Source organism: Sinohyriopsis cumingii, chromosome 2 (genome assembly GCF_028554795.1).
Source record: "Sinohyriopsis cumingii isolate HCF-2022 chromosome 2, ASM2855479v2, whole genome shotgun sequence".
NCBI lineage: Eukaryota > Metazoa > Mollusca > Bivalvia > Unionida > Unionidae > Sinohyriopsis > Sinohyriopsis cumingii.
This window is the reverse complement of record NC_142962.1, coordinates 3,041,185-3,169,743: the sequence shown is the minus strand read 5'-3', so window position 1 is coordinate 3,169,743 and position 128,559 is coordinate 3,041,185. Positions and strand designations below refer to the sequence as shown.

Here is a 128,559-nt window from a genome sequence, read left to right as displayed (position 1 = left end):
TGTCCTATCCCTTGATTGATTGAGTATGGTTTCGAATGAAAGCCGTTGAGCAGAACAAGGGCCCTAACATCTCCGAAAGAATTTCGAATCAATCTCCACAGTTTTCCTTTAACTCCCAGACAGAATAGATTATAAAAGAGGCCATCATGCCATACTGTATTAAAGGCTTTCGCATTGTCCAGGAATGTAGCATAAACTTTTGAGTGACCTTTTAAATAATGGTCTATTCCCTCTATTATAATAAAGGCTGCGGTGATGCCACTGCATTCGCTTCGAAATATCTGTTGTAATGGGTGAGGGAAATTGATCCTTTCACTAAAAAGAGCTAGCCTCTTCAACAATATTTTTTTCAAACACTTTCTGAAAAACTGGAACGATTGAGATATCTCTATAGTCACTCATATCTAGCCTGTCTTTTTTCCCACCTTTGAAGATAGGTATAACATTTACAGTTTTGAGTAGTCAGGATACGTTTCCAAGGAGATTATGCGATTGTACACTTTGCACAAAGTAGAACTGATCGATTGACAGGCAAAAATTAAATGCTCTTCATATATTTGTTCATGTCCACGTGATTTATTTTTCTTCAGCTCTCTTACAGCCTCTTCAATGTCATTCTGTAATATGGCTTCACACTTATCTCTATCTACTCCGTTTTCAGTATTTGAATCTACAATATTCTCCATGGTGTTTCTAATTTCAGCTGCAAATGATTCGTTAAAGAGAATATTTGCTGTTTCAGTTCCTAAAGTTTTAAAATGCTAGCGCCACGCATCACGATACAAATGAATGTCACGTATTATTTCTCCTTCCACTTTTAGTTAAGATATATCTTGTCTCTGTCTCTTCTTATGCAATCTTACTATTCTGTTGAATTTCCCTACATCCAGTTCTACAGCTTTTTCTTGCTCATCGAATTGTTCCTGTTCGTACGGTCTTTTGCCTGGCTTAGTTTGTTTCTGAACTATCTCTTCGCATTTTTATATTCTGCATACGTTTTAAATTGTATACCACGTGGCCGTTCCTTTCTTATCCATAACGCTCGTTTTCTTCTCATCTTTTTATGTAACTCAGCCACATTAATAAATTTCCAGTAAGAATTTAGGTGAGGCAGGAAGGTTTTCTTTGGAAGAATTTTGTCAACTGTATTGCATAAAACAGTCGCGACAGCAACAAGGGCGTTTAGTAAATCTGCAATGTTGTGTAAAAATAGCTCCATTGAATTTAAGTGCTCGTTGGTTTCATTTCTGTACCGCTCCTGCTGTTCTGAAGAAGCTTCTGCCAGTTGATTGTAACTGGATATCTGGAAAATGTTGAGTCCAGGAGTTCGTCTGGAACTAAGAACTCTGCTCTTGCAGTCAAATGATCAGATAGATTTAAATGATGATAATCTTCAATGTTGGCACTACGGACTAAATCTATTTTGGAGGAGGGTATCAAAATGTAGTCAGTCAAAGACGAGTGTTTGACGTCAGATGAGCGATATGTATATCCTTGTATTTTAGAAGGGGAAGTATCACATATTGACATTAGATGCCTATTATTTAAGAAAGGATCGTAGTGTGTAACCTTTACCATTTGTACTTTTCGGGATCACTTTTTTTTGGTAGCTCCGCATTAAAGTCACCACAAATAATCACACACCCTTTTTGACTATATGCTGATAAAAGACATTCCACAGTTTCCATTGATTCTTTATAATCATCCGTGGAGGAATATGTGGAACGAAACCACACGCAGAACTAAAACAATCTGATAGTGCGCAGGCTAATTTCAACTGCAATAACTCTGTCATTTCCGATGTTATTCATAGGACGAACCTCACAACAAGAACGGCTTATGTGGTCCTAATTACAGGTTCTGAAAATATAAGAATTGCACATAATCTTTTGAAGATAAAAACTTCCAAATCAATGCAAATATAAAGTAGATCCAGCACATCTGGCCCTGACTACTCCTGGAATCGCAGCCTTTTGGAAGCAGTCAAAGGTCGTATTATATTTACTTTAGTTTTCTTGCTTGTTTCAACTAACGAGAACCAGTGACAATGGCGTTTTACATTATCCTATAAATAATGTTGTGTTTTTGCACGCATCTCATCCCTCTTTGACCTTAGTCATGAGACAGTATACTTGTACGAATCGCATGAATAGCGCTATAGTGTTGTGTTACTTTGGCAAAGTCCCTTGCTTACCAACTGTTGTCTGCAGAATCTTAATGTGTGCACTCTTGTACACACACACACACACACACACACACACACACACACACATATATATATATATATATATATATATATATATATATATATATATATATATATATATATATATATATATATATATATAGCCAAACATATACCTTCAATGAACGAATCATTTTACTGCATACTGTAGTGATACATGTACAGTACACACACCAAAACAGCAAATATCATAGACAAAAGATCTGACATCGCATAATTTGCTCTCGGATCTGAGTATATGATGGTGTAGATCTGTGTGTACTGTCCACTTATAATTTCACGCGTACAGTGTAGACCATTATGTGGTCAACCAGTACATAATTATCAAACCTAGGTCTTCTGTGTCCACTTATGATTCAAAGTGTACAACATGATATCACACGGTATGGTACACACCAAATGGATGTAAATCTACTCTGCCCACTAATGATTTTAAGTGTACAGCATGAGATTATACGGTATGGTACACAATAATTAGATGTAAATCTACTCTGTCCACTAATGATTTCACGCGTACAGCATGGACCCCTATCAGACGTTTCAGTGTTTGATAATCAGATCTAGATTTACTCTGTCCGCTTCTGATTTCAATTATGCGATCTACAACCCTACCAGACGGTACTGTATTTGATAATCATATATCAATACACTTAGATATCAATATAATCAGATATCATTATAATCATATATCAGTATAATCAGATATCAATATGCTTGGATATCAACATAATCAGTTATCAGTACAATCAGATATCAGCATAATCAGATATCAATATACTCAGATATCAATATAATCGGATATCACTATAATCAGATATATAAGTACTCTGTCCCCTTTTTGATTTCAAATATATAGAGTAGACCCATATCATATGGTATGATATACAACAATTACATCTAGGTGTATGTATGTAGTTCGCAGTTGAGTGCGTATGTCTTTCTATCAGCGGCATAACTTTAAGGGTAAATCAAGGTTAAGATAATATAGTTACACAATGGTACCAAGTCAATAGAGTTCACTAATTATGTAACGTACAAATTAAGCCACCCGTTTAGGAGAAATCAGCAATTATTTTAGAAAGTTCGCTATTTATCTCATAGTGAGGGCTTTGCATTTGTAATTGGTACTTCCTGTTATTGCTCTGTTAGCGCAATAAACTTTGTTAAAGTCGACCAAAATGTGTGTGTGTGTGTGTGTGTGTGTGTGTGTGAGAGAGAGAGAGAGAGAGAGAGAGAGAGAGAGAGAGATCACATGTATTGATTAATACTTGAGTAAATCTTAACGTTTAAAATAACAAATTACTACATACGTGGTTTTATAAAATAATGAACAGACAGTAAACAATAAACGATGGTTATCATCTCCACCCACTCCACAACAAACAAACAAGCAAACAATCAAACGCCAAACAATGAACATTGGGACTGAATCCCATCTTGAATATGCAGATTCAATTAAGAATTTATTTACTTATTTTATTATAAAAATGATGATTATTCTCACTCGAAAAAACATGAATTTCTGTACAACATTGTTGAATTCCACGTTCAGATTGATATCCAGTTTTCCATGTCAAATACAATATTATGGCCTAAAGTACTCTACGTTGAACAATATATGATACTACAAAAGAAGACTAAATCTCCTTGCTTAAACATACTTTTTATACTGTTACGCCAAAGCAAACTAACCATCTGAACTTCTGCCCTGGTACATGTTGGCTTACTAAAGCTTAAACCCCTGAAACCGTAATTTGAATACACATCAATTTAACACACAATTTTAATACAACATATTATTTGTATACTCATCAATTTAACACACAATTGTAATACAACATATTATTTGTATACACGTCAATTTAACACACAATTGTAATACAACATATTATTTGTGAAATTGCCTCTTCTGATAATTTGTTAACCAAAGGAGTTTGTTTCGGTTTCGCATACCATCTTCTATTTATTTTGTAACAGAAGGTGTTATTAGTCAGGAAGGTGTTCATCCTTCCCTGCACACACTCAACAAAGAAAGGTAGCCACGAGAGACAACTCACCTCCAAGGCAGGTGGCTCACAGCAACACATTCAACAAAGAAAGATAGCCACGAGAGACAACTCCCCTCCAAGGCAGGTGGCTCACGGCAAGTTAACTGTTGGACATTTTTTTTCTGGCAAAGTTGGACCTTGTAATTTTTCTGAAAAAGTTATCACAGTTAATGTTAACATGATTTCAAAGTTAGTATAAAATTACTCAAGGCCATGTTTCAAATAAACAAGTGTACATCTTAAACCCATCGTAAGAAATTACAGAAGTACAGTTAGTAGTATATAAATAATTGAAAAGAAGAAGAAGAAGAAAAAAAAACAGTACAGAATAAATGGAGACCAAAACATGTTCAAAATGCAACACAGAAAGGTGTTTGCAGAGTTCAACAAGCACACTTAATGTAAAACATTTATCTTACACATATTTCAAATGTAATTCAAAAATGTAAGATTGTAAATTATGTTAATTATAGTGTCTCACCACTCCATTTTGCAACATTTACTGCTATTGTTACAACCATTTCTTATAAAACTTTTTTTCAGCCTTTTACGTAATGCCATTTTTTAAATGCATTTTCGTAGGATTTCAATGAAATTGCTTCCAAACTCTGTTAGATTTTACATTACTTGATGTTAAACTATTTGAACCCTTTCCAGCTGTCCTTGCAAAACAGCATGTTCTTCATGCTTTTTCTCCTTTTCTTTTCCTGATGTTGATGTTTAGCTGATCTGTAATTTTTTCACACATTTCTGAATCAACTCTCATGAACTTTAGCTTTGACTTGACAACTTGCATTTACATATCTTTTTAATTGACTTTTCTTCCAATGACCATTCGTATCTTCTTTTAATCTGCTCGTAATGCCTACCAATCAATAAAAAAAGTTGCCCCTAATTCTTGGTTATCAAACGTCTCATTTGTATGCCCTTGTTAGTCTTAATATCTTCAGGGACTTGCATTGGTTGTCGGATAGTTACCGATGTTTTAATCGGATATTCTCTTTTGATAAAGCTGTATCTGCCGTTATGTGTAATGCTGGAAACACACCACTTTCGTGTGAAATATTTACAATTTTTAAATCATAGAACTTACGTATGCCTTGGCTGCTAGGTGAAATTTTTTTTATGTTTTAAAAGTTTCTCCTGTCATGGTCTATCGTGGATTGTTATACATTGTAACCCTGTTTCGGTCTGTGTCGTAAAATATAGTGTTTTTTTTTCTTCCTTCAATTTTAGAATAATTCACATTTAACTGATCTCGTAGTTAATAAAGTTTAAGACAACACATTTTGTACCACTCGTAATATCTTTTATACGTTCTGCCGTTAGATTTTGCTGATGACTTTCAAACCCTTCTGTTGATAGGCTAGGCGGATCTAAAAGTGTCTTAATATTTTCGAATAATTTATTGTATTCAAAGTCATCTTTGGTGCAATCTTCAGGACTTTTACACTCTCTCATTTTAAAATCTTCACAAGCTTTAGCCATTTTTGCAGTTATTTAAATAGCCAAATCTGGATATATCACTATTGGAAAAAGAAATTGGTTTCACCCTAAGTGACGCTGTGCGATTATTAAAAAAAAAAAAAACTTTGATTCATTTCCACAGGTCCGGAAACTAATGAGTTTAAGCAGGAATTAAACATTGCAATTGCCAATGGGACATACACAGAGATAACCTGTTAAATCTTTACTGAAACTGAGCCGGATAAGATGGAACAGAAACGAGGTAACAACAAGTATTTTTAAATTCTAGCGCTGCAAACATATCCAGATCTTTGTCAGACTTAATGTACACCGTGACATCGTTGATTGGCAGATTTATTGCGATCAACAACTTGGCTATTTGGATATTTTACAAAAAGAACACGAGAGAGAGAGAGAGAGAGAGAGAGAGAGAGAGAGAGAGAGAGAGAGAGAAATGCGATACATGAAAGTATATATTATACGGCATCAATCAGAATGACTTCATGCACCAACTCCTATACCCCATCGACAATGTGCACATCTCCGCCCCCCCCCCCCCCCCCCATAGTCGCTGGTAACAGTAATGGCGGTCAACAGACACACCCACACGATGATCCAGAAGTTAATCGAATTTCTGTATACCTTGATTCCTGTCATGGGACAGCGATTGTTGCCCTAACCCGCGGCACCGGGTTCGAATCTCAGTAGAGAGCAAATCGAATAAATAACATAGTTAGGCCGTAAATCCACACTTTTCAAAGTATATGATGAAAAATACAATTAAAACTTAAAAGTAACGATACTATAATCTGTAATATGCCACCTCCTACGTTACTGTGAAGTAGTCTAGCAGAAGTTTTACATTTAATGCATGATTTCAACAATGAAGTCTGATTCTTCGCAATGAACGCATGATTTCAACACAAAGGAGTGAGATTCCATTTACTGAACGCATGGTTTCAACACGTAAGAGTCTGATTCCTCTGAACGAAACGTTACGCGAATTTCAAATAATAAAGATGTATTTGTTTGCTAAGTTTTATTACTCATATTTTGGTATAGGATTTGCCCCAACCCGATGATACTTATACCAAAACAATAATAAGCGCAACATTACCATGATCATGTGACCCATTGAATAGATAAGCTTGCTTATTGTCGGCAGGTATAAAGAAAATATCGACCTTGCTATTGATGTCGTATATTTTTACCTGTGGAAATTACCTGTGCACTCTTTATCGAAGCATTAAATAAATTTGTTTTTGGAACTGTGTCAGCACAAATTTCGAGGAAATATGATGAACGGACTCTCATCAACATGGATTGTACGTGTGATATTTTAATGATTTATTTCTTATGTCACTTACTTAACAGAGCAAAACCTCTTACATAGCCGCACACACACATTGCTATCCGAGTCAAACTATTCATGTATTTGTGTAAGGACTGTCGTGTTTGGAATAAGTCCAATAGAAGTATATATGTACACCGTAAATCATGTGGTAATCGACGATAAGATTCGTACGGGAACTACAAACGACCAAGTTTAGGATTTTCTAACGGAACATACCTTCCACCAGTTTCGCTTATGCCGAACGAAATTTTCCAGTTGTTTGATTTATTACTTTGTTCCTTGATAAAAAATAACATCATGTTATTTAGTGGTCATGGGACACACATTATGCTTGATTTATGTGATTCTGGTATTTATCAAAGCAGAACGATTTTGAAGGAGATACATTTTATTTTGAAGTAAAAAAGAAACCACGACGATTTTTGAATAATTTTTAAGATACTTTGGATTTCTGTTGGAAACATATAGTTTATCTTGCCAGCATGGGCAGGATGTTTGAAGACTTGTAGCATAGTTTCAGATTCGTTTGTACCTGACCTAAATAGTAAGCGAATATCAAAGGCCGGTAATTATTAAAAGCTGTGTATCCCAATTGGTTGGTTAGTGATGTCAACTGCAGCACACTGACGTCATCCTACTGAATTTCAGTGACGTTTGTCAGCTTCACATCGACCCTGTGCATGATAGGAAGAAGTATGTAGATTCCGTACTTTCACAAAGCTGAAGGATGATAGTTATCTGCGGTTTCAGAAGTACCAGCAGTGTGACGTAGTTTTCGAAGGAAGTTGCCGAGCTTTACATCTGATTTTGCGCAAAATACTTGGTGTCATAATCGCTTCTTCCACAGTGATCCTATCGACTAATAGCTGAGCACAACTTGTCAAGACCTTTAAACAAAGGTTGTAGAGTGACGTGTCATTCGAACCTTTACTGTTGAAGCGTGTAACAATCAGTTGTCTTCAACTTTGATCAGATCGACTGATTGCGTTTCACACACATACATACACTGGTTACAATAATCATAGTGACAGTAGTTGAAGACATCGCGCAAACTATCACCATGTCGTTGGCTGAAGTTGCTGCCCAAAGAAAGGCGCTAAGGAGCCTAGCTGAATACGAAACTGCTATAACTATTCAGGTGGAGAATGTTGTTCACAAATTTAGAGAGCGGGCTAAAGTTGTACATTCCGAAATAGACGGCTATGTGTCGAACGTTATCGGTGAGTTAAAGCAAAAACTTCAGGCAGAGATCCACCGAATTAGATCTGTGATGGACTCTTTGAGGTCCGAACTGAACTCACCTATGTACGAGAGTACACCGCGTAGTGATCATCTTCTAGGGAAAGACGAGGCAGATAGATCTGAAACATTCATTGAATTGCAAAAATTTGGCAGAAAGTCAAAATTTGATAAAAAGGAGGCCGTTTTCTTTGAAGGAGAAGTTAGTGTCAAAACCTTATCAAAACTGATCGGTACTTACGTTCTTGAAGATCTATCGCCTATTCCCTTGACTACAGCAAGGATTACACATGAAGCAGCCAAAAGAACGGAAACAAAAATATTGAGATCATTTCGATGCGGAGAAGAAAACGAAACGGTTCATGCTATTGGACCAGTCTCATCTGATTCTGCCTACGCTTGCTGTGGATGGGGCACGAGGAAGTTAAATCTCTTTAAAAGAGACGGCCAAAATATTCAAAGTACTACTCTAAATATTCAAGTTAATGACATCACAGCGTTCTTCGATGGCAAGAAACAATCTCTCCTGGTATCAAGTTATAAGGAAAAGAGTATCAAGATGCTGGACATGGAGACACTCAAAACATCCGACTTTGCATTCATATCTCTTTTTCCAGGAGGCATATGTTCTGACGGTCTCAAGAACATTTATGTCTGCCTAAGGGATAATTACCACCGACCAACGTCTTTTGGCTCCAGGCGAATGGTGGCCAAACTTTCCAGTCATGGTGAGATTCTTTCGGCTATTGAAAAGGATAAAGAACAGCACAATATATTCGGTTACCCATTCCGGGTGGCTGTCAATATCAACGGGGACATATGTGTCTCGGACTATGGCGATGGTACAAGGGGAGTCAACATTCTCACGAAGGAATGGAAATTAAGAGGTACCTACAAGGGTCCGGTTGGAAAGACACTAGAGAAACCATTTTTGCCGCATGGGATCTGTTGTGACAACAAGGGGCACATCTTGGTCAGTGACTGGAACAACGACTGTGTGCATGTTCTGGACTATGACGGTCAGTTCCTTCTCTTCCTCTTCAATAAGAAAGACGGAATTGAAGGCCCAAATGCGATAGCGCTTGACGGAGATGGATACTTGTGGGTTGGCGATAGTCGTGGAAAGATTCATATTTTGAAGTATTCGATTTTAAGAGATTAGACACTACTTTAATTGGGGATATGTTTAAATTTATGTTTTTAGGTGCTGACGGTTTGCAGCATTATATTGACCATCCAGTTATCACTATACATAATTCATTATATATGCATATCTTGAAAAGCAATATTAACCATGGCAAAATGCTTTCCTCAAACATTCGATCGCACCTGCCAGTTAAGAAATGCTTATGTTAGAGGTCTGTCTGACATGCGCGATCGAGGCGAGGCGATTATAAATTAAACTGGCAGCATATTTGAGTGCCGAAGATATCAGCTCTGTTCCAAAACATATTAATCTTACAAACTCCTTGTTAATGTGTGCTTGTTAAAACCTACCACAAAGGCACTATTCTGTATTTTCCCTAAAGGTAAACGTGTGCTCATCATGTCTATTTAATGTAATAGGTACTCATTCCAGGTGACACTGTATTCCATTTCGTAGGACTTGTAAAATCACACGTTCAAGGCTCGATGCCCCTGTAGGCTGCCTCAAGCGCTTCCTTGGAAATGGCACTTACCTCCTACTTTTTCAAAATGATATAGCCAAATATAGTGCTCAAAAGTGATTTTAAAAGCCAACTAGCAATCATAGCACGATATACTGGATTATATAATGATAACAAATGCAAACACCATTATCACTGTTCTGTGAATAGAGTGATCCAACCAAACTCATGGAGACTAGTATCAGCCTTGTCCTTTCACCGATTTTGCAGTGTTGTCAGAGAACGATTTTGTAACATTCATAAGATAAATCCTGACGTTTTCTACATTCGTCTTTATGGAGTTGCGAGTTTCCTTTTTCCTTCAGGATTTCATGCAAATATTTATAATGCTTTATAATATATTCTATAATCGCCCAAAAATGTAAATCTTTTGGCCCCTTATTAGTTTCATCTTTCGCAGAGAGAGAGAGAGAGAGAGAGAGAGAGAGAGAGATGTTGGCTTTATCTAAATCAAACTTTTAATTTTACATGATTGGTCAGTTGTGTTACGAGGCTGGACATGATCTCATTTACTAACGAACACCATGTTAGAATGCTAAACAGTAGATTTAGTAACTGTTTACAGTGCAAATGTATTATGTTAATGTGGCGAATGAAGAAACATGGAAATAATCTCACTCTGAAAATCTTTCATATTTATGCCCTATTTATCTGTATTTATATAGTTTTATTTTTCATTTTTCTTTTCATTGTACCAGTAATGACGTTAGGTTACGTTTAATAATTTGTTATTATTGTCACTTTGTGCAAATAAAAATATTATCTATTTCACTTTGTTTTTCGTTACATTCAAAATGTGTTAGCTGAGAATAAAAACATATCAAGCTTATTTAGGTAAAGGAAGGATTATTAGTATTGCACTTATCCATCCGTCCGTCTGCGTGGCTAAGCTTCACGCGTAGGTCACTGTGGATGGGCAATGGTGTTCCAAGAACACATGTATGGTTTTTGCAAGACCTAAATGGAAAATGAATACACTCCAAGAATATTTACACATGAAAGAAAAAGCAACGCCAACATCGCTAAGTCAGGTCTAGATCATTTAGAAGCAATTTGAATTTTCAGATAATATTTTAATTGTGGTATTCATCCATGCATGATTCGACCCAGGCTGCAAATACCGTAGACCCAGATCTGCCATGACGCAACGCAATGCGCCGGCATTTCATGTTCTTCTTTTCTTATTTATAATGGACAGAGTCGGACAGAGCGCATCCGTGTCATCTACAACATATTTAAATGAAAATGTAACAATGATGCAAACTTTTGTTAGAGAAAACAAGTTTTATAAACATCTATAAGTCAAATGAAAATGTAACAGCTGATCAAACTGGGCATGGAGACTGTGAAAATAAAGAGCGTTCTGAGGAGAATCCAGATTTAGAGATGACAGAAATTTTAGGTATAATCTATGCATCAACTACATACGGAAATTTAGTTCCAAAAGAACTCATTACAAGAATGGTTCTTAAACACCAGGCAGCTCTGTACAAAAATGTATTCCTACTTTGTTAAGTGTGTGCTTCATATTTTCCAAATGTACATGCTTGCAGCCAGTATTATCTTAAAGAGCACGTGCTATCTGGGGAGAACTGTCTATCGTTCTGATAAAGTACGGTTAGAAACAGTCCTATGTATGGATATTAATGACTTCAAATGCAAATTATGCTCCTATATTATGTATAGATGAATGTAATTCTAATTCATATCCCGTCTCACAAAGAACTTGATTACCAGAGACCTCATAATAATAAAAACATTTTCTTTTGTCTCCAGTATTTAGCAGTCCCATCCGATTATCATGGATGTTTGTCAGCATAAGCGGGCCAAAACTACTTTAATAATTAAAGCAACCTGTATCAAGAAGCAAATCGCTCGTTATCAAATACAACACTCATATTAGAGCCAATTGTAAAACCAGAAGAGACGGTACAAAAATAAGTTTGGTGCGGGCGATAAAGAAAGAGAGCAAAAGAAAAGCAATGATAACAGAAGGTTCTTAAAATGTTGAATCATCACTCTAAGACCTAAAAAGCATAGCTGAATGGGAAATCTTGTCGTTTATGTTTCCATCATAATCTGTGGAGGTAAGAGTGATTTTATTAATTTTTTTATGCACGGTATATAATGAATTTTGTTTCTAACAGATGTGATCTGCAGCTTAACCTCAGGATGACCCAAGTCAGTATCCGATTATCAACAGTATCCGACTATCAACAGTATCAACAGTATCCGATTATCAACAGTATCCGATTATCAACAGTATCCGACTATCAACAGTATCAACAGTATCCGATTATCAACAGTATCCGACTATCAACAGTATCAACAGTATCCGATTATCAACAGTATCCGATTATCAACGTTCCCTCACTGCTTGCTGCAGGGTCATCAGTTCCGGTTCAGTCGGTACCTCCAGAAATTTGTTGACCCATCCAATCCATCATGAAGAAGCTTGTGAGCGAAATGAACAAATTAAATTTGCAAGATTATTTGAATACTTATATAGATAACTTGATTACATTTGCGAACCGATACAGTGATTTTTTTTAGGGTTTTAAACGTTTTTTCACTTTTGAAGTTGAGAATATTTTCTCAAAAGGTTTGTTAGCAAGATTAAGCCAGAAATTTTTCAGGTGCACATATGAAATTTAGTAGGCATATCCGTATTTATTTGCAGACGACATGAGAAGATTTTCCGAAATGATAAAATGTTTTCATGGTTTCTTTCACACATTATTGGACTTTATTCTAACACAAACCCTTTTAGCACGATTGAGGAAAACACCCACTTCATGTAGACAAAATTGTGTTGTCATATTTATATTTATATGTAGTTCATCTGATTAGATTTTCAGGTTTTCAGCAGTTATTCAATACTTTTGCATTTTTTAGAAATTTAAACTTTGTTTTCACAAAAGTTACTGGAAAATCCCATACTGGTTACAATAGTTTTAAAACCAGTACACACCATAAAATATCAGCAGAGACAATGATTCCTTAAATACCTTAGTATTAATTTTCTTGCCAGAATCGACGCACAAGTACTTTACAACCAGATTGAAATGTCAGACCCACTGTTAACTCTTAAGATCCATCATAAGAAAGATAAATAGGAACCTTGTCTGTATATACTAATTGTCAAGGGAAAAAGGAACCTTGTCTGTATATACTAATTGTCAAGGGACAAAAGGAACCTTGTCTGTATATACTAATTGTCAAGGGACAAAAGGAACCTCGTCTGTATGTACTAATTGTCAAGGGACAAAAGGAACCTAGTCTGTATGTACTAATTGGCATTAAGGATTCCTTGAAATTGTCTTGACGTTAAACGGTGCAAACACCCCAATCGGTACACTTGGATAGAACTTTAGAATATTGAAAGTGGAAAACCCTCAACAATGAGGACAACCATCCCCTATCCATTCCAATTATCTTTTGCAAAGAACAAATAATAAAACAGTTATGACAACCATCCCCTATCCATTCCTCTCATCTAGAATCCAATGTAGAAACAAGTCAAAAATAAAATAAAAAACTGACAAATCTTCTGGTCAACACATGATAAAATAAATTACACTTAAAAAAAGGATATGACACTGACCTAGCATGTTGCAGAATAAATTGTCTTTGCTTTACAATTACTCTCCCCAAGAATCCATAAAGTGGATAAAGAAGTGTAAAACAACGAAGAAAAACAACCAAAACCCCATATGCAAATCTTCCCATGATCCCGAAATCAGGGAATGGAGCAGGTGCCTCACAGAATGAATCACCTTTTTTAACGACAAATCATCCAAAGTATAACATAATTTTAAAGGAAAAAAAAAGCAAATGCGAAAAAACGTAACCATACTTTTGAAAAAATATGGAATCTGCTGTAAGAGCTCTGAGAAAAGTAACTCTTCATTCTCGTATCTATTGATGTCGGCTCGACAAGAATTAGAGCAAGTTGTTTGGCTTAGCTATGCAAATTTCCATAATTTCCATTGCAATCGTCATACTTCGTATGATCATTTTATTGTGAGCACATATATATTATTTGGACACAACATATTAAAAAGTATCAAGGTAATTGCAGCTTTTTAATATTTGAATCATCTAACCTATCGTCCTGAACATAGAGGGAGAATGCCAATGAGGATTATAATAGTAATTTTGGTAAATGTCCACTTGGGTTTTTGATGACATTGTGTTGGAACGAAGTGTGACAGACAGTATTAACTATTAATAATGATATTTACAGATGAATTTAAGCTGTTGTGTTCATATATGTACACGTATTAAGGGCATTTCGCTTAGAGGAAACAGAAAAGTAACAGAAAAGAGTGAAAGGTATCAAGCTTTGTCAAATTCAACAAATAATTTATTTCCCTTGAATACAAAGTGAAAATGAGAAAAAGAACTTACGGTATTGCGATTTAAATCCCAAAATAATCCAAAGAATTACAGACACAGGTCCTAACAATTTAATGTCCTGAATAAAATTTAGTAGAAGTCCAGAATAAATCCAAAAACTGAAGGCGATGATGTGTCTGTGGTAGCTTGTAGAGAGTTGATATGTCAACAGTCTTTTGTTGAATCACAGTAATATAATTCCAGGTTTGAATTCACTATAAATTCCAGTGAATGTCCTTGTCTATGAATTTAGCCAGAGCACTTTTGTATTTCCAGAGAAAATAATCACTTGAATTCAATAATTTGAAGAAATAACATTTCCAGCACAAAAATGAAGTACATGACAGAACATATGATACAACCTGAAAACGATAGATCTTAAAACACTACTAAATTTTCCACTCAATTACACGATTATATAATTCTGTACTTAACCTCAGGTCACAATTAGCATTTTATAAATAAATATATGATCTAATTGAAAATAACCTTCTAGAATGATCCTGATGTTTACAAAATAGTCAAATACACTAAGTAAGGAAATTCCAAAACCCAGACCTAGACCCAAATAAACATATTTACTTTTATTAATACTAATTCTGATTTTAAACCCATACACATAGATAATAATTTAGCTTTGCATTAGTTGTTTACAGAAGAACAAAATTAAATTCAGGTCAAGCAGAAATGAACTCAATTTTGGACAAGGTCAGTGTTACATTATAGCATGTAATGAAATAAAATTATAAAAAAGACGTAACTACCAAACAATGCAAATAAAATATACATAACTGTATGTTTTGGCTTGGGTGCGTTTCAGCGTTCATTTCTTTGTTTTGACTTGAGTATGGTTTGGGTAGCTTTTGACTTGGTTACCTTTTGGCATTCATATGTACGTTTCGATCTGAGTACGTTTTGACTTCGGTAAGTTTCGGAGTAGGTTTTGTATTGTGTACTTCATGTCTTGCGTCCGTTGTGACTGTAAACCGTGTTACTCGTATAGTCACCCCGTCAAAAACACACAAATAAACTGCTTGGACCCGTAATATATGGTATAAATGACTTAAAGGCATAGTTTCAACTAGAAAGATGTTTTAATGTTGTTACGAGTCTATGCTCTTAAAATAAGTAGCAGAAAAGAGCGAAAAGCAATAAGCCTTGTACAATTCAATAAATAATATTATTTCACTAGAAAGTGAAATAAAAACAAGAACTTACGGTATTGCGATTTAAATCCCAAAATAATCCTAGAATATACTAACACGAGTCCTAATAATAAAAAAGTTCTGAATAAACTTTAGTAGAAATCCAAATTAAATCAAACGCTGAGTGTTGATGTGTATGTGATGGCTCGTAAAGTGTTGATGTGCCAACATTATTTGTTGGATCACAATAATACAATGTAAGAAGTAATCCTTATTTGAAAATTCAGTATAAATTCAAGTCTCTCTTTCCAAGAATGTTATCAGTGTACTTTTGTATTGCCATAAAATAAATAATTTAAATAATTCCAAATCAAATACTGTACCAAACAATAACTTCATTAAGCTCGGATGTCCAAGCACGAATGAATAAGTTTTCCATTGACACGATTAATATAGTCCTTTACTTGACCTCAGGTCACAGTTAGCATTTTCTATTAAAATAAACAGCATTACCTTCTAGAAAGCTCTTAATGTTTACAAAATAAAATGTTAGTTATAATTAGAAAGTCTGTTACTAAAATTAATATATATAACCTGGACAATGTCAGGTAAATTATAGGGGAATTCCAATAACATGTATTAAACCCATACACACAGAGAATATTTTAACTATTGTATTAGTTGTTTACAGAATTTTTAAAAAAAATCAATAATGTCCAAGAAAGATATTTTTTCTGACAGAATTTGAGCATTATCCACAATTTAAACTTTTATTTTGTGTAGCAATACATACACGCTGATTATAATGAACTTCAACCAAATAAAAGATTATAAATATAAATATGTACATACTTGAAAAAGTTTTAAAAGAAATAAATTTTAAATTTTAATTTGACAGTTCTAACGTTTTAGCCAAAGAATAAACCTTTCAAAAAGTCTTGTGTCTATCTTTAGTAATAAACCTGGAATTTCCGTTTAACTTTTTGGCCATGTCACTGTTAGGAGTAAGATCACATTTGTTTTTCTATATTGTCCCTTCTTTTGTTTGTGAGTACTGAACTTTCCAATGTGTCGAAAGTCTAATATATCATATATTAATCTCAAATATCTTCAAAGATGAATCAATATGAGTAAACAATTTCCTTTAAATCAATACCAAGAATGACTAAATCTAACTCATTTAGCATCACCAAAATGAGAGATGCAGAACTACTCTAAACATAGATTGGGAGTACAGTCGTGAGTACTCACCCGGAGCTAATAATTCTTACCCAAGTCCGTGTAATTCATTGCCATTGAGAAGTATATTCTGAACTACTTTTTTTCATATGGCGACTGATGGAGACAAAAATTACAAGCGGAACAATTTCACCACTTCCATACAGCACAAGTTTTTGTGTGTTTTTTGTATGTCCTTGGCATAATCTCGTCTGGCTGCTGCTCGTAACTTTTCCTCCAATGTGTTGCGGCTGTTTCAAATTGGCTGTAACCCATAACTGTCCTCAATGCACTTTTAGGCTTTGTGTCATCCCGTTGTTTGCAGATGACCCCAAAGTTTGAACTTTTCAACCTGCCTGACCTAGCTTCCTGCCAGCTACTTCTGTTTGCTTTTCCTTCAGTAGTTTTCAATAATTACAGTTTCTACTTCACAACATTTTAACATTTGAAAGTAAGTTTGAAATTGTTCGCCACATTCCTTCAAGTTTACCCTATCTGAGTACAAAACATTTATATTATGCAAAACTGTCATGTCCTGCTTTTTGTCTAAGCCGTTATCACCACAGCTTAAAATAATTGCAGCACGTAGAGCAACTTTCTTAAGCCTCTCATTAAATATGCTCAGATTTATTGATTCTACCTTATCCAAATTTTCAATTTTGCGCTTTGGTGTTTCATAAATGCTATCAGGTAAGTCACCATATTTTAGTTTCTTAAACACAATATTTTGAGATTTCTTAGGACAGAGTTTCCTTTTTCGGGGTTGGTTCCATTTGCATTTTGTTCAATACAAGATAATTGTACAAATCTTCTGTTCTGAACAATGGCAAATGAGTCAAATCACTATCCCATAAGCCGTTTAAAGTCCATGGCTCCGGAATCTTTTCTCCGAGGGGCGTACAAAATATTTCTGCATGACGTTTGTTGTCATTCTCATTGTCATCTATTTGTATTTCATGTAGCGTACGCGTGCCTAAATTGACAAGTCCTTGAGCATGCTTGATCAATTCAGATTTATTCCCTGACACGTGTGAACCTCTATCTCTTAAATAAACCTTCAATTCACGAACTGATAGCTTGTCAAAAGAGCACGGGTCAGCGATTCCTTTGTTAGAAGTCATTTCATCTGATTTTTTGCTCACCGCAAATAGATTTAACAAATAACGATAACTCGGGTAAGGGAGGTAACAACCCTTCTTAAACAAGACTAAAGTCGTAACGTATGTAGCGCTCTCCGCGAGAGGCGAATCACATAACCCATACAACTGGATGTGTATTCCTACGCCTAGTTCAGAGGTTATTTCACGACCGAGTGATATTCTAATCGCAAAATTCTGTGTCGATAACACTCGTCAGTTGTAAAGTCAATTGCTGCCGAAACATATTTACTTCACTATATGTTCATGGCATATGACATCAACGAAATAACAAAAGCGAATCGACTCAGTGCACGCAACCGTCACGCAGCGAATGTTTTCACAAAGTGAGATGGCAGATGTGACATAGCACTGAATTCATGAATAATAGTCAGGTTGACTAAAGTGTAAACCAACCAGTTCTTTCACCATGGATGATTCTTAAATATAATATGAAAATAAATCATTTTGTTCGCCCATGGAACATTGGTATCGTTTTGTGGCAATGATTATAAAAAATTTATCAAGAGTTATTTTCCTTTCAGTATGACCAACCAGTTATATAAACAGAAACTCATTTCCAGGGTTCGGCTTCATCTGACATTGGTTAAATCAAGGACACTTTACAATAGCTGAGGTGTGGACAATGTATAAGATGTTAATACAACTGATGAATTGCTTTCTAAATTTTGAGTGCGCAAATTTTGCTAAGTCAAAAAGGATATTGATTTCTATATTGTCCTCTGATAATTTGCAAAGAGGGGCAATTCTTGTTAAAAATGATGCATACAGCAAATGATCTATTTACATGTCCAATCAAACATGATAAATCAAAATAAAAACAGCATCGATAGCACACGGGACGAAAACTAGTCTACGACTGCGAAAGGGAGGTAACTATGAGTAGTCCAGTTTTCTGCTTGCATTTCTCATTAATGGCACACGTGATTGGAAACACTGATGTGGCTAACACAACTGCTTAACGGCGACGTTCTACTTCTATAACCTCATTCAAGATGCCTTTGGTTTTCGAAAGTGATTCTGGTTGAGAAGGCAATCTTCACACTAGCCTTACTGTAAGTCCGTTTGAAATTCTTTTCCACGCCGACTTACCCCTACCCCTCTCTCTCTCCCTCTCCCTCTCTCTCTCTCTCTCCCTCTCTCTCTTCTCTCTCTCTCTCTCTCTCTCTCTCTCTCTCTCTCTCTCTCTCTCTCATTTTACACCAGAATCAACCTCCAGTGCCCAATGAATCGTAATTTTCGCACTAAAGGTACAATGCTTCATTATAGCAGAACACTGTTGCTATGGATCTGAACAGGTGTTTGATTTGTACTCGTACAGGTGACAGGAATGTTTAAACCATTCAAGCGACCAGTTTGTTATCGGCATAGTTTTGTTCTTTTGTATTCCTTATTTGGGGTATTTGTAGAAATGGATCAGCGAAATTAAATAGGTACAAATATTCAAACTTCGACAGGTAAATCCACGAATTTAAAGACCCTCGAAAATGTAATTTCTTTATAAAACCATAGAAACAGAGATGAAGGAAAGTAAATAAAATCACATTATGTAATACGAAAGAAAAGAAAAAAGATTTCTCCTATCAGAAAAAGGTGGCAAGTTACATATTTAACAATCAGTTTTCCAACTGTTTCCAATATGTGCGAAGATTATGTGTAATACCTGCTTAGACAAAAAATAAAAAAATAAAAAATAAATCAATGAACTATTCACCGAGCAAAAACAAATGAACGTGTGACTACTTTGGCATTCACGGGATCTTTCTTGTATCTTGTCCGCACCTGTATGAATACTCATGTATGAATACGGCTGGATGAATACACCTGTATGGATACCCCTGTTTAAATACTCCTGAAGGATGGGTGTTGTTAACATTAAATTATAGTGAGTAAATAAATATTGTAATCGTTTGTTAAATAAATAATTTTGCAAAAATATTCACATCAAATATACAATGCAACATTTGAAAAACATTTAATAGAAACAACGTTATGCCTATGATGTATTTAATTTACTGATTACGGAAAGCTAAATGACACATACATTTTAGTATTCTACTCATTTTCTACATATTTTGGCGAGTATACTATTAACTCAGAAGGTAACAAATAACGATTCAGAATCGAACTCTAATTCCTTTTAAATATATTGAAATTATTAATTAGAAGAAGAAGAAAAGAAAAAAGAAAAAAAAACAACCTAGAATGAACATGGTATTTATCTAGTACCATTAAAAGCAGGGCCGTCCTTATGCCGATTGAACTGATTTGGCCCGATCGGGCCCCGGGCTTACAGGGGCCCTACGCGTTAGTAATTTTTAAAAATATATCTAATGAGAGAAAGTAATTTTTAAGCGATGGAAGAAAATGTTAAAAAGTTTATTACCACATAACGTGCTAACAGGGGGCAACGCGCGTAAATCCGGAGGGCCCCTCAAAATGATCCAAATCTGGCCCCCCGTTTGCAAAGGCCATTCCTGATTAAAACGGTGAGAGTTGTAAGTAAAGAAGTAACCTTTTCACTGTGATTTCTTGCTTCAGTACATAGTACCGTAAGTGGTGTCTATTGATAGGTATGAACATAACAAATTAGCTTACATGTCAGTGTACACTCACAGGTAAAAATAGATTACTGACCCACTGACTCGTGCAGGTGTGAGAATAAGGCCGTTGCTTGTGGTAGTATTTTCCAAATAAAGCGTTACGACAAACACTTTATTCCTTATATGGTGCAAATTCTTCATATGTAAGACCTTTTCTGTACAGATTGTGTGAAACATCGTCGAGTTGCAAATGTTGTGGATAAATATGTCAGTCTGCAATCTCAGGTAATCAGATTGATAAATCGTCAAGAGGAAAGCAGATAAATAAAGACGGGAAAGATAACTCTGCATTTGTACATGAATGTAACTAAAGTTTTCTGGTAATTTTCTTTCGCGGAAGATCACATAAATATGTCTTATTATTAAGCAGTCAATAAGAAAGCGTGTCATTGTACATTAGATATATTCATATTTGTAAACAAAGTTTTACGTCGTATAATTATCGAAGTTGACATTCTATAATTGCTATGCTCTACGTCTGTCCGTTGTTATTGATACTATTCTAATTATAATTAATTAATTAAATGGCAACGTATAATCGAAATATAGGAGTACGAACATGTATTATGTCTCAGTGGTCTTAAAATAAGTAATAAAAAGAGTGATATGCAACAAGCGTTGTAAAATTCAACAAATAATTTATTTCCCTAGAATATAAAGTGAAAATATAAAAACAAACGTATTGACAATTAAATTCCAAATCATCCTAGAATTGCAAACAAAAGTTCTAAGGAATAATGTTTTAAATAAACTTTAGTGGATTCCAAAAAACTTCCAACGCTGAAGGTGTTGCTGTGCCTGTAGTTGCCACTAATCATTAATGTACTAATCGTCTGAATTGTAATGATGCTCCAACACTCTTTTGATGAATCACAATAATACAATCCAAGACGTCCTTATTTGAATTCACAATAATTCCAAGTTAATGTCTGTACAAGAATAGTATTATAGACGAGCATTTGTATTTCCAGTGAATAAATATGTTGAATAAATAAATTCCAACCGAAAAGAAATACTGGACACAACAATAAGACTGATTCTTCTTCAGGATCTTACAGCTCGAATAAATAATTTTCCCAGCAAATACGATTTTTAAACCCTCCACTTGACCTAGGTCACTTTTAGCATTTTCTAAAAAACCCAGAACCTGTTACTTAACAGATGGTGTTGGTGTTGTGTGGTTTAACGCCATTTTTCAGCACACGATAGGCTATACATGGCGGCCAGTATTAATGGTGGAGGAAGAACCCGGGAAAACCCAGGAAAGAACCACCGACCCACCAGAAGCGACTGGCAAGCTTTCTCGCATACCCATATTGGCCGAATCCGAGACTCGAACCCACGCAGACAGAGGTGAGATGGCAGTCATCCGTAACGGGACCACCACGTAATAAATACTTGTATTCTAGAAGACTGTTACTAAAATTATAATAAAGAACATGGTAAACCCAATGTCAGTGACTCAGACCAAGATTAATGTTTGCTTCTATGGATAATGATCCTAATATTAAATCCACACTCACAGAGAAAAAAATAGCTTTGTATTATTTGTTTACAGAATAAAAGTGTCAACGACTCTGGTCAGGTAAACAATGAACTTGATTTTGGACAAGGTCAGCTACAAAATGCAATTTTACATAACCCATAGCATAGAACGAAAAAACCTAACCAACAATACAAATTAAATATACATAACAACATGTAGCTACTTTTTGACCTTTAAATAGCATCAATGGATCAACATTTTTAATTTACCATTTCATTTCTATAAATCATTCGTCATTTGCTTAATTTGTTGCTATAATAAAACTCTTTTATTCTTTCTGTTTTTCAGATTTTTCTTTCATACATATAAAGGAAGGGATAAATGTCTTTCAACAAGGACGATATTTCTGCTGTTGTCATTGACAATGGTTCGGGCATATGCAAAGCGGGTTTTGCCGGAGACGACGCTCCACGTGCCGTTTTTCAGGCCATAACTGGTCGGCCAAGATATGACGTAAGGATTAGAGAAGTATCTAATTCTTCATCCTCTATCTGAATATAATGTTTTAAATATTATATTTTTAATTTGGAACAACCGCATTTATTATTTATCATCCTACTATTATCACAAGACTTTCTGAAGTTTGAAAATAGTGACGAGAAAAAGGAACTTGGACAGAAAATGTTAAGAGAAATTTTTTTCTCTTAAACGTATATATATATTTTGTAATTACTCAATGAGCCAAAATATTGTACAATATTTTTTTATCTTACGGACTAAAACGACTTTCTGAACATAATAACATATATAGATTCATACAGCGTCGAATAAATATGCGTAGATCCGGGCGGACGATTTGTTTCATTACTTGTAGCTCCTGAACAGGCACCATCACAATTTCAAATCTAAAACAAACTATATATATTTAATTTTTATATGAAAAAATAGACATCAAATATAGCAAAATGTACACAAGATATCATTCCGTCATACAGGTTGTTGCTGCAAGAATTGGATACATAGACGTTTATGTTGGGGACGAGGCCCAGGAAAAGAGCGAAATCTTGTCGTTAAAATATCCTATTGAGCGTGGGATTATCACTGACTGGGGCGATATGGAGAGAATCTGGCACCATACTTTCTATGATGAACTCAGAGTGGCTCCCGAGGAGCACCCTCTCCTGTTGACAGAGGCTCCTCTCAACCCAAAAGCCAACAGAGAAAAGATGACACAAGTCAGTTTTGATTCACCGCCATTTTGACACATGAAGAGTATTTATTGCACATATTTAAATTAGATACCATGAATATTAATTGTAAGCAATCATCCATATCTAGAACGAAAGATTTTTTATATAGATTTGTTCTGTTCATGACATCATTATGATTGTGAACAATACAAAGTACATATGAATACTAAGTCATTTATTCGAAAAGAAAATCAACATCCAGCATCCATCAATGGATGTTCTTTTCTTATAAAATGTGATTTGCTTATGTGTCATTTTACTAACTGTATATTTATAATTTGAATTATCAGCAATGTAACGCTACAAAAGTACAAAATATACAAGTATGAATGATTCATGATTAAACCCTTAAGGATGCATTTTTGTTTGAAACCTTTGTTGAGAATATGAAAAATTTAACACAAAAGGCCATTCATCAGTGAGATATTTTAAAAATGTTATTTACAGGTCATGTTCGAGAAGTTTAACACGCCAGCATTCTATGTGGCCATCCCGGCAGTGTTATCTCTGTATGCATCAGGCCGTGGCGCAGGAATTGTCTTTGACTCTGGAGATGGAGTGTCTCACGTGGTTTCTATATCTGAAGGTGAGAAATATTATCAGTTCTATTCAATGTAATTCTTATTTGGGATATTGATATTCTTCAAACTTGAAATTTATTTTACATCAGTTTGCAAACAGTGATATAAACTTATGGACTTCCTTCGGCTTAAACGTAGGCGTTTTTGGTCTTTGAGGCAGAGGAAGGCTAATAACCCGGTGGAATCCACAGATCTGTAATAACAATTATATACCTCTGCTTCTATTGAAACCGGATATGAATTGGGAGTATGTGTCCATATATACAAAGCGATAGAATTCGTGTGATGCTTATAATAAATTGATCTACCAATTCTCTGAGGAAACAATATTTTCAGCCCATGTCAACAAACCAGAAATCACGATTTACGTTTAGATTAGATTTTGACGAGTGCAAGCTACCAATTAAAGAATTTTATATAACTTTTGTAGAACTTACAGATTGCTGTAAAATAGCACAAATTTGTCTACCAATGAATCATTACCAATTGCAACCCTTTTAACCAATAACAGGTGACGAAAACGATCCAGTCTGATTGATCGTTAATTGAAATATGAGGTAGATGATGGAAATAATCATTGCATCATCCGTACAGAAGATATTGTCGTGAGCCACGCCCCTTTATCACCTATGGCTGCCTGTGCTGAGATTTCCTCGTTACTCATGAATATGCATGAACCTGCTTAATAAATCAGTCGAGCGTGAGTAAACATTTCATGCCATTGCTGTTCGAATGAGCCAATCAGTATTTCTCGATCAAATACGTATATTTATAGTTCGATTAAACGGAAACTTTTGTTTATGTGTATAATTTTGTTTCATTATGTTGTTAATGACGCATGTTTGTTTATGTCTACTCATGAAAATCGAGGATGGCTCATCACAAGCAGTTACATGTGTTCAAGGAGCGTAACGGATTGTTAGCGGTGGCCTGCAACGATATACAAAATAGCACGTATAGTATATCAGTTTCTTTTATTTAATGAGCTCTTTATCTGGTCAGTTGATTTCACTGGTTACAAGGAGCAATTCGTCGCCACATGGCAGGTATTTGAAACACGTTTAGGTTAATTACACATGCCAATGGTCATACGGGTAACGTGTGTGTGTGTGATTTTGATTTTTAACGTAGGTATAACAATTTTTCAGTTATATCGTTACGTTGTTTGCAGTGTGGCAGTTTATAGTGATGTTTAGCGCCGGGGCATCGTGTCGCAGACATGTAGCATGATGTCCCATCCAGTCACATTATCCTGAAACCAGGCCAACCAGTCCTAGCACTAACCTCTTAATGCGGAGCGCCTAGCGAGGCAGCTGTTAGTACCATTTTTTAATAAGTCTTTGGTATGACTCGGACGGGGTTTGAACCCGCGACCTCCCGCATCTGAGGCGGACGCTCTAACCACTAGGCCACCGGAGCGGTATACGGGTAACGAAGATGGCGAGAGTCATGACAAGTGGTGTTTTGATACTGAATTCTCACATTAAATGGCGAACAGAACAAATCATTGTGAATGAAATAATAATACAGACTTATTATGGCCAATGTTTTGTTGTGTGTTTTTTTTTAAAAAAAGAAATATTTTTATTTGCTATTCCAGATGATGCCCATCCTCACGCCATTGAGAGAATCAACCTCGCTGGTACAGATTTGACAGTCTATCTTAAGAGTATTCTGCATGAAAGGGGATGCAACTTCTCTGAATCGTGTAAGTTATAATTTCTACCAACAATCTACGAATGACGTTCTACTGTGCCTTACCTATTTTTACTAAAATATTTTAAAGATTTCAGATTCGTTGGGCAATATGGACTTAACAGTGATGCACAATGGAACACGAGAACTTACGACTGCCTATACAACCTAATGGAAAATGAGATAAGATGCTGTTATTAGCGATTCTTTTTGTTCCCACACAGTATTACTTTAGACTCGCATTTAATGTTATTAACTCTTCTAAGTTTGTCCAGCATCGGGAATCACTGGATCATTCATTTATTGCTTTATATTCTTCCGTTTCATGCAATATCGTTTAAAATCAAATATGAATCATTTCAGCTGAACTTCAAATTGTCAGAAAAATAAAAGAGAAGCTGTGTTACTGTGCCCTTGATTTTGAAAAGGAAATGTCACATACAGTATCAAATTCTGCAGTAGAAAAATCGTATGAACTTCCTGATGGTGGGATCATTACCGTTGGCAACGAGCGCTTTCGATGTCCCGAGGTCTTGTTTCAACCAGGTCTCATAGGTTATTATTCACTTTGGATATCAAACTGATTCATTCTTGGCTATGTTATGAACTATTTTCGTTCTTTTTTAAGAAATAGAGCATGACCGTTTTGGTTATGCATCTAGACGTTTTGATATTCAAAATATATCTTTAGGTTATAATATTCAATGTGGATCTAGGAAATTAAAAAAGACAGTTATATATTGTTTCAACGAGAGACTGTTTTCTCTTTACACAACCGAAACCGAATTACAGGTATTACGCAAGATATAGATTTTAAATTGAAATTTCTTTTCAAAGATACATTATTATTCAAACAATCATTTGACAATGTATACTTACTGTAATCTAAACAAAGTTAATGCTGGAAACAAATACATGTACATACAGCGAAATATAACATCATTAACCTTTCTATTAGTCGCATACATTCAGAACGCTGTGGTGAATTGTACAAAATACAAACATTTCCATATTATGTTAAAAAGTACAGTAATTAATTTCTACAATATACAAAATCAGATTAAATTTACTATTGACGCTTAGGAATGGAATCGAGTGGCATTCACGAACTTGTGCACAACTGCGTAATGAAGGGTGATATTGACGTCAGAAGTTATCTCTACCAAAACATCATACTGTCGGGAGGATCCACCATGTTTCCAGGTTAGTTTGTTACGTATTTGTGTCGTATTTAATGTGGCATGTCATATAGGCCTTAATATTGCTTGTTAGTAACTGAAAAAATTTATACAGAAGAAAAATAAATAAATATTTCAAGCTTATCCTTTCGTTAATGATGAGCACGGAGATAGAGTATGCTTTTGTGGAATTCTTTATTTTTCTGAAAATTCATGTAGCCTAAATTGTACATTGGTATTGAGAACAATGATATCGTGTTAAAGGTAAAGCTTGATATCGCGATTTCCTTTCGATAGCTGTACTATTTGTTTTTACGAGTTAAATAAATGATATCTACTAAATCCATGCTTAAGGTAAGGTCTTGCTAGGCTTGTTAAAGATCGATCTCATAATGCAAGCTATTAAAGCAAGCAAAATTGTATAACTCACGTGTTATGAATTGACCGAATTTTCTGCAATGTGATTTGATATTATTTACTCTGCTCCCACGACTATAAAACGAAAATACGTAATTTTAGTCTTATTTCGGATTACGTTTGTTTACATTTTGTTATTTGTCTTGAACAAAATATAAATTGTTGAGGACGTTAGGGAAATCGAGATCATCCATAACGCCTCTTAATCTCTGTGGGGGTGGAAGTGGGTGGTGGTGGTATTTGTTTTGTTTTTTTTTGTTCGATTTGCATGGACTAATATTCTTGTACATGGTGATGAATTCAAAAGACGAATCCTTAATAAAATCCGTTGTTCTACATTAAAACACAAATTGTAATCGTAAGTCTGCGATGGATTGTGTCCACTCGGTATGAAAAGATATTAAGTTGATTTACCATTTTCTTTAATTGTTATAGGTCTAGCTGATAGATTGCAGAAAGAGATGACTGCTATTGTACCAAGCGGAATCAAAGTCAGAGTAATTGCTCCACCTGAACGCAGGTCCTCTGTATGGATCGGCGGTTCCATCCTAGCCTCGCTTTCGACTTTCTCGCAGATGTGGATCTCGAAACAGGAGTATGAAGAGAGTGGTCCTGGAATAGTTCACAGGAAATGCTTCTGAAATAAATACTCGAATCTCCGACAAGGGAAATTCTCACCTGCCTTCTCAGTTTTGTTCGAAAGGAAAAGGTTTAAGTGTCTTGTGTAGTTCGATTTATGCTTTTTAATGTTGGTCATTGAAAACAGGAAAACTGAAAATGAAACATGATAACTAATTACAATCATATCATATAAGCATTTATTTTATTTTTTTATTTTTATTTATTTATTTATTTATTTATTTATTTATTTATTTATTTATTCATAAACGTTATATGCGTGTACATGTTTATGAGCGAACGTCTTCGTCAAATATTGTCAGGCTCTTCTACGATTTTTTTATATCTGAACGTAAGATTACCCTTATTCAGCATCGAATACAAACTTGTTCTTTCCTTTCTTAATTTATGTTAGTGTCGTGATGCCACCTGTGCTATACGGTGTGCTGTGGTTGTCAAATTGAATTTCCAGGCCTACAATAGAAAAATGTTTCTATATATTTTTTCTTATCTCGTTTTTTTAAAAGTTGTCTATTGTTTTTTTTCGTTATTCGAGATGCCTGAGAACATAACTGTTAAACTGTAATATCATAGATAGAATAAATGTAGACCAAAATCCGATCAAGAGCAAGACATGATGAAGATAATTTCTATTTCTCCATCAATGCAGCTATTGCAGAAAATGTAAACCTCTTGTAATATTTATGTCTCTACAAGATAGATGATAAATGAATAATGTATGAAACTGTACGTGTTATGTCTCAGCTTCTATGACTCTCTTAACACTTTGAACACTCTCATATTCTTAGACAATCTCACAAATATCTTGATTTGAAGGTTTCTTTGGAACCCAAATTTGTGTCATACTGCTCTTCTCTTATGCATTACAACCCCATACCGCAATAACTCCATGAACAGAAATGAATGAAACTAAATTTCACCACAAAGGTGGCTAAGATGCACATACTCAAAGCACCCAAAATATCACATCATTATCAAATAGGCGGACGGTAAAAACAAGTAAAATAAACCTCTTAAAGATTTTTTTTTGAAGATGGCAACAAATCAGTCCCATGTGACCCATCCTGCAGGTTTTAATTTACAAGAATACTACACAGCACATTATATGCCCATCTCGTGCCCTTTTTCCTTCCAATGACCATTACCTTAAAGCTAGGATCCTGCCAGCATTATAATAAGGAGATATATAAAATTTCATCAAAATATACTAGATGCTAAAAAAGTGTCAGCCTTGGTAATGAAACAGGCCAATGATTTCTTTTGTTTTGGTCAATATCCATTGGGGCAGATGGTGTGATTATGAATATATGAGATACTTCAAGTCTAGATATATTGCAGGCTAAAGTTGCATGAAAATACCTTGAATTGTCTAAATATGATATCTGCACATCGAACGATATCACTGATTTATTCAATTGTTCAAATATGATATCTACACATCGACCGATATCACTGATTTATTCAATTGTTCAAATATGATATCTGCACATCGACCGATATCACTGGTTTATTCAATTGTTCAAATATTATATCTTCACATCGACCGATATCACTGATTTATTCAATTGTTCAAATATGATATCTGCACATCGACCGATATCACTGATTTATTCAATTGTTCAAAAATGATATCTGCACATCGACCGATATCACTGATTTATATATTCTTACCCATGAGATAGAGAAATCTAGCTGTTTTGCTCCCCTTAACTTTTCTTATCCCAGTCTGTTTATCGCAGTTCAGTCGTATCAGTCATGGTGTCCACGCGCTAGGAACTACTTTTAAAAAGAAGAAACCCCTGTCGAAATATTATAAAATCAAACAGCAGCAACATCAGCAACAAATATATAACAAAAGGAAATTTACTAGTAAAACAACTTAAGGTCTCTCCAACACCATACAAAACATTCTGAGGGGCAGACACACACACTCAAACGAAGTTGAGCTAATTTGGTATTATTCTAGAAACTAAACACAGCATGGGGAATTTTATCCTATCTGTAACTTAGCAAATTTACAGGTCAGCATCATTAAATGTAACTACAAGTATTCAGTTAGTTTTAAACACAACGTGTGAAATGAATTAGGTGCATTTAGCTAGATTTAATGACGCTGACATGTATATATACCGAGCTACAGATAGGATATAATTCACGATGTTGTGTGGAATGAACTATAACAGAAGACACTGTTCCAGACACACAGGCAATATACATCACTCGCTACAGAAATCCAAACTCTCTCAAGAGCATCGGCAAAGCCGGCAACAACCAGAAATGTGTTTTGTCAAACAAGAGTTCTTCAAACTTTATCAAACACCCCAAACCAGCCAAAGTTGAATCAAATACTGTAAGCAAATGAAAATTCCTGCACTTACTAATCAGACTGGTTAATTCATCAATCCACATGCTATTCCACAAGAAGATTTCCATGGAATGTATCCTTTAACCACTAATAGCAACCACTCACATATTTCCAGGACAGAAAATATAAATTTCCAAGAATATCATTAGAAATCTCCTCAAAGTCGTTACACCCTTCGTTGGAGCTGTGTACTTTATCGTACCATTGCCTACCAACGAACTGATCAAAGTTGAAAGTGATCCGTGTAAAAGATATTACTTACTTATTATTATTCTTGTTATGTGTTTAGGCTCTAATAAACATTAACAAAAGAATGAGTGTAAACAGCAAGCTTTGAACAATTTAAGAAATAACTTATTTCCCTAAAGAAGAAAGAAAAAAAAATATAAAAATAAAAGAAAAGAACTTACGGTTTTAAGAATCAAATCCAAAAATAATCTAAGAATAATCCGTGAATTAAATTTTAGAAGTCCTAGTAATTAAATTTGAGTTCGAGTCGAATCCAAAATGGGAGGCGATGACGTAAACTGCAGTCAGTATGGTGATGTAGTGTCTACAATTCTTTGGTATTCCACAGACAAAAATATTCCAGTGTTTGAATTTCCGAATAAAATTTAAATAAATGTCTTTGTCCAAGAATTCTGTATGAGCACTCAAATATTTCCAAGAAAAAGAATTAATCTTTTAGAATCCAAATAATAATTTGAATAAAATTAAAATAAAATTTTAAACTGGTCACAACAAAACGAACACCTTATGTGCCAGTGTTTTGTAGCCCGACTGACTAATTTCTCTATAAACAAAGGTAATACGGTAACTTGAGACGCAAAACAGATTCCTGGATGAGGGTCACGTGAAAACATTACATAACATTTTAGAAGGTATTCACATGTCTAAGATCACGTATTCCAGTACAGCTTCGATTTCACTATTATCATTCACACATTAAAATTGAATTAAAAAAAGAATTTGTTTACTTGATTCTCAATCAAGGACAGGAACTAGGTCAGCAAATTATACAAGGTTCAGTGTTTAGGACTAACAGTCAGGTTAAACTAATTTCTGGAAAATATCAAATTCCTAGTAAGCAAAACTATATTACTTTGACATGTAATAAAATTAAAATAAAAAGATTTTAAAACTTGCAAACAATTAAATTAAATCAAATATGAATGAAATCAAATATATACAACATTATTTCCATATGAGAGCCATCGAAAAATGTGATAAAACAGTAATTATAAATGATTTATATTTCTACTCTCTCAACGCGTTGAACTTGTGTACTTATAGTCAACTGGGCAGTCCATTGCCTTCATTAGCATATTCATATTAATGTACGTTTACAAAAATATAAGCTCGTGGATAGAAACGCTCATGATGAAATGCTTGCAAGACGTAACATTTTAAAACAAATTTTGTCTTTTTTGTTTTTTTCTCAGAGTAGTACATATTGATAGAGTATAGATAATTGTTCAGACTTTCGTAATAGAGTCCAATACCTGATGACCTTTATATGGAGTGAGAGGTAATAATTGTACCTAGTCCATATTGTGTGTTGAATCTGTTAACTATATTGGAAAAGTGCATGGTCATTTTAATTTAAATGGAAAAAATTGGAAGTGAAAAATAATCTTGGTTGGGGTTTGTACCAAGACAAGTAAATCCCTGTCTTGCAGTTACATTTTGTGTTCTTCCCCTTGACTGGGATTTCCTTGTCTCTTTGCAAATCCGAATATAGTGGGGTTTGTACCAAGACAAGTAAATCTCTGTCTTGCGGTTACATTTTGTGTTCTTCCCCTTGACTGGGATTTCCTTGTCTCGTTGCAAATCCGAACATAGTGGGGTTTGTACCAAGACAAGTAAATCCCTGTCTTGCGGTTACATTTTGTGTTCTTCCCCTTGACTGGGATTTCCTTGTCCTGTTGCAAGTCCGAACATAGTGGGGTTTGTACCAAGACAAGTAAATTCATGTCTTGCGGTTACATTCTGTGTTCTTCCCCTTGACTGGGATTTTCTTGTCTCGGTCCAAATCCGAGCATATATTCTCTTATTCCCTGATATCGTACCAAAACAAATCTCGAAAGTTCATTTCACCTTGCTTTGGTGTAACCTTAACTAAATGGTGGGAACGGGGCTGTCTGTGGCATGTGACACACCGTCTAGTCATAACATTTTTATGTAAAGTTAATGTATAGTGTGTGCTTAATCCGTCTCCGTGATTGAGAGTAGAATTTTTGCCTACCTGACTTTTGTCACATTTTGAAAAACTGTTGACTTCGATTTTAGTTTTAGGCCTAACCTTATTTACGAACTTAAACTGTTGTAGAAACCTGTCCTTGTTTTCTACTAACTTAGACTGTTGTAGACATCTGTCCTTGTTTTCAAGTTTGCAAAGTTTTCCAGAAAATACTACTACGTAGTAGGTCATATGACAAGCTGTATATACAAGCCGTGGTAAACAAATTAAGTTTTAAGTTCAGTTTGTTATTTGCTTTTGTGTTCACATATAGTTTGAGAGGAATAAACTATTTATATTATTTTTTAGAATTACAAAGTGCTAAAACACAATTTTGTGATTGCTGTGGTATTAATTCAATGCCATTCTAGATTATATCATTATGATACACGAAGATTATTGGTACGTCGGCACATTCAACGTTATTGGAACATCAAAACATTTAATATTAAAATTCAATCGGAACATTCTACGCGTTTGGACTTGTGATAGAACATTTAAGATTATCTGGGATTTAATTCACAGTGTTGTATGTTGCTCTTACATTTTCACTTTATAAGTTAGATAAATAAGTTTTTGTTATTTTTAACAAACTTATTGGTTTCGCTATTACATGTTACTTGGTTTAAGACCATAAATTCTAACCAAACATGCATTTCATGAAATCTCTCCAGTTTTCACAAAGTTATGGGGAAACAAATGATGGCGGAGGGACGGACAGACAATGGGTACACATGCTATGCCTGATTTAAGACAGGTTTAAAAATGCATAAAGAGTCATAGCAATGTTTAGTATGACATCAGAAGTGTTCTTGCCTTGACCGTGACCTAAGTAAATGACATAGAACATAGTATGCAACGCACTCTGTTGTCTACATACAATCTTCCTTAAATCTTAAGGAGCGTCAGAGCTATAACCTGGATACAAAACCGAATAACGTATCATTAAGATACAGCCATGAAAATGGTATATGAAACAGTCATAATATCATGGTTGTGAACATAGGAAGTTTCGTCTTTCTAAATATGGATTTTCACTACAAGACTTGCCATGAAATATATCCATATTGGAATGTTACTCTAACTTTGGGTCTAACATTAGGAAAATCACAATAAGTCAAGATGTAAAATTGTACAATATTCGCTGTTACAGCCATAACATCACAACTTCGTAGATAGGATTTTGACAGTGGTGCCAAAATCCCATCCAAAATATTTACTTTTGACACAAAAAATAATGTTGATCTATGACAAATTTGTGTAAGTTTAATTAAACTGTCTTCAATAGCATTTGAGTTACACCCTTAATGAAAAGTGCAAGTGTCAGTTTGATCTTGCTGATAGGACCATTGTATGCTAATGATATTTCTGTAAAATTGATTGCAAAGAGAAGCTACACTCTTGTCAGCATCTGTATGAATACACCCATTATGAATACGCCTGTTTGAATACACACATGAATACACATGTATGAATATACCCATATTAATACACCTGTATGAATACACCAATATGAATGTACCTGTATAAATACATCCATATGAATACACCTGTATGAATACACCCATATGAATGTACCTGTATGAATACACCCATATGAACACACCTGTATGAACACACCCATATGAATGTACCTGTATGAATACAACCATATGAATGTAACTATGAATACACCTATATGAATACGCCTGTTTGAATACACACATGAATACACATGTATGAACAAACCCATATGAATACACCTGTATGAATACACCCATATGAATGTACCTGTATGAATATAGCCATATGAATACACCTGTATGAATAGAGCCATATGAATACGCCTGTATGAATACACCCATATGAATGTACCTGTATGAATACACCCATATGAATGTACCTGTATGAATACACCCATATGAATACACCTGTATGAATACACCCATATGAATGTACCTGTGTGAATAGAGACATATGAATACACCTGTATGAATAGAGCCATATGAATAAACATGTATGAATACACCCATATGAATACACCTGTATGAATACACCCATATGAATGTACCTGTATGAATACACCCAAATGAATACACCTGTATGAATAGAGCCACATGAATGTACCTGTATGAATACACCCATATGAATGTACCTGTATGAATACACCCATATGAATACGCCTGTTTGAATACACCCAGGAATACACATGTATGAATACACCCATATGAATACACGTGTATGAATACACCCATATGAATGTACCTGTATGAATAGAGCCATATGAATACACCTGTATGAATAGAGCCATATGAATACACCTGTATGAATAAACCCATATGAATGTACATGTATGAATACACCCATATGAATACACCTGTATGAACAAACCCATATGAATGTACCTGTATGAATACACCCATATGAATGTGCCTGTATGAATACACCCACATGAACACGCCTATTTGAATACACACATGAAAACAAATGCATGAATACATCCATATGAATACACCTGTATGAATACACCCATATGAATGTACCTGTATGAATAGAGCCATATGAATACACATGTATGAATACACCAAGATGAATGTACTTGTATGAATACACCCATACGAATGTACCTGTACGAATACACCCATATGAATACACTTGTATGAATACACCCATATGAATACGCCTGTTTGAATAAACACATGAATACATATGTATGAATACACCCATATGAATACACCTGTATGAATACACCCATATGAATGTACCTGTATGAATACACCCATATGAATACACCTGTATGAATACACCCATATGAATGTACATGTATGAATACACCCATATGAATACACCTGTATGAACACACCCATATGAATGTACCTGTATGAATACACTCATATGAATGTACCTGTATGAATACACCCACATGAACACGCCTGTTTGAATACACACATGAATACAAATGCATGAATACATCCATATGAATACACCTGTATGAATACACCCATATGAATGTACCTGTATGAATAGAGCCATATGAATACACCTGTATGAATAGAGCCATATGAAAACACATGTATGAATACACCAATATGAATGTACCTGTATGAATACACCCATATGAATACACCTGTATGAATACGCCTGTTTGAATACACACATGAATACATATGTATGAATACACCCATATGAATACACCTGTATGAATACACCCTTATGAATGTACCTGTATCAATACACCCATATGAATGTACCTGTATGAATACACCCATATGAATACACTTGTATGAATACACCCATATGAATACGCCTGTTTGAATACACACATGAATACATATGTATGAATACACCCATATGAATGTATCTGTATGAATACACCCATTTGAATACACCTGTACGAATACACATATATGAATGTACCTGTATGAATACACCCATATGAATACACCTGTATGAATACACCCATATGAATGTACCTGTATGAATACACCCATATGAATACACCTGTATGAATACAGCCATATGAATGTACCTGTATGAATACACCCATATGAATGTACCTGTATGAAAACACCCATATGAATACGCCTGTTTGAATACACACACGAATACACATGTGTGAATACACCCATCTGAATACACATGTATGAATACACCCATATGAAATTACCTGTATGAATACACCAATATGAAAACGCCTGCTTGAATACACACATGAACACACATGTATGAATACACCCATATGAATACACCTGTATGAATACACCCATATGAATGTACCTGTATGAATAGAGCGATATGAATACACCTGTATGAAAAGAGCCATATGAATACACCTGTATGAATACACCCATATGAATACACACGTATGAATACACCCAAATGAATGTACCTGTATGAATAGAGCCATATGAATGTACCTGTATGAAAAGAGCCATATGAATACACATGTATGAATACACCTATATGAATGTACCTGTATGAATACACCCATATGAATGTACGTGTATGAATACACTCATATGAATACGCCTGTATGAATAGAGCCATATGAATGTACCTGTATGAACACACCCATATGAATACACCTGTATGAATACACCAATATGAATGTACCTGCATGAATTCACACATATGAATACACCTGTATGAATAGAGCCATATGAATGTACCTGTATGAATACACGCATATGAATACACCTGTATGAATACACCCATATGAATGTACCTATATGAATAGAGCCATATGAATACACGTGTATGAATAGAGCCATATGAATACACATGTATGAATACACCCATATGGATACACCTGTATGAATACACCCAAAGGAATGTACCTGTATGAATAGAGCCATATGAATACACCTGCATGAATAGAGCCATATGAAAACACATGTATGAATACACCCATATGAATGTACCTGTATGAATACACCCATATGAATGTACCTGTATGAATGCACCTATATGAATACAACTGCATGAATAGAGCCATATGAATGAACCTGTATGAATACACCCATATGAATGTACCTGTATGAATACACCCATATGAACGTACCTGTATGAATAGAGCCATATGAATACACCTGTATGAATAGAGCCATATGAATACGCCTGTATGAATACACCCATATGATTGTACATGTATGAATACATCCATGTGAATACGCCTGTTTGAATACACACACGAATACACAGTATGAATACACCCATATGAATACACCTGTATGAATACACCCATATCAATGTGCCTGTATGAATAGATCTATATGAATACACCGGTATGAATACAGCCTTATGAATACACATGTATGAATACACCCTTATGAATACACCTGTATGAATACACCCATTTTAATGTAACTGCATGAATAGAGCCATATGAATACACCGGTATGAATAGAGCGATATGAATACACATGTATGTGTACATCCATATGAATGTACCTGTATGAATACACCCATATGAATGTACCTGTATGAATACACCCATACGAATACACCTGTATGAATAGAGCGATATGAATGTACCTGTATGAATACACCCATATGAATACACTTGAATGAATACACCCATATGAATGTACCTGTATGAATACAACCATATGAATACGCCTGTTTGAATACACACATGATTACACATGTATGAATACACCCATATGAATACATCTGTATGAATACACCCATATGAATGTACCTGTATGAATAGAGCCATATGAATACAGATGCATGAATACAAAAATATGAATACACCTGTATGAATACACAGATATTAATACACCTGTATGAGCACACCCATACGAATGTACCTGTATGAATACACGCATATGAATATACCTGTATGAATGCACCCATATGAATCCGCCTGTTTGAATGCACACATGAATACACGTGTATGAATACACCCATATGAATACACCTGTATGAAAACACCCATATGAATGTACCTGTATGAATAGAGCCATATGAATACACCTGTATGAATAGAGCCACATGAATAAACGTGTATGAATACACCCATATGAATACACCTGTATGAATACACCCATGTGAATGTACCTGTATGAATACACACATATGAATACACCTGTATGAATGGAGCCATATGAATACACATGTATGAATACACCCATATGAACGTACCTGTATGAATATACCGATATGAATGTACCTGTATGAATACACTTGTATGAATACACCCATATGAATACGCCTGTTTGAATACACACATGAATACACATGTATGAATACACCCATATGAATACTTCTGTATGAATACACCCATATGAATGTACCTGTATGAATAGAGCCATATGAATACACCTGTATGAATAGAGCCATATGAATGCACATGTATGAATACACCCATATGAATGTACCATTATGAATACACCCACATGAACACGCCTGTTTGAATACACACATGAATACACTTGTATGAATACATCCATTTAAATCCACCTGTATGAATACACCCATATGAATACATCTGTATGAATACACCCATATGAATGTACCTGTATGAATAGAGCCATATGAATACAGATGCATGAATACAAAAATATGAATACACCTGTATGAATACACAGATATTAATACACCTGTATGAGCACACCCATACGAATGTACCTGTATGAATACACGCATATGAATATACCTGTATGAATGCACCCATATGAATCCGCCTGTTTGAATGCACACATGAATACACGTGTATGAATACACCCATATGAATACACCTGTATGAAAACACCCATATGAATGTACCTGTATGAATAGAGCCATATGAATACACCTGTATGAATAGAGCCACATGAATAAACGTGTATGAATACACCCATATGAATACACCTGTATGAATACACCCATGTGAATGTACCTGTATGAATACACACATATGAATACACCTGTATGAATGGAGCCATATGAATACACATGTATGAATACACCCATATGAACGTACCTGTATGAATATACCGATATGAATGTACCTGTATGAATACACTTGTATGAATACACCCATATGAATACGCCTGTTTGAATACACACATGAATACACATGTATGAATACACCCATATGAATACTTCTGTATGAATACACCCATATGAATGTACCTGTATGAATAGAGCCATATGAATGCACCTTTATGAATAGAGCCATATGAATACACATGTATGAATACACCAATATGAATACACCTGTATGAATACACCCATATGAATGTATCTGTATGAATAGAACCATATGAATACACATGTATGAATAGAGCCATATGAATACACATGTATGAATACACCCATATGAATGTACCTGTATGAATACACTCATATGAATGTACCTGCATGAATACACCCATATGAATACACCTGTATGAATAGAGCCATATGAATGTACCTGTATGAATGCACCCATATGAATACACCTGTATGAATACACCCATATGAATGTACCTGTATGAATACACCCATATGAATGTACCTGTATGAAAACACCCATATGAATACGCCTGTTTGAATGCACACATGAATACACATGTATGAATACACCCATATGAATACACCTGGACGAATACACCCATATGAAATTACCTGTACGAATACACCCATATGAATACGCCTGTCTGAATACACACATGAATACACATGTATGAATACACCCGTATGAATACAGCTGTATGAATACAATCATATGAATGTACCTGTATGAATAGAGCGATATGAATACACCTGTATGAATAGAGCCATCTGAATACACCTGTATGAATATACCCAAATGAATGTACCTGTATGAATAGAGCCATATGAATGTACCTGTATGAATAGAGCCATATGAGTACACATGTATGAATACACCTATATGAATGTATCTGTATGAATACACCCATATGAATGTACCTGTATGAATATACCCATATGAATACGGCTGTATGAAAAGAGCCATATGAATGTACCTGTATGAATACACCCATATGAATACACCTGTTTGAATACACCAACATGAATGTACCTGTATGAATACAGCCATATGAATACACCTGTATGAATAGAGCCATATTAATGTACCTGTATGAATACACCCATATGAATACACCGTATGAATACAGCCATATGAATGTACCTGTATGAATAGAGCCATATGAATACACATGTATGAATACAACCATATGAATACACCTGTATGAATACACCCAAATGAATATACCTGTATGAATAGAGCCATGTGAATACACCTGTATGAATTGAGCCATATGAAAACACATGTATGAATACACCCATATGAATGTACCTGTATGAATACTCCCACATGAATGTACCTATATGAATACACCTACATGAATACAACTGTATGAATAGAGCCACATGATCATACCTGTATGAATACACCCATATGAATACACCTATGTGAATACACCCATATGAACGTACCTGTATGAATAGAGCCATATGAATACACCTGTATGAATAGAGCCATATGAATACGCCTGTATGAATACACCCATATGAATGTACCTGTATGAATACAACCATATGAATACACCTGTTTGAATACACCAACATGAATGTACCTGTATGAATACAGCCATATGAATACACCTGTATGAATAGAGCCATATTAATGTACCTGTATGAATACACCCATATGAATACACCGTATGAATACAGCCATATGAATGTACCTGTATGAATAGAGCCATATGAATACACATGTATGAATGCAACCATATGAATACACCTGTATGAATACACCCAAATGAATATACCTGTATGAATAGAGCCATGTGAATACACCTGTATGAATTGAGCCAAATGAAAACACATGTATGAATACACCCATATGAATGTACCTGTATGAATACTCCCACATGAATGTACCTATATGAATACACCTACATGAATACAACTGTATGAATAGAGCCACATGAACATACCTGTATGAATACACCCATATGAATACACCTGTGTGAATACACCCATATGAACGTACCTGTATGAATAGAGCCATATGAATCCACCTGTATGAATAGAGCCATATGAATACGCCTGTATGAATACACCCATATGAATGTACCTGTATGAATACACCAATATGAATACACCTGTATGAATACACCCATATGAATGTACCTGCATGAATAGAGCCATATGAATACACCTGTATGAATAGAGCCATATGAATATACATGTATGAATACACCCATATGAATGTACCTGTATGAATACACCCATATGAATGTACCTGTATGAATAGAGCCATATGAATGTACCTGTATGAATAGAGCCATATGAATACACATGTATGAATACACCTATATGAATGTACCTGTATGAATACACCCATATGAATGTACGTGTATGAATACACTCATATGAATACGCCTGTATGAATAGAGCCATATGAATGTACCTGTATGAACACACCCATATGAATACACCTGTATGAATACACCAATATGAATGTACCTGTATGAATACACACATATGAATACACCTGTATGAATAGAGCCATATTAATGTACCTGTTTGAATACACGCATATGAATACACCTGTATGAATACACCCATATGAATGTACCTATATGAATAGAGCCATATGAATACACGTGTATGAATAGAGCCATATGAATACACATGTATGAATACACCCATATGGATACACCTGTATGAATACACCCAAAGGAATGTACATGTATGAATAGAGCCATATGAATACACCTGCATGAATAGAGCCATATGAAAACACATGTATGAATACACCCATATGAATATACCTGTATGAATACACCCATATGAATGTACCTGTATGAATTCACCTATATGAATACAACTGTATGAATAGAGCCATATGAATGTACCTGTATGAATACACCCATATGAATGCAGCTGTATGAATACACCCATATGAACGTACCTGTATGAATAGAGCCATATGAATACACCTGTATGAATAGAGCCATATGAATACGCCTGTATGAATACACCCATATGAATGTACCTGTATGAATACAACCATATGAATGTACCTGTATGAATACACCAATATGAATACACCTGTATGAATACACCCATATGAATGTACCTGCATGAATAGAGCCATATTAATACACCTGTATGAATAGAGCCATATGAATATACATGTATGAATACACCCATATGAATGTACCTGTATGAATACACCCATATGAATGTACCTGTATGAATAGAGCCATATGAATGTACCTGTATTAATACACCCATATGAATAGGCCTGTATGAATAAAGCCATATGATTGTACTTGTATGAATACACCCATATGAATAAACCTCTGTGAATACACCCATTTTAGTGCACCTGTATGATTACACCCATACGAATACATCTGTATGAATTGAGCCATATGAATGTACCTGTATGAATACACTCATATGAATGTACCTGTATGAATACACCCATATGAATACGCCTGTTTGAATACACACATGAATACACATGTATGAATACACCCATATGAATACACCTGTATGAATACACCCATATGAATGTACCTTTATGAATACACCCATATGAATTCACCTGTATGAATAGAGCCATATGAATGTACCTGTATGAATACACCCATATGAATACACCTGTATGAATACACCCATATGAATGTACCTGTATGAATACACCCATATGAATGTACCTGTATGAATACACCCATATGAATACACCTGTATGAATACAGCCATATGAATGTACCTGTATGAATACACCCATATGAATACACCTGTATGAATTGAGCCATTTGAATGCACGTGTATGAATACACTCATATGAATACACCTGTATGATTACAGCCATACAGCTGTACAGGTGGATTATTTTTTTGGTGGGATGCAAACATGCAGTGATCAGCTATTAAGTTATGTGGATGTCGACCAACTATATGTTTAGAGGTGAAACGGGGTGGGTGGGTGCAGAAGCAAGTGCCCCTCCCTTGCCCCTATGTGCAAAACGTACAGTTTACTGCAAAATAGCACAAATTCGTCTGCAATGAGCAATTAACATCAGTAAAGGGGAGTAACTTTATTTTGTTTTTGAGAATTTATACACCGGAGAATTTTTCTAACAAGTCAGTTCGAGTTAGGGACAGAAATTGTGAACAAAATAATGACTGTGAATTATGACAAAGATCGAAATATGAGCTACAATAGAGCTCCAAACAATTGCTCAAAAGTTTCTTAAAATGTTATTCGAAAATGATATCAATTGATGATTGCATTATAAAACGGTTTTCATGTGACATATACATAATTCCACAGTCTACATACACAGTTTGACCGTTAATATCTGATATAATCTGATGCAATTGGATTCTTTGTTATATGATATGAGGTAGTAAATGGAATTAATAGTTGCGTCCTCGGTACACAGACTTTTAATCACTCATGGCTGCCAGTCCTGAGATTTCTGCGTTACTTATGAATATGTATGAACATACTTAGTCAAAGAGTCGAGTGCGAGTAAACATTTCTTGTCATTGTCATCCACGGTAAGCTTTCACATTGCTCGAATGAGCTAATCAGTGTTTCTTTGTCAAACAAATACACTTAAAAGTGGATAAAATGGGTATTTTCGTGATGTGTATGAATTAGTTGCATTATGTTTTGTTGTGTTTATCTTTGCTCAGAAAAATCGATGAATAAATCTTCGGGACATGAGACCTATTCAACAAATGTTTGGGTTAACTACAGCCAATGGTTGATATGGGTAGCAAAGATGGTTGGAGTCATAACACGTCGTGATTTTATATATCTTTCGGTCTACTGAATTCTCACTAGGGACACATGAATTGATGAAGAGAACTAAGCATTGTAAATAAAATACTAATGAAGAATTTCTATGGCTAATGTTTTGGTTTTTGTTTAAACAAAATATTTTATTTATCGTTCTAGGTTATGCCTTTCCTCACGCCATTGAAAGAATCAACCTCGCTGACAGAGATTTGACAGTCTATCTTCAGCGTATTCTGCATGAAAGGGGATACAACTTCACTACATCCCTTAAGTTGTAATTTCTACCAACAATCACGAATTGCGTTCTATAATGCCTTATTGATTTTTATAAAAAGATTGAAAAGATTTTAAATTAGTTAAACAATGTGGACTTGTCAGTCATCTGGAACCTTCAGAACCAAATGGAAAATCAGATAAGAGTATGTTTTTTTTATCAGCATTCATCTTGTTCCCACAAATTAATGCTTTAGACTCGCATTTCATTCCATTAACTCTTCCAAGTTAGCCTAACATCAGGATAAGCGAACCACTGTATCATTCTTCTTCTTTTTCATACAACTTTATAATAATATTAATATGAATCATTTCAGCTGAACTGGAAATCGTCGGAGATATAAAAGAGAAGCCGTGCTACTGTGCCTTTGATTTTGAACAGGAAATGTCATATAAAGCATCAAATTCTGCAGTAGAAAACTCGTATGAACTTCCTGATGGTGGAATCATTACCATTGGTAACGAGCGCTTCCGGTGTCCCGAGGTCTTGTTTCAACAAGCTTTCATAGGTTATTATTTCCCTTTTGTTTATCACTCTGATTCATTCTTGTCTAAAACTAAATGAGAGTCAAATAAATAAGTTTTTGATACAGGAATGCTGTGTACACTCGAAAATAAAAACGGTCTGAAAATTGGTGCTAATTATTAGAACAGATACAGGGCAAAAGACTTTGTTCTGCCAATCGATCGAATGTTGTGAGACGTTTGGGAATTTCAGCAATTTACTTTCCATCGTTGCTGATGTTAATCTTGATATCAAACCCGAGCAAGAAATAAGATACAAAAGATGCCTTGACAGTAACAAAAACCTAAAATTTAAACCCTCTGAAGAAATTAATATGTTCTATATCGTTTATGTTGTTTTCAATGTTGATTAAAATGCATCTTGTCGAACCTAGACAAGAGACTGAAGTTTTGAGACAAGTGAAAACGTAGGATGGACAAGTGAATTTTCTGAAACCGCTTGTTCTGAACTTGTGGTTAAAAATAAAGTCTGATCAACTATGAAATTATTTTACCTTATAACTGACACAAGAACTTGATACTTCTCTGATCTTCATGGCAAAGAGAAGTTATACTATAGCCAGTACTTGTGAGAATGTACTTGGACCACGGGGGACGCTGTTAACGTCAAAAATTCGCAAGTATATATCTTCGATTTGCGAGGAAAACAATCTCGCTAAAATATTCACCAAACATATACGGTACAGCATTAGAAAAGCATATATTCAACAACATTTTTTATGATTATGATCGGCTATATTTCAAAAAGGTTAAAATTACATTACAGTAAAACTTAGTTGCCTGGAAACTAATTTGCAAATTTTGACGGCACGCTGAATTACACCTGAGAGTGGTATAATTAGATATCGATGCACTAGGTGACTAACACGAATTTCTTTTAAATATATTGATATGACTAATTTGGAATAAGTATGATATTATCTAGTACCATTAGAATGGTGACAGTTATAAGTAAGCAAATAATATTTTCACTAAGATTCAATAAACTTACCGTAACCGGGGTCTATTCATAGGTACGAACATGACAAATAAACCTTTACATCAGTGAACACTCACAGGTACAAATAGAATACTGACCAACTTGTTTACTTGTATAGCTACAGTATGTATATGATCCTTATCCACGTATATGACGCGTTTGGTTTGCGGTTATGACATATCTTTTTGTTATATGTAAAAAAATAATTTGTTCCTTTTTTGGTTTGTTTCAGGAATGGAATACGAAAATGAATACGAAAATATTTTTCTTTATTTTTTGCAAGATGATTATGTCAGTTATTAGTACTGAAATCATGCCCTGCTATCCTGTATGACTTTGCCAATATGACCGGGAGATCATAATGCATACCGGATATGTGTTGCGGCTATGAACAGATATTGGGAAGATACGACTTTTACCACTATCTTATATGAGCCGCGCCTTAAAACCAGTTGCTTCGGGTAGATGGGACTAGTAAACCTTGGATGGTAGCTCATCTAGGAGAAGGAAAACTCCGATTCCAAACCTCTGCTGCCTTGTGGCTATACCCACTCATGGGAAAGGCTAAGGGAGTAAACCCCGACAGAAAATCCGGAGATGGAGTCCCTAAGGCGGTATGACATTGACTTCAACGTCATTCCGGCAACTCCTGCGACGCCGTTGGTGCCAAGCTGTATCGGCATTCGTCGTTCCCTTGGGCACACCAGCTGCGTGGAGAGGGGGGATCTGCTGCATGGGCAACAGCAGATTCTCCATACCACCCTGCCCAGGCTTCATAGCTCCACTGGAGAGGACACTCCAGCGTCGTCGTACGGCGTCGGCACAACACGAGAAGTAGCAGTTTACCGGTTCTAAGTCAAAGCTCGATTGGCGTAGAGCTTGGCGCCAGGGGTTACTTCTGACGGTGGGAGAGATCATCAGGTCTCACTGGACAGCTACCGCCCGCCTCAAGCTGGGCAGCCCCCAGTCAGTAAGGTGCTGCCCGCCATGGCCTGCCTGCTTCACTGGGTGCGTGGAGCTTAGAGAGCCATCTCGACAAGTGGGCCACAAAACTCTGCACCAGGAAAGACTAAAAGAAGAAATAAAAAGACTCCAACTCTTCGTTTTGCAACCTGGAACATCAGGACCATGTGTCCTGGATTGACCACTGACCTACAGCAGATCGACGATGCACGGAAGACTGCTGTCACTGACAGAGAACTCTCCCGACTGAACATCGACATTGCCTGCCTCCAGGAGACTCGACTGGCTGACAGCGGCACCATCAGGGAAGCCAATTACACATTCTTTTGGCAGGGGAAGCCCTTGGATGAACCTAGGCAGCATGGTGTAGGATTTGCCGTCAAGAACACGCTAATCGCCTTCATTGAACTTCCATCATCAGGTACTGAGAGAATCCTTGCCCTCCGGCTGTCAACATCCTTAGGCCCCGTCAACATCTTCAGTGTGTACGCCCCAACCCTCTACTCCACCTACGAGGAGAAAGACAAGTTTTATGAGGCTCTGGATCAGGCAATATCCAGTATCCCCAACAATGAAAGCCTTTACTTACTAGGAGATTTCAATGCTAGAGTGGGAGCTGACCATGAGGCCTGGTCCACCTGTCTCCGCTTTTACGGAAGGGGCAAGATCAACGAGAATGGTCAGCGACTGCTGAAGATGTGCTGCTCCCACAGCCTATGTGTGACCAACACTTTCTTCAAATGCAAAGAGATCCACCAGGTGTCGTGGAGACACCCACGTTCACGCCACTGGCACCAGCTACACCTCGTCATCACCAGGCGTGCAGAACTGGCCAGTGTCCTCCTTACCCGCAGCTACCACAGTGCCAATTGTGACACGGACCATTCCCTCGTGGCCAGCAAGGTGCGAATATTACCCAAGAAGCTGCACCACGCCAAGAAGAAGGGTCACCCACGTATCAACACCTGCTGTGCAAGCAACCCAGAGAAAACACAGCAGTTCATCAGCAAACTGAAGGAAGCCCTCACCAAAGTGACACCTGATGACACCATTGATTCCAAGTGGTCCCATATCCGTGACTCTGTGTACAGTTCAGCCATCACAGCTTACGGGAAGAGGGAGCGAAAGAATGTCGACTGGTATGAGGCAAACTGGGAGGAGATGGAGCCCGTGACTGAGGCAAAGAGGAAAGCCCTCCTGGCATACAAGGCTGCACCTAGCCCCAGAACACTACAAGCCCTCAGGATTGCAAGGAATAACGCCCAGAAGACCGCCCGCCGCTGTGCAAACACCTACTGGCTGAACCTTTGCAACAGTATACAGACAGCTGCTGACACTGGAGACACAAGAGGAATGTATGAGGGTATCAAAAAGGCGACAGGCCCCCCCAGCTACAAGACAGCCCCCCTCAAGTCCAAGACGGGCGAAGTCATCACAGACCAGGGGAAACAACTGCAGCGATGGGTTGAGCACTATCTCGAGATATATGCAACCCAAAACAATGTCACTGGAACTGCCCTGGACGCCATTCCAGACCTGCCTGTCATGGAGGAGCTAGACACACAGCCCACCCTGGAAGAGCTCGGAAAAGCCATCGATTGCCTTGCCTGTGGGAAGGCTCCTGGAAGAGACGGCATTCCGCCTGAAGTCCTTAAGAGCGGAAAACCAGCACTGCTCCAGCCCCTACACACACTCCTCTGCCTTTGCTGGGAACAGGGATACATCCCACAGGACATGCGTGACGCCAACATCGTCACTTTGTACAAAAACAAAGGAGACCGTAGCGACTGCAACAACTATCGGGGCATCTCCCTCCTCAGCATCGTCGGAAAGGCCTTCGCCCGTGTTGCCTTGGCGCGCTTGCAGATCCTAGCTTCCCGCGTCTACCCAGAATCCCAGTGTGGATTTCGAGCCGGCATGTCAACTGTAGACATGATCTTCTCACTACGTCAGCTGCAGGAGAAGTGTCGCGAGCAGCAGCAGATGCCCCTCTACATTGCCTTCATAGACCTGACGAAGGCGTTTGACATGGTTAGTCGGAGTGGACTCTTCAGACTCCTGCAGAAGATCGGCTGCCCCCCACGTCTGCTTGCTGTTATTATGTCGTTCCACGAGAACATGCACAGCACAGTGTGCTTCAATGGCGCAACATCTGAAGCATTCCCAGTCATTAGCGGAGTCAAACAAGGCTGTGTCCTTGCACCGACGCTCTTTGCCATCTTCTTCTCCATGCTTCTCCAGTACGCATTCAAGGACTGCAGCGAGGGAGTGTACATCCATACCAGGGCTGACGGCAAGCTGTTCAACGTCGCCCGTCTCCGTACTAAGACTAAAGTCACAGAGGTACTCATCCGTGAATTGCTCTTTGCCGACGATGCAGCCTTGACATCACACACGGAAGATGGACTTCAGCAGCTGGTATGCTGCCTCTCCCATGCATGTAAGGAATTTGGACTGACCATCAGTTTGAAGAAAACGAATGTCATGGCACAGGACACAGACTCCCCTCCCTCTGTCTCCATCGATGGGTACAATTTAGAAGTTGTCGAGAACTTCACATACCTCGGGTCTAACATCTCCAGCTCACTCTCCATTGATTCTGAGGTGGGCGGCATGATTGCCAAGGCAGCAGCAGTGATGGCCAGACTTAACCAGAGGGTCTGGAACAACCCCAACCTCACAGAGAAGACCAAACTGCGTGTCTACCAAGCGTGCGTGCTCAGCTCACTTCTCTACAGCAGCGAAACATGGACCACCTATGCAAGACACAAGAGGAAACTCAACAGCTTCCACCTGAGATGTCTGCGGCGCATTCTGCACATCCAGTGACAGGACAAAGTACCCAACACAGAGGTTCTAGAACGCGCCAACATGAACAGCATGTTCTCCATACTCAGCGAGAGGCGCCTTCGCTGGCTCGGCCATGTCAAGAGAATGGACCCAGGTCGCATTCCCAAGGACCTGCTATATGGGGAGTTAGCAGAAGGTGCACGACCAACTGGACGACCACATCTGCGCTACAAAGATGTTTGCAAGAAGGATATGAAGACAGCAAACATCAATGTCAACGACTGGGAGAGCTGTGCAAACAACCGTTCCAGCTGGCGTCTAGCTGTCAGGCAGGGAGTTCAAAACGCAGAGGAAAAGAGAAGAATAAAGCAAGCTGAAAAGAGAGCTAAAAAGAAGGATAAGCAAAAGCGTACTTTGGAGCTATGCCATCGTCTCTCGTAGACGGACGGATGCCAAGAAATGAGCCGCGTAACGTGAACAGGGACATTTTAAGTTTAACGCCATTTTTCAACATTCGATAGGCTATACATGGCGGCCAGTATTAATAGTGGAGGAAGAACCCGGGAAAACCCCGGAAAGAACCACCGACAACGACAACAGTAGCTTGTATCTCACCTCCGAAAAAGCAATAATTATTACTTTAATGTATATTACTTCTTATAAATACGATGTTCTTTTGTTACGCACTATAACATCTTTTTGTACCGCATGATTTATTGATATGTCTCATGGCCAGTGGCCTATATTACAAATAAACACTATTTATAATTATTATTATTATCAACATTATTGTCTAATACCTATTGGCTAGTTAGATATGTAACTTTGATTTTGAGTTAATACAACATTATTTTCTTTTAATAAATATAAATCTTTGTATTTCAAACGTATTCATAATTTGCTTATTGTTTAATCAAACTTTGATGACTTTTAGCAAGTACTGCTCTAATCAGTACTTAGATTTGTATTGGTACTTTGAATTGTTTGAAAGATATTTTAATGCTTACAAAGGCAGTTAGAATATCTTTAGGCGGACGAGATTTCAGCTGTTGTTATTGACAATGGTTCTGACATGTGCAAAGCGGGTTTTGCCGGAGATGATGCACCACGTGCTGTGTTTGCCGCCATAACTTGTCGGCCAAGATATGACGTAAGGATTACAACAATATCTACTTGACATGCTCCCAATTTCACACTAGCATACTATCAATATCTGAGTCCATGGTTGAAAAATGAGAGTTGACATTTCTGTCTTGTCTCTGTTATTAAACTCTTTTTTCGGTCTTATTTTCTGAAATATGACCGTCTTGGTCGTGCGTATGGACGTTTATATTTTGGAAAGATGTCTTTAAGTTATCCTATTCACCGTTGATTGAGGAAATCAAAATAAAACTAGTTATAAATTGTCTGAACGAAAGACTATTTTCATTTTAGAGGTCCGTAACTGTATTAGATATATATGGTACGATTCTGAATATATAACTTTTAAACTGAAATTTCTTTTGAAAAACGTTTGATTCATTATTTTTCCAAGAATCATTTGCGAATGTATACTTATTGTAATCTAGACATCGTTAATGAGGAAAATAAATACATGTACATACCGAAATGTATAACTCAGTCTTCTAAATTTGTTCAAAGTACAACTTTTCTATTCGTCGCATACATTTCGAACCCTGTTGTGAATTGTACCAAATTACAACCAGTTCCCTCTTATTTTAATTACAGTAATTAATTTCTGCAGCAAAAACATTCATAATAACTTTGTTATTGACGCTTACTTTTAGGAATGTAATCAAGTGGCATTCACGAAGTTGTCCACGACTCCGTGATGAAGGGTAATATTGAAGTTAGAAGGGATCTCTGTCAAAACATAGTACTGTCCGGATGATCTACTATGTTTCCAGGTTAGTTTGTTATATGTTTTTGTCGTATTTAACGATGCATTAGACAGCCTTTCATGTAGGCCTTATTTAAAATTTTGGCCGGTATAAGAATTGTTCAAGTTGAAAAGTAAATAATGATTTCAAGCTTTCCCTTTCGTTAATGAGGAGGACGGAGATCGATTATGCTTTTGGCGGAATTGTTTATTTTCCAGAGCACTCACGTGGCCTAATTTGTTACGCGGGTATTAAGTACAATTATATCATTTCAAAGATAAAGCTTTATACCACGATTTCCTAAGATAGCTGTAAAACTAATTTTTTCGCGAGATCTCTTTGAAATAAATGATGTCTACTAATTCCATCCATAAATTCAGGTCCTTGAAGGCGTATTTAAGATCTTGTCCGATCTCATATTTCAAGCAAATAAAGCGAATAAAATTGTATAAATCACTTGTTATGAATTGACCTAAATTTTTGCAATGTAATTTGATAATATTTACACTGCTCCCACGACTATAAAACGAAAATAAACACTTTCAGTAACATATTGCATTACTTTTGTTAACATTTTGGTATTCTTCTTCAACAGAGCACCGATATAAACAGTTGAATACATTAGATAAAACGAGATAAACCTTCACACCACGTTATCTCTGGGATACTTTGGCCTTTTTCTCTTTTTCCTTTTCTGGTTTTGTTTGCATGGATTAATATTCCTTTTCCTGGTGATGAATTGAAAAGGTGTTAAAATAATTTGCTCTACATTCATTCAAATCAGAACTTGTAAATTTGAAAAGACTTGTATCCATCCGGTATCAAAAGAAGCTAAGTACATTTACCATTTTCTTTTAATTTTATAGGTCTAGCTGACAGATTGCAGAAAGAGGTGATTGCTATTGTACCAAGTGGAATCAAAGTCAAAACTTTTGCGCCACCTGAGCGGATGTATTCTGTATGGATCGGCGGTTCTATTCCAGTCTCACTTTCTACTTTCTCGCAGGTGTACGTCTCGAAACAGGAGTATGACGAGAGTTCTCATGGTATAGTTCACAGAACATGGTTCTGAAATAAATTAATGAATCCCAGACTAGGATAATTCTCACCCGTCTTCTGAGTTCTATTCGAAGGAAAATGATTTCAGTGCATTTGTATATATTCACATGAATAGCATCATTATCATGTCTAACAATTTCTGCCTTTTATTGCTGGTCAGTGAAAACAGGAAAAATAAAAATAAAAATTGATAAACATTTACGGTCATATATAACTCTTTATTTATTTACAAACGACGTATACGTGCGCATGTATATGTTGGAACGTATTCGTCAAATATTGTCAGGCTCTTCTACGATTTTGTTTATCTTTATGTAGTTAGACAGTATATATTTACGTTGACTTGAAACCAGTCTGGCTCATTCCATTGCAAAATCACATACAGTATCTCTTTTCACAGGGACAATTTGCTGGCGCCAGAACACAGCAAAATTTAATTTTGTCAATGATGCCAAATTCTACACGGAAATTTCTAAACCAAAAGGTAACGAAATTTTACGTATACGGAAACATTCTACATGTTTGATAGTTTGTCGAACTAGTCATCGAATTAGTTTACTCCATGTACTCGTTCCCCGAACTGACGTGAAAATATTTAAACAGAATTTGTAAGCAATGTGCTCATAAAATTGGGATGACGCCTATGCCATGCCAGAAGGACAATATGTCTTCGTCTTAGCCAGGAAACTATGCAGTCTAAACTTCTCTTACCACAGTTTCCATGGGGTTAGACAACGTAGTAAAAAAATATGAATACATCAATAAATTCTAATTCTAGCACTCGCGATTACTACAATATTATAAACCTTTATGAACCGCATTATTGTTTTAAAAAATAGAAAATACAGTCTAGTTCCTGTATTACATACTAATTTCTTGACTGTCAGCTTCAAATACTTTCAAACGTTTTCGCTTTTGAATTTGAATGAAGTCTATACTCGTTGGGGTGACGCTATGCGTTTGTCTTACCAATGGGACTATGCAGTTTGAACTCTCCTTTTACCAGTTTCCGTGGGCATTGCTAACGCAGTAAATAAACAAATACATAGATCAATAAATTCTAATTATATCACTCTCAATTGCTACAGTTTTCTAAACCTTTCTGGTCCACTCTAGCAGCAGGGGGGGGGGGGGGCGAATCCGACATTTTGTCCAAACGTCATTTGGCTTAATTAATACTTTCTGCACTCAGCGGATCCGGTGTCGTCAGCGCCTGGTAAAAAAAAAACGACGTCGTCGTCGTTGTCATCGTCGAGGGGCCAAATCGACAATTGTCCGGAACGTCATTTGGTTTAATTAATACCTTCTGCGCGCCGATCCCCAGCGTCGTCAGCGTCCGGTAAGCACATCGACGTCGTCGTCGATGTCATCGCCCCCCCTGCTGCTTACAATTTAACCGAATATTTGGTCAAGTCCGATACGATATCGTGTCCGAGGATCATGTAAATTTATCGTTACAAATCCATGTGGGGTCGACTGAGCATGACTAAAAAAGTTTCGAAAACCATTAAAGTCCATGTCACCGCCGCACCATGTCTGCCAAATATTTCGTAGCGTGTGTGTATCAACGCCGTTGAATACAGCAAGAATATTACAGTTGTCTCTGATTACTTTTGGAATCTGAGTGTATCGTTGAGTGACATATATCACGTCAGTGTTTTTATGCCTGCCTCTGGAAAATATCCTAGCTGGTTTTTTTTGATTGTCTAACATAACATCATCGTACACGACTAGATTGTTAACGTCGCCATCAATATCATCAATACCTGGTGCATCATTGATATCTGTAATAAACTCAATGACATTTTTTTTAGCGATCGCTGATGCATTCTCGTTGAAATCTTTCAACACCTCGTAGCATCGTTGATCATCCACGCTAGGAGCAACCAAATACAACTTATCCCACTTCATCCATCTCATTATTAAATTGAGTAACAATTGCGTCTTGCCGGATCCAGATGGTCCGATGATAATCATCCGGATCGAGTTTGGTAACGCTGCAACATGCTTAACTGGTTCTCTTGTTTTAGTCGCTGAAAAGTCAATTATATTCATGTCTCTATACATAAATTATGGATCTATATTGTGTGAAGTGTAGAGTGCGTACTGGCACAAATGATATGACAACCGCTACAACAAAAAATAACAGATCGGCGCTTACTGGCAAGTGTGTACAATGCGGTACAAAGAAATTTAGATTTATTTCTATTAAACCCGGAGATGTTTTAAAAAAAAGCGAGGAGGTGATATTGCAGCCAAGTTATCAAAACTCCCCGGAACCCCGTGGGCAAAGTATCCAGGAGAAAAACACCTCCCAGGATATAGCTACTGTGGCCCCGGAACACGATTAGATATCAGACTCGATGATCAAAATCAGCCCAAACCCGGTGAGTATCCAATAAACGCTATCGATAAGGCGTGTCATGCTCATGATGTTGCCTACTACAAAAGTAGCGATCTGCAACAGCGTCATATCGCGGACGTAAAATTAATTCACGCGTTAAATGCTATTCCTGATAAATCCGTCAAAGAAAAATTGGCCTCATGGTTGGTAAAATCGGCTATGAAAGGTAAGTTAATGATTGGAAGCGGAGCTTCTCGCGCTGGTAATTGAAAACGCTAGCGTTTATAATAACAACATGGAATCCATCTATTATTCTCCGAGAGGATACTGGAAGGGGAAGGCCGCAATTGGTAAGCTTGCAAGCGCTGCAAAAGTAACGAGGGCCGTTGCGGCTAATTGGTTATCCAAACAGGCTATATGGCAAATCTATCTACCACCGCCTAAACAAATCAACTTCTCGCGCTTTGATGTTAGCGTACCTAATGAAGTTCATCAGGCTGATATACTATTTCTGCCGCATGACAACGGTTACAAATACGCGCTAACCGTAGTTGATGTTGCGAGTCGATACAAACAAGCGGAGCCGTTAAAAACATAGTCAGCAACTGAAGTAGCCGCTGCGTTTGAAAGAATTTATCGAAGAGGTCCTCTGCGCTGGCCAAATCTATTACAAGTTGATCCCGGTAGTGAATTTCGCGGCGCTGTTCTATCAACGCTGAAACATCATAGCGTCGCGATACGACGAGGTCATACTGCGCTACATCGTGATCAGGCAATTGTTGAACGATTCAATCGGACTGTTGCTGAACGGTTATTTGGATATCAATACGCGAAGGAATTTATCCAAGAAAAACGATCTCGTGAATGGGTCAAAAGGTTGCCAGGCGTAATTGCCGCGTTAAATAACGAGATTACCCGAGCAATCAACATGAAGCCCAGCGACGCGATTAAATACGAGTATATACCCGGAGGATCAAAAATAAATAGCGTTTCCAAGCCGATTCTTGGCGATGTCACTGTCAGATATCTATATGAACCAGGAGAGCTTGAAGGCGGTAAAAAAAGAGCTACTGATCCTATTTGGAGTGTTAGCGCACATAACATATCAACGATAACACGATCAACTGGTAGACCACCGATCTATAGACTGGATTCAACTGCTCCTCAGCGCGGATTTACACGCGAGCAACTACAAGTGATACCTGACGATACTCAATTACCCCCGCGTGGTCTTAACTAGCGCCGTTGCGTCTATTGCACTCAAGACAGGTCAACCTCACATTGTTTTTAACATGACCGAGACTGTTATCGATTCTGTCCACGGTAAATTGGCGAGCGTCTTTATCCGAATAGCGCCAACTCATTACACAATTACAACTCGCGCAGTGATTATTCTGTTGTTGTCGTAAAGCAATTATTAATTCGGCGTCAATATCAAAACGCCGCTGTTTTTTTTTATCCTGTTGGCGGTAACCCGAGAGTTTTCTATCAATGACGCTTGCATCGATGATGTCGTTGTCGTTGGTGACTTCGTCACTGACTTCGTCAACAACAATTCTTCGAAGCTGATTCATTCTCCGTACTCGGGACACCGCAAGATAGACTAGATTTGACCATTCGATGCGATTATCAACCATCCAAACAATTGTGTCCGCGATGGTTAGTCCCTGCGAGGAATGTATTGTCGTTGCGTATCCTAGCGTCCACGGGGATTTATTAGCACGCAGCGCGTCCTCGACGACGCTGATATCAACGAGCACAATATCATTCAGCACGAGAATTTGTTTTTCTGTCCGGCCTGGAATCTCAACTTCAATGTTCTGCCGCCGTGTATCCGCGGGTCTATAACATAACGGCACTGGACGCGTTGGAAACCTTTCCTTATGCAACGTAAACAACTTCCGCTGAAGTGTGTCCCTGACTATCTTTCTACTCGCTACAATTAAATCGTTTGGTCTCCATGTTTCCCAGAATTCATTTAACGGCGTTTCCGGAATCACCTCGCGGATTATTTCACACTGAATTCTATCCGGCTGTAATCTGATTAATTTTTTAACCTCGCGCAGTTGTTCATCAAGTGCCCGGTAATCAGTATCGGTTTCTTCATAATAGTCCACAAAACCCTTTAACCAATCATGTGGGCCCTCGCCGACAAATGGTGGTGGTTGGCCATGGTCGCCACACATGATTACCGCTGTATTCGCGAGCAGCAACCAATCAAGAAACATTTGTAAAACATCTAACGAAACAGTACATATCTCATCCCAGATGATAACCTCAGGAATAAATTTTTCACCCATTCGATCAGGAGTCCACTCACCGCCGCTGTATCGAAAAAAGCTGTGATAAGTAACGGCGTCAACATTTCGTTGTTTTATTTCTCGCGCTAGTCTATGGGTCGGTGTAAGCACGATTATACTTGCCCGCGTTCGAAATAATTCAATTGCCCGAGTCGTCTTTCCTGACCCGCCACAGCCGCTTAAATAAACCGTCTTGTGTCTACAAATTGGATCAGAACACGGTGGTGCATTAGACCATTCCGATAATTTATCACCGCGTAGGTAATTGTTCTCAACGGTGACATCTGCTGACGGGGAATAATCGCGTCGTATTTCATTTTTAATTCTCCATGTACCCCAACTCTCGTCCGGACTAGTAAACTCGGCTACGTTTTCCTTATACGCTACGTCAACATAAAACGAATCAACGGCTACTCTAACCGCGGTGTCGGGGAATCTATTTATCATCGAGAATAAATTGATAGCGGCGTAACCCAGCATAGACGCCCTCAAATGCGGGTATGCTGGGCTGTCTCCGTCGCTGTAGGTAACAACTGTACCCAACCTTGTTCCATTGGACAAGAAAGCTGTTTCGCAGTTCACGTATCTATTTTTTGCCACTGCGTCCTTGATTACGAAATCATATTCTGCGTCATCTATAATCAGCCGTGAGCAATATCGTTTGTAATCGCAGTTTTTTCCACCTTGTGTGAACTTACCAATTATTCTTCTACCGAGATCTTTTGCCTCGCGGTTTCGTTGGTTGAATATCCTCCTGGACCATTCGATGATATATTCCTCGTCGGCATCGATGTGTTTTTTGGACTCGTCAATTATGCTATCTAGACGCTCCGGTTCTGGTAACCAGACTTCAGTCTGCGCCCGGTATGATATAATCGCGTCACTGACAATCAACGATACAAGCATGCTACAATCAATCATGTACCGTAGCAGCGCTATTGGCAGCCACTTCTTTTCAGCCATGTGCCTACCGATCCAAATATAGCAACAGCGATGAAGTCCTGCCGCGAACTCAAATGATACTACGCGAGCGAATCCGGTTAAATCAAAATCAGGCAGTGGTCCATTAATAGCAACACGAGTCATTTCATGTCTGGGGTGTCCAAATCGTCTAAAGTACTCAGCGGCGGATCCATACCCGAGAAAACTCGCTGGATAACAGGCAACCATATCAACCGAGATCATAACGTCGCGGTTGTATTCAGTGTTCCATAGTCCACCGTGATAATACTCCAAACAACTGGATTGTACATCCGGTAGAAATTCCTTGCGCGTTGGGCTCCACGCATTTTTCCTCGCTGCAACATGAGCCGCAACCGATGAAATCGTAAAACAATTTGTTAGCAGTTGTTCATCATGCTCTTCAAATTCCATGGCGGTTTTTTTCATCCTGTTGTGAAATGCTTCAGTGCGATATAATTCACCGTTTGGTCTTACAAACTGATCAAAGGTATCAGCGCTGCGAAGTAACCACATTGATACAGGGTCGTTTTTACACAAACAAGCAATAGCATCAAATAGTTTCCTCTCCGCGAGAAACCCGTTCTCTTCCAGGAATTCCCCCGGGATATACTTTACTGTTCTATCCCGTGGAAACACTGTGATCGCGGGCGTCCATGCGTGTTCGTTATGATCAATAATTTTGATTGGGGCTCCATTTGATTTATACTTTGATTCGTGTAATACTTCACCGGTTATCGTTGTAACGGTTATTGGAAATCTCAACGACGTTTCTAATCTCGCTATGTCGCTGATGGTTGCTCCTCGCTCGCGCACTGTCTCCTCCCACTGGTTGATTTTGCTACGTCGTAAATCAGTCAATTTGTTTCCTCGACATGCATTTGTAAAATGCTCTATTATTCGTTCTGCTACACAATTTATCCCCGTTGACTGTTTCATCGGCGCTAGTTTTCCGATATCAGGTTTCTTATTTAACGGGTATATTCCATAAACAACTGCTGTTTCAGGATACGCTCGTTCATAGTATGGTCTGTCAATTCCGGTTAACAACCCCGGCTTGGAGTCGCGGCTAACAATGACTGTTTTCTTGTCGCTGAGAACTGGTTCAAATTTATCACGTATGATCCAATTACCTGATTCCACCCGGACAATGAATTTTACTCTGAAGAAATACTTTTTACCGTCAAGTTGTGATATTATCGTTGCTGCGCGGTTGTCGTTCATGGTAGCATCAACAACGCCATCAATTCGAAATGTTGACCAACTATGAGATGCGCCATCACGCTTGAATTCATTGATACAATCGCGTATTTTACTCAACAGGGTTCTATCGCTTATTAACGCTTTTGGTGTGTCCTTGAGGACTCTATCGAGATTGAACTTAATATTTTTCCAGGGCTTAATTGCTGCCAATCTCTCGAACTCATCCATATAATTAAAACAAGTATTTAAATGAAAGAATATAGTATAATGAATCACTGCAAATGGTTGATGATTGGGTCGACAACCCCGTGCAATAAATCATGTAGAGGTGAATTCTGCGGGTATCATTTACAAAGCGTTCGTAATGGTTCTCTTGGCCCCCTTCCGTGCTTGGTTTGCCACGTCGGTGTAAGAGGAAAATCGCAGTTGTGTATCAATTGTGGCGGAAAGCGATACAGAGAGTTAAAGCGCTATTATGACAAGCGAATTAAAAACGCCGTCATTGACCCCGCCGCTGACTTCGTCATCAAAACCCCCCAAGACTACGTTGAAAGATTCATAATTAAACCAAATAATAAATTAGACAAGTAGTATTATTATATAAATGGACCAAGAGTTCAGACCTCACCCCTTGCTCGTCAATTACGAGGCATCTCGCGACGGCGTTGTTAGAAATTGTAGACTGAAGAAGCCGGTTGGATGGAAAAATAATCAGGGGTATTTGATGTTTGGTGCCGGAAAGAAGAAGTACTATGTTCATAGTGCGGTATTTGAGGTATTCAACGGATTAATCGAGAATGGACTTGTGATTGATCATATTAATAATAATAAGACTGATAATTCTCTTATAAACTTGCAAGCTATCTCGCAAAGTCAGAATGCCAAAAAAGGCCAAACTGGTAAATACCCAAAGAAAGCAAGGGGTGTCAAATCGTTTGATACAACAACGCACGAAGAAAAAACATTTCACTCCATGAATGCGGCAGGAAAATATTTCGACATTTGTATAACCTCAGTACGATTTGTTGCAGAAGGAATACAGAATTCAGCGATCTCAAAAAAGACTGGGCACAGAATTCGATTTTCATATATAACAGAAATAAGGCCACCGGCGCCTATGGCGCTGACGAATTAGCACACTGCGCAGAGTTCATTTTTTTTTTATTTAAAAACAAGATGTTTTATAAGAATAATGAATATCGAAGACATCAATAATATATTAGCCGAGATTTCAAAATTAAAAAATCAAGGAATTGAATTATCTGATGGTCTCGACAGCGAAAAAATATTATCCGATTATGAGATTATTAACGAACAATCGAAACGGGGGCGTTTTACCCTGGCCCGCGAGTACTTTTTTATAAAACGATTACAACATACGATTAATGAAAACTTGTACCACAATGACGCAAATGCATTCATTGGACTATTCACTGCCGTTGAAATAATACGAAAAAAACTCGGACGTGTTTATGAACGACGCCGGGAGATTTCTAGCAAGATCAAAAACATTAGAAGGATTATAGACGAAAACTCCGGCGAGAAATTAGAAATTGCTTCGCAATTGCAATAATGGTAGGCGAATCACTTACTACTCGGCTAGCCAGAGAGCGGCTAGCGGCGCTTAAAAAGTTTATACCGTTACGAGACAGGGTCCGAGAGCAACTTCAAACGCGGCAGCAACTACAAACCGATTTTACTGTTGGAAGCGAACAACTCTTTGCCCCGGTAACTAAAGCGACCAAAGATGTTACGGCGGCAACTGTACCCGTCCTCGATGCGCTTGAAAAGATAGCGGCTCAGACCGAACAAACAAAAAGGTCTTTAGAAACACTCCCTGCAAAAATAGCGGCTGCTACAACACGGAGGCCACCACCACTCGCTATAACCGAACCACAAGAACCTTATGTTACAATGGCCGACGAGGAAGAACTAGGCGCCACCGCAAGAGAACCAGAAGAAGAAATACCGGAAGAAATACCGGAAGAAATACCGGAAGAAAAAGAGAAAGAGGGGAATATACCCCGTAATGTACTCAAGAAGAGCACAATAGATCAAATTAGAGGCTTCAGCAGCAGGGGGGAAGAATTAATTGATTTTGCTGCCAACAATTTTGCTAAGAGCATACGAGATAAGGAGCATATCAATAGCGGTTACGAGAAAAATATAAAGTCGTTAAAGGATTGGACAAGAATAGTGTATTTGGCGAGTAAACATGAAAACGTATTATCACCGCGTGATAATAATTATATAATATTCCACAATAAAGTAAAAAGTAAAATACCAAAAAAAGGAAAAGGATACTCTGTTGGTAAAGAATCCTACGGCGTTACCTGTCCTGGTAGTGTTCTCAGTGATATATCACGGCTAGAAATACTAATCGGAGGAAAACGAGCCGGAAATAACTCTCCGGAAATAATCAATGAAGCCGCTGATATTTGCAAGCGGTTATTTGCAGGCGGTATTATGGACATTAATGCATATCGAACGCTCATAGACGAACTCGTGGATGATTAAAAAAATCGTTTTTGTTAATTCTGACCGTTTTTTGCCATTTTTTGACCGTTTTTTGCCATTTTTTGACTGTTTTTTGCCATTTTTTGACCGTTTTTCGAGGGCAAAAACCCCAGGAAATCATTTAGAGAAAATCGATGTTTTTGCTGAAAAATCGAAAAAAAACGACTATAGGCAACAAAAAATGACCAAAAATGACCAAAAATCAAGAAAAAACCGGAAAAAAACCGGATTTTTATCGAGGGCAAAAACCCAAGGAAATTTTGATAAAATTTATTCCGATTTTCCACACGGCGGTGGGAAAGGGGAAGGGGGTGATCAATCACTGGTGATCACAATCACTAATTGAAAAACCGGTGTTTTTATAATAAAGATGATCATACACTACAACCACGATAAACCAGTACTCGTCTACGTGGTAAACTCGCGATTGCCTGTTTACCGCGCGTACTATGGAGACGGTCTCGGTAGCACCATTGCGGGGTTATTCACAAGAATGGCTCCAAAAGTAGCGCCGTTAGCCAAACAATTAGGAATGAAGGCTATTGATGTTATTCGTGATAAGGGAATCAGCGCTATTGGAGATATTGCCGGAAAGGCGCTTTCAGCCGCGCGGAACAAACTAATGTCGTTGGTGAGAAGAAAAAAGCAAAAACCACCGGTGATGCCATCAACCACAGTGATGCCTGCAAATGTCAGTAAAGTAATAAATAACGCCGTGGAAGAAAAACTAGAGTCGTTGGCGGCTCAGTCATCCACCAACGCGCCCATAAACACAATAGCGGGGGAGTGGTCTTAAACAGAATTCAAAGAATTTACGACGAAAAAATCGCAATTGAAAACATCAACATGATAAATAATAAAATGTTTGCGCGAACCGCTGATCCCGCGTTTGATATGGATGCCCCAGTGCGCAGGGATGATTCTGTCCGTGATTATCAATATTATTCTTAGTATGCAGCGCAACCTGACCTACGATCGCGAATTGAACTTCAGGTCCAAGATACCAGTAAATATTTTTTGCCGTGTGAAGCGTTTATCGAAATCGAGGGAGAACTCGTGACAAATGCTGCCGATAATGCACCATACGCAGATGACGATCGTGTTCGAGTTGGCTTCGTCAACAACGGTATCATGGCGTTATTTGAGAGCGCCAGATATCTTATTGACGTGCGAGAAATTGAATCAATAGAACGCGAGGTTGATGTTGCAACAACGATAATTGGGTTAGCGAGATACTCGGATGATTATACAAGATCGGCGGGCCCATCTATGATGTTTGCGAAGGACACCACCGATAACGCTGATCATTTTCAGTACATCAACGTGCTGGTGGAAAGAGATACCGCAACTGACCCACAGGCTGAAGCAAATAACCCAGACCGCAGAGCAAGACCAGGCGCTAATTTCAATATTATAAAGAGTATCAACAATGATTACAATATGGGATTCGCAGCACGAATATTAATGCTAAAAAGACCACGCCGACAGTTTTCATGCGCGATTCCACTCCATCACATATTTGGATTCTGCAGAAATGTTAGAAAAGTCATCTATGGGGCTAAGCATACAATCGCGCTGACGCGAAGGGGCGATGATAACAATGCAATATGGCGTGCTGCTGGCGTCGCTTCCGGTAAAGTCGTTTTAACTAAAATGGCATTGTGGATGCCGGTGCTGACTCCATCAGTTACCACGGAAGCACGATTGTTAGCATTTATGGAACAGGGAGGGAAATCGTTGTTGAGTTGGCTAGCGGTAACAACTGATGCTAAAGAGGATAACGTCGCTGATACGTTTACATGGCACCTGGCATCAAAACAGGGTGTTTCAGCCCCGCGTCATATATTCATAGCGCTACAGAATAGGGAACGATTGGGCAGTCAAGAACGCAGCCATATGATATTTGATCAATTAGGAGTCAGGGATGTTTCGCTGAGAATAAACGGACAACAGGAACCATCCGAGGATATACAGCTTAATTACGGCGACAACCATGTCGCACGTGTGTACCATCGATTGCTGTCATATATGGGTCGTGATCAAAACGTCGACACTGGTTTGCAAATATCGCAACTTGATTTTAAAAACCTGTATCCGATTTATTATTTTTCGTTGGAGCATCTTGATTTAACGAGACAATCCGTCGTTGATATACACTTCCGAGCTCGTATAGCCCCGGCTGGTGTTAATTATAGAGCGGTTGCTGTCATTCTCAGCGATAAATCAATGCTGCTAGAAGGTGTTGGCGGACGAATGAGAATCGTTGATGCGCCAGTGGAAAACATGTAATTGAAAGCACAAACACGTTTACAATAAAATGTCGTATAGTGTCGTCAGTGTAGAGTTGACTGATGGTCAAGTCAAGAAATTACGATCAAAGTCGGCTAAACAATGCGGGGCCGCAATAACGCTGAAGCCGTCACAGATGGCAGGTGGTAATCATAAGATATCGTTGACGGCGCGTCAAATAAAACATTTCAATAATGCGATGAAGAATAAAAAGGGTGTTCAAATAGATTTCTCGGCCGCAGCGATCAAAGACATGGAAAAGACCGGTGGGATATTTACGTTGTTAGCCGCGATTCCGGCATTGATTGCCGCGGCCGCACCAGCAGTGGCGAAGGCGGCGGCGTTAGGAGCCGTTGGTACCGCGGCGGGAATGGCATTGAAAAAGGCAACCGGGAAAGGCTATAAAAAAAAACGACCCGTGGCCGGAAAGGGTCTAAGACTACCGGGAACCCCGTATTCATGGTACTCGGGAAAGGGTCTAAGACTACCGGGAACCGTTTATTGACCCGGGGGTCAATGACTCCTATGTCTAATTTTGATTTAATAGACGCCGCGAACGCGCTAGCGATAAAAAACTTCAGGGGTGTTTTTATGAGGGATCAATTACCGGCGGCACCAAGGAATATTGAAACAGGCATAATTAACCTCGATGGGTCCTCCGGAGCGGGGACTCATTGGGTTGCGTACGCGATTGATCCGCGTGCGATCGTCTATTTTGATTCATACGGGTTAGCTCCGCCGAAAGAGTTTATGCGGTATATCCGGGCGTGTTCAGCCCGGGTTTTTTATTCCACGCTGCCAACACAGCAGTTAAGCGACCCGCCGATATGCGGCCGTGAGGTATTGAACGTACTCGCGGCGATTTCATCATCGCGGAAACCACCTCATGTGGTTGTAAACGAATACACTAGTGGGGTCGTAGAGGCCCGGCGGGTTAATTAGAAACGCCGTTTTTTTTTACAATAACGATGATTTATATTTGGGGACGACCGGTTTCGGCGCTGAAAGAATCCACGGAAACGGCCGCCGCCGACATAAAAAAACTAATTGAGGATGAAATCGCTGATATGTTGAATTTAACAAGTGTTGACCCAGGCGAAATAGTTGTATTTCAAGACCGCCAGGGTAAATTGAAATCCAGTAATGTGTCGCTGGATGACGTTTTAATACGACAGCGTGATGCCGCCGAGGACGCTATCGCGTTGTATACCGGCGACGGACGACTCAAACCGGGTGAACATACATCGACGATAACATTAATCCGAGACGGTTTTACAACGCTGTCGGGCCAATTTACCTCGTTACGGAAAAATGTTAACAGGATCGATGACAACTTTGATAAATTCTTTGGTAAAAAAAATACCAAACCGGATGAGATTACAACAACTATAAATGATATCACTGCGTATGGACAGGAAATAAAAACAATCAAAACTGATGTTGCAGCGAACAAAAAAAATGTAGACGCGAATGGACAGGAAATAAAAACAATCAAAACTGATGTTGCAGAGAACAAGAGGAATATAGACGCGCATACAGGGGAAATAAGAACAATCAAAACTGATGTTGCAGCGAACAAAGGGAATATAGACGCGTATAGAGGGGAAATAAGAACAATCAAAACTGATGTTGCAACGAACAAAAGAAATACAGACGCGAATACAGGGGAAATAGGAACGATCAAAACTGATGTTGCAACGAACAAAAGAAATACAGACGCGAATACAGGGGAAATAGGAACGATCAAAACTGATGTTGCAGCGAACAAAAAAAGTATAGACGCATATGAAGGGGAAATAAAAACAATCAAAACTGATGTTGCAGCGAACAAAAGAAATATGGACGCGCATACAGGGGAAATAGGAACGATCAAAACTGATGTTGCAGCGAACAAAAGAAATATAGACGCGCATACAGGGGAAATAGGAACGATCAAAACTGATATTGTAGCGAACAAAAAAAGTATAGACGTGCATGAACAGAGAATAGGAACGATCAAAACTGATATTGTAGCGAACAAGAATAATATAGACGCGCATGGATGGAGAATAGAAACAGTCAAAACTGATGTTGCAGCGAACAAAAGGAATATAGACGCGCATACAGGGGAAATAGAAACAGTCAAAACTGATGTTGCAGCGAACAAAAGGAATATAGACGCGCATACAGGGGAAATAGAAACAGTCAAAACTGATGTTGCAGCGAACAAAAGGAATATAGACGCGCATACAGGGGAAATAGAAACAGTCAAAACTGATGTTGCAGCGAACAAAAGGAATATAGACGCGCATACAGGGGAAATAAATACACTCATTACTAAGGTTGCAGCGAACAAAAAAGATGTGGACGCGCATATACAGGAAATAGATATACTCATTACTAGGGTTGCAGCGAACAAGAATAATATAGAAGCGAGTCGGCGGGAAATAGAAATAATCAAAACTGATGTTGAAACGATTAAAGACGGACTACCGAGAGTAGCAGAGCAATTCGAAAAAATAAAAATCCCTCATGAGAACACCATCAACACAGTATACACAATTCGGCATGGATCATTCGATTGGACTCCTACACAGAATACAGTAAATATTACCGCAACTGTTAAGGGCATTTATCGATTGACATTGATTTCGGCGATGCAGTTCAGTATATCATCGTCGAGTTCATCCGGGTTTAACAATACAATATCAACAATCATTGACAAGGATACAATTGAACGGTTTATAATTAAGGCCGTTGATAGCAGTCTATTTAGGACAAACATCACATGGTATGCAGAATTTGCAGTTGATCTAAGTAAGTAATTGAAAACACTAGCTCTTTTAAAATAAAAATGACCACCAGGGTAATTGAATCAGAGGTATCACCGACGTCACATCAATATCGATTCGATACCGCAAAAGAATTCTTCGCGAATTTGAAAACGCTTTCCGAACAATACCGCGCAAAAATAAAAAAATACCGCAGAAAAATAACCACCATCGACGCGGTCGTGTACTCGGTGTCGGGTATAGTAGCCGGTACCGGTGTTATTTTATCCACGGTAACCACGATAGCCCCGATCGCTGTTCCAATCGCTATCTCCGCGATGACAACAATTGCTGGAGTCGCCAACGCAATCACTAAAAAGATATCATCGTGTTTTCAGAAAAAACTCGACGAGTATACAGTAAAACATCAAATAGTATCCGACGCGTACTCGAAATTATCCGGGTTGATCTCGTTATCGATTGATAATTTGTTCATATCCGATGTTGAATTCTCCACGATGGTCCAGTTGTATAGCTCCGCGATGTCAAAAATCGAGGATTTTTAACTGGAAGCCGGAACCACCTGGTTGTTAAAATTAGACACTAAAGACAACGAATAATAATAATGTCGCTGAACCCCGAAGGGTCTCAATTACTTCAGCGGATCGCGGAGAACACCACTCCGGTACAAACAAATATGATATCGATAACGTCAACGAAGCCAGAATTCAGTGTGAACTTCCCGTCGCCGGTTCCAGTGAAGGAAATAGCGCTGGCAAAATTGCGAGTATATCACAGTTGGCCTAATATCCGAGCGGACGCATTTAACGGACAACAACCTAATAACTCGCTGGTTTTTGCATGGACAAATAAGCCCGATGGGACCCCAGACTGGAATGAGGTTACAATACCAACTGGGTCATACCAAATAGAACAAATCAATAAGGAATTTCAACGCAGGATAAAATCGATCACAGGAAAAGAATCAAAAATCGCTATTACGGTTCATGAACCGACGTTATCGTCGACGATTGAAATAAGCACACCGGGGTATATGGTTGATATTTATAACAGTTCAATAAGAACCATACTAGGATGGCCTAAGAATCCACCCGCGGACGCCCCCCCATCAACTATCCTCAGATACGATAACGGAGATGGTGGTAGGCATATTGCTCCATACAACGTAAATATTGCATCGGTGATAGCAATCAATCTGGTGTGTGATGTTATCGAAGGGAGTTACCAGGTGGATACCAAGCAATCAAATCAAGCTCAACAGGGGTATATCCTTTATTCGTTTTCAGCAACAGCCCCTCCGGGATTTTTGATCGTTGAGAGTCCGATTAATCCGGTCTATATGAGATGCCATAATCGGTTTTTAACGAGAATTAATTTTAGAATTACAGATCAGTCAAATAACCTAATTGATTTACAAGAGGAGGAGTTAGTGATCACTCTGTTTGTAAGATCATAGCAGCAGGGGGGGCGATGACATCGACGACGACGTCGATGTGCTTACCGGACGCTGACGACGCTGGGGATCGGCGCGCAGAAGGTATTAATTAAACCAAATGACGTTCCGGACAATTGTCGATTTGGCCCCTCGACGATGACAACGACGACGACGTCGTTTTTTTTTTACCAGGCGCTGACGACACCGGATCCGCTGAGTGCAGAAAGTATTAATTAAGCCAAATGACGTTTGGACAAAATGTCGGATTCGCCCCCCCCCTGCTGCTACTCTGATGTTTTAAAAAGAAACAAGACACTCGAGTCCCTAGATCACAAGTTAATATTTTGATTGTGCATTGGGCGGAATGGCAAAAAAGTTTAAACGTTCACGCATGTAACATTAAATATATCAAACCTTTTCGAGAGTGGTGTTAATAATATGTCACGTGTTTGACATTAAAGCAACAGGAGATCATGTTTGTACACAAGCATTGGTTGACATAAATGTTAATTGTACAAAATAATATCCAAGATACTATAATTCTTGGTTTGTCAATTTCAAAGGTTGACAAGATTTCCTGCAATGTTTTGAAAATACATAAAGATGTCCTGCATTATTTTAAGAATACAAATTTACATATTGCTGTCAATTATGGTAGCTTTTACTGAAAAGCAATATATTTGAAAGTAAGAAATTATTCCACAAGAGCAAATATATAATTATGGAGACCAAGATTCGATTAAAAACAAAGCATGATGCAGATAGTTTTTAGTTCTGAAATTGATACAGCTATTGCAGAAAATGTAAAACTCTTATGAAGTTTCTTTCACTTCATAAGTTAACGCAATACACCAATATGTTTCTATCAGCGTCAAATTGGATGATGGTAAAACGTGTGAAAAAAACTATTAAAGTCTACAATTTTAATTTTTAGATGGCAACAAAACAGTCCCATGTGATGCATCCTCAAGATTTTCTTTGGGCAACCATCAAATTCAGTGTAAACGAGAGCGAAATAATGGAGAATGCTTAGAATTAGGCAAATGTCATGACATCGCATGTAATGGAATATCACAATGCTTCCAATATATATATATATATATATATATATATATATATATATATATATATATATATATATATATATATATAATGAGGTTTTGCTTGATTAAGGGTCAATTTTAAATATTGTAAATTTGTATGTCTCATTTCACATTCAGTAAAAGCATGCGTGGTTATGTGGTGGAAATCTTGACAATTTCCAAGTTACGTGCCAAGGGCAAGTCCGCTATTCCTGACCTATGACCCGGATATGTGTTTGATGTACAAGAGCATATATTTTCTCGTTCCCAGTAAATGTATAAATAATTCTAGAAATGCGATATTTGTTTCCAAGTTATGAGTCATGATTAAGTTCGCAATCATAGGAGTACAACCCATGGTCTGTTCTGGATATATGTCAAATTTTGTTTACTCGTGCACTTCAAAATTAAATATAGTCGTAGACTGGGTATCTCAACCGTTTCCATGTGATGACCGAAGAAAATGTCTCCGTCTTCAGGGTCGGTACTGGAAATGTATGTAATTTTTCAACCTATATATGGATAAAAGGTGGGGATTCAAATGCTTCCACGTGACAAAGCAATGACCCAAGGGCAAGCCCACGGGCTACGGTGACCCAAGGGCGAGCCCACGGGCTACGGTGCATGGCCCATGGTCTCTATAGTAAATACTAGTTTGTCTGGTTTCTTATCATGTCCTTCAAACCCATATATTATTATTGGATGGGGATCGGAACAAGTACCAAATGGATGAGTATATATATACGTTTTCACTCTCTACGTTGATTTCAAGAAAGGATGCCTGTCACGGAATAAGGAAGAAAATAATTTGGTATGCCTTAAGAGCAATTTATTTAATTGATTTCGTAGACGCATAGAACGTTAGCAAGGGTGGTTCAATTTCTTTGTTTTGTGTGACTGAACAATATATGCATCTCGTCGTCGGTCACTGCGGTGAGATGCTCATATAGCACGGTGTGCAAGGGTACTTTCCCCTGGTCGTGTGCGTTGTTTTCGTTATTTATAGGAGGCTTGTTGTTTTATGCGACACATTGATCTCTTCGATCTTGTCAGGGAGTGTGAACACTCTTACTTCCAACTACAGCCATAGAGGTGAGTGTTAAATTGTATATAAATCCAATTTATAAGCGTACATTTATAGTTTAAATGCCTTCATTCAGTTTACTGCCTTTGTTTGTCATTCTTCTGGTTTATACGCTAGAAAAACTGTCGGTCTGTTACAAATTATCGCCAAGGGCTTTGAGTAACATGTATTTATGAATTTCTTCTATGTATTTTGTTTATTTCTTGTTATGACCAGCTTAATTTATTTGTAGCTATATGTATGGAAGGTCAGATAGACGGATAGATCGGCTAGAAGAACCAGGATGGTGAGGCTATAATCTGTATTGTGGCAGTGAAGCCATTTCAACCATTTTTATTTTTTCATTTTATCATACGGTTGTGTGAACCATACTTAGATTTTCACTTTATCATATGGTTGTGTGAACCAATCTTATTTTTTCATTGGTATCATACGGTTTCGTGTGAACACTTAGTTTTTCCTATCATATGGTAGTGTGAACTAATTTTATTTTCATTGGTATCGCATGGTTGTGTGAACCGTATTTATAATTTTTGGTATCATACGATTCCCTGAATCGAACTCGTGCGACTCTGTAAATCATATTCTTATCATTGCGCATATGGTGGATGGAAGAACCATATCATAATATTATTATACATATATGAATCGGTTACACGTTTAGTATGTGTGTGTGTATCTGGTGTGTGTCTGTGAGTCAATTTGTGTATGTGTTGTGAACGTTGTTTTGTGTGTATGGTGTGGGTCTTCGAGTCAGTTTGTGTATGTGCTGTAGTGAACATTGTTTTGTTTGTTTCATAAACTTTCATACCCTCATTGTGTTGCGTTATCATTCAGTCCAAGTGTACATTATGCTGACAAGTGACATCTCCATTTCTGAATCACTAACGTATGTAAAACTATCACTCTGACTTGAAGTTCTTGGAAGCATCGATGCAAATTCATGCTATGGACTTAATAAAAATATATCGTTTGTAGTTGCCTATTCTGAGACGGCCTTTTATCGCGGTATCAAATTATTCCATAGACTGGCTCCGTTATATATATTGTGCTGTCTGCTATTTCTTTTTTCTCAGTCTGTTTTGTTCTGGGTCATAGTATTCGTCACGCAAATATTTGCGTAATAGTCATCAGAGTCGACGGTATCTGATGGTTTCTTCACTAAAGATGGTTTCTAAAGTGGCTTTCTTCACTTCAGATGGTTCCTAAAGTGGCTAACTTAACACAACTTCTGCCTAACGGAGATGTCCTACGTTAATTGTGATGACTTCTGTCCCCAGTAAATGATTATGTCCTTGGTTCTTAACAGTATCAATTTGATATTCTTTATATTTTTATTTTTCAACTATTACATTATAACTATCTTGTCCGACATGTTTTGACAGTTGTCAGTGTCGAGTCGTAGCGGCAGTCACGTACTAAGCGTAAATGGTGCCTGGGGCCAGTGACATACATTGCGTCCAGGCCGTACGATGATACCCAAAGGGCCAGAATACCATCCCGAAGTGCCATAGCCGGGGGAGGATTCCTGTCAGGAGGCAGATGCAGTCTGTTGATGGTCAGGATTCAATATATATGTCATTTGATATCGGTTTTTGGCAAACATTTAGGTTCAAGTTGCTTAAGGTCTCCAGTGTTATCGGTGGAATTTTATCGGAATTGCGCAAATATGAACATCAACGGAAATTAAAGATTCTAAAAGAGAAAGCTCACAGGTAGAATTATTATACTACTAATCGGTGTTCACTGGTTTTGTATCAGTGGTATCTGCTGATGTCACGGATCAAGTATATATTGTCACTGAAGCAACAATTGGGGCATAAACGTAGGAGGTCGAGCGTAAAATGGCCAGTTTAACATTTTTAAATGCCTTCTATGGTGCAGATGTTGTTTTCAGACTTGACACTCAAGTTTACAACGTTAAATGGAATATCCTTTTGGATTACTGACCAACAAGGTCATCGGTCATGCAACAGAAGAAATAGGTTAAAGCTTCGAACATTATAACTAGGTAATGACTTGCTCTTGCACAAGTCACATAATCAAATCGCGAAGCAAACGTGTTTGAAAAAAATCTCCGCAGAATGTCATTTGTTTGAACTGGGCAAGCAGGATTACAGTAACATTTGTCAATAGTGAGTTGTATTTTAGTAATTGTTTTGCCTATTGTTTGTTAAGAAAGATTTCGCAGAGAATCGATCCGTCAGCCAATCAAAACTTAAGTTAAGAGAGATGCAAAACATAGAAATCCAACATTATTACTTATCAGTGCTTTAAACTATCTTCTTGTTTCGTTAACACAGATGCTTATAAGCGAGTCACCCTTTGAGTTCTGTCCAGATTCAATGCAATGGAAATGAATGAGAAATACTTTATAGACACGAGATTCCGTGTCCTTTATGAACCGATTTGTTTTTTTGCATTTAAACCATAAAACGTATGTAATCACTTTAGGATCAATAGGTTTTCTCCGGCTTGTGTTCTTGATTTTTATGTCAGGCATGTGCACCTTCCATAGTTACTCTGCAGTTCGTATATAGTGAAATATCTAGAGTAGGCTAGGAAGAAGAGCTAGCTTACCATACGAATAAACACATGAGTTAGGGGGCAAGTAGAATATCTCAAAAGCGGCTTGGATGACAACTATTTTCAATTGCATCAGCCTGTTTAGTACAGTTTTGCAGAATTATCATCTAGGAAATGTGCTTGTTTGCACTGTGAGCATCACATGGTGTCCAAAATGACCTTCGGACGTGAAAAATGCATGTATAAATTTGGGGTTTGGTGCATACACTTATGCTATGAAGTGCCATGGACTTCTGGTCAAGTGGATACCATTATTGTGCTTTATTTTAATATACCAGTATGAACACACCCACATGAATACACTTATATAGCTGTACAGGGGCGCTTGCAGACTTTCTTTTGGTGTGGGGGTCAAACATGCTGTTAAGTTTTATAGATGTCAGCCAAATTTATGTTTAGAGGTGAAACGGAGGGGGGGGGGGAGAAGCAAACGCCCCTCTTTTGCCCCTATGTGCAGGCGTCCATGAATAACCCTAAAGGATGGAAGATATTACGTTTTAGTGAGTCAAATAGTATTTCAATCATTTGTGAGAAAGCCAATTTAGTAAAAATATTCACATCAAATGTTCTGTTCAAAACAATACTTAATAAACATTTAACAAAGCAAACGTTACGTTTATGATCTACTCATTGTACCAAATATGAAAAAAAATATCACTTGAATATAAGTGTTCTACCAGCTTTTCTACACATTTCGGTGAGTACACGGAGAGATGCATAAATACTGATACTCTTGGTAGCAAATAACTCATAATCGAAATCACAAATTCCTTTAAAATTTATTGATATGATTAATTTTAGAGTTGGAACAAACATGGCATTTATCAGGTACCATTTTAATGGTGACGGTTATAAGAGAGGAAGTAACCTTTTCACTGTGATTTCTTGCTTGAATACAGAGTAGCGTAACATGTGTCTATTGATAGGTATGAACATAACAAATAAGCTTATATATCAGTGTACACTCACAGGTAAAAATAGAAAATTGATCAACTTGTTTACCTAGGTGAATGAGCACGGCGTCTGCTTGGGATAGCTTGTTTCTAACATTATGACAAACACTTTATTCCTTATATGGCACAAATTCTGGGTATTTCAAACCTTTTCAATACGGATTCTATGAAAAAGGGGTGAGTAACAACTGCAGATGTTGTGTATAAATACGTCTATCTGTTATCTCGGGTATTCATACTTGAAGAAAGGTCCAGACGAAGGCAAATAAATCAAGAAAGAAAACGTACCTCTGCTATTATAAATTAAATAGGTAAGTAAACAATTTCTGATAATTTTCCCTCACGGAAGTTGGAGATGATTCTTATTATTAACCAGTCATTAGCAAAGCCTGTCGTTGTATATTAGATATATTCATATATGTAAACAAACTTAACATCGTATTATTGTCGAAGGTTGACATTCTATTATTTTCATGCTAATTACTATGCTCCAACTCTGGTTGTTATTGTTAATATCATTCTAATTATAATTAAGTAAATGTCAGCGTCTAATTAATATGCAGTAAGTATGAACATGTAGCAATTATATGATTTTTAAATAACATGATAGGATGAACAAGTATAACTTGGCATTTAATTTATATGAATCATTCGTGATTTGTTTACTTTTTAATACGACCATGCATTTATAGATTGCAGCAATAATAAAATTATTTTTTTCTGTATTTCAGATTTTTGTTTCATACATATAACGGAAGTGAATATGTCTTTCTACGAAGATGATATTACTGCTGTTGTCATTGACAATGGTTCGGGCATGTGTAAAGCGGGTTTTGCCGGAGACGACGCTCCACGTGCCGTTTTTCCTGCTATAACTGGTCGGCCAAGACATGACGTAAGGATTATAATAGAATCTAACTTTTTTATCCTGTATATAAATATAATGTTTTAAATATTATATTTTTAATCCGGAACAACCTTGTTCACTCCTTATCGTCCTAATCTTATGACAAGAATTTCTGAAGATTAAAATAGTGACAAGAAAAGGGGACTTTGAAAGAAAGTGCTGAGAGAAATATTTTCTCCTAAATGTAGATTTGTGTTATTATTCAATGAACCAAAATATTGCACAATACCTTTTTTTATCTTACGGTCTCAAACAATTTTATGAACCGGAAAACATGCATATATTCATAAAGGGTCAGATAAATATGTGTATATTGAGGCGAATGATTTGTTCTGTTTACTTGTATTCCATGTTTACTTGTATTCCATGTTTGCTTGTATTCCATGTTTACTTGTATTCCATGTTTACTTGTATTCCATGTTTACTTGTATTCACTTTACATATACTATATATAATTCCTAAATTAAATATAGCAAAATGTAAAACTGATTTCATTCGGTCTTACAGGTTGTAATGCCAGGAATGGGATACAAGGACACTTACGTAGGAGACGAGGCCCAAAATAAGAGGGGAATCTTGTCGCTGAAATATCCAATTGAGCATGGGATTGTCACTAACTGGGACGATATGGAGAAAATCTGGCACCATACTTTCTATAATGAACTCAGGGTGGCTCCCGAGGAGCACCCCCTCATGTTAACAGAGGCTCCACTCAACCCAAAAGCCAACAGAGAAATGATGACACAAGTCAGTTTTGTTTCACCGCCATTTTATACATCAAGAGTGTTTATTGCATGAACGCTATAGATATAATTCAGACATCATGAATGCTATAGACATAAATCAGACATCATGAATGTAAATTTAACCAATTCTGCTTATGTAGAAGAGAAGATGCGCAGATTTATTTTTGTTAATGACGTTATTATGATTTTATAAATTATGCGAGAAAATGCTGCATCAATATCTAAGAGAGGGCGAGAATAGTATGATCATTTATTCGAGAAGAAAAACATCCAACATCCATCGAGAGATTTTCTTTTCTTATGAAATGCGATTTTCTTCTGTTCATTGGACAAATGTATACATATAATTCTAATCATCAGTAACGAAATGCTACAAGTACAAAATTTAAAAGTACGAATTTTCTTTATTAAACTCTTATTATTGCATTTATCATCGGAACCTATCTTGAGAATATGAAACATATAACACAAAAGGCCATTCATTAGTTATATATTTCTTTACTTTATCTATAGATCATGTTCGAGAAGTTTAACACGCCTACATTCTATGTGGCCATCCAGGCAGTGTTATCTCTGTATGCTTCAGGCCGTACCACAGGAATCGTCTTTGACTCTGGAGACGGAGTGTCTCACGTGGTTCCGATCTATGAAGGTGAGAAAAATTATCAGCTCTATGCAATTCAATCCTTATTTGAGATATTGACACTTCTAACTTGAAATGTATTTTACATCTATTGCAAACAGTCATAGAAACTGATATTATGCACTTCCTACGGCTCAGATATTAGCATTGTTTGGTCTTTGAGATAGAGAAAGGCTGAGAACCCGATGGAATCCACAGATGTTTGATCAGCAGTCATGTAATCCTGGCTGTACTGGTACAGGGGATCAAAAACTCAGGCACGCAGTGGTGTTATCGATGATTATTGGTCACATATGTATCGACACTAGTGTTAAAGTCTGTGCACAGCATTACGTGAATAATACATTCATTACAGTCTCCACAGGGATGAACTGTGTGTATGGGTCGATATATAGAAAACGTTATCATTCGTATGATTTTTATAATAAATTGATCTATAAATCCCATTAGGAGAGTATGATTTTCGGTCCATGATGGTCGCCTAGAGGTCACGATCTACGTTTAGAATCCATTTGGCGCAGAAACAAGCTACCATAATTATACTGTACTATATTAAAATAGCTTTGCAAAACGTACAGTTTACTGTACAATAGCACAAAGTTGTCTGCCAAGGAGCAATTAACAACAGTAAAGGGAAGTAACCTTATTTTGTTTTTGAGAATTTATACACCGGAGTATTTGTCTTAAAAGCCAGTTCGAGTTAGGGACAGAAATTGTGAAAAAAATAATGACTGTGAATTATGACAAAGATCGAAATATGTGCTACAATCGAGCTCCAAACAATTGCTCAGAAGTGTCTTAAAATGTTATTCGAAAATTATATATATATAATTATATTATAAAACGGTTCCTGTGTGACGTAGACAAATGATTCCACTATTTACGTAGACAGTGTGACCGTTAACTTCTGATATAAACTGATCCAGTTGGAATGTTCGTTATATAATGAGGTAGATGATGGAATTAATCGTTGTGTCCTCCGTACAGTTTTTTTATTCACTCACGGCTCCAGTCCTGAGATTTTCGCGTTACTTATGATTATGTGTTAGTCAAAGTGTCGAGTGCGAGTAAATATTTCTTGTCATTGTTACCCACCATAATCTTTCACACTGCACGAATGAGCTAATTAGTGTTTCTTTGTCAAACAAATACACTTAAATGGGTATTTTCGTTGATGTGTGTGAATTAGTTGCATTATGTATTGTTGTGTTTTTTTTGCTCAGAAAAATCGATGAGTAAATCTTCGGGAAATGACACCTATTCAACAAAAGTTTATGTTAACTACAGCCAATGATCAGTATGGGTAGCAAAGATGGTTGAAGTCATAACACGTGGTGATTTTATATATTTTTCGGTCTGCTGAATTCTCACTAAGGACACATGAATTGACGAAAATAATAAAGCATTGTAAATAAAATACTAATGAAGAATTCCTATGGCTAATGTTTGGGATTTTGTTTAAAGAAAATATTTTATTTATTGTTCTAGGTTATGCCCTTCCTCACGCCATTGAAAGACTCAACCTCGCTGGTAGAGATTTGACAGTCTATCTTCAGCGTATTCTGCATGAAAGGGGATACAACTTCACTACATCTTGTAAGTTATAATTTCGACCAAAAATTTACGAATGGCGTTCTTTAATGCCTTACCGGTTTTTATTAAAAGTTTTAAAAGGTTTCAAATTAGTTAGAAAATTTGGACTTGTTAGTGATCTGCAATGGAACCTTCAGAACCAAATGGAAAATTAGATAAGATTTGCTTCTTCTTCTGTGCTTTTTTCTTATTTCCACAAATTATTGCTTTAGACTCGCATTTCATGCAATTAACTCTTTTAAGTTAGCCTAGCATCTGGATAAGCGAACCTTTGTATCCTTCTTCTTCTCTTTTATACAACTTTGTTTGTAATAATATTAATATGAATCATTTCAGCTGAACTGGAAATTGTCAGAGATATAAAAGAGAAGCTGTGTTACTGTGCCCTTGATTTTGAACAGGAAATGTCATCTACAGCATCAAATTCTGCAGTAGAAAACTCGTATGAACTTCCTGATGGTGGAATCATTACCATTGGTAACGAGCGCTTCCGGTGTCCCGAGGTCTTGTTTCAACCAGCTTTCATAGGTTATTATTTCCCTTTTGTTTATCACTCTGATTCATTCTTGTCTATGCTGTTAACTTTTTTTCAGTGTTTTTATCCTGCAATAGAGCATGGCCGTCTTGGTCATACATCTGGAAAGATAGTTTTAATTTAGCACATTCACCGTAGATTGAGAAAATCTATTTAAAAAAACCAGTTATACAGTGTCTCAACGAAAGACTCTTTAACTTTAGAGGTCCGGGACTCTATAAAATGTGTATGGTATGATTCATAAAAGATAGGTTTTAAACTAAAATTTCTTTTCAAAGAATTTTGATTCATTATGTTTCCAATACTCATTGAAAATGTATACATGTATACGTATTTTAATCTAGAAAACGTTAATGAGAACAAACAAATGCATGTACATACCGAAATGGTAACTTAGTTTTTTTTTTTAATTTGTTCAACGTTTCTATTAGTCGCATACATTTCAAACTGTTCTAAGAAATTTATAAAAAAATTGCAACCACTTCCAATTTTTATCTTAATTACAGTAATTAATTTCAAAATCAAAAACAGAAAGAATAAATGTGTTATTGACGTTTCCTTTTAGGGATGGAATCAAGTGGCATTCACGAACTTGTGCACAACTCTGTGATGAAATGTGATATTGACGTCCGAAGGGATCTCTACCAAAACATCGTACTGTCAGGAGGATCCACCATGTTTCCAGGTTAGTTTTATTTATTTGTGTCATATTTAAGGTGGCATAAGGCAGCCTCTCATGTAGGCCTTGATTAAGTTTTGTTGCTGCTAACTAAAAAAATTCACATGAGAAAAATAAAGATTTCAGGATTATTCCTTTCGTTATAATGAACACGGAGATCGAGTTTGCTTTTTGTGGAATTGATTATTGTTCAGAAAATTCAAGTAGCCACAAATTTACGAGGTTATTAATTATAATGATATCGTTTTAAAGGTAAATCTTAATACCGCCAAACCTATACTATTTGTTTTTATGAGTTAAATAAATGATGTCTACTAAATCCATGCTTAAGGTCAAATCTTGCTAGGCTTGTTTAAGATCGATCTCATAATGCAAGCTATTAAAACAAGCACAATTGTATAACTCACGTTTTATGAATTGACCAAATTTTCTGCTATGTGATTTGATAATATTTACTCTGCTCCCACGATTATAAAACGAAAATACGTAATTTGAATCTTATACTTTTGTTTACATATATTCGTCTTCAACAAATTACTGATATAAATTATCGAGAACATTAGAAAAAGACGAGATGAACCTTAACACTGCTTAATCTCTAGGATATTTTTTCCTTTTCTCTTTTTCCTTTTTCCTTCTATTAGCATAAATGAACATTCTTCCACATGGTGATGAGTTGAAATGGTGAATCCTTGATAAAATATTTTGCTGTATATTATTTCAAAGAAAACGTTGAAGTCGTAAATTTGAAAATGCCTTTATTCACTCGGTATCAAGTGATGTTAAGTAGATTTATCATTTTCTTTTAATTTTTATAGGTCTAAGTGACAGAATGCAGAAAGATATGACTGCTATTGTACCAAGCGGAATCAAAGTCAAAACTATTGCTCCACCTGAGCGGAAGTACTCTGTATGGATCGGCGGATCTATTCTAGCCTCGCTTTCGACTTTCTCGCAGATGTGGATCTCAAAACAGGAGTATGACGAGAGTGGTCCTGGAATAGTTCACAGGAAATGCTTCTGAAATGAAACTATCGAATCTCAGACAAGGGGAATTCTCATATGTCTTCTCATTTGTGTTGGAAAAGTATTTCAGTGCCATGAATACATTCACATAAATACTATCATTACGCTTTACATCAATTTTTGCCTTTCGATGCTGGTCATTGTAAAGAGGGAAACGCAAAATAAAACTTGATAACCGTTTACAATCATATGATAAACCTTTTTATTTATTTACAAACGTTGTTTGTGCGCGCGTGTTTATGAACAAATGTTCTGGTCAAATAATATAGACTTTTCTACGATTTTGTATCTCTTGATGTGTTGTGTGTATTTTTGTTTATGTTGTTATAGATGACTATCTATTTGTTTGTTGTCTCACTTTTGGTACGTGGACTCAATATGAGATTTATGGTTGGCTAGTTGAAGTCAAGTGGTCAAGAACCGCGACACAGGTCACCTGAATAGGTATTATGTAATGTTGGATTAAGTAGTAAGGGTTGTCACGTGCAGTTATATTGTGGCATAACTTCGCATTAGACCCTTGGAGATGTATATTAGGAGAGAACTGAGCAAGTAATTCATTCCTATTTCGAATTCTGATTTCATTTGTTTTGCGCTAATATCAGTCTGCAGATGTGTTTAATGATGTTAATATATATAATGTGATAGGAGACCTTTGCTTGAATATTCATGTGAACTACAGTGCTCATTGGACTAAAATATATTCTGGACCCATTGCGAATTTATTCAAGGGATTTCTGGAGAATACCATTGTGATCATTCAGGGATGTTGGCAAACCAGTACATTCAAGGAAATGGAATTCATTCGGAACATTCTATTTCTTTACACTTGTATGGAATGTTTTGAGATTGTTTTGGATTTAATTCATAAAACTGTAAGTTCCTCCTACATTTAAGTTTACAAGTTTGATAAATAAATTATTTGCTAAGTTTAAAGAAACTTGTTCTTTTCTTTCTTTACGTAACTTGTGATTCGTGATTCTGTTTTATTGCCATCTATGCTATAATGGTCAATATGTTTGTCATGTTGTGAATTTCCATGCCTACAATAAATAAATATTCCTTAGAAAAGTTACGTTTTTCTTATCTCATTGTAGTTTGATTTCCATTGTTTGGAAGCATTTCTGCGTGCTTTGATGTGTACGAGAGATATAACTTAAATTGCGTTACACTCTATATTTCTCTTGCTTTCATCCCGGTGTGTTCCGATGCCATCAAAACCCATATTCAGTCGAAGCTTGAAGTCTTAAGCTGTTCCGCATATATAATTTTCTGGTGTCACAACAAGGCAAACATTAATAATGTTACTTATGTGAAATTCTACTGAGAAATTTAAAAAAAAATATTTACGACATTCTACATGTACGGAAACTTTCTACATGTTTCGTAGATTGTCAATCTTATTCGTCAACTTAGTCTACTCTATGTACTAGTTTTGGGTAACAATTCGAACTGAAATTCTGATCGAAGTGCTCTTAAAATTGGAATGATGCCTATGCCATGCCAGATGGACTATATGCCTTCGTCTTAGCCAGGAAACTATGCACAGTCTTAACTACTCCTCTTACCATAGTTTCCATGGAATTAGACTATGTAGTAACCCCCACCCCACACAAAATGACGGCATCAGGAAATTGTAAAAACGGTACTCGCGATTAGGTCAATATTATAAACCTTTAGGAGCCACATTTATTTTTTTTAAAGTAAAAAATACATTCGAGTGCCTGTATCACATACTAATTTCTTGATTATGCATTGATCAGAGCGTCAAACGATTTCCAACGATTGCAAATTGAATTTGGATGATTCCTAAACCGTAGCGGAATGACGCTATGCGTTTGTCTTACCTAGGAAACTGTGCATCTCAACTCTCCTTTTACTACAGTTGCCATGCCAACGCAATAAACAAGAAAATTAATAGATCAATAAATTCTAATTCCTTCACCTTCAATTGCTATAATTGCCTAAACCTTTCCGGGACACTATATTTTAAAAAGAGAAAAAAGACACTCGAGTCCCAAGATCAAATACTAATTGAGTGCGCATTGAGCGAAGCGGCAAATAATTCTAAACATTTTCAAATGATAAAATGATTAAAATAAAGTCACATTATAATATAGTAAACGGTGTTGAGAGAATTGATTGTAATATGTAGCGAGTTTGACATTAAAGCAATAATGTTTGCTCACAATCTTTGGTTGATATAAATGTTAGTTGTTGTGCAAAATAACAGTCAAGATAATATAATTCTTGATTTATGAATTTCAAACCTGCAATGTTTTAGTAAAGATACAGATTTACAGATAACTTTTAAAGATTATAACTTTTATTTCTACAGCAACATATTCATATGTCAGATGACAGTCTATGTATACAGGTTGTGGTAAACAGATTATTCATCCTGTTTTAAGTTCAGTCTGTTGAAACGTCGACTCCGGTATTCAAGTACAACTTGAGAGAAATAGATTATTTAAATTATTCATTGGACATACAAAGGGTTCTTTTGTATTTTGGACTTACACACTACTCTGATATAGTTGTGAATTCATTCACTGACATTCTGGATGGTACCATTGTAATACATCAAGACTATTGGTACATAGGTACATTCAAGATTATTGGTAGATCACCACATTAAAGATTATTGGTAGATTACCACATTCAATAGTGGATTTCATTCGGAACATTATTTTAAAAAATTGCACATGTGATGTAACATTTAGGATCATTTAGGATAATTTGGAATTTAATTTACAATACAATAAGTTCTTCTCAATATTTCTTCAGACCGCTCCGGTGGCCTAGTTGTTAGAGTGTCCACTTCAGGTGCGGGAGGGGGCTGGTTCGAATCCCGGAGTCACAACAAAGACTTATAAAAAATGGTTCTAACAGCTGCATCGCTTGGCGCTCATCATTAAGAGGTTATCTTATGATTGGTAGACCTAGTGTCAGGATAATGTGACTTGGTAGGACATCATGCTACATGTCTGCGGCATGATGCCTTAGTGCTAGATATCACTATAAACTGCCACACTGCAGACATCGTAGCGATATGACTGAAAAATTGTTCAAGCTAAGTTAAAAATCCAAATTAAACACAGATATTCCTGTTAAAGTTTCACTTTGCACCTTAGAGAAATAAGTTATTTGTTGTTTTTAATAAACTTTTTTCCGCTGTGTCCTGCTTTTAGTTTAAGACCATAGAGTCGTAGCAATAATATATATGGACAGTGTTTCATGAAATCTCTCCAGCTGCCATAAATTTATGGGCTGGACAAGAAAACGTTAACCGAAAGATGGACAGACAATGTGTGAACATGCTGTGCCTAATGCAACATACATGCATCTATAGTCATTTAATTTAACATGACACCAGAAGTGTTGATGCCTTGAAAAATGACATATAACACAGTATGCAACACACTCTGGTATCAGTATACATACATTTATTAAGAGCTTCAAAGCTAAAATATGGAGACGAAAATTGAATATCAAAACATTAAAAAATTTAGACACAAAAATATATTGACCTGAGACCCGAGACCTGGTCTTACAGATAGGCTCAATAATGTCCAAAATGACAAGACCAAGCCATAATGTTCTGCTACACGAAGTTTCTGCATTGACCAGTTTGCAAAATATGGTAATGACTACTTTCGAGCTTGAAATGAGAATAAAGAAATTGGTCAAGTTTACGCAATTGTTTAATATATGCATACAATGACCCAAGATATGTTTTAATATATATATATATATATATATATATATATATATATATATATATATATATATATATATATATATATATATATATATATATAAGTTAAGTGAGGCATGGTTATGTTCACAATCACAGGTGCAAACCAATACTAAAAATAACTATATACTGGGGATCTCAATAGTTTCCAAGTGATGACACAATATCTATCTATCTAAATATGTCATATGTTGACAGGTTTTTCACCTTTTATTTCCACCGGGGCCATATTGATTAGTGTGGTCTTGGTTAGTGACTGGTGTTAGCTTCGTCCTGACCATGACGTCCTTGAGGGTTTTTTCTCCGGTAGGTTACTACATGTTTGTTCGGGAGGAATAATTTTAGTGCGTCATACGACTCCATCATATGGGCCAGTGTTTCCCGATGATTTTACCTACTTTGGGGTTATATGGGTGGTAGGTCAGGTTAAATTATATCCTATCCACCTTTTCCTTCTCTGCACTATTTAGTAGGTCATTGCACTTTGTTTTCTTACCCCTTTGGGTTGCCTTTGCAATGAGGTCTTTGCCGCAGCCTCGGTAAATCAAATGTTTAGATTACTATTCAGACCTTTTTTGGAATGTTTCATCGTCGGAGCAAATTCTGCGTATCCTCAGTGCCTGTCTATATGGGATGTTCCTAATGCAGTGTTTTGGATGACAGCTGGTTGGCAGGAGATACTGGTATTTGTCGGTTGGTTTCGAGTAGATGTCTATATGGAGTTTGTTTTCTACGTGTCTGGTTCTTGCGTCCAGGAACAAGTGCTTTGAGTTCGAGACTTCATCCGTTAATTTTATTAAAGGATGAAAGCTTTTGCCTTTTATATTAAATCATCCAGCATTGTCCTGTTATGTTTCATTTTGCTTATATAGTTGATTAAATTGTTACATTCAGCATATGGTGTTTCCTGTTTTTCTATTGTATATCTTTGCTCAGGTCTCGATTTTAGTCCATCAACAAATTTCATTCTTTTTACTAATATGCTATTTAGTATCCCTAACTAAACTAAGATAATCTCGACACAATAAACTATACGACCTGCTGTGAATAAAAGAAATCACTGACTGGCTGAACGTGTCATCAGTTAGTCGCTCGATTTCATGGCTAAAATCTCACATCTTATAATATAAATGAATCAATGAAATTTACTTATGTCTTAAATACAATTTTTGCTAATTAACAATTCATTGACATAACATTTTCAGACCTAGTAATATCATTTCCTACCTATACGATTCGATAACATAGCAACGAATAAATTAAACAATTATCTGAAAATTCTTTCCAAGAAATAATGTATGAAATTATTAGATCAAATGAGTCATAGAACATCAAAGACAAATTAATGCAAACAATTACTTTCGGAACTACGATCAAAGGAAAATTTAGTTTAAAGCAAATAAATTAAACAAATAATTACAGACTCGTATCACGAAAATTGTATAAAATTGGTGCAAATACCTTGTACTTTTGAGATTAGCTCGCTACCCCGTCACATAATCTCTCTGCCTTTAAAGTTCAGTGTCCCTCAAACTTCCAGACCCGTCCCTTCTACAATTTTAACGAGAAAAGATAGTTGTTATGTTTCCTTGGAGCTTAGAACTTCTTAAATAAACGCAGAAACCTAGAGTGACTAATGTTTAGAGGGAGAATACTTGTCTGTCCCCCTCCCATTTAGCTTAGCCAAGCAGGATTAAACTTATCTAACCGCCGTTATTATTACACGCCCATCGAAGAGAGAATATGTCTTTCTATTCTGCCCTTATTGATAAACGATTTCTATAAAAAGAAAATCATTTTGTGACACAATGGCACAACATTTTCTATGCACCGTCTCAGTTCTGTCATTTGCCCGCTACTTTAGCACTCTCATGTACGCCAGTGAAACCTGGACTCTGTACACTTCACAAGAGAAAAGACTGAGCGCTTTTCACATGCGATGCCTCCGACGCATACTCGGGATCACCTGGAGCAATCGAGTAACAAACAACGAGGTGCTAGAGCGTGCCAAGATTCTCAGCATGATGACACTCCTCCGCCAACGCCGCATCAGATGGCTGGGCCATGTACGTCGGATGGATGACGGACGGATCCCCAAAGACATTCTTTATTCGGAACTCGCCTCTGGCAAAAGGTCGATCGGACGGCCACATCTCCGCTTCAAGGATGTCTGTAGGCACGACATGAAAGCCCTTGATATCGATGTCAACACCTGGGAAGATATCGCTCTAGACAGATCAAGCTGGCGACATGTTCTGATCACTGGTCTGAAAGCCGGAGAGGACAAGCAACGCTTGATAGCTGATGAAAGACGATCGAAGAGGAAGAAGAAGCAGCTCCAACCAACACCAGACGCAACCTTCAAGTGCAGCAAGTGCAGCAGGGACTGCCACTCCCGCATTGGACTACTTAGCCACAGCAGACGCTGCACAACCACCAACCGGGACATTTCTCATGGGCTCAGTTCCATCGTCTCTCGAGATTAACGGATGTCAACAACAACACACCCAAATTCATCTTGTCATGTCCATCTGTCTGACCGTTATCCCAAAGGAAATATCAATCACTCCCCAAACAAGGGACATTAAACACCGTAACCTAGCGACTTAATACGGCACCTAAGCCTATTATTTTGTTTCTCACGTGTCCGACTGACCGAGGTAAGATTCAGTCAATTATGTATTGCCATAACATCTTACAGAATTCACACTGTTACACCAGTTTATTTTGGTATTTAGCACGAGAAAGGTATACTTTCTTAAGCATTCAATCAAATCCAGTTTGTGATGCAACATTAATTTCTGTATATGGATATGGTCAGTACGTACAGGGCTGATGACATTGCATAGCTGCCCTGGAATAAACACTTTCGGAAAAGTAATTATTTCCAGGGCGACAGTTGAGGACAAGTACGTTTTTCATTTTTAAAACTTGTTGGAAAACGGTTCTTGTTAACTATTATCTATCATTATCTGGTCATTCATATCCTCTGGGCATTCTCACTGTTTAAATCTATCTCTATTTTATTCGTTCATATCTTGTGATACTATACTCATTGGGTATCGATTACTGTCAATTGTGCACGAGTTCTGTTTATTGCTTGATGGCATATTCTGCTAAGCGACCAAATTATTAGCCAGTCAAAGTGCTTCGAACAAATCCAGCATGATTATTTATCAATGGTTTAAGCTACCTTGTTATTTCGTGTTTTCTCAATGCAGATACCCAATAGCGCATGACCATTTAAGTGCACAGACTCAATGCAGCGGAATTAAAGACATGCCTTTATGAACTGATTAAATGGCAGTAACGAGTCTTTAATTATTTTAATCGATTATACAGAGATCGACTTAAGTGTGCAGTATTACGTTTGAAACGAAAACATCACGTTAAAGGAGCGGTTTGTGTTTGCATTTAAATCACAAAATATATGTTATTATCACATTAGTAGCAGTTGTCCAATGATGTATTATTTTCTTTGGATTAAACGAGTTTCGTAAATTAATTTTGCATGAAAGGTCTTAAGGAAGAATCAGAGATGGAACTTTCACGTGAAAGTGGAAGGATTATATATCAGGGTACAACTGTGCTTAAGGTAGATATTCCATCCAAGAGACCCAAGCCAGATCACGTCACGTGGCAGCAAAAAAAGGTCAAAATGACAAGACTAAGAGTTATATTCATTTTCAGCTATATTCGATTGATAGTTAACCATGGGTTGAATTCATCGCGTCTCATTTGTTGCAAACAAAATCGCAAAATGGCACAGGCTGGAAATTTTGTCACTGTATTTGTCAATGGAACTGACAAAATCAGGATTTAACGAAGCAAATCACATGACAGTTTTGGACCTCATCAACCCTGTCCAGCAGAGTATATTCATGACATTAGCCAGTATGTACAAAAATTAACTGAAGGCCATTTAAAACTAAATGAGAGTGAAATAAATACGTTTTTGATACAGGAATGCGGTGTGCACTCGAAAATAAAAACAGTCTTAAAATGGGTGCTAAGTTTAAGAACAGATGCAGGGCGAGATACTTTGTTCTGTCAATTGATGATCGATTCTTGAGAGATATTTGGGAATTCCAGCAATTTACTTTCCATCGTTGCTGATGTTAACCTTGATATCAAACCCGAGCAAGAAATGAAATACAAAAGATGTCTTGACCTAAAAATTAAGCCCTCTGAAGAAATTGATATGTTCTATATCGTTTATGTTGTTTTCAATGTTGATTAAAATGTATCTTGTCGAACCTAGACAAGAGACTGAAGTTTTGAGACAAGTGAAAACGTCGGTTGCAGAAGTGAATTTTCTGAAACCGCTTGTTCTGAACTTGTGGTTAAAAATAAAGTCTGATCAACTATGAAATTATTTTACCTAATAACTTACACAAGAACTTGATACTTCTCTGAACTTCATGGCAAAGAGAAGTTATACTCTAGCCAGTACTTGTGAGAATGTACTTGGAGCACGGGGGATGCTGTTAACGTCAAACATTCGCAAGTATATATCTTCGATTTGCAAGGAAAGCAATCTCGCTAAAATATTCACCAAAAATATACGTTACAGCATTAGAAAAGCATATATTCAAGAACATTTTATGATTGTGATCGGCTATATTTCAAAAAGGTCAAAATTAAATTACAGTAAAACTTAGTTGCCTGGAAACTAATTTGCAAATTTTGACGGCACGCTGAATTACACCTGAGAGTGGTATAATTGGATATCGATGCACTAGGTGACTAACACGAATTTCTTTTAAATATATTGATATGACTGATTTGGAATAAATATGATATTATCTAGTACCATTAGAATGGTGACAGTTATAAGTAAGCAAGTAATATTTTCACTAAGATTCAATAAACGTACCGTAACCGGGGTCTATTCATAGGTACGAGCATGACAAATAAACCTTTACATCAGTGAACACTCACAGGTACAAATAGAATACTGACCAACTTGTTTACTTGTATAGCTACAGTGTGTATATGATCCTTATCCACGTATATGACGCGTTTGGTTTGCGGTTATGACATATCTTTTTGTTATATGTAAAAAAATAATTTGTTCCTTTCTTGGTTTGTTTCAGGAATGGAATACGAAAATGAATACGAAAATGTTTTTCTTTATTTTTTGGAAGATGATTATGTCAGTCATTAGTACTGAAATCATGCCCTGCTATCCTGTATGACTTTGCCAATATGACCGGGAGATCATAATGCATACCGGATATGTGTTGAGGCTATGAACAGATACTGGGAAGATACGACTTTTACCGCTATCTTATATGAGCCGCGTCACGTGAACAGGGACATTTTAAGTTTAACGCCATTTTTCAGCATTCGATAGGCTATACATGGCGGCCAGTATTAATGGTGGAGGAAGAACCCGGGAAAACCTCGGAAAGAACCACCGACAACAACAACAGCAGCTTGTATCTCACCTCCGAAAAAGCAATAATTATTATTTTAATGTATATTACTTCTTATAAATACGATGTTCTTTTGTTACGCACTATAACATCTTTTTGTACCGCTTGATTTATGGATATGTCTCATGGCCAGTGGCCTATATTACAAATAAACACTATTTATAATTATTATTATTATCAACATTATTGTCTAATACCTATTGGCTAGTTAGATATGTAACTTTGATTTTGAGTTAATACAACATTATTTTCTTTTAATAAATATAAATCTTTGTATTTCAAACGTATTCATAATTTGCTTATTGTTTAATCAAACTTTGATGACTTTTAGCAAGTACTGCTCTAATCAGTACTTAGATTTGTATTGGTACTTTGAATTGTTTGAAAGATATTTTAATGCTTACAAAGGCAGTTAGAATATCTTTAGGCGGACGAGATTTCAGCTGTTGTTATTGACAATGGTTCTGGTACGTGCAAAGCGGGTTTTGCCGGAGATGATGCACCACGTGCCGTGTTTGCCGCCATAACCTGTCGGCCAAGATATGACGTAAGGATTACAACAATATCTACTTGACATGCTCCCAATTTCACACTAGCATACTATCAATATCTGAGTCCATGGTTGAAAAATGAGAGTTGACATTTCTGTCTTGTCTCTGTTATTAAACTCTTTTTTCGGTCTTATTTTCTGAAATATGACCGTCTTGGTCGTGCGTATGGACGTTTATATTTTGGAAAGATGTCTTTAAGTTATCCTATTCACCGTTGATTGAGGAAATCAAAATAAAACTAGTTATGAATTGTCTGAACGAAAGACTATTTTCATTTTAGAGGTCCGTAACTGTATTAGATATATATGGTACGATTCTGAATATATAGCTTTTAAACTGAAATTTCTTTTGAAAAACGTTTGATTCATTATTTTTCCAAGAATCATTTGCGAATGTATACTTATTGTAATCTAGACATCGTTAATGAGGAAAACAAATACATGTACATACCGAAATGTATAACTCAGTCTTCTAAATTTGTTCAAAGTACAACTTTTCTATTCGTCGCATACATTTCGAACCCTGTTGTGAATTGTACCAAATTACAACCGGTTCCCTCTTATTTTAATTACAGTAATTAATTTCTGCAGCAAAAACATTCATAATAACTTTGTTATTGACGCTTACTTTTAGGAATGTAATCAAGTGGCATTCACGAAGTTGTGCACAACTCCGTGATGAAGGGTAATATTGAAGTTAGAAGGGATCTCTGTCAAAACATAGTACTGTCCGGATGATCTACTATGTTTCCAGGTTAGTTTGTTATATGTTTTTGTCGTATTTAACGATGCATTAGAAAGCCTTTCATGTAGGCCTTATTTAAAATTTTGGCCGGTATAAGAATTGTTAAAGTTGAAAAATAAATAATGATTTCAAGCTTTCTCTTTCGTTAATGAGGAGGACGTAGATCGATTATGCTTTTGGCGGTATTGTTTATTTGCCAGAGCACTCACGTGGCCTAATTTGTTACGCGGGTATTAAGTACAATTATATCATTTCAAAGATAAAGCTTTATACCACGATTTCCTAAGATAGCTGTAAAACTAATTTTTTCGCGAGATCTCTTTGAAATAAATGATGTCTACTAATTCCATCCATAAATTCAGGTCCTTGAAGGCGTATTTAAGATCTTGTCCGATCTCATATTTCAAGCAAATAAAGCGAATAAAATTGTATAAATCACTTCTTATGAATTGACCTAAATTTTTGCAATGTAATTTGATAATATTTACACTGCTCCCACGACTATAAAACGAAAATAAACACTTTCAGTAACATATTGCATTACTTTTGTTAACATTTTGGTATTCTTCTTCAACAGAGCACCGATATAAACAGTTGAATACATTAGATAAAGCGAGATAAACCTTCACACCACGTTATCTCTGGGATATTTTGGCCTTTTTCTCTTTTTCCTTTTCTGGTTTTGTTTGCATGGATTAATATTCCTTTTCCTGGTGATGAATTGAAAAGGTGTTAAAATAATTTGCTCTACATTCATTCAAATCAGAACTTGTAACTTTGAAAAGACTTGTATCCATCCGGTATCAAAAGAAGCTAAGTACATTTACCATTTTCTTTTAATTTTATAGGTCTAGCTGACAGATTGCAGAAAGAGGTGATTGCTATTGTACCAAGTGGAATCAAAGTCAAAACTTTTGCGCCACCTGAGCGGATGTATTCTGTATGGATCGGCGGTTCTATTACAGTCTCACTTTCTACTTTCTCGCAGGTGTACGTCTCGAAACAGGAGTATGACGAGAGTTCTCATGGTATAGTTCACAGAACATGGTTCTGAAATAAATTAATGAATCCCAGACTAGGATGGTAGTGGGAAAATCTTTCCTATATTCAGATGGCATGTTTTTTATTATAGTATCTCTATGTGGCCAAATTGTAAGCTAGCCAAGTTTTAAATACATAAGATCGAGCCACGTGTTAAACACAACACTAGCTGACTGTGTTGAGAGTCCAAATCTTTTAAACCAAAACCATGCCTAAGCCTACATATTGTTAAAAACAGTCCATCTTTGTATCCCTTCGTCCTGGTCCATATTTTACTAGACACTCAATAGGGGCTAGAAAGGCCAGTAAAGCTAAGCATCTTATGTATTTGATTCCTGTATAGTATTTAAACAAATGTTTCAATGTGTTTTCTTTGTACTTCACAACTGCTACACTCAATGTTTGTTTCTTGGCAATTATTTTCTTCAGATGTTGAATTTCTTTATCTTGTGATGACACTTTAAGTTGGAGCTCTTGTATCTTTCTTTAACTATTTGACAATTTGAGCCTTAGATGCTGATTATCAGCTGTAACTGCTAACATATCCATTGCTGATATCCCTGAAAAAATAAGAAAAGTATTTATTTTCTTCATTTCAGACAAAGTACCTGAGAGAAACTACACAAATAACTCAGGACTGTGGTAATACATCTGTGACAAGGGCTTCTCCAGTCTGTTTACCAAATGAGTTAAACCACTCCATGAGAACACAAAGTGCATAAATCCATGTGACACTGAGGTACAGACAAGAAATCTGGCCTTATGGGATCACTGGTTTAATGAGAGAAAAGACAGACCTACAGCATCTAATTTTGGAAAAGTAATATCAAGGAAATCTAAACCCAGTGAAAAGTTTATTAACAGTTTATTTTCAAAAAATGATATGAAAGCCAAAGCTCTTGAATATGGTAAAAGACACTAGAAAACTGCTAAAGAAAAGTATCTTGAATTGTATCCTTCTAGGCATTTCCATGAGTGTGGCTTTGTGGTTAATAATGACTTTTCATTTTTGGGTGCCTCGCCTGATGGGAAACTATGTGACAATAGAGTATGTGGAATTGTGGAAATTAAATGCCCCTTCTCTGCTAGAAACATGACTATTGAAAAGGCATGCAATGATATACCAGATTTCTATTTACAGAAGGATGAGCATGTATCATTAAAGAAAACACACAGTTACTATGCACAGATTCAAGGCCAACTCATGGTTACAGGTTGTGAATTGTGTGAATTCATTGTGTACACACAGGAGGATATGTATGTGGAAAGAATTAAACCAGACATTCCATTTATGACTTCAATGTTACAAAAGTTAGCTGAATTTTACAGAGATTACGCAATTCCATATCTGCAATCCTCAGAATAAGTGACTAAAATACTTACATGGGTGTTTAGTCTGTGTAGACGCCCCTTCCTCACAATTCATATCTGGACTGTTCAATCTGTAAGAAATAAATACTTATGCACAATGATGCTAGTCAACAAGTAGTTCTCATATATTGATTGTGAAGTATAAGCAATATAAATGAAACACTTTTCAAGGAGTATTAGTTCATTAACTTGCTAGCTTTGCATATTTACGTTAAGATTAATGTTGGAATTTATTTCCTCCAACAAAGTGCTGAAAAATATGTATATTTACAAAACAATGCATTATATGACAATCAAAAAAGCAAATTAAATTTGACATTTTATATTAATATCAGCAAAGAAACATTTTATATCTATATTTTAATTTAGATGTATGGACAATGTAGTCTGAAATAAAGAAGTTTTATTCTTATTCATGACCTAGTCATAAAACAAATATATGCTCCATTATACATACACTGACAATAACCCAAGGTATTATCCTGTTGTTAATTCCTTCAGTGCAAGATAAAAATATCGAGAGGGCTGGTTTGGGATAAATGTATACTTATAATTAAAGCACTAGCATTACAGGGTTACATGGATGCCCGAGTGGTCAAAGACTAACACCTTTACTGGGCACTGCCATCTCATCTACGTCCACATCGGTTCCGATTTTGGGCTCGGCCAACGTGGGTATGTAAAAAAGCTTTTAAGTAGCTTCCCGTGAGTCTCCAGTTCTTCCCGGGGTTTTCTTCCACGTGAACCTGGCCGCCATGAATAGCATATGACGTACTGAAAAAATGTAGTTAACCCATGATAACAACAATTACATAAACCAGCTTTACGAAATGTGTATTAGATATTTTTTCTATTTAACATTACTTTCTAAAATACTACATACACGTATTTACCATAGTGAAATCTAAGCTGTATTACCTTTGAGCAAACGGCCTTGTGTTGGTTTAATCTGGTGATATTAAGCTGTTCGTGCGGTCGACCACACGCTTTGATCCATCGTTTCACCTTTTCCAAATCACGTTTCGGAGTCGGAAAACGTATAAGACGGCCTCCTTCCAACCTTTCCGGATATCTCTCATCTGCATTGCATTTTCCCCATGCACATCGAAGCACCATTTTGTCAATATATCCCCAAAATCACGAAAGTCTGTAATGCAGCTGTATTCTGACCACACGTTTGTTTGTGGGTAAAACATGGCGGATGTTACCGTAGCACCGGACGCTCTTATCCGATTGGTCAATATCGGTGGATTTGATTGACAGGTCGGATCTATGCATTCTCACCCGTCTTCTGAGTTCTATTCGAAGGAAAATGATTTCAGTGCATTTGTATATATTCACATGAATAGCATCATTATCATGTCTAACAATTTCTGCCTTTTATTGCTGGTCAGTGAAAACAGGAAAAATAAAAATAAAAATTGATAAACATTTACGATCATATATAACTCTTTATTTATTTACAAACGACGTATACGTGCGCATGTATATGTTGGAACGTATTCGTCAAATATTGTCAGGCTCTTCTACGATTTTGTTTATCTTTATGTAGTTAGTATATATTTACGTTGACTTGAAACCAGTCTGGCTCATTCCATTGCAAAACCATATACAGTATAAATTTTAGGTCAGGCTCTTTCCACAGGGACAATTTGCTGGCGCCAGAACACAGCAAAATTTAATTTTGTCACTGATGCCAAATTCTACACGGAAATTTGTAAACCAAAAGGTAACGAAATTTTACGTATACGGAAACATTCTACATGTTTGATAGTTTGTCGAACTAGTCATCGAATTAGTTTACTCCATGTACTCGTTCCCCGAACTGACGTGAAAATATTTAAACAGAATTTGTAAGCAATGTGCCCATAAAATTGGGATGACGCCTATGCCATGCCAGAAGGACAATATGTCTTCGTCTTAGCCAGGAAACTATGCAGTCTAAACTTCTCTTACCACAGTTTCCATGGGGTTAGACAACGTAGTAAAAAATATGAATACATCAGTAAATTCTAATTCTAGCACTCGCGATTACTACAATATTATAAACCTTTATGAACCGCTTTATTGTTTTAAAAAATAGAAAATACAGTCTAGTTCCTGTATTACATACTAATTTCTTGACTGTCCGCTTCAAATACTTTCAAACGTTTTCGCTTTTGAATTTGAATGAAGTCTATACTCGTTGGGGTGACGCTATGCGTTTGTCTTACCAATGGGACTATGCAGTTTGAACTCTCCTTTTACCAGTTTCCGTGGGCATTGCTAACGCAGTAAATAAACAAATACATAGATCAATAAATTCTAATTATATCACTCTCAATTGCTACAGTTCTCTAAACCTTTCTGGTCCACTCTGATGATTTAAAAAGAAACAAGACACTCGAGTCCCTAGATCACAAGTTAATATTTTGATTGTGCATTGGGCGGAATGGCAAAAAAGTTTAAACGTCCACGCATGTAACATTAAAATATATCAAACCTTTTCGAGAGTGGTGTTAATAATATGTCACGTGTTTAACATTAAAGCAACAGGAGATCATGTTTGTACACAAGCATTGGTTGACATAAATGTTAATTGTACAAAATAATATCCAATATACTATAATTCTTGGTTTGTCAATTTCAAAGGTTAACAAGATTTCCTGCAATGTTTTGAAAATACATAAAGATGTCCTGCATTATTTTGAGAATACAAATTTACATATTGCTGTCAATTATGGTAGCTTTTACTGAAAAGCAACATATTTGAAAGTAAGAAATTATTCCACAAGAGCAAATATATAATTATGGAGACCAAGATTCGATTAAAAAACAAAGCATGATGCAGATAGTTTTCAGTTCTGAAATTGATACAGCTATTGCAGAAAATGTAAAACTCTTATGAAGTTTCTTTCACTTCATAAGTTCACGCAATACACCCATATGTTTCTATCAGCGTCAAATTGGATGATGGTAAAACGTGTGAAAAAAACTATTAAAGTCTACAATTTTAATTTTTTGATGGTAAAAAAACAGTCCCATGTGATGCATCCTCAAGATTTTCTTTGGGCAACCATCAAATTCAGTGTAAACCAGAGCGAAATAATGGAGAATGCTTAGAATTAGGCAAACGTCATGACATGGCATGTAATGGAATATCACTATGCTTCCAATATATATATATATATATATATATATATATATATATATATATATATATATATATATATATATATATATATATATATATATATATATATATATATATATATATAATGAGGTTTTGCTTGATTAAGGGTCAATTTTAAATATTGTAAATTTGTATGTCTCATTTCACATTCAGTAAAAGCATGCGTGGCTATATGGTGGAAATCTTGACAATTTCCAAGTTACGGGCCAAGGGCAAGTCCGCTATTCCTGACCTATGACGCGGATATGTGTTTTTGATGTACAAGAGCATATATTTTCTCGTTCCCAGTAAATGTATAAATAAGTCTAGAAATGCGATATTTGTTTCCAAGTTATGAGTCATGATTAAGTTCGCAATCACAGGAGTACAACCCATGGTCTGTTCTGGATATATGTCAAATTTTATTACTCGTGCATTTCAAAATTAAATATAGTCGTAGACTGGGTATCTCAACCGTTTCCATGTGATGACCGAAGAAAATGTCTCCGTCTTCAGGGTCGGTACTGGAAATGTATGTAATTTTTCAACCTATGTATGAATAAAAGTTGAGGATTCAACTGCTTCCAAGTGACAAAGCAATGACCCAAGGGCAAGCCCACGGGCTACGGTGCATGGCCCATGGTCTCTATGGTAAATACTAGTTTGTTTGGTTTCTTATCATGTCCTTCAAACCCATATATTATTATTGGATGGGGATCGGAATAAGTACCAAATGGATTAGTATATATATACGTTTTCACTCTCCACGTTGATTTCAAGAAAGGATGCCTGTCACGGAATAAAGCAAGAAAATAATTTGGTATGCCTTAAGAGCAATTTATTTAATTGATTTCGTAGACGCATAGAACGTTAGCAAGGGTGGTTCAATTTCTTTGTTTTGTGTGACTGAACAATATATGCATCTCGTCGTCGGTCACTGCGGTGAGATGCTCATATAGCACGGTGTGCAAGGGTACTTTCCCCTGGACGTGTGCGTTGTTTTCGTTATTTATAGGAGGCTTGTTGTTTTATGCGACACATTGATCTTTTGGATCTTGTCAGGGAGTGTGAATACTCTTACTTCCAACTACAGCCATAGAGGTGAGTGTTAAATTGTATATAAATCCAATTTATAAGCGTACATTTATAGTTTAAATGCCTTCATTCAATTTACTGCCTTTGTTTGTCATTCTTCTGGTTTATACGCTAGAAAAACTGTCGGTCTGTTACAAATTATCGCCAAGGGCTTTGAGTAACATGTATTTATGAATTTCTTCTATGTATTTTGTTTATTTCTTGTTATGACCAGCTTAATTTATTTGTAGCTATATGTATGGAAGGACGGATAGACGGATAGATCGGCTAGAAAAACCAGGATGTTGAGGCGATAATCTGTATTGTGGCAGTGAAGCCATTTCAACCATATTTATTTTTTCATTTTATCATACGGTTGTGTGAACCATACTTAGATTTTCACTTTATCATATGGTTGTGTGAACCAATCTTATTTTTTAATTGTTATCATACGGTTTTGTGTGCACACTTTGTTTTTCACTATGATATGGTTGTGTGAACTAATTTTATTTTCATTGGTATCGTATGGTTGTGTGAACCTTATTTATAATTTTTGGTATCATACGATTCCCTGAATCGAACTCGTACGACTCTGTAAATCATATTCTTATCATTGCGCATATGGTGGATGTCAGAACCATATCATAATATTATTATACATATATGAATCGGTAACACGTTTAGTATGTGTGTGTGTGTATGGTGTGGGTCTGCGAGTCAATTTGTGTATGTGCTGTAGTGAACATTGTTTTGTTTGTTTCATAAACTTTCATACCCTCATTGTGTTGCGTTATCATTCAATCCAAGTGTCCATTATGCTGAAGACATATCCATTTCTGAATCACTAACGTATGTAAAATTATCACTCTGACTTGAAGTTCTTGGAAGCATCGATTCAAAGTCATGATATGGACTTAATAAAAAATATATCGTTTGTATTTGCCTATTTTGAGACGGCCTTTTATCGCGGTATCAAATTATTCCATAGACTGGCTCCGTTATATATATATATATATTGTGCTGTCTGCTATTTCTTTTTTCTCAGTCTGTTTTGTTTTGGGTCATAGGTATTCGTCACGCAAATATTTGCATAAGAGTCATCAGAGTCGACGGTATCCTATGGTTTCTTCTTCGCTTCAGATGGTTTCTAAAGTGGCAAACTTAACAGAACTTCTGCCTAAAGGAAATGTCCTACGTTAATTGTGATGACTTCTGTCCCCAGTAAATGATTATGTCCTTGGTTCTAAACAATATCAATTTGATATTCTTTATATTTTTATTTTTCAACTATTACATTATAGCTATCTTGTCCGACATGTTTTGACAGTTGTCAGTGTCGAGTCGTAGCGGCAGTGACGTACTAAGCGTAAATGGTGCCTGGGGCCAGTGACATGCATGGCGTCCAGGCCGTACGATGATAGCCAAAGGGCCAGAATACCATCCCGAAGTGCCATAGCCGGGGGAGGATTCCTGTCAGGAGGCAGATGCAGTCTGCTGATGGTCAGGATTCAATATATATGTCATTTGATATCGGTTTTTGGCAAACATTTAGGTTCAAGTTGCTTAAGGTCTACAGTGTTATCGGCGGAATTGCGCAAATATGAACATCAACGGAAATTAAAAATTCTAAAAGAGAAAGCTCACAGGTAGAATTACTATACTACTAATCGGTGTTCACTGGTTTTGTATCAGTGGTATCTGCTGATGTCACGGATCAAGTATATATTGTCACTGAAGCAACAATTGGGGCAGAAACGTAGGAGGTCGAGCGTAAAATGGCCAGTTTAACATTTTTAAATGCCTTCTCTGGTGCAGATGTTGTTTTCAGACTTGACACTCGAGTTTACAATGTTAAATGGAATATCCTTTTGGATTACTGACCAACAAGGTCATCGGCCATGCAACAGAAGAAATAGGTTAAAGCTTCGAACATTATAACTAGGTAATGACTTGCTCTTGCACAAGTCACATAATCAAATCTCGAAGCAAACGTTTTTGAAAAAAATCTCCGCAGAATGTCATTTGTTTGAACTGGGCAAGCAGGATTACAGTAACATTTGTCAATGGTGAGACGTATTTTAGTAATTGTTTGCCTATTGTTTCTTAAGAAAGATTTCGCAGAGAATCGATCCGTCTTCAAAAGCGGACTAATGACAAAAGAACAAAACATTTCGTTCATGATCATTACATCAGATCGCGATTATGGTGCAGAGCCTTAGAGTATCTCCCCTCTGGCTCTCTGCAAGCCAGTTTGAATTTGTTTATCACTTGGAAGTTTGTTAAATACTCGGACCTGTCTGTCTGTCTGTCTCTCTGGTATATTCATCTGCGTTAGATTTCTTCTATAGACCTTCTTAAAATGCTCTTGATTCAAATAAATGTATCATAATATCCATATATTAAAGGATAAAATAAATTGTTGGTGAAGAACTCGCGTGCCACTCCGATCATGCGCTCTGAAGATTTTATATTATGTTTGCTAATATCAAACAAATATCAACCAAATATTCACCAAACAGAATGTGAATGCATGAATAGTTTGGTTATCACGAGACCTCATATTTTCCCACTTGCTATAATCATTTTAGTACTCGACCTTAAATAATACATAAAATATTTTGGAATTTGGTAGAGTCTACGCCGTGAATGCTGCTTTGTGGTCAACAAATCGTAGTTTCGATGGATTGCTGAAAGGGATTCACAAGATATATGCAGCTGTGAATAACTTTGATTTCAATCAGCATTGTGTGTTGGTGTATATGTTACGACGATTTCGGTATGTTAAGATAAAGAACGTTTTGTCTTCTAATGCATAATTTTGTCTTTCGGATTTCATACGTAATCTATCGCTCTATCCACAACGGAGTCCGTACTCTTGAAAAGCTTACAGCATACCAAAGATCTAATAAAAATTATAATGCTCCTGGTCATCTCAAATTTTAAGCTGTAAAAGTCTATTCGTATGTTTTAAGATGAATTTCTAACTGTTGATTTAGTCAATCGTATTAATCCTAGCTATGGAATCCTTTATTGGAGTTGGCCTATGGATTTAAGTGTTGTGAGTGAAATAGATCAATTTAAAATTTGCCTTTGCTAAAATGGGGTAGTAAATTTCCACGGACCAGTGTATTGATATTTATGCCATGAAAGGTAGAATTGTTCATACATTCAATAAAATCCAGCATGTTATTGAAGAAATCAATTCTCTGTAAATGTATCTAGTCAGTACATTCAGGGCTGATGAGAATCCCCAGCCGTCCGAGACAAATACCTTTTTTTTCGGACAACAGTAAGTGGACGTGCGCGAGTTCTATTTACTGTTTCGCTGCATATCCGGCTAAACGACCATATGTATCAGCCAATCGAAACATTTAAAACAAATCCGACATTATTACTTATCAGTGCTTTAAACTATCTTCTTGTTTCGTTAACACAGATGCTTATAAGCGGGTCACTCTTTGATTTCGGTCCAGATTCAATGCAATGGAAATCAACGAGAAGTACTTTATAGATACGAGATTCCGTGTCCTTTATGAACCGACTACATGACACTAATGAGTCTCTAAATGTTTTAATTGATTACATTAGGATCGACTTCAATGTGTGGTATTGCGTTTGAAGCGAAAACATTCAAGCTAAAGGAGCGATTTGTTTTTTTTTGCATTTAAACCATAAAACGTATGTAATCACTTTAGGATCAATAGGTTTTCTCCGGCTTGTGTTCTTGATTTTTATGTCAGGCATGTGCACCTTCCATAGTTACTCTGCAGTTCGTATATAGTGAAATATCTAGAGTAGGCTAGGAAGAAGAGCTAGCTTACCATACGAATAAACACATGAGTTAGGGGGCAAGTAGGATATCTCAAAAACGGCTTGGATGACAACTATTTTCAATTGCATCAGCCTGTTTAGTACAGTTTTGCAGAATTATCATCTAGGAAATGTGCTTCTTTGCACTGTGAGCATCACATGGTGTCCAAAATGACCTTCGGACGTGAAAAATGCATGTATAAATTTGGGGTTTGGTGCATACACGTCTGCTATGAACTGCCATGGACTTCTGGTCAAGTGGATACCATTATTATGCTTTATTTTAATATACCAGTATGAACACACCCACATGAATACACTTATATAGCTGTACAGGGGCGCTTGCAGATTTTCTTTTGGGGTGGGGGTCAAACATGCTGTTAAGTTTTATAGATGTCAGCCAAATTTATGTTTAGAGGTGAAACGGAAAGGGGGGGGGGAGAAGCAAACGCCCCTCTTTTGCCCCTATGTGCAGGCGTCCATGAATAACCCTGAAGGATGGAAGATATTACGTTTTAGTGAGTCAAATAGTATTTCAATCATTTGTGAGAAAGCCAATTTAGTAAAAATATTCACATCAAATGTTCAAAACAATACTTAATAAACATTTAACAAAGCAAACGTTACGTTTATGATCTACTCATTGTAGCAAATATGAAAAAAAATATCACTTGAATATTAGTGTTCTACCAGCTTTTCTACACATTTCGGCGAGTACACGGAGAGATGCATAAATACTGATACTCTTGGTAGCAAATAACTCATAATCGAAATCACAAATTCCTTTAAAATTTATTGATATGATTAATTTTAGAGTTGGAACAAACATGGTATTTATCAGGTACCATTTTAATGGTGACGGTTATAAGAGAGGAAGTAACCTTTTCACTGTGATTTCTTGCTTGAATACAGAGTAGCGTAACATGTGTCTATTGATAGGTATGAACATAACAAATAAGCTTATATATCAGTGTACACTCACAGGTAAAAATAGAAAATTGATCAACTTGTTTACCTAGGTGAATGAGCACGGCGTCTGCTTGGGATAGCTTGTTTCTAAAATTATGACAAACACTTTATTCCTTATATGGCACAAATTCTGGGTATTTCAAACCTTTTCAATACGGATTCTATGAAAAAGGGGTGAGTAACAACTGCAGATGTTGTGTATAAATACGTCTGTCTGTTATCTCGGGTATTCATACTTGATGAAAAGTCCAGACGAAGGCAAATAAATCAAGAAAGAAAACGTACCTCTGCTGTTATAAATTAAATAGGTAAGTAAATATTTTCTGATAATTTTCCCTCACGGAATTTGGAGATGATTTTTATTATTAACCAGTCATTAGCAAAGCCTGTCATTGCATATTAGATATATTCATACATGTACACAAACTTTACATCGTATTATTGTCGAACGTTGACATTCTATTATTTTCATGCTAATTACTATGCTCCAACTCTGGTTGTTATTGTTAATATCATTCTAATTATAATTAAGTAAATGTCAACGTCTAATTGATATGCAGTAACTACGAACATGTAGCTATTATTTGATTTTTAAATAAGATGATAGGATGAACAAGTATAACTTGGCATTTAATTTATATGAATCATTCGTGATTTGTTTACTTTTTAATACGACCATGCATTTATAGATTGTAGAAATAATACGATTATTTTTTTCTGTATTTCAGATTTTTGTTTCATACATATAAAGGAAGCGAAAATGTCTTTCTACGAAGATGATATTACTGCTGTTGTCATTGACAATGGTTCGGGCATGTGCAAGGCGGGTTTTGCCGGGGACGACGCTCCACGTGCCGTTTTTCCTGCTATAACTGGTCGGCCAAGACATGACGTAAGGATTATAGCAGAATCTAATTCTTTATCCTGTATATAAATAAAATGTTTTAAGTATTATATTTTCAATCCGTAACAACCTTGTTCACTACTTATCGTCCTAATCTTATGACAAGAATTTCTGAAGATTAAAATAGTGACAAGAAATGGAGACTTTGAAAGAGAGTGCTGTGAGAAATATTTTCTCCTAAATGTAGATTTGTGTTATTATTCAATGAACCAAATTATTGCACAATACCTTTTTTTATCTTACGGTCTAAAACAATTTTATGAACAGGAAAACATGCATATATTCATAAAGGGTCAGATAAATATGTGTAGATTGAGGTGAATGATTTGTTCTGTTTACTTGTATTCCATGTTTACTTGTATTCCATGTGTGCTTGTATTCACTTTACATATACTATATATAATCCCTAAATTAAATATAGCAAAATGTAAAACTGATTTCATTCGGTCTTACAGGTTGTAATGCCAGGAATGGGATACAAGGACACTTACGTTGGAGACGAGGCCCAAAATAAGAGGGGAATCTTGTCGCTGAAATATCCAATTGAGCATGGGATTGTCACTAACTGGGACGATATGGAGAAAATTTGGCACCATACTTTCTATAATGAACTCAGGGTGGCTCCCGAGGAGCACCCCCTCATGTTAACAGAGGCTCCACTCAACCCAAAAGCCAACAGAGAAATGATGACACAAGTCAGTCTTGTTTCACCGCCATTTTATACATCAAGAGTGTTTATTGCATGAATGCTATAGATATAAATCAGACACCATGAATGCTATAGATATAATTCAGACATTATGAATGATATAGACATAAATCAGACATCATGAATGTAAATTTAACCAATTCTGCTTATGTAGAAGAGAAGATGCGCAAATTTATTTTTGTTAATGACGTCATTTATGATTTTATAAAATATGCGAGAAAATGCTGCATCAATATCTAACAGAGGGCGAGAATAGTATGATCATTTATTCGAGAAGAAAAACATCTAACATCCATCGAGGGATTTTCTTTTCTTATGAAATGCGATTTTCTTCTGTTCATTGGACAAACGTATGCATATAATTCTAATCATCAGTAACGAAATGCTACAAGTACAAAATATAAAAGTACGAATTTTCTTTATTAAACTCTTATTATTGCATTTGTCATCGGAACCTATCTTGAGAATATGAAACATATAACACAAAAGGCCATTCATTAGTTATATATTTCTTTACTTTATCTATAGATCATGTTTGAGAAGTTTAACACGCCAGCATTCTATGTGGCCATCCAGGCAGTGTTATCTCTGTATGCTTCAGGCCGTACCACAGGAATCGTCTTTGACTCTGGAGACGGAGTGTCTCACGTGGTTCCGATCTATGAAGGTGAGAAAAATTATCAACTCTATGCAATTCAATCCTTATTTGAGATACTGACACTTCTAACTTGAAATGTATTTTACATCTATTGCAAACAGTCATAGAAACTGATATTATGCACTTCCTACGGCTCAGATATTAGCGTTGTTTGGTCTTTGAGATAGAGGAAGGCTGAGGACCCGATGGAATCCACAGATGTTTGATCAGCAGTCATGTAATTCTGGCTGTACTGGTACAGGGGATCAAAAACTCAGGCACGCAGTGGTGTTATCGATGATTATTGGTCACATATGTATCGACACTAGTGTTAAAGTCTGTGCACAGCATTACGTGAATAATACATTCATTACAGTCTCCACAGGGATGAACTGTGTGTATGGGTCTATATATAGAAAACGTTATCATTCGTATGATTTTTATAATAAATTGATCTATAAATCCCATTAGGAGAGTATGATTTTCGGTCCATGATGGTCGGCCAGAGGTCACGATCTACGTTTAGAATCCATTTGGCGCGAAAACAAGCTACCATAATTATACTGTACTATATTAAAATAACTTAGCAAAACGTACAGTTTACTGTACAATAGCACAAAGTTGTCTGCCAATGAGCAATTAACAACAGTAAAGGGAAGTAACCTTATTTTGTTTTTGAGAATTTATACACCGGAGTATTTGTCTTAAAAGCCAGTTCGAGTTAGGGACAGAAATTGTGAAAAAAATAATGACTGTGAATTATGACAAAGATCGAAATATGTGCTACAATCGAGTTCCAAACAATTGCTCAAAAGAGTCATAAAATGTTATTCGAAAATTATATATATATATATATATATATATATATATATATATATATATATATATATATATATATATATAATTGTATTATAAAGCGGTTCCTGTGTGACATAGACAAATAATTTCACTATTTACGTAGACAGTGTGACCGTTAACTTCTGATATAAACTGATCCAGTTGGAATCTTCGTTATATAATGAGGTAGATGATGGAATTAATCGTTGTGTCCTCCGTACAGTTTTTTTATTCACTCACGGCTCCAGTCCTGAGATTTCCGCGTTACATATGATTATGTGTTAGTCAAAGTGTCGAGTGCGAGTAAATATTTCTTGTCATTGTTACCCACCATAATCTTTCACACTGCTCGAATGAGCTAATTAGTGTTTCTTTGTCAAACAAATACACTTAAATGGGTATTTTCGTTGATGTGTGTGAATTAGTTGCATTATGTATTGTTGTGTATATCTTTGCTCAGAAAAATCGATGAGTAAATCTTCGGGACATGACACCTATTCAACAAAAGTTTGGGTTAACTACAGCCAATGATCGATATGGGTAGCAAAGATGGTTGAAGTCATAACACGTGGTGATTTTATATATTTTTCGGTCTACTGAATTCTCACTAAGGACACATGAATTGACGAAAATAATAAAGCATTGTAAATAAAATACTAATGAAGAATTCCTATGGCTAATGTTTGGGATTTTGTTTAAAGAAAATATTTTATTTATTGTTCTAGGTTATGCCCTTCCTCACGCCATTGAAAGACTCAACCTCGCTGGTAGAGATTTGACAGTCTATCTTCAGCGTATTCTGCATGAAAGGGGATACAACTTCACTACATCTTGTAAGTTATAATTTCGACCAACAATTTACGAATGGCGTTCTTTAATGCCTTACTGGTTTTTATTAAAAGTTTTAAAAGGTTTCAAATTAGTTAGAAAAGTTGGACTTGTTAGTGATCTGAATGGAACCTTCAGAACCAAATGGAAAATTAAATAAGATTTGCTTCTTCTTCTGTGCTTTTTTCTTATTTCCACAAATTATTGCTTTAGACTCGCATTTCATGCAATTAACTCTTTTAAGTTAGCCTAGCATCTGGATAAGCGAACCTTTGTATCATTCTTCTTCTCTTTCATACAACTTTGTTTGTAATAATATTAATATGAATCATTTCAGCTGAACTGGAAATTGTCAGAGATATAAAAGAGAAGCTGTGTTACTGTGCCCTTGATTTTGAACAGGAAATATCATCTACAGCATCAAATTCTGCAGTAGAAAACTCGTATGAACTTCCTGATGGTGGAATCATTACCATTGGTAACGAGCGCTTCCGGTGTCCCGAGGTCTTGTTTCAACCAGCTTTCATAGGTTATTATTTCCCTTTTGCTTATCACTCTGATTCATTCTTGTCTATGCTGTTAACTTTTTTTCAGTGTTTTTATCCTCCAATAGAGCATGGCCGTCTTGGTCATACATCTGGAAAGATATCTTTAATTTAGCACATTCACCGTGGATTGAGAAAATCTATTTAAAAAAACCAGTTATATAGTGTCTCAACGAAAGACTCTAACTTTAGAGGTCCGGGACTCTATAAAATGTGTATGGTATGATTCATAAAAGATAGGTTTTAAACTAAAATTTCTTTTCAAAGAATTTTGATTCATTATGTTTCCAATACTCATTGACAATGTATACATGTATACGTACTTTAATCTAGAAAACGTTAATGAGAACAAACAAATGCATGTACATACCGAAATGGTAACTTAGTTGTTTTTTTTAAATTTGTTCAACGTTTCTATTAGTCGCATACATTTCAAACTGTTCTAAGAAATTTTTAAAAAAATTGCAACCACTTCCAATTTTTATCTTAATTAGAGTAATTAATTTCAAAAGCAAAAATAGAAAGAATAAATGTGTTATTGACGTTTACTTTTAGGAATGGAATCAAGTGGCATTCACGAACTTGTGCACAACTCTGTGATGAAATGTGATATTGACGTCCGAAGGGATCTCTACCAAAACATCGTACTGTCAGGAGGATCCACCATGTTTCCAGGTTAGTTCTATTTATTTGTGACATATTTAAGGTGGCATAAGGCAGCCTCTCATGTAGGCCTTGATTCAGTTTTGTTGCTGCTAACTAAAAAAAATTCACATGAGAAAAATAAAGATTTCAGGATTATTCCTTTCGTTATAATGAACACGGAGATCGAGTTTGCTTTTTGTGGAATTGATTATTGTTCAGAAAATTCAAGTAGCCACAAATTTACGAGGGTATTAATTATAATGATATCGTTTTAAAGGTAAATCTTAATACCGCCAAACCTATACTATTTGTTTTTATGAGTTAAATAAATGATGTCTACTAAATCCATGCTTAAGGTCAAATCTTTCTAGGCTTGTTTAAGATCGATCTCATAATGCAAGCTATTAAAACAAGCACAATTGTATAACTCACGTTTTATGAATTGACCAAATTTTCTGCTATGTGATTTGATAATATTTACTCTGCTCCCACGATTATAAAACGAAAATACGTAATTTGAATCTTATACTTTTGTTTACATATATTCGTCTTCAACAAATTACTGATATAAATTATCAAGAACATTAGAAAAAGACGAGATGAACCGTAACACTGCTTAATCTCTAGGATATTTTTTCCTTTTCTCTTTTTCCTTTTTCCTTCTATTAGCATGAATGAACATTCTTCCACATGGTGATGAGTTGAAATGGTGAATCCTTGATAAAATATTTTGCTGTATATTATTTCAAAGAAAACGTTGAAGTCGTAAATTTGAAAATGCCTTTATTCACTCGGTATCAAGTGATGTTAAGTAGATTTATCATTTTCTTTTAATTTTTATAGGTCTAAGTGACAGAATGCAGAAAGATATGACTGCTATTGTACCAAGCGGAATCAAAGTCAAAACTATTGCTCCACCTGAGCGGAAGTACTCTGTATGGATCGGCGGATCTATTCTAGCCTCGCTTTCGACTTTCTCACAGATGTGGATCTCAAAACAGGAGTATGACGAGAGTGGACCTGGAATAGTTCACAGGAAATGCTTCTGAAATGAAACTATCGAATCTCAGACAAGGGGAATTCTCATATGTCTTCTCATTTCTGTTGGAAAAGTATTTCAGTGCCATGAATACATTCACATAAATACTATTATTACGTTTTACATCAATTTTTGCCTTTCGATGCTGGTCATTGTAAAGAGCGAAACGCAAAATAAAACTTGATAACCGTTTACAATCATATGATAAACCTATCTATTTATTTACAAACGTTGTTTGTGTGCGCGTGTTTATGAACAAATGTTCTGGTCAAATAATATAGACTTTTCTACGATTTTGTATCTCTTGATGTGTTGTGTGTATTTTTGTGCATGTTGTTATAGATGACTGTCTATTTGTTTGTTGTCTTACTTTTGGTACGTTGACTCAATATGAGATTTATGGTTGGCTAGTTGAAATCAAGTGGTCAAGAACCGCGACACAGGTCACCTGAATAGGTATTATGTAATGTTGGATTAAGTAGTAAGGGTTGTCACGTGCAGTTATATTGTGGCATAACTTCGCATTAGACCCTTGGAGATGTATATTAGGAAAGAACTGAGCAAGTAATTCATTCCTATTTCGAATTCTGATTTCATTTGTTTTGTGCTAATATCAGTCTCCAGATGTGTTTAATGATGTTAATATATATAATGTGATTAATGTGATAGGAGACATTTGCTTGAATATTCATGTGAACTACAGTGCTCATTGGACTAAAATATATTCTGGACCCATTGCGAATTTATTCAAGGGATTTCTGGAGAATACCATTGTGATCATTCAGGGATGTTGGCAAACCAGTACATTCAAGGAAATGGAATTCATTCGGAACATTCTATTTCTTTACACTTGTATGGAATGTTTTGAGATTGTTTTGGATTTAATTCATAAAACTGTAAGTTCCTCCTACATTTAAGTTTACAAGTTTGATAAATAAATTATTTGCTAAGTTTAAAGAAACTTGTTCTTTTCTTTCTTTACGTAACTTGTGATTCGTGATTCTGTTTTATTTCCATCTATGTTATAATGGTCAATATGTTTGTCATGTTGTGAATTTCCATGCCTACAATAAATAAATATTCCTTAGAAAAGTTACGTTTCTCTTATCTCATTGTAGTTTGATTTCCATTGTTTGGAAGCATTTCTGCGTGCTTTGATGTGTACGAGAGATATAACTTAAATTGCGTTACACTCTATATTTCTCTTGCTTTCATCCCGGTGTGTTCCGATGCCATCAAAACCCATATTCAGTCGAAACTTGAAATCTTAAGCTGTACGCATATAGAACTTTCTAGTGTCACAACAAGGCAAACATTAATAATGTCACTTATGTGAAATTCTACTGAGAAATTTAAAAAAAATATATTTACGACATTCTACATGTACGGAAACTTTCTACATGTTTCGTAGATTGTCAATCTTATTCATCAACTTAGTCCACTCTATGTACTAGTTTTGGGTAATAATTCGAACTGAAATTCTGATCGAGTGCTCTTAAAATTGGGATGACGCCTATGCCATGCCAGATGGACTATATGCCTTCGTCTTAGCCAGGAAACTATGCACAGTCTTAACTACTCCTCTTACCATAGTTTCCATGGAATTAGACTATGTAGTAACCCCCACCCCACACAAAATGACGGCATCAGGAAATTGTAATAACGGTACTCGCGATTAGGTCAATATTATAAACGTTTAGGAGCGACATTTATTTTTTTTAAAGTAAAAAATACATTGGAGTGCCTGTATCACATATTAATTTCTTGATTATGCGTTGATCAGAGCGTCAAACGATTTCCAACGATTGCAAATTGAATTTGGATGAATCCTAAACCGTAGCGGAATGACGCTATGCGTTTGTCTTACCTAGGAAACTGTGCATCTCAACTCTCCTTTTACCACAGTTGCCATGCCAACGCAATAAACAAGAAAATTAATAGATCAATAAATTCTAATTCCTTCACCTTCAATTGCTATAATTGTCTAAACCTTTTCGGGACACTATATTTTAAAAAGAGAAAAAAGACACTCGAGTCCCAAGATCAAATTCTAATTGAGTTCGTATTGGGCGAAGCGGCAAATAATTCTAAACATTTTCAAATGATAAAATGATTAAAATAAAGTCACATTATAATATAGTAAACGGTGTTGAGAGAGGTGATTGTAATATGTAGCGAGTATGACATTAAAGCAATAATGTTTGCTCACAATCTTTGGTTGATATAAATGTTAGTTGTTGTACAAAATAACAGTCAAGATAATATAATTCTTGATTTATGAATTTCAAACCTGCAATGTTTTAGTAAAGATACAGATTTACAGATAACTTTTAATGATTATAACTTTTACTTCTACAGCAACATATTCATATGTCAGATGACAGTCTATGTATACAGGTTGTGGTAAACAGATTATTCATCCTGTTTTAAGTTCAGTCTGTTAAAACGTCGACTCCGGTATCACTGGACAACAAATTTTTACAAAAGTCATGTTACTGAAATAAAATTAGTCAATTCTTATCAATTTTTATGTGCTGAACACGAATATGACAGTCAAATTGCAAAATTGGCTCTAGTTTTTTTGTAATCTGCAATAAATTAATGTTTACATAACGAAATGCATTCCAATAGTAAAAGGTCAACTGTAATAGCCTACCTATAAAAAATCAAGTCATTGACTACATCTTAGATTTCTTCGCCTGTCTCTTGTACAGCTGTTCGGGAGCATCTCTGAGGAGTGTCCAGCAGTAGTCAGCCAGCATTGTAGTGGACCATTTTCCCTGGTATCTTTGTTCCATTGTTGCGATATCTTGATGAAAACGTTCGCCGTGTTCATCACTAACAATACCACAGTTGCTAGGAAAGAAATCCAAATGGGAATGAAGGAAGTGAATCTTTAGAGACATATTGCAGCCAAGTTTCTTATACTTCATCAACATGTCTTCTACTAGTTCCTTATAGTTTTCTGCCCTAACATTTCCGAGGAAGTTTGTAGAAACTAGGCGAAAAGCATTCCATGCTTGTTTCGCGTCACCTTCCAGCAAGTTGTTGAACCGGTCATCTTTGAAAAGCTCTCGAATCTGAGGACCCACAAAAACTCCCTCTTTAATCTTTGCTTCGCTGAGTCGAGGGAATTTTTCATGCAGGTATCGGAATGCTGGCAAAGTCCGGTCAATGGCTTTCATGAAGTTCTTCATCAAACCTAGTTTGATGTGAAGGGGTGGTAGCAAGATTTTCTGAGCCTCAACCAGAGCTGGGTGTTGGATATTCTTCTCTCCAATGGCTACATTCTGCCTGTGAGTCCATTCCTTCCTCATGTAGTGCATTTCCCTTGCTCGGCTATCCCATTCGCATAAGAAACACATGTATTTTGTATATCCTTGCTGCAGTCCCATTAAAAGGGCAACTACCTTCAAATCACCACAGAGGTGCCAGCTGTACTTGTTATACTCAATGGAATTCAGTAGCTGCCTTAAGTTATCGTATGTCTCTTTCATGTGGACAGCATACGCTACTGGAATAGATGGAAGAATGTTTCCATTGTGCAAAAGCACAGCCTTGAGACTCAGTTTCGAAGAGTCCACAAATAGTCTCCATTCTTGTGGGTCATGAGTGATTTTTAAAGCATTCATGAGGCCCTCAATATCGGAACAGAATATCAGATTACTTTCCTTTCTGAAGAAAGGCTCCAATTGCTGGTGGCGCTTTCGATATGCAGTAATTGTGACATCTTCTTCTAGAAGATTCCATTGTTGGAGTCTTGATCCTAGCAATTCTGCCTTGTTCTTTGATAAGTCCAAATCACGAATCAGGTCATTTAGTTCTTCCTGTGTTATTCTGTGTGGGGTTGATGATGCACCACAGTGAAAATCTGGATCACTGCATGCTGATGGACCAGGAGAAGAACAGGTCGACTCACCTTTGTCTTCGTCAGATGAATCAAGAGAATATTCTGCTGGAGGTTCTGGAATAGGAAGTCCCTCACCATGTGGAACTGGTCTCAATGCAGACGGAATGTTTGGGTAGACTATTCTCGACTTCTTTCGCTTCGTTATTCCGCCGGAAAGAGGAGGAACCAAGCAGAAGTAACAGTCATTTAGGTGGTTGCTTGGCTCTCTCCACACCATTGGGACTGCAAACGGCATTGATGACCTTTTGCAATTCAACCACTGTGAAAGCTGTGTTGTACATGTAGCACAGCATATATGCGGAGCCCAAGGCTTGTCTTGGTCACCAACCTTGCATCCGAAGTAAAGATGATATGCCTTCTTCACTTGAGAATTGATACTTTTCTTCTGGTTGGCAAATGTCACTTCCCCACAAATATAGCAAAAATTGTCCGCGGTATTAACACACTTTCGAGGCATTACTGTTCTTTATTGTACGTAAATGGATAAAATAATAAGTTTTATGTAACAGTAGCTTGAACTGTCTCGCACAACGTCTAAAATATTTTAAATGCTGAACCTATCTGATTGGGCTTTATATAGTACACTGCTTACGTCAGCTTCAGCAGCCGCCTGGCATTAGTATAATAGGCCTACACATGTATAGTACACTGCTGACGTCAACTTACTTCAGCAGCCGCATGGCATTAGTATTGCATTGCATCAGAAAATGATGCAATCAACTGTGGATGATGTAAGCATGATGGTATTATGCAATGTTACATCATTATTCCGGATGTTGCTGCAGTCCTACTGGAGAAATTTACACAGTGAAACATAGAAAATGAGGTATATGAATATCTTCAAAACGAGAGCCAATACAAATTTTTCACGGTTATATTCGTGTTCGGCACACCAAAATACTACAGATTAGGGCCTTTTCAAGTCAGTAATGATTTCACTGTTGACCAGTGTATTCAAGTACAACTTTAGAGAAATAGATTATTTAAATTATTCATTGGACATACAAAGGGTTCTTTTGTATTTTGGACTTACACACTACTCTGATATAGTTGTGAATTCATTCACTGACATTCTGGATGGTACCATTGTAATACATCAAGACTATTGGTACATAGGTACATTCAAGATTATTGGTAGATCACCACATTAAAGATTATTGGTAGATTACCACATTCAATAGTGGATTTCATTCGGAACATTATTTTAAAAAATTGCACATGTGATAGAACATTTAGGATCATTTGGGGTTTAATTTACAATACAATAAGTTCTTCTCAATATTTCTTCAGACCGCTCCGGTGGTCTAGTTGTTAGAGTGTCCACTTCGGGTGCGGGAGGGGGCTGGTTCGAATCCCGGAGTCACAACAAAGACTTATAAAAAAATGGTTCTATCAGCTGCCTCGCTTTGCGCTCAGCATTAAGAGGTTAGTCTTATGACTGGTAGACCTAGTGTCAGGATAATGTGACTGGGTGGGATATCATGCTACATGAGTAGTAAGGTGGGCCACTATACGTACAATGGAAATTAGCATTACGGAGACCCCTGGGCCACTATACGTACAATGGAAATTTAACATGGCTAAAAATCGTGGGTCAATATACGTACAAGGGGATTTAACATGGCGAAAAATCGTTGGTTAATATACGTACAAGGGGAATTAACATGGGAAAAAATTGTGGGTCGATATACGTACAAGGGGAATTTAACATGGGGGAATAGAGTTTGGGGATTGTTTAGGGACAAAGGGGAATTGAATATGGGATTTTTTTTTTTTTAAATTTTTTTTAAAAAAGGGGTAGGCAATGGAAAGGCTATCTCTTTTCGAGAAATATGGCTGGCCCTGAAAAGGGCCTTTGGGTTTATGTTAATGTATTCATTAACATAAATGGTACCGCATTGGTCTTCTTCTTGTCCTTAGGCTACGTCTCACTGTTGGTCCGTAAATCAGCACTCTTTTCAGGCATCCTTGTCTTTCTACGTAGATCCTACGTATCCACAGGCTGGTGTTTGTCCTGTGGACAACGGTCCACTTGGATCGGACATACATGGGTATGTTCGTCCGGAACATCATGGAAGACACAAGCGTAGAAGATTGCATATCGGTCCACATCTTGAAGCGACGAGAACAAGTGAATCAATGCACTGAACTGCGCTTATTTATAGGTAGAGGCAGGATTGAAACGGATTGAGTTCATTCACCAATCCGAACACGCGTTACAAAATTCAGTCAGCCCGCATCCAATCCGAAGAGAGTAGTCTGTGACGTCAGTTGGTCTATATAGATTCGCTAGCGCTTGAGTGCAGTCAGTCTATGCGACAGTGATTCAACATGACGGAAACTCAGAAAACGATCCATTGGGGTGCACCAGCAGGGGAGACTGCCCAAGGGAACCCGGACTTACTTTCAGAAGAGGTACATTGGGATTTTGTGGATTTTCTTACCTCGCAAGAATTTGTTCCGGAACCTTCGTTACCTTCTTCATTACCGCAAGTGGAGAATTTTAGACAGAGACAGAAAGAAGAATTGGAGAAATTTATGCAACGACAAAAGGAAGCGGAACAAGCTTTTCTCCTACAGCAACAGCAACAGCAATAAGAAGAGGTAAGAAAAAAACAACAGCAACAACAGCAAGAAGAAGTAGCAGCAAAGAAACAAGAGGGTGAAAATCAAACGGCTACGGTACTGTTGGACATTTTAGCGGAGTTAAGAAGTCTGAAACAAATGTATCAGACTTCTTTATCACGACCGAAGAGAATACGACCTTCCCGAGCTAAACACGCCAACCCTGTGACCAAGCCTGTCGTACCACCCTTAATGATTTCAACCCAATCAACAGAAGTAGGCCTTGGCCGTGGCAAAGGCTTAAGGCAGTTAAAGTTGATTGGTTAAACTCACCCCTACACCAAAATAAAAAGGCCCTTTTCAGGGCCACCCACATTTCTCGAAAAGAAATACAATTTCAATTTGCCAATAACTCAAAAATAAACCCCACCCATTTTACCCTTATAGTACGTGTCTGTGTATGAGTGCGTGAGTGTAGCTTCTTATTTTAAAATCAAAACTCAAAGACACTTACCTTATATCATTCATGTATTCTTTTATCCATTTTTTACAATCCAATTCACAATTCACCACAGAACACTTTAATTAAAAGTTCATTGACTTCTTCTTTCTCCTTGTTTAGTCTCTCTGTTTTTTGAATTTGTTCACCGTTTTTTCCTCATTTTCTTCCCTTCATCTTTTCTTCTCCTGTTTCTTTGCTTCTTTTAAATAGAATTGTCTTCTTTCTTCCTCTTCTTCCTCTGAAGAATCCCTCTCTTCTTCCGAAGAATCCCTCTCTTCTTCTGAAGAATCCTTCTTTTCTTCTGACTCCTCTTGTTTCTTTTTTGGGCAATCTGGAGAACAATGTCCTTTTTCTTTACAATAATAACAGATATCTTGACTTTTGTCTCTTTTAGTCCCTGTTTTTGTTCTTTTTTGACGGTCTGGACACTCTGAAGACCAATGCCCTTTCTTCTGACAGATATAGCAAGTATCTTGACTTTTATCTCGAAAGGAAGGAGAGTAGTCCGTCGGCTGGTCTGAAGAGAATTTTCTAATGACCCCTCGCAAAGCTCTGACGAAACGTTCCATCTGGGTAGTCTCTTCCATCGTTGTGCTCGGCTTGAGAGTGAAATAAATAGTGAAAGGACAAGACACACCCTTTTTATATACGCTGGTTTGCCAAGACTATAAATTAGTCTATGGTGTTTAAACTTGAGTCATTTGACGTTTTGCACTCAAGATGAAACGATCCCATTCATTCGAGAAGAAAGAAGAAGAAGAAAGTAAGAGCCAGAAACGTGATCTATCGCCTCGTACCAGGGCTGAAGTCTTGGCACAAATTCATGCCAATGATTTTGAAGAGGACATGAGTGAACCAGAATTTGAAACCTCTAAACCAAGTTTGTCACCCTTAGTCAACCCTGAAAAATACTATTCCATTCGAGAGACGGAAAAGCGCTCCTCTAGAAAATTTAGAACCACGGCTTACACCTACACGGTGAAGTTCAAAGATTTCAAGGCCGACGTACCCTTGGAGAAAGCAGAAGGGTTCATCACCGAGATGTGGGATTCTTTGCTCACCGCACTCAAGCGACAATGTCAACCCAAAGAAGACGATCGCTTGACACTATCCATAGATCGCGACGGTTTGAAATCCCCTGTTTGGATCGAGTTTAGCAGACCTGCAGAACTAACCCCTTCCAAAATCATGGACAAGATTCAACACGTACAACAATCTAATGACCAGTTTGACATCACCGATGGTAAAGCCACACTGAAAATGGCTCACGTCTCTCTTCCTCAAGGGACAGGACGCAAAAAGATGTTATTGGTGAACGAGCTTCGCAGCATTAAGCGTAGTCTTGTCCAAATTCCCAATCCTCATGACCAGATGTGTTTAGTCCGTGCCATCGTGGTGGGACGAACCTATGCCAACAAGAACGACACGACAGAATGGAAAAGAACCTGGAACACTATTCAACGATCCGATCGAGCCAAACAACGAAACGAAGCAGAACTCCTGTTGCAACAAGCTGGCCTGTCCAAAGACACACCCTGTGGCATTCCTGAGATGCAAAAATTGCAAGATGCCCTAGCTCCACGCTACACCGTGAAAGTGCACCTTGAGGCTCACTATTACGACCCCGACAACATGCGTACCGAACAACGAGAAGCTTTCTACGCTTGGTACCAAGCTCACGCCTCGGACCCTCTCGACTTTCAGGAAGAAATGCTAAAGTATTGTCGTTCCGACGTGGACATTTTACGGCGTTGCTGTGGAAAATTTCGAGAACTGTTCATGGAACACGGAGGGGTCGATCCTTTGAAAGAAGCTTGCACCATTGCCAAAGCGTGTTCCTTAGTGTACCGCCAACGATTCATGCCTGAAAACACCGTGGCTGTCATCAGTCCTCAAACGACCCACTATGTCAAGCGTCAATACTCGGTCAAAGCCCTACGTTGGTTACATTACTTGTGCGACAAGGAAGACAAATGGATTCAGCATGCCCGCAACGGAGGAGGCGAAAAGACCATCGGAACGTATTCGGTCGATGGCTGGGACTTAGAAAACCCCAAGATCGTGTACGAGTTTAACGGTTGCTTATTTCATGGATGTCCCGTCTGTTACCCTGACCGTGACACTAAAAATCAGTTTTTACAACGAACCATGGAAGACCTGTACCAGGACACTTGTCAGCGACGCCTAAAGCTAGAACAGCAAGGATACCAAGTGGTGGAAATGTGGGAACACGAGTACGATCACCGTTTGAAAACCGATCCCGAGTTTAAACGCCTCGTGGAAAGTTACCAGTTCATGGACCCGCTGAACCCGAGGGATAGTTTGTACGGAGGAAGGACCAATGCCACCTGTTTGCTGTACCAAGCCGACGAAGAGAAAGGAGAAGAAATCAAATACTTGGACGTGTGTTCGCTGTATCCCTACGTGTGCAAATATTGTCGCTTTCCTGTAGGGCACCCGCAATTGTTCACGGAACACATCGACCTGAAAAACATTCGACAATACGAAGGCTTGATCAAGTGTAAAGTTTTGCCTCCCACGAACCTATACCATCCCGTCCTACCTCACCATTGTCAAGGCAAACTGATGTTTCCCTTGTGCCGTACTTGTGCCGAAACGTGCAACCAGGACCAACCTTGCCATCACAGCCAGGAAGAACGTGCCTTGACGGGAACCTGGGTCAGCGTGGAATTGTTCAAAGCTCTGGACATGGGATACCAACTGTTAGAAGTGTACGAAATTTGCCACTTTCCCAAGACACAACAGTACCACAAGGGTGACCCTACTCAGAAAGGCATTTTCGCCGACTACGTGGATGCCTTTTTGAAACTGAAACAAGAAGCCAGCGGCTATCCTTCCTGGTGTCACACTCCCGAAGACCAAATACAATTCAAAGAGAAATACTACGCACAAGAAGGCAACTCTTTAGACCACATCGAAAAAAACGAAGGCAGGCGATAGTTTGCACAGTGCTGTTAAATTGCTTGTGGGGTAAAATGGCACAACGACCGTGTTTACCCAAGACGGAATATTTGACCGAACCTTCCCGCTACTTCCAGATGATTCACAACAAAACCAAATACATGAAACACGTGGACGTCGTTCGAGAGGATTTGATCTTGGTCAATTACGAAGAAGATCTGGACTTTGTACAAGACGACCCTTTTGGAAATGTCATCATTGCGGCTTACGTGACAGCTCATGCTCGCTTAAAATTGTACGAAGCTTTAGAACTGTTAGAAGAACGCGTCCTGTACTTTGACACGGACAGTTGCATTTACATCCATCACCCGATTCAACAGCACCCTGACATCGAAGGAGACCTTTTAGGAGCCTGGACAGACGAGCATCCCGACGACAAGATTCTAAGTTTCGTTAGTGGTGGTCCCAAAAATTACGGCTACGAATACCGGGACAAACAAGGAGAAGTGCACACGACGTGCAAAGTGAAAGGACTGACTCTGAATCATCGTACCAGTCGAGTGGTCAACTTTGGGGTATTGAAAGAAGTCTTGCAATCGGGAGAGGATGGAAACTTTAAAGTGACCACCTATCAACCGAACAAGATTGTACGTTTACCCACTCACCACATCGTCAGTCGACCCTTGGAAAAAGTCTATCAAATTGTATACCAGAAGCGAGTGCGACTTCCCAATCATTTCACCTTACCGTATGGACACGTCGGTATTGGTCTGTATATAAAAAGGAACCCTAGGCAAGATCGATAGTTCATTGTTCATTGAAGTAACTTACCATGTCGTTGACGAAGAAGAAACCAGATTGGTTAGGAGTCAAATGTTGGACATCACCGAGACCAGGGTTTTGAGGCTTGGACACAAGAGGTGGCCTAGTATGCACGAGAGTTATTCAAGGAAAAAAGTTACTTTTCAAACTGTGTTAGTGACTGTGCCAGAAGAACCCGTCACCCAGGACAGGACTGTCGTGGACAGACCTGAAAGACCCTTTCGGGAGGACACTTGTGTGACCTTACCCCTACTATAGAACTGGTTAGAACTTTACCTAAAACATGTTGTACAGACACTTGTGTTTATTCCACGTTCATCGTTATCATGTGCCTTTTATTCTTGTACTTAAGCCTTTTACTTTTATGTATTTTTGTCTTTCGTATTCATGTTTGAAAAAAACATTCAATAAACGTGTTCTGAAAAAGTATATAAACTCTTGTCTTGTTTGTTTTTCGTGTCACAAGTGACTTTTCTCACACCATGGCTACCTCTGCTGTCTCTGCTCCCTCTTCCTCTACTGTCAAAGTCATCGACGAACACTTAGATCGTGCCAGTTGGGAGGCTTTGTATCTTCGCCATCCCTTTAACATGCTCATTGCTGGACCTAGCGGTTCAGGCAAAACCGAATTCGTCAAACGTTTGATCGAACATAAACATCATTTGATCGATCGACCCCCTCAACGAATCGTGTGGTGTTACAAAGAGTGGCAATCGGCGTACAGCCTCTTGCGAGAAAGTCAAGGCGATTCCATCGTGTTTGTGGAAGGCATTCCTAAAGAAGACGATGATATCGTCTCTGACTCCCGTCTAACCCATTTGGTCATTTTCGATGACATGTTAGGAGAAGACGAAGAAGAAATTAAACTGTGGTTCACGCGCAAAGGGCATCACCGTAATGCCAGTGTCGTTTACATCACCCAAAATTTGTTTCAACAAAGTAAAGCCCATCGCACCATCAGTCTCAATGCGCATTACGTGGTCTTGTTTAAAAGCCCTCGATATAAATCGCAAGTGCAAGTCTTAGCCAAACAGTTAGGAACGCCTTGGCTGACTCAGGCGTACGACGATGCCACTCAAACGCCACACGCCTATTTACTCGTCGATTTGAAACCTACGACTCCCGAGGATTTGCGATTTCGTACCCACTTGTTTCACCACTGGTGCCAAGACGGAGGGCCTGTCCTGTACACGTCTCCGTCCTCGACTTCATTTCACTCCCCATAAAAAATCTATAAAAACCTCAGACCCTTTTTCGTCTGTCTCACTCTCAGTGCGAACATGACGTCCCTTCAGTCGCATCTTCCCGTCAAATTGATTCGTGCCTTGTATGGCATCAGTCGAGAAAAAAATCCACAAACACGAGCTCGTGTCTTAGAAGCTAGTCTCAAAGAAGTCTTACGATGGTTCACGGTGACAGCACGTCAATTACTCCAAGGAATCATTCAGATTCCTCATCAAACCAAACGCTTTTTCGATCGAAACAAAGTCGCTTTGGTCCAACTGGCCGATCCCCGCATCGACACTCAAATCAAAAAACAAATCATTTTGAAACCTGGAGGGAGCGGTACTCTAGGAGGGGTCATCATTCGCTCACTCTTAAGATGGGATCCTAATGCCCACAAAGTTATCCCCAAGACAAAAGTCCAACGGAGCCCCAAGAAGAAAAAGACCAGGTCCCCAAGGAGAACTTCTCCAGTGGCAGGACCCTCCTCTGACCAGACACCACCACCACCCCGGAAAAAGAAAAGAAGCTCCCAGAAAAAGAAAAGTCCACAGAAAACTAGTCGCAAGAGAGGCACTTCGGCCAGGACGCAACCTTACACTCGCAAACCACGACCTGCCACGGCGGTGACTGCGTCTCCGGCAGCTTCACGTTTGTCCACTTCTCCGTTAATGACACCCAGAACTGAAGAGTACTTGGAGACGTTGATCACACCAAGAACTTCTCCGTTGATGACCCCCAAAAGAACTTCCCCAGTGGCAGGACCTTCCAATTTAGTGGCAGTGGCTGCTGCTCACAAAGTACCTTCTCCCAAAATCAAAGTTCAAGAAAGATCGGGCATGTTACAAAGTTTGCTGGATTTGTCCAAGCAAGAACTGGCTCGATTTAGTCCGTTACGTACCCTTGCACGACGTGTCATGCCTGTCCTCAAACTAATACGACTTAAAGACAATCAGTGGCGACGCGTTCCAGTATAAAAAAGGCCTGTGACCAAGTCGGGTATCAGTGTTTTTTTGGTGCTTCTGAAGACTCAAAGATGTCACCCTCCAGAAAACCCCAAGGAAAGAAAAGGAAAGGACTGCCACCACGTTTAGCCAAACATGGGGACATGTTATCTGTCCTGTCCAAAGCTTCTCCACCCCTACGAAAAAAACTCATTCAAACAGCCTCCAAAGAGGTCATCGATACCGTGTGCGAATGTTGTTTGAACGTTTTGAAAGGCACGATCCCTTTGTCCAAACACCAGAAACAATGCTTAGGCAAACATCGTCACGTTCTTCGCCAAATGGTTCAAAAGAAAATTCCCATTCGTCAAAAAAAGAAGATGTTAGTGCAACGTGGAGGTATTTTACCTCTCTTGTTAGGCCCCATACTGAAAGGAGTCTTGGGAACCATGTTGGGAGGACTGGTGGGAGCAAGATAAAAAGGCCTTCGGAAGTCCCAAGATCTCAGAATCGACCTCTGACAACCCCATGGAAGGACGAAAACTAGCTTTAGTGCCTTACAAACGATGGATGGAATACCATCGGTGGCAAGAACAACACACCCCGCATTTACCTCCCAATCCCCATTTGAGCGAGATGTCCCAGTTACAACACGAATTGCAGTCCTTGATGGATCGCCAAGATTTGTCCGAAACAGAAAAATCGCAAAAGTACGGTCAACTCTTGGAACGACTGCAACTCTTTCACCAGAAAGCTTTAGACGAAACAGCTCTACCCACTCTGAAAGATTTTAAGACCTTGATGATAAGTCCAGCACCATCACCAGTACCAGTACCAGTACCAGTACCACCAGTACCCGTGACCAAGACAGAAAAAGGAGAAGAAGAGGAAGGGTTTCAAACTCCACCAGAAAAAGTACGCAAGTTAACAACACCACCTACCTCCAGAATTGGATGGATTAAAAAGATGATGGCCACCCCTTCTTCCTCACAAGAGAAAAAGAAAGTGAAGACAGAAGTGAAGATAGAAGTGAAACAAGAACCGATATCCCCCGCTCAGACATCCTTCTCCTCTTCGACACCTATTGCTGGCCGCACACGCAAAGCATTGCAATCCAAGAAAATACCCCAAGAGAAAAAGAGTAGCATCCTCCAAGAGTGGGTGTCTTATTAACACACCAACCAACACAAAAAAAATGGAAAAAGTCTTAGCCAGCATTTACTACGATCCCTCGCATCCTGCAGGTTACGCAGGAGTTCAAAAATTGTATCGTGCTGCCAAAACGCGACTGAAAAGTCTCCGTTTACCTCAAGTGCAACGATGGTTACAAGAACAAGCTACCTACACTTTACACAAACCCATTCGACGCAAGTTTGCCAGAAGTCGCACCCGAGTGGAAGGCATCGATCATCAATGGCAAGCCGATTTAGCCGATGTCTCTCATTTGGCCAGCTACAATCGTGGCTACAAATATTTGTTTTGTGTCATCGACGTCTTTTCCAAATTTGCCTGGGTCGTGCCCTTGACTTCCAAATCGAGCAGCGAGTTAGTGCGAGCCCTGCAACGGGTGTTGAAACAAAGCGTTCGTAACCCTCTTCGATGGCAAACGGACAAAGGCACCGAATTTCTGAACCAAGCTTTCCAAAAAGAATTAAAGAAACGTGACATTCATTTTTTTACCACCGAGAATCCCGAAACCAAAGCCAGCATCGTGGAACGTTTTCAACGCACTTTGAAAGAACGCATGTGGAAATATTTTACGCATCACCACACTCTGAAGTACATCGACATCTTACCGCACCTGGTGCAAGCGTACAACCAATCTTACCATCGAAGCATCGGACGTGCCCCGCAAGACTTGACTCCCGACAACGAAGTGTTGGTGTTTGAGCGCCTGTTTGGTACGTCCCCGACGAGGGCTGTCCCCAAGAAAAGTGGAGAGTTGGCCGTAGGAGATTGGGTGCGCATTGGCAAAACCAAACGCACTTTCGACAAAGGTTACTTACCTAACTGGACGACCGAATTGTTTCGCGTCACTGGACGAGTGCATGGCCGTCATCCTGCCGTCTATAAATAGGAAGACATGAACGGAGAAGTGCTCAAAGGAACGTTTTATTTGCCCGAGTTACAACGTGTCACCAAAAAAGAAGACGACGTGTACGACATCGAAAGCATTCTCGAACGCAGAACCCGTAAAGTGGGCAAACGACGTGTCAAAGAAGTCAAAGTACGTTGGAAAGGATATCCACCCAGTTTTGATTCTTGGATCGACGCTTCGCAAGTCATCGACTATAAAAAGAAGTGACCATCATGCCCTTTCACAGAGCAGACGCAGCTACGTCGACCACTCCTCCTTCCCCTAGTTCTTCTGTGCAAGATTTACAAAAACAACCCTTGTGGGTGTGGTGTGGAGAACGTGTGCCTAAAACGCAAATCGTCTTTTTCTGCCAAATCTTCGTCGTGTATTGTGTCATCGGGGCAGCCATCGCCAATTTGAGTTTGCAACAAGGAGACAAACAATTGTGGACCATTTTATTGAGCAGTTGCATCGGTTACCTGCTTCCTAATCCCTCCCTGAAATTCACCTCGAACGGGAACCCCGGGAACCTTGTGTCCAGTGCCAGTGCCAGCCACCACTTCAATCACAACCAGAACCCCATTTTAGAAGGAGACACGCCTCTGACGTCCAGTAACCCCTCGGACAGCCACAGAACTCTGGAATTATGAGTCACCAAAACCAATTTTACTTAACTTTACCCAGTGACAGTTCCATGGAGGTGTTTCCCAAGAACACGTTGTGCTGTTACACGGCCAAATTACCTCAGGCCATCCAGTTAGATCACGAAGCCCATTGGGAAGTGGCTTTAGTAGAAATGATTCACCCGACCCAAGTCCTCAATGTCCTTCCCAATCAAAATTTTTTTGATGTGGAAGTTCATGACGAGCAAATGCAACAGTGGATGGATAGCAATGTCAAATATGACAAGAAAACCCGTACACAAAAGTACACCACCTATCACTTGTTCATTCCCCCAGGCTATTATTTTAGTGGTCAACATTTGGTCAGCACCATAACCTCCAGGTTTAATGTCGTGTTTCTGAAAGCTTTGGAGCATGTCAACAAAAATGTCACCATGGAGTACCACAAACCAGCTCGTCGCTTCTTGATGAAATTTGAACGAAGTAAAATCCTGTCCATTTTATTTTGTCCTGAATTGTTTGACATGTTGGGCGTAGACATGGACATGAGAAAGACCGTGATCAAGAAAAACGAATTACCCATCGTTTACGACAACGAGTCTTTTAGCAAGTTATTTCGTGCCCCGGTAGAACTGAACCAAGGACTGAATTTGATGTTTGTGTATTCCGATGTGGTGGAGTACAACGTGGTGGGACACACCTCTGTGCCGTTACTGCGTGTCATTCTTTTCAAAGTGGATTCTGCCACGAACGCTGACGAGGAAGGTGGAAACACTTACCACGTCCACCGCGAATTTGTCCATCCTCACTATTTGCCGGTCAGCAAGTTGTATTTGGACACGGTCAACATTGCTATAAAAGGAGATTTGGGACAAAATATTCCATTCACCAAAGGAAAAGTCACGGTGAAACTCCATTTTCGAAAACGGTTCTCTCACGACTCTTAAGTCATGTATCCAGTGTACCGAGGGGTTGCTCGACAGCGAGGACACGGCTTAGGAGACATGTTAAAATCGGCCTTTCGTTCGGTGGTCCCAGTGTTGAAACCGATGGTGACACGCGGATCGCACGCCTTGAAAGATGCGGCACTGACACAAGGCAAAGAATTTCTCCAAAATGTCATCATCGACAAACAAAACCCAAAAGAAGCCTTCATGAGGGCAGGCAAAAATGTCTTGCTGCAAACGGGCAAAGACATTTTAGGCCAACGAGAAACACCTATAAATGCCCTGCACGCTACCGAGTCAGGCATTCAGCAAGGACATGGCAGAAAGAGACGACGAAGAAAACACCCTTTCACCAGGCTTCAAGCGAGAAAGGCCAAGAAAAGAAGAACCGTTCGAGACTTAGACGTTTTCGATTATTGAGAAAAGAGACAAAAAAATGATGCACCGAGAATCTTGCGCTTGTTCCAAGACGGAACTGGATCTGTTTGCCATGCCCCCTACCATGATGACGATGCAAGAATCCCAGTGGGTGGAATTTCACCCCGACTCCTCAGTGACCGATTCCGCTCCCATCGAGTTTGAAATCAAAGGACAGCCCGAAGATTACATCGATCTGAATAGCAGTTACTTGTACCTGAAAGTCAAAATTCTAGATAAGACTGGAGGTGCTATAGACGATGAAGCAGTAGCTCCCGTCAACAATTTCATGCATTCCTTGTTCAGTGGAGTGGACTTGTACTTGAATAACAAACTGGTCAGTAGCAGCATGGATACTTACCCTTATCGTGCCTACCTGGAAAATCTCTTGACGTACGGAATAGATGCCAAGAACACTCATCTCAATGCCTGTGTGGTATGGGAATCTGACGAACCTACCAAGTTTGAAATATTGGAAACTGATGAAAAGAAAGACAACAATGATGGATTTGTAGAACGAAGAAAGAGAATCACGGGAGCCGACACAAGTTTAGAACTGATGGATCGTTTGCATTTGGACATGTGGTTGCAAGAAAAGTATTTGCTGAACGGGGTGGATGTCCGTCTGAGACTGAATCGTAGCAGTGCCGCTTTCCATTTGATGGCTGATAGTGACGGTTACAAAACCAAAATCCTAGAAGCCAGACTCTACGTACGCCGTGTGGAAGTGTTACCTAAAGTGGGAAACGACATCAGTCAGACGTTGAGCAGAACGACCGCCAAGTATCCCATACGACGCGTGGAAGTGAAAACCTTCACCATTCCCAAGGGACAGCGATCCATGATCGAAGATCATCTGTTCCAAGGACAGTTACCCAAACGTTTGATCGTTGGTATCGTCGAGAATACAGCCTTCAACGGAGCTGCCGAAAAAAATCCTTTCTACTTTCAACACTTTGGCGTGTCCAAAATCGAAGTCAGTCGCGATGGCAAGACCTTGTGTACCCGACCTTTCGAACCTGACTTTACCAAGAAGAATTACTTGAGATCGTACTTGTCCCTGTACGAAGCCACCGGACAGTTAGGAACCAATACCAGTCACGGTATTACGTACGAGGATTATGCAGGAGGCTACGCTTTGTGGGCTTTCGATTTCACTCCAGACCAAGGCAGCGACGAGGGACATTTCCACCCTATAAAATCCGGCCAGATTCGTGTGGAAATTCAGTTTAAAGACCGAGACCCTGATGAAACGGTGAACGTCATCCTGTATGCAGAATTCGATAATACCATAGAAATCAACAGTTTGAGAGAAGTCATCCTAGATTACTAGAAACCATGGAAGACTGTTATCCCTCTTTACCTAGTGGAGAAACTTTTAGTGTTGCATTGTTGTTAAAAAATGTTAGAGTTGTTGTTGTTTAGTGTTAAGTGATTTTTGAATAAAAAATGTTGTGTTTTGAAAAAATTGTTTGATGTTATATTGTTGGATTATTGTTAAAAATGTTAGAGTTGTTGTTTAGTGTTAAGTGATTTTTGAATAAAAAATGTTGTGTTTTGAAAAAAATGCCTTTGTCTTTTGTTTAGCTATAAGAATGTTGGATTGATGCTCTTTCATTTCTTACTATCCCTCTCATGACACTCACTAAACGTTGCGACTCAAAAACAGTGTGGGGGATGTTTTCCTTCACGTCCGCGCTTTGACTTTAAGAACCGGGTTGTTTCCAGTCTAACCATCCATTGTCGACTCATCCTCCTAAGAAGATGTGCTCCAAACTAGCTAAACTCAACGAAGCCTACGTGAATTTGCATAGGGTCAGACACAGTCTGATACCGAAGCCAGAAGAAATAGAGAATGTGAGAATGTTAAAAATCACTGAAGACCTGATAGAAGAGCTCTTCAGAGAAGAAATGAACAGGGAAAAAGAAGAATGGACAGAGAAGTACAGACTTCAGAGACAGCAGCAACAGCAGCAACAACAACAACAACAGCAGCAGCAGCAACCTGAAGCTGACAGAGGCTTTGTCGATTGTCGTATCGACACCAAAGAGTTCTTCTTCTCTTTCCGAAGAAGCAGACCTATCGCCAGAAAGTCTATCCTCAGAGGACATCGCATTCTTAGAAACTAAAAAGAATGCCATAGCAAACAAAAAAAAACAGCCCTTTTCAGGGCTACCCCCATACTCTAGAAAAGAAATAACGATCGATTTGCCAATGTGTGTAGGTAGAGTAGTGTGAAAATAAACACTAACTCTTTTTAAAAAAATGTGAGGGTATGTGTTTGTGAGTTTGTGTGTTTGTAAGTGATCAAGTACATTGGTGTGGATAGTAGATTAAAATGATGTCTTTATTTGGTGTTTGAGGTGTAGATTTGAGGTTAGATTGGATTGCTTTGCGTATGTGGATAGTCTATTGAAGTGATTTATAAAAAATTTTAAAATAGTGATGGGTAGCATAAAAAAGTGAGTGAGTGTTTCTTTTAGGTCCGCGCGTTGTTGTTTTTGGTCATGATGTAGGTAACATCAATTTTATGTTTTTTAGGGGGATGTTTTCCTTCACGTCCGCGCTTTCACTATAAATTGAAACTCGCTGGGCAGTCTAGCTACCCTTGTTGATTGATCAACAACAAAAATGAACACGAGATTGTCTAAACTGTTGGAACTTCATGTGCATCTGGAATATGCCAGGCGCATATTAAATGAACTGGCCGCGGAAGCCATTGTGGAGAAGTGAAGGATAAGAGAGGAGGAGGAAAGAAGAAAAAAAGAAGAGGAGGAAAGAAGATATAAAGAAGAAGAAGAAGAGGAAAGAAGATACAAAGAGGAGGAGAGAAGAAACAAAGAAGAGGAGGAGGAGAAGGAAAAGAAGAGAAGAAGAATAAATTTCAGAATCCCAGAGAGCGAAAATTGGGATTCTGAAGCGACATATCCTGCCTCTGTTCTCTCCCCCAAAAAAGTAAAAAGTAACTGGGGATAAGATGTGTATGTGGCGCCAGGCCTGGAAGGTGCCACCATTAACCAGGTGTCCATGAAGTTCCAAAAAAAAAAAACAGCCCTTTTCAGGGCTACCCAATACTCTAGAAAAGAAATAACCATCAATTTGCCAATGTGTAGGTAGAGTAGTGTGAATATAAACACTAACTCTTTTTTAAGATAGTGTGAGGGTATGTGTTTGTGTGTTTGTGTTTGTACCCGCTCACGTACGATTGTGTGAATAGTAGATTATGGATTTGTTTATTGTTTCTTAGCGTATGTGTTTGTGTGTTTGTGTTTGTGTGTTTGTGTTTGTACCCGCTCACGTACGATTGTGTGGATAGTAGATTATGGATTTGTTTATTGTTTCTTAGCGTATGTGGAGAGTATAGTTTGGGTTTTGTAAGCGCTCACGTACGATTGTGAGGATAGTAGATTATGGAATTTTGTTTATTGTTTCTTAGCGTATGTGTTTGTGTGTTTGTGTTTGTGTGTTTGTGTTTGTACCCGCTCACGTACGATTGTGTGAGAGTAGATTATGGATTTGTTTATTGTTTCTTAGCGTATGTGGAGAGTATAGTTTGGGTTTTATTATATGAAATGAAAAAGTAGGGGATGTTTTCCTTCACGTCCGCGCGTTGTTTGGTCATGATCTAGGTAAGATTAATTTTACGTTTTAGGGGGATGTTTTCCTTCACGTACGCGCTTTAAGTATAAGAACCCACAGTATTCGTCGTTCAAACCATTCTGCAAAGAATAAAAAAAGAAGATGGCTTCTAACCAAATGGACAAAATACAAACATTACAAGACGTTTTAGACAACTTAGGAATG

General features: G+C 37.5%; 7 protein-coding genes and 1 long non-coding RNA gene across 10 annotated transcripts; 7 read left to right on the top strand and 1 right to left on the bottom strand.

The window, feature by feature from the left end:
- Positions 1 to 7,068: 7,068 nt before the first annotated feature.
- Positions 7,069 to 10,789, top strand: LOC149804248 (uncharacterized). The gene has a single exon (XM_089932396.1). The coding sequence runs from the start codon at positions 8,175 to 8,177 to the stop codon at positions 9,513 to 9,515; it is 1,341 nt and encodes a 446-aa protein (XP_089788522.1). The 5' UTR covers positions 7,069 to 8,174; the 3' UTR covers positions 9,516 to 10,789.
- An 8,040-nt stretch (positions 10,790 to 18,829) lies between these two features.
- Positions 18,830 to 28,264, top strand: LOC149804247 (actin-5-like). 3 transcript variants are annotated; one of them, XM_089938082.1, is made up of 8 exons: positions 18,830 to 18,993; positions 22,376 to 22,540; positions 23,023 to 23,262; positions 23,725 to 23,863; positions 25,459 to 25,566; positions 25,917 to 26,108; positions 26,637 to 26,756; positions 27,584 to 28,264. In XM_089938082.1, exons 2-8 carry the CDS (start codon positions 22,409 to 22,411, stop codon positions 27,787 to 27,789), a joined length of 1,137 nt encoding a protein of 378 aa, XP_089794208.1. In that variant the 5' UTR covers positions 18,830 to 18,993; positions 22,376 to 22,408; the 3' UTR covers positions 27,790 to 28,264. The 3 variants fall into 3 exon arrangements, with proteins under 3 accessions (XP_089794208.1, XP_089794199.1, XP_089794190.1); XM_089938073.1 differs by having other exon boundaries at positions 22,376 to 22,555; positions 25,917 to 26,099; XM_089938064.1 differs by having other exon boundaries at positions 22,376 to 22,555.
- A 15,194-nt stretch (positions 28,265 to 43,458) lies between these two features.
- LOC149804246 (actin-like) lies at positions 43,459 to 44,467 on the top strand. Its single transcript, XM_089951264.1, has 3 exons — positions 43,459 to 43,462; positions 43,789 to 43,857; positions 44,220 to 44,467. The coding sequence occupies exons 1-3, from the start codon at positions 43,459 to 43,461 to the stop codon at positions 44,465 to 44,467; spliced, it is 321 nt and encodes a 106-aa protein (XP_089807390.1).
- On the top strand, positions 43,794 to 52,111 carry LOC149804245 (actin, muscle-like). Its single transcript, XM_089932385.1, has 4 exons — positions 43,794 to 43,891; positions 44,215 to 44,411; positions 50,947 to 51,066; positions 51,906 to 52,111. Exons 3-4 carry the CDS (start codon positions 51,057 to 51,059, stop codon positions 52,109 to 52,111), a joined length of 216 nt encoding a protein of 71 aa, XP_089788511.1. The 5' UTR covers positions 43,794 to 43,891; positions 44,215 to 44,411; positions 50,947 to 51,056.
- Positions 52,112 to 73,724: 21,613 nt separating this feature from the next.
- LOC149804244 (actin-5-like) lies at positions 73,725 to 80,816 on the top strand. Its single transcript, XM_089938052.1, has 8 exons — positions 73,725 to 73,933; positions 74,354 to 74,517; positions 75,037 to 75,276; positions 75,789 to 75,927; positions 77,407 to 77,514; positions 77,848 to 78,039; positions 78,612 to 78,731; positions 79,544 to 80,816. Exons 2-8 carry the CDS (start codon positions 74,386 to 74,388, stop codon positions 79,747 to 79,749), a joined length of 1,137 nt encoding a protein of 378 aa, XP_089794178.1. The 5' UTR covers positions 73,725 to 73,933; positions 74,354 to 74,385; the 3' UTR covers positions 79,750 to 80,816.
- Positions 80,817 to 90,132: 9,316 nt separating this feature from the next.
- On the top strand, positions 90,133 to 91,295 carry LOC149804243 (actin, muscle-like). The gene is made up of 2 exons (XM_089932372.1): positions 90,133 to 90,250; positions 91,090 to 91,295. Exons 1-2 carry the CDS (start codon positions 90,241 to 90,243, stop codon positions 91,293 to 91,295), a joined length of 216 nt encoding a protein of 71 aa, XP_089788498.1. The 5' UTR covers positions 90,133 to 90,240.
- A 40-nt stretch (positions 91,296 to 91,335) lies between these two features.
- LOC149804242 (uncharacterized) lies at positions 91,336 to 93,927 on the bottom strand. Its single transcript, XR_016413846.1, has 3 exons — positions 93,572 to 93,927; positions 92,666 to 92,724; positions 91,336 to 91,842 (listed from the first exon to the last, which is right to left on the bottom strand). It is a non-coding gene; the product is annotated as an uncharacterized LOC149804242 (long non-coding RNA).
- A 7,800-nt stretch (positions 93,928 to 101,727) lies between these two features.
- On the top strand, positions 101,728 to 108,881 carry LOC149804241 (actin-5-like). Its single transcript, XM_089938042.1, has 8 exons — positions 101,728 to 101,965; positions 102,386 to 102,549; positions 103,017 to 103,256; positions 103,799 to 103,937; positions 105,470 to 105,577; positions 105,910 to 106,101; positions 106,673 to 106,792; positions 107,606 to 108,881. The coding sequence occupies exons 2-8, from the start codon at positions 102,418 to 102,420 to the stop codon at positions 107,809 to 107,811; spliced, it is 1,137 nt and encodes a 378-aa protein (XP_089794168.1). The 5' UTR covers positions 101,728 to 101,965; positions 102,386 to 102,417; the 3' UTR covers positions 107,812 to 108,881.
- Positions 108,882 to 128,559: the final 19,678 nt, after the last annotated feature.

Bases quoted from the DNA above. Each gene is read 5' to 3' on its own strand.
- LOC149804247 (XM_089938064.1), top strand. From the start codon at position 22,409: ATGTCTTTCAACAAGGACGATATTTCTGCTGTTGTCATTGACAATGGT. The intron at 22,556-23,022 runs GTATCTAATTCT...TCCGTCATACAG, and splicing joins ATGACGTAAGGATTAGAGAA to GTTGTTGCTGCAAGAATTGG. The intron at 23,263-23,724 runs GTCAGTTTTGAT...TGTTATTTACAG, and splicing joins ACAGAGAAAAGATGACACAA to GTCATGTTCGAGAAGTTTAA.
- LOC149804246 (XM_089951264.1), top strand. The intron at 43,858-44,219 runs GTATTCTGCATG...GAATCATTTCAG, and splicing joins TTTGACAGTCTATCTTCAGC to CTGAACTGGAAATCGTCGGA.
- LOC149804244 (XM_089938052.1), top strand. From the start codon at position 74,386: ATGTCTTTCTACGAAGATGATATTACTGCTGTTGTCATTGACAATGGT. The intron at 74,518-75,036 runs GTAAGGATTATA...TCGGTCTTACAG, and splicing joins CTGGTCGGCCAAGACATGAC to GTTGTAATGCCAGGAATGGG. The intron at 75,928-77,406 runs GTGAGAAAAATT...TTATTGTTCTAG, and splicing joins CGTGGTTCCGATCTATGAAG to GTTATGCCCTTCCTCACGCC.
- LOC149804241 (XM_089938042.1), top strand. From the start codon at position 102,418: ATGTCTTTCTACGAAGATGATATTACTGCTGTTGTCATTGACAATGGT. The intron at 102,550-103,016 runs GTAAGGATTATA...TCGGTCTTACAG, and splicing joins CTGGTCGGCCAAGACATGAC to GTTGTAATGCCAGGAATGGG. The intron at 106,793-107,605 runs GTTAGTTCTATT...TAATTTTTATAG, and splicing joins AGGATCCACCATGTTTCCAG to GTCTAAGTGACAGAATGCAG.
- LOC149804248 (XM_089932396.1), top strand. From the start codon at position 8,175: ATGTCGTTGGCTGAAGTTGCTGCCCAAAGAAAGGCGCTAAGGAGCCTA.